General features: G+C 35.4%; 4 protein-coding genes across 11 annotated transcripts; all 4 read left to right on the top strand.

The window, feature by feature from the left end:
• Positions 1–9,106: 9,106 nt before the first annotated feature.
• LOC149792848 (uncharacterized) lies at positions 9,107–40,121 on the top strand. 6 transcript variants are annotated; one of them, XR_016422645.1, is made up of 6 exons: positions 9,108–9,357; positions 17,429–17,550; positions 20,706–20,758; positions 29,058–29,409; positions 34,358–37,609; positions 38,136–40,121. XR_016422645.1 is itself a non-coding variant. In XM_089966622.1 (5 exons), the coding sequence occupies exons 2-5, from the start codon at positions 17,451–17,453 to the stop codon at positions 34,825–34,827; spliced, it is 975 nt and encodes a 324-aa protein (XP_089822748.1). In that variant the 5' UTR covers positions 9,107–9,357; positions 17,434–17,450; the 3' UTR covers positions 34,828–40,121. The 6 variants fall into 6 exon arrangements, 4 of the variants coding, with proteins under 4 accessions (XP_089822748.1, XP_089822750.1, XP_089822747.1 ...); XR_016422644.1 differs by having other exon boundaries at positions 34,358–38,101; XM_089966622.1 differs by having other exon boundaries at positions 9,107–9,357; positions 17,434–17,550; positions 34,358–40,121.
• Positions 40,122–47,798: 7,677 nt separating this feature from the next.
• LOC149792847 (uncharacterized) lies at positions 47,799–58,502 on the top strand. Of its 2 annotated transcripts, XM_089966619.1 has the most exons (4): positions 47,799–47,966; positions 52,456–53,157; positions 54,470–54,790; positions 57,375–58,502. In XM_089966619.1, the coding sequence occupies exons 1-4, from the start codon at positions 47,894–47,896 to the stop codon at positions 57,737–57,739; spliced, it is 1,461 nt and encodes a 486-aa protein (XP_089822745.1). In that variant the 5' UTR covers positions 47,799–47,893; the 3' UTR covers positions 57,740–58,502. The 2 variants fall into 2 exon arrangements, with proteins under 2 accessions (XP_089822745.1, XP_089822746.1); XM_089966620.1 differs by lacking the exon at positions 52,456–53,157.
• A 9,742-nt stretch (positions 58,503–68,244) lies between these two features.
• On the top strand, positions 68,245–86,240 carry LOC149792846 (uncharacterized). Of its 2 annotated transcripts, XM_089966617.1 has the most exons (6): positions 68,245–68,429; positions 69,214–69,414; positions 71,214–71,414; positions 72,170–72,448; positions 74,896–75,216; positions 84,313–86,240. In XM_089966617.1, exons 1-6 carry the CDS (start codon positions 68,357–68,359, stop codon positions 84,675–84,677), a joined length of 1,440 nt encoding a protein of 479 aa, XP_089822743.1. In that variant the 5' UTR covers positions 68,245–68,356; the 3' UTR covers positions 84,678–86,240. The 2 variants fall into 2 exon arrangements, with proteins under 2 accessions (XP_089822743.1, XP_089822744.1); XM_089966618.1 differs by lacking the exon at positions 71,214–71,414 and having other exon boundaries at positions 68,246–68,429.
• A 6,011-nt stretch (positions 86,241–92,251) lies between these two features.
• On the top strand, positions 92,252–100,611 carry LOC149792845 (chondroitin proteoglycan 2-like). The gene is made up of 7 exons (XM_089966615.1): positions 92,252–92,408; positions 93,150–93,359; positions 95,468–95,686; positions 96,172–96,387; positions 97,174–97,392; positions 98,688–98,888; positions 99,621–100,611. The coding sequence occupies exons 1-7, from the start codon at positions 92,336–92,338 to the stop codon at positions 99,791–99,793; spliced, it is 1,311 nt and encodes a 436-aa protein (XP_089822741.1). The 5' UTR covers positions 92,252–92,335; the 3' UTR covers positions 99,794–100,611.
• Positions 100,612–104,851: the final 4,240 nt, after the last annotated feature.

The raw sequence follows: 104,851 nt of genomic DNA, 5'->3' as shown, positions 1-104,851 counted from the left end.
TATTGTTTTTGCCGCTCCTTCAGATATGAAAGTTATATTGGCAGTATTGAGGTGATGCTTATCACTTTCCTGTACACTAAGTAAATTTGAACTTCTTTATAAGAAATCCTGAACATTCATTATGACCACAGCAGCAGCCATCTTGAAAATCTTATTGCTACTGAGTACTCCACCCAAATAGATTGTCCTATAATTTTCATGAAAAGACTGGTCCTAAATGAAAATGGTCCTAGATGAAAAGACATCCTAAATGAAAATGGTACCAGTCTGACAGTATGGTCATCATGCAGCCATCTTAAAATTCCTGCTGTTGGTACTCCTTCTGAATTGAAAGTTTTCTCAGCATGTGGTTGTCATAGGAAGACTTCTTGTGTATTGTTGGTTTTTAATGAAAACTGTGTTGCTCTGACCTCAAACATGGCCATTAGAGAGGCCATGTTGAAAATCCTGTTATTAATGCTCATTCAGAATGGAATCAACATGGGATTTCACTAAAAACTTATTATGACATCTAGTTGTTCCCAAATGGAAATGATGCCAATCTGATGTTCAATATGACCACCATCTCAAATTCTTGCTGCTGTTACTCCTAAGTCAAAATTTTAGTGACAAGGAGTTTTCACCAGAATACTTCCTATGGTGTCTAGTTGATCCTGAATGAGGATGCAGCTGATCTGACAACCCAAAAATATGGGCACTATGGCAGCCATTTTGAAAATATTGTTACTGCTACTCATCCAGGGTGCCCCAAGTGGCCGAGTGGTCTAAAGCGCTTTCCGTTACGGATCACTGCCATCTCACCTCTGTCTGCGCTGGTAGCTTCTCGTGGGTCGGTGGTTCTTTCCGGGTCTTCCCGGGTTCTTCCTCCACCATTAATACTGGCCGCCATGTATAGCCTATCGTGTGCTGAAAAATGGTGTTAAACCCCACAACAACAACAACAGCAACAAAAGCTACTCATCCAAAATTGATGGTCAGTAAAATCACTGGAGACTTCTTATGATATCTGAACTGAAAATAGTATCCCAAAGACATATGATATGGATGCCAGAGTGAACAAATTGCAAATCTTGTGGTCACACATTCTCCGAAATGGTTATTCATATTATCATGGGGTTTTCACCAAAAGTCTTTTAATGGTGTCTGGTTTTTCCTACATGAAAATAGTTCTGATCTTAAATCGAATCTGGCCACCTCAACAACTAATTTAAAAATTTTAGCTCTCAAGGATATCAAATATGGTTTAAAATTGATTAAAAATGAAGAAATAGTTGGTCTATAAAAATAGAAATCTCAATTTTTGTATGACTCCAAATTTCGTCTTTAGTGAAGTATTTTTTCTTAATTAAGATGTTGAAATTTAATTAAAGTTGTCGTTCATTTATAACATTTACATTTGATGTCTTTAACACAAGTCCTGTTATCACAGAATCTTAACTTTTGGAGGAATTTATGTGATTTCAGTATGTTCACATGTCTCTTTTTACACTCATAGTGGAATACACTGAAATAAGTAATGTATTAACTGTTTGAAAGATTTATTAAAAGATAAAAAGAGGATAATTGTGCCTGTTGGAATCAGCTGACATTATAACAAAGGCAGTTTGTGTAGATAATTGCAGTTTTGTTGAAAACTTAGGTTGTAAGTGGGCAAGGGCAGCAGTATGATGTATAAATAGTTTATTTGGGAAATTCATTTGCTGGCTTTAATAGAGGATGGCAGTTTAACACATGGTGTATGTTTGACAAATTCAATGTTTTAAATGTCTGACATACATGACAGAACCTAAACTATCCTTGAAAGATTACAATATATATGTAATCTCAGTATAAACACATTACATAAAAACAGGTCATTTAACATTAGATAAAAACATGTCATTTAACATTACATAAAAACATGTCATTTAACATTACATAAAAACATGTCATTCATCTCTTCATAATGCCAGACACAGAAAGTAATGAGTAGTATCGGCATTAATTTTTCCAGATGAGAATAAAATCAATGTTTTGATGTTCGCAGAGTAATTTAACACAATAATATATAGATGTATTATATGGCATACTACTTAATTTAAAAAAATAAAACCTTGCCATCTGGCCATGCAACTATTGTCAATTTTGCATATGGTGTATGCCACATTTTTAAGGTTTTCAAGACGTCCCTGTCCAAAATGCTATTTTTTTTTTTACCACTGGTAAGGGCCAGCACTTTACATTACTTACTACTTGCTCTGTTTCTGTTTAATTGATAAGTTTCATTGCATTATAGCTATTGACAGGGGCACACTGAGTATTCATTGCATTATAGCTATTGACAAGAGGCACACTGAATATTCATTGCATTATATCTATTAACAAGAGGAGTATTCATTGCATTATAGCTATTAACAAGAGGCACACTGAGTATTCATTGCATTATAGCTCTTGACAAGAGGCACACTGAGTATTCATTGCATTATAGCTATTAACAAGATGCACACTGAGTATTCATTGCATTATAGCTATTGACAAGAGGCACACTGGGTATTCATTGTATTATAGCTATTGACAAGAGGCACACTGAGTATTCATTGCATTATTGCTATTGACAAGAGGAGTATTCATTGCATTATAGCTATTAACAAGAGGCACACTGAGTATTTGTTAGCGTGGTGATCTGGCCTAAACAAAAATGGCCTGCTGACCTCATTGTGAATTTCTTTATAGCCACCATCTCTGATGTCTTTGGGAATTCTGTGTTAGAAAGTCTGTAGGTTGAAGACATGAGTGGCACTCTGGTCTCAGTATGAAATTAAAACCATAGAACCATTTTTAGGTATACTGGTCAAGTACAAGAATAACTTATGGAATGGTTTTTTGTCCATCATCAATCCATCTGTTATTACAACTCTGTCATCACTCTCCTTCAATACTACTTGGATGTCTCTTTGGTCCAACAGGAAAATATTGCAAATATGGCTGCCACAGTGGCCTGCCTTAAAATCTTGTTATTTATAAAAATAAATGGAAAGTCATTTTCTTTTTCACATTGGGTTTTCTTTAGAGGAGTTCTTAAGGTGTTGGTCCTAAATGAAAATGATTCAAATTGACCCCCAATATGGCCACCGTTGTGGCCATCTTGCAAAATATTGCTATCTCCACTCCTCCCAAATGGATGGTTATATGTATATTGGGTTTTCACCAATAGGCTTCATATAATACCCACTCCAAAGAACAACACCCACATTTACTAATCAGTATGTCCTTTGAGTTATCAGCCCCAAAACTCACTACACAATACATCATTTGAATGACCAACACTCACACATATTGACCATGACATCATTTGAGGGACAAACACCTACACTTACTATCAAATTGTTTGTGTGACCAACACTTGCATTATATCAAGACAGATACATTATATCAAGACATAGATACATTATATCAAGACATAGATGCATTATATCAAGACAGATACATTATATCAAGACATAGATACATTATATCAAGACATAGATACATTATATCAAGACATAGATGCATTATATCAAGACAGATGCATTATATCAAGACATAGATGCATTATATCAAGACATAGATACATTATATCAAGACATAGATACATTATATCAAGACAGATACATTATATCAAGACATAGATACATTATATCAAGACAGAGATACATTATATCAAGACATAGATGCATTATATCAAGACATAGATGCATTATATCAAGACAGATACATTATATCAAGACATAGATACATTATATCAAGACATAGATACAATATATCAAGACAGATGCATTATATCAAGACATAGATGCATTATATCAAGACATAGATGCATTATATCAAGACAGATACATTATATCAAGACATAGATACATTATATCAAGACATAGATACATTATATCAAGACAGAGATACAGTATATCAAGACATAGATACATTATATCAAGGCATAGGTGCATTATATCAAGACATAGATGCATTATATCAAGACATAGACACAGTATATCAGGACAGATACATTATATCAAGACATAGATACATTATATCAAGACATAGATACAGTATATCAAGACAGATACATTATATCAAGACATAGATACATTATATCAAGACATAGATGCATTATATCAAGACATAGATGCATTATATCAAGACATAGATGCATTATATCAAGACATAGATACATTATATCAAGACATAGATGCATTATATCAAGACAGATACATTATATCAAGACATAGATACATTATATCAAGACATAGATACATTATATCAAGACAGAGATACAGTATATCAAGACATAGATACATTATATCAAGGCATAGATGCATTATATCAAGACATAGATGCATTATATCAAGACATAGATACAGTATATCAAGACATAGATACATTATATCAAGACATAGATACATTATATCAAGACATAGATACAGTATATCAAGACAGATACATTATATCAAGACATAGATACATTATATCAAGACATAGATACATTATATCAAGACTCAAGACATAGATGCATTATATCAAGACATAGATGCATTATATCAAGACATAGATGCATTATATCAAGACAGATACATTATATCAAGACATAGATACATTATATCAAGACATAGATACATTATATCAAGACATAGATGCATTTTATCAAGACATAGATGCATTATATCAAGACATGGATACATTATATCAAGACATAGATACATTATATCAAGACATAAATGCATTATGTCAAGACATAGATACATTATATCAAGACATAGATACATTATATCAAGACATAGATGCATTATATCAAGACAGATACATTATATCAAGACATAGATACATTATATCAAGACATAGATGCATTATATCAAAACATAGATGCATTATATCAAGACATAGATACATTATATCAAGACAGATACATGATATCAATACATAGATACATTATATCAAGACAGATGCATTATATCAAGACAGATACATTATATCAAGACATAGATACATTATATCAAGATATAGATGCATTATATCAAGACATAGATGCATTATATCAAGACATAGATACATTATATCAAGACATAGATACATTATATCAAGACATAGATGCATTATATCAAGACAGATACATTATATCAAGACATAGATGCATTATATCAAGACATAGATGCATTATATCAAAACATAGATGCATTATATCAAGACATAGATACATTATATCAAGACAGATACATGATATCAATACATAGATACATTATATCAAGACAGATGCATTATATCAAGACAGATACATTATATCAAGACATAGATACATTATATCAAGATATAGATGCATTATATCAAGACATAGATGCATTATATCAAGACATAGATACATTATATCAAGACATAGATACATTATATCAAGACATAGATGCATTATATCAAGACAGATACATTATATCAAGACATAGATGCATTATATCAAGACATAGATGCATTATATCAAGACAGATACATTATATCAAGGCATAGATACATTATATCAAGACATAGATGCATTATATCAAGACATAGATGCATTATATCAAGACATAGATACATTATGTCAAGACATAGATGCATTATATCAAGACAGATACATTATATCAAGACATAGATGCATTATATCAAGACATAGATACATTATATCAAGACATAGATACATTATATCAAGACATAGAAACATTATATCAAGACATAGATACATTATATCAAGACATAGAAACATTATATCAAGACATAGATACATTATATCAAGACATAGATGCATTATATCAAGACATAGATGCATTATATCAAGACATAGATGCATTATATCAAGACATAGAAACATTATATCAAGACATAGATACATTATATCAAGACATAGAAACATTATATCAAGACAGATAAATTTAGATTTTTGGAATGTTCTCTTGAATGTGAATCGCAACAAAATTTAAAAACACATCACAAAAATCGATTTTCCTCTCTATTTTGATGACATGCCTTTTTGAATCTCTTTACTGGAATTCTTTCTTCTGCTATTTCATCTGCTTATTTTACTGTAAATTTCCTTGTCAAAATGGATCCTTGTGCTTCTCGTTCTGAAATCTCCTTATTCTCTTTTTACACTTTCTTGGGACACTTGGAAGAAAATTATCATTTTTAACAGATAGTCACTTTTATCTCTGTACCTAGTTTCTCGTGTTTTCGAGGTTCTTTTTTTATAACGCTTGTTGGCATTTTATAGCCCAGCGTCCTCACATATATATATATGTATAACAGGTATCATCACTTTCATCTAGAGGATCCTAGTCTGGATTATCTTTAGAAGTCTTGCGGTAAGTTTATTGGACTTTATGTAAATCTCTGACCAGAAGTGTGAACTTATGTGACTCTTCCATCTTCGCAGGTGAAAAACTGAATGAACGTATCCTGTCATGCATGGATACTATACATATGTTGACTTTACAATATTTAAACTTAAAAAAAAAATTAAACAAAATCTTCATTTCAACAGCTTTTAGAAGTCCTTCGGCTCAACCATTTTTATCTCTGGTGCCAATAGACTAGGACACAAGCAAGATTCGATTGTAAAGGTGTTACCGATTTTTGTCACCAATATTTTTAGCATATTTTGACCATCATTTTATACAAAAATCATGTTGTACTTTTATTTAAAACAGGCAGTGAAAATATATCCGATACATGTAATATTTTTGTCAGACAGAATATCAGCATGGCTGCACTTAACAAAATTATAATAAAAAGTACATCGAAGATGAGCCTGTGTGTCAGAGAGAGAGAGAGATTAATCCACGCAATCAAAATATGTCATCATTGTCATGTTTGATATATAACTTTATACGTTTGAAAAAATGGACATTTAATAAAAGGGATATGCAGAGATCAAAAATCTTGAAGAAAACAGGTGATTTTCTTTTAGTTCATCGCAGTTTTTGACAATCGTAAATATTCTTTATAAATAAGTCTGGCAATGTTCGTATTTCTGATAGCACTGTCTGAGTGTCACGGAGAGAGAGAGAGGGGTCCTTTAGTCACTCCATACTGCATATTGATACTAAAGTGCAGGACCTTGGATATTAATAAAATTATGGATGCTGGATAGTAATCAGTTCTGTATATGATAGCAATATAAATAATTGGCATGTCGGTCAAAACTCAAAAATTGCATTTTGGATAGTGATCAGTAATATAGGTTTTGGATAGTATCAACACATTTTAACATTACAATTGATGTAAGTAATCTGAAAGTTTTCAACAAAAAAATTCAAAAAAGATAAAAAAATAAAGCAAGTTGCTAAAATAGCCATATCTCAAAATGGAAATGGTCTATAACAGTTCGCAAACTGCACGTTCAACTTATGGACATTAAATAAAACATAGGATTTCCTGTGCGTACCCATAGTGGCTTCCGCGTGTTAAAAATGGACGTTTGTAACATGTGATTTCCAGTAGGTTCCATAAGTGGCTCTACATTTAAACCTATGGGATAATGTTAATTCCTTACGTTCCAAGGCTGGCTCATATTAGTACTGACGTGGTGTAATTAATGTTAAAGGCACACACACACGTGCGCACGCGCACATAGATCGTCTCTCCCTCTCTTCATATTTGTTTTTATTAATAGCAGAACTTTATATAATTATGATTCGGAACAATGATTTGAAGGGCATATGCATACATAGATATGAAGATAAACTGGCGCAGTTTGCAGATGACATATTTTTGCTATTAGATGGTGCAGAGGACTCTTTGTATTCCTCGGTAGAAACGTTAGACATACTTGCATCAGTGTCGGGATTAAAAGTGAATATCATCAAAAGAAATTTGATACAATAGGGTCATTAAAGAACTCACAGCAACATATGCGTTATCAATTTAGGATTTAATTGAGTTTCTAATTTCTCTTTATTAGGAGTTTTGTTATCCGTGAATACAGAAAAGATTATGGCAATTCATTTTGAAAAACAAATTGCAAGATCTACAAAAACTTTTATGGTAATCAAATTAAAGAAAACTAACAAAATATTTAGAAAACTACTGATCCAAAATTAATGGCTTTATAAAAACCGACACATTAATTTTTAATGTTGCGAAATCCTACAGAACGTTTTACACGATAAATGTTAAAAATATTGTACACATTTATGTGGAATAAGGGTCTTGTTAATAGAAGTAGAACATCACTTATTAATAAGTTAGAGGAAGTTAGATTGTGCATACACTATTTAAAAATATGATGGGTAAAGCGATTGTTGATTATTGATTTAAAATGGCAGGATATATCTAACTACTTTCCCTTTTTCATTTCAAGGATTTGCAACTATTGCAATTATCTCAAAATGTGAAGAGCTCTTTTAGGTGGATGGGTTTTTTAAAAAAAATTTATATTTTTTTTAGCATGGGCAGAATTTGTGACAATCAAAATAGATATAGACGTTTTTGAAATTTCAGAGGAGGGTGTCTGGACAAGTAAAGTCATAAATCGGGTTGTCGAAAGGGAGGAGGGTTGAATACTATTTCCTTGATAAGCAAGTTTTAAATTTATCATGTGACAACTTTTTAAAAAAAGTTATGATATTTCAACCCATTTTACATAATTTTATGGTATTATAAGTGCCATCACATTATATTTAAATTTACAGCATGAGGAAAAAATATTTATCCTTTTATCAGGTCACGACGAATAATGAAGGTTTCACTAAAGGAACTGATAAGGACACACACACACACACACACACACACACACACACACACATAATCGTGTGAAAACAGATTTTATTCGGAAATTTCGTTTTATTTTGCAAAACCAACTGCATTGCTTATTTAAGACCTACCCTAGGGATATAGGGAACCAGTCTATATTGCTTATACAGGGAACCAGTCTATATTGCTTATTTAGGACCTACCCTAGGAATACAGGGAACCAGTCTATATTGATCATTTAGGACCTTCCCTAGGTATACAGGGAACCAGTCTATATTGCTTATTTAGGACCTACCCTAGGTATACAGGGAACCAGTCTATATTGCTTATTTAGGACCTACCCTAGGTATATAGGGAACCAGTCTATATTGCTTATTTAGGACCTACCCTAGGTATACAGGGAACCAGTCTATATTGACGACTTTTATCAACTCCGGTTGCGCAGGCTCTTGATTTTCTGTCTTTCTTATATTAATGACTGTAAATGTTTTTAATTTTAAAACAATATATACTATCAACGTATGCAAGCGACGCCTAAAGAGTGACCGAAGTTTTATAGGAAAAGGAAGTTGACGAATGAGAGTGCCGACTACTAAAACGCAAGAACTTCAAAACCGAAAGTAAACCACGGTAATTTACCGGCAATACGATTTACTGTAAAGATTGTGGTAGATTGTAGATTATTGTGCATGATTGTGGTAGATTGTAGTACATTGTGGTAAAAGTGACGCACGTAATTTACAGTATTGTATTAGTTTGATGCACGTGTATCGGACGCAAACTTGATACTAAAATGGTTTAAGATCATAAAAGTTATTGTTAGGGTCAAAACCCTTCTATTGCATGATTCATTTTATACTAAGTATGTAGACATATAGATATCAGGAAAACAGCATGGCATCGGGAACATATTAATTTCACAGTCACGACAATTCTAATATATATGGTCCCTTAGATCACATTAGCTCGTATCATTGCTTACAATTGACCTGTTTAATTATATAATAAGTTATAACTACATTATATATTGCATGTATGACAGGTCAGTTGTAAGCAACAATACGAGCCCCTGTGCCTTAGATAAATATATAACAGGAGTATAATCATATATTTCTGAAAGGGGCCATGTATTTTGATGGGGTTGAAAGCCGTTGTTTTCATGCGGAACATATTTAATATTATTTTAACAGGACAGCATAAAACAACCAAACAAACCAAGATGGTGAAGAAAAAGTCAAATAGGATAAACATATGGGACCTTGGTGGAAAAGAGAGTTAATTTTGTAAAATATACGAAATAATGATGCAGTTGTACAATATAAAGTTGCTGAACAGTATTCTTTTTTGTGGCACTGCTGTTGTATGATGGGGTGAGAAACTCACTTATAAAGGTATTGACAGAAAAAACTCGAGTACAAAAGTGATCATGGTTTTTCTTTCAGTACTTTTTGGATGCCCCACCCTATAACACATCTGTATGTCCAGTACTTTTTTGATACCCCATCCTATAACACATCTGTATTTCCACCAAATACAGGTACCAAGTCTGAATGACGTATTTCACAGCTGACTTTTTTAAAAATCATGCTATGTTTGTAATAAAAGGAATGGCTTATAAATTGTATAAAATTTTATTGATTGATAAAATTGCATGCTCTGCAATGAACATTGTGATATGTCATTCAGATGTCGTTGGTTACTTACTTACACACACACACTGAGCCATGAAGTCAACCATTGATCAGACATTCAGGATATAGTGTACTAAGGTGAGTTAGTGTGTGCAGAATGTTGCAGAGATCAGCAAATGTATACAAATGAATGTTTACACTTGCACTAGAACACAAAAATAACTGGTTGGCATGATAATAAAGGTGCAAGATCCTTTGTAATATTTTTGACTTGTAGTACAACGGTCTTAGCTACAGGCAGTACACAGCATCTATGTGCCAAGCCATTGTAGAGGTTAGGACCTGGTCTTCTTATGAATGTGCACTATCTGTAAAAATAAAATGATTTTGACAATAGCTCTGTTTTGAACATCTTTGAAGCTGCTGGCTTCTCAATTAATGCTGACAATGATCATGTCCATAAGGATGATGAGGATGATTTTCCCTTGGCTTGACTGGCTAGTCATTTATTCCTATATAATTTTGACAATGACATTCCTGAGGATAATTTTGATGATTGGGAGAGTGAAATTATGTTGCAATTTCATGAAAGGAATCAGGCTGATGATGAAAGCAAGGATGATGAGTCTGAGCCAGTCTGCAGTGATATGATACACATGAGTTTTAGATCTTATAAAGAGATTTATAAAACTTAGTGAGTGCTAAGGATTACTGTTATTTGACAGTGTCACAAGAACTGGATTCATTAATACAAGCCACATTAGTCAAACAATGATGTTAAAGAAACAGCATACAGTGCTCATGTATTCTTGTAAGTCAGGCTTCATGCATTCTTGTAAGTCAGGCTTCATGTATTCTTGTAAACCAGGCTTCATGTATTCTTGTAAGCCAGGCTTAATGCATTGTTGTAAGCCAGGCTTCATGTATTCTTGTAAGTCAGGCTTCATGTATTCTTGTAAACCAGGCTTCATGTATTCTTTTAAGTCAGGCTTCATGTATTCTTGTAAGCCAGGCTTCATGTATTGTTGTAAGCCAGACTTCATGTATTGTTGTAAGCCAGGCTTCATGCATTCTTGTAAGCCAGGCTTCATGCATTCTTGTAAGCCAGGCTTCATGTATTCTTGTAAACCAGGCTTCATGTATTCTTGTAAACCAGGCTTCATGTATTCTTGTAAGCCAGGCTTCATGTATTCTTGTAAGTCAGGCTTCATGTATTGTTGTAAGCCAGACTTAATGTATTGTTGTAAGCCAGGCTTAATGCATTGTTGTAAGCCAGGCTTCATGCATTCTTGTAAGCCATGCTTCATGTATTGTTGTAAGCCAGGCTTCATGTATTCATGTAAGCCAGACTTCATGCATTGTTGTAAGCCAGGCTTCATGTATTGTTGTAAGCCAGGCTTCATGCATTGTTGTAAGCCAGGCTTCATGTATTGTTGTAAGCCAGGCTTAATGCATTGTTGTAAGCCAGGCTTCATGCATTCTTGTAAGCCAGGCTTCATGTATTCTTGTAAGCCAGGCTTCATGTATTCATGTAAGCCAGACTTCATGCATTGTTGTAAGCCAGGCTTCATGCATTCTTGTAAGCCAGGCTTAACGCATTGTTGTAAGCCAGGCTTCATGCATTCTTGTAAGTCAGGCTTCATGCATTCTTGTAAGTCAGGCTTCATGTATTCTTGTAAGCCAGACTTCATGTATTGTTGTAAGCCAGACTTCATGTATTCATGTAAGCCAGGCTTAATGCATTCTTATAAGTCAGGCTTCATGCATTCTTGTAAGCCAGGCTTCAAACATTCTTGTAAGCCAGGCTTCATGTATTCTTGTAAGCCAGGCTTCATGTATTCTTGTAAGCCAGGATTCATGTATACTTGTAAGCCAGGCTTAATGCATTGTTGTAAGCCAGGCTTCATGTATTCTTGTAAGCCAGGCTTCATGTATTCTTGTAAGCGAGGCTTAATGCATTGTTGTAAGCCAGGCTTCATGCATTCTTGTAAGTCAGGCTTCATGCATTGTTGTAAGCCAGGCTTAATGAATTGTTGTAAGCCAGGCTTCATGAATTGTTGTAAGTCAGGCTTCATGCATTCTTGTAAGTCAGGCTTCATGTATTCTTGTAAGCCAGGCTTCATGTATTCTTGTAAGCGAGGCTTAATGCATTGTTGTAAGTCAGGCTTCATGTATTCTTGTAAGCCAGGCTTCATGTATTCTTGTAAGCGAGGCTTAATGCATTGTTGTGAGCCAGACTTCATGCATTCTTGTAAGTCAGGCTTCATGTATTCTTGTAAGCCAGGCTTCATGTATTCTTGTAAGCCAGGCTTAATACATTGTTGTAAGCCAGGCTTCATGCATTGTTGTAAGCCAGGCTTCATGCATTCTTGTAAGCCAGGCTTCATGCATTCTTGTAAGCCAGGCTTCATGTATTCTTGTAAGCGAGGCTTAATGCATTGTTGTAAGCCAGGCTTCATGTATTCTTGTAAGCCAGGCTTCATGTATTCTTGTAAGCGAGGCTTAATGCATTGTTGTAAGCCAGGCTTCATGCATTCTTGTAAGTCAGGCTTCATGCATTGTTGTAAGCCAGGCTTAATGAATTGCTGTAAGCCAGGCTTCATGCATTGTTGTAAGCCAGGCTTCATGCATTCTTGTAAGCCAGGCTTCATGCATTGTTGTAAGCCAGGCTTAATGAATTGTTGTAAGCCAGGCTTCATGTATTCTTGTAAGTCAGACTTAATGCATTGTTGTAAGCCAGGCTTCGTGCATTCTTGTAAGCCAGGCTTCATGCATTCTTGTAAGCCAGGCTTAATGCATTCTTGTAAGGCAGGCTTCATGTATTCTTGTAAGCCAGGCTTCATGTATTCTTGTAAGCCAGGCTTAATGCATTGTTGTAAGCCAGTCTTAATGAATTGTTGTAAGCCAGGCTTCAGGTATTCTTGTAAGTCAGACTTAATGCATTGTTGTAAGCCAGGCTTCATGCATTGTTGTAAGCCAGGCTTCATGCATTCTTGTAAGCCAGGCTTCATGCATTCTTGTAAGCCAGGCTTCATGCATTCTTGTAAGCCAGGCTTCATGTATTCTTGTAAGCCAGGCTTAATGCATTGTTGTAAGCCAGTCTTAATGAATTGTTGTAAGCCAGGCTTCATGTATTCTTGTAAGCGAGGCTTAATGCATTGTTGTAAGCCAGGCTTCATGCATTGTTGTAAGCCAGGCTTCGTGCATTGTTGTAAGCCAGGCTTAATGAATTGTTGTAAGCCAGGCTTCATGCATTGTTGTAAGCCAGGCTTCATGCATTGTTGTAAGCCAGGCTTCATGCATTCTTGTAAGCCAGGCTTCATGTATTCTTGTAAGTCAGGCTTCATGCATTCTTGTAAACCAGGCTTCATGCATTCTTGTAAGCCAGGCTTCATGTTTCTTGCAAGCCAGGCTTCATGTATTCTTGTCAGCCAGGCTTCATGTATTCTTTTTTAGCCAGGCTTCATGCATTGTTGTAAGCCAGGCTTCATGTGTTCTTGTAAGCCAGGCTTCGTGTATTCTTGTAAGCAAGGCTTCATGCATTCTTGTAAACCAATCTTCATGTATTCTTGTAAGCCAGGCTTCATGTATTCTTGTAAGTTAGGCTTCATGCATTCTTGGAAGCCAGGCTTCATGTATTCTTGTAAGCCAGGCTTCATGTATTCTTGTAAGCCAGGCTTCATGTATTCTTGTAAGCCAGGCTTCATACATTCTTGTAAGCCAGGCTTCATGTATTCTTGTAAACCAGGATTCATGCATTCTTGTAAGCCAGGCTTCATGCATTCTTGTAAGCCAGGCTTCATGTATTCTTGTAAGCCAGGCTTCATGCATTCTTGTAAGCCAGGCTTAATGCATTGTTGGAAGTCAGGCTTCATGTATTCTTGTAAGCCAGGCTTCATGTATTCTTGTAAGCCAGGCTTAATGCATTGTTGTTAGTCAGGCTTCATGCATTCTTGTAAGCCAGGCTTCATGTATTCTTGTAAGCCAGGCTTCATGTATTCTTGTAAGCCAGGCTTCATGCATTCTTGTAAACCAGGCTTCATGTATTCTTGTAAGTCAGGCTTTATGCATTGTTGTAAGCCAGGCTTCATGCATTCTTGTAAGCCAGACTTCATGTATTCTTGTAAGCCAGGCTTTATGCATTGTTGTAAGCCAGGCTTCATGCATTCTTGTAAGCCAGGCTTCATGTATTCTTGTAAGTCAGACTTAATGCATTGTTGTAAGTCTGGCTTCATGCATTCTTGTAAGCCAGGGTTCATGCATTGTTGTAAACCAGGCTTCATACATTCTTGTAAGTCAGGCTTCATGCATTCTTGTAAGCCAGGCTTCATGCATTGTTGTAAGCCAGGCTTCATGTATTCTTGTAAGCCAGGCTTCATGCATTGTTGTAAGCCAGGCTTAATGCATTGTTGTAAGCCAGGCTTCATGCATTCTTGTAAGCCAGGCTTCTTGTATTCTTGTAAGCTAGGCTCCATGCATTCTTGTAAGCCAGGCTTCATGCATTCTTGTAAGCCAGGCTTCATCCATTCTTGTAAGCTAGGCTTCATGTATTCTTGTAAGCTAGGCTTCATGTATTCTTGTAAGCTAGGCTTCATGCATTCTTGTAAGCCAGGCTTCATGCATTCTTGTAAGCCAGGCTTCATGTATTCTTGTAAGCCAGGCTTCATGTATTCTTGTAAGCTAGGCTTCATGTATTCCTGTAAGCCAGGCTTCATGCATTCTTGTAAGCCAGGTTTCATGCATTCTTGTAAGCCAGGCTTCATGTATTCTTGTAAGCCAGGCTTCATGTATTCTTGTAAGCTAGGCTTCATGTATTCTTGTAAGCCAGGCTTCATGTATTCTTGTAAGTCAGGCTTCATGCATTCTTGTAAGCTAGGCTTCATGTATTCTTGTAAGCCAGGCTTAATGAATTGTTGTAAGTCAGGCTTCATGTATTCTTGTAAGCTAGGCTTAATGCATTCTTGTAAGCCAGGCTTCATGTATTCTTGTAAGCCAGGCTTCATGTATTCTTGTAAGCCAGGCTTCATGTATTCTTGTAAGTCAGGCTTCATGCATTCTTGTAAGCTATGCTTCATGCATTCTTGTAAGCCAGGCTTCATGCATTGTTGTAAGCCAGGCTTCATGTATTCTTATAAGCCAGGCTTCATGCATTCTTGTAAGACAGGCTCATGAACTGTGAACATTGTGAATTATTACATACTTAAGTTTGAAATATACAGACTTCTTGGCGAAGTAATTTTCATGTTTTTTTCCATTCCTGTATTTTTAGATGTGATAAACATATTTGTATATATTCACATGTGAAAAATGCATCCTTATGATTTGAAAATATGTGATTTCTTATTATGCCATGTGATGCTTGGTTGTGTTTACTTTCAAATGTTGTACCTGGAACAACAAAAATAAAAAAGTACTTTGTGAGCTGGAATAGATACTGCTTAACATTTCATACATGGAAATTAATCTTTGATAAAGAAATCTGACCAGATGCCATCTTTGTATCTCTGAAGTTATTTCCCCTTATATACTTGACAACAACTGCAGACCCAGTGTAATGCATTGCTGAATGGGACTTGCATTGTTTTCAGACAGGGTCAAATAGTTTTCAAAATGACAAAAAGGTCATGTACTTTGACAGATTAGGTCCACCTGATCCTACCACTTTCTTAAGTCTTGTTTATTTATATGAACAAGCTATGAAAGTGAGGTGAATTTATATAAAGGGATTGGGGATGAGTTTTTATGCCAAAGAGTGAGCTTAAACATCTAAAGTTTGATTCTGGAGCAACATTTGTACATGATAAAACTAAAATGTTCTTTTTCACATCAATAACGGATGTGTTTGATCTTGTGATACCAAAATCTACATATTTTAACTCATGACTTAACGAGCTCATTAAAATGTTTTTGGCATTACATGATGAATATATCCAGTACTAACACAGGAATCACATGATGAATATGTCCAGTACTAACATAGGAATCACATGATGAATATATCCCGTATTAACATAGGAATCACATGATGAATATATCCAGTTCTAACATAGAAATCACATGATGAATATATCCAGTACTAACATAGGAATCACATGATGAATATATCCAGTTCTAACATAGAAATCACATGATGAATATATCCAGTACTAACATAGGAATCACATGATGAATATATCCAGTACTAACATAGAAATCACATGATGAATATATCCAGTACTAACATAGGAATCACATGATGAATATATCCAGTACTAACATAGGAATCACATGATGAATATATCCAGTACTAACACAGGAATCACATGATGAATATATCCAGTACTAACACAGGAATCACATGATGAATATATCCAGTACTAACACAGGAATCACATGATGAATATATCCAGTACTAACACAGGAATCACATGATGAATATATCCAGTACTAACACAGGAATCACATGATGAATATATCCAGTACTAACATAGGAATCACATGATGAATATATCCAGTACTTACATAGGAAAAGAAAATATCCTTTATTTATAAGGATTATTTAAACATTTGGTGTATCATTCATAATTCCAGTGGACTTGGTAAAGTTATAAAAGTATTGTATTTCATTCCTTGGATGTTTCTTGTGATGAAGTCTGTATTTCTGCATGGAGCAACTGTATTTATTTATGCAACAGGATACAATCTTTGGCAGGAACCTATATTGTTGAGCTAATTCTTCATGAAATACATGCATTTATAATAATAAAAATAATAACAGCTTTCTTAATTTTGTGCACTCTTTTGCTCTCATAAATTACATTCTGTCTCTCTTTTCTCACACAAGCATACAGCAAGGGACTTTTTCATATCAGCATAAACCTCAGTAAACCAAACACTACATATAAACCCCAAAAGAATTTAGGGTCCCAAGGGATTTTGGTTATGAGGGGTTTTGCCGTATTTCTGATTTTTTTTTAATGTTTTGGATGGGAACATATTTGGTCTGCTGAACTGTCTTAACAACATTACAGCAGTGAGGGTGTACATGTATTAACCTACCCTATCTTTTTCTTTCCATGAACTTTACACAGAGCAGTTTAGTGAAAGAAGAAAATGCCTGCATTACTGAGCAAAGAGCTGGTTTGGGGGGCAACAGTAGGTGCTGGAGTTACAGCCCTTGTAGTTATTGGATACCGTGTTATTATCAACAGAGGTAAAATTGTAGCCCTTTGTTTTTTAGCACAGTTTATATTGAGCACTCTTAACAGCTTAGGTGTTGGGTTTTTTATGTCTAGTCTGGGGGTTGAGCCCTAAATGTGTATTGTATTATAAGGTACTAGGTCACCTTAAACTCAGATAGGTTCACTATCAAGGCATTGTATATCCCAAGTATTGGATCCGCAGCTAAACTTGTTATATTATTTTGGTAATTGGATATCTAAAGGCACAGCAACCGTTGAAAGTTGTATTGTTTTGATGCATGTAAAGTAATTTGATTTGCACAAGGAAACACCAAAGGAGCCTATCTGGGAAATTCTATGGTGGAAATTGAATTGTCTCCCTTATGTTAATGAATCTGATGCCTTAACTAAGGGAGCACTCACCAGTTAATGTGTACTTTTGAGAGAGTGACGTATGTAAGGTGAAGTAGTTCGTATTTAAAACATGCACAATGGAGAGAATGTTGGCATACCTCTATGCTACATTAATGTAATGTGGATGATATTTCTTTTGGATATTGTACTTTTGGAAATTTTACATGATTTAAGCACACTGCTAACTAAAATGACTGCTCCCTTGTGTTAAAAAAATCAGTCTGAATTAGTCTTGAGTACACTATACATAGCAGCTATTAAAATAGGGAAAATTAATTTTGCCAGACTAGACAATACCAGCTTCTGAAAGTGCAATGAATGAATTATCAAATATATAAAATGTAAAAAAAAGTTATCGGATCTTTTTTATACAATTTACCTCTGAAGTTCAGGAAGTGAAAATGACCAAGTAGAGCTAGCACTTTTTTGAAAGTTGCACATCTGAAGTAAGGCCAAGCTGTATACTCTATAACCCATATTACACCCATCAATCATACACCAAAATAAAGGGAATTAAAGGTTCTTTGCATTATACCTAAGATATACAAGGTCTTTTTTAAATAGCCAGTATAACCAGTGAGGAAAGCCGGGGAAATTCTTTTTTTTATAAATCCTAACCCTATGCAAAATACGAAACTATAGAGCGCCACCTAAAGAGCCACCATGACTCCATAACTGCCGGATACTAATCTGCTGTATATTTAGGTACCCTTAACTGCCTGATACTAATCTGCCTGATATCTAGGTACTGTTAACTGCCTGATACTATTCTGCTTTATGTCTAGGTACCCTTAACTGCCTGATACTAATCTGCTGTATATCTAGGTACCCTTAACTGCCTGATATTAATCTGCTGTATATCTAGGTACCCTTAACTGCCTCATACTAATCTGCTGTATATCTAGGTACCCTTAACTTCCTGATACTAAACTGCTGTATATTTTTAATGTACCCTTAACTGCCTGATACTAATTTGCTGTATATCTAGGTACCCTTAACTGCCTGATATTAATCTGCTGTATATTTAGGTACCCTTAACTGCCTGATACTAATCTGCTGTATATCTAGGTACCCTTAACTGCCTGATACTAATTTGCTGTATATCTAGGTACCCTTAACTGCCTGATACTAATCTGCTGTATATCTAGGTACCCTTAACTGCCCGATACTAATCTGCTGTATATCTAGATACCCTTAACTGCCTGATACTGATCTGCTGTATATCTAGGTACCCTTAATTGCGTGATACTAACCTGCTGTATATCTAGGTACCCTTAAATACCCGATACGAATCTGCTGTATATCTAGGTACCCTTAATTGCATGATACTAATCTGCTGTATATCTAGGTACCCTTAACTGCCTGATACTGATCTGCTGCATATCTAGGTACCCTTAATTGCGTGATACTAACCTGCTGTATATCTAGGTACCCTTAAATACCCGATACGAATCTGCTGTATATCTAGGTACCCTTAATTGCATGATACTAATCTGCTGTATATCTAGGTACCCTTAACTGCCTGATACTAATCTGCTGTATATCTAGGTACCCTTAACTGCCTGATACTAATATGCTGTATATCTAGGTACCCTTAACTGCCTGATACTAATCTGCTCTATATCTAGGTACCCTTAACTGCCCGATACTAATTTGCTGTATATCTAGGTACCCTTAACTGCCTGATACTAATTTGCTGTATATCTAGGTACCCTTAACTGCCTGATACTAATTTGCTGTATATCTAGGTACCCTTAAACTGCCTGATACTAATCTGCTGTATATCTAGGTACCCTTAACTGCCTGATACTAATCTGCTGTATATCTAGGTACCCTTAATTGCGTGATACTAACCTGCTCTATATCTAGGTACCCTTAACTGCCTGATACTAATTTGCTGTATATCTAGGTACCCTTAACTGCCTGATACTAATATGCTCTATATCTAGGTACCCTTAACTGCCTGATACTAATCTGCTGTATATCTAGGTACTACAGTAATGTTTGCTTCCTCTTTATATCAGCAGCTTTTAATGATAGAATTTAAAAAATTTGCATAAAACTAAAATTATATTCGCCGTGTTGATGTATCTGCATATCGAATGAAACTGTGTTAGTAAAATACATCACAATTACAGCATAAAATCTTGTTAAGAACAGGAAAGTCAGCATCATTAGGATTTTATTTATTTACAAATAAATCATCCTATTTATAATGTCATATGAAAGTAATACTGTAGTCCCTTGTTCTAACACCAATCAGTACTGGTAGTTTACTTTACTAAAATATTATTTTCAAAATTATTTTTTAATATTAATCTTTTTATGTACCATTTACACTTCAAAACTGCAAAATATATATTTTCATCATTTATTCATTGGGGTGCCCCAAGCGGTCTAAGGCATTCGCCTTTACTGATCACTGCAATCTCACCTCTGTCGACATGGGTTTGAGTCTTGGGGTCTTCCTGTGTGAGAAATCTTGCCAGTAGCTTCCTGTGGGTCAGTGGTTCTTCCACCACCAGGTATACTGGCTTCCATATATAACCTATTAGGTGTTGAAAAATCGTGTTTAACCCACAGTGCCCAAACCAAGTCTGCATTCATTGGAGATAATGTTCAATCTACATCGGTTATATTCTTGTTCACATTGTTCCAAATTTGCTTTTTTCATAACCATAGCTGTGGTATTTTTCTTTTCTTTTTGTTCATGTAATCACATTTTTGCATGTGGTGTGCTAAGCTTTGCTTAATTGTACCCCTGTATTTGAAGGGACACCTACAAATACCAATGCAGAGAAGACTGTGACAGAAAATGATGTACCAGTAAGTAAATTTACATGTCTACCAAGTTATGTTTGGCCTACTGATTAGCATTTATGTACATGTATTTGTTTTAACTAAATATTTTTATGATTTTGGTACTAATTAGTAACTAATGAATTTTTAAATTTTTTTTATATGACTCTAGGTCTTAAATTGTGTAACAGTAAGAATGGGAAACCAACAAGTTTAGTAAAATAAACAAATAATTTATTTCTCTAAGAAATAAACAAATAATTTATTTCTCTAAGTTACAAAGTGAAAATTTGTGAACAAATTACAGTATTGTGAATTAAACCCAAAATAAACCTTGATACATTATCACAATTCCAGAAGTATAGAATGTTCCAAATGAATTCCAACAATCTTTAATGTCCTGATGTAGCAATAGTTTTGCATGTCCTGATGTACAGTTGTCTTGAATTTGCTGATGTGCCAGTAGTCTTGAATATGCTTATTTACTAGAATGATATTTATCCAGAATATCTTTGAATGAGTTCTCAATAAACCTAAAGGGGACATTTAGTCCAAAAAGTCATTGAGCACTTTGTAATTTCTATGAATAATTTAATTAATTCCTGTCAAATTATATTAAAACACAACTATAATTGATTCTACAGACCTATCATAATACAGGAATGAATATTTGTTTACTAAAGTCTCTGTTTACACATATTCCACCTGACCTGTGATGCAGTAGAATTTTGTATTGAAGAACCCACTAACTCATAAACAAGGTCAGGTCTTGAACTCAAATTCAAGCAAACTCTTGTTTACATGTTAGAATCATGACAAAAGTCAGGTAGGAATTAGCTCCACAACCCTTAATCACAGACAGAACTTAGCACACAAAACAGATATGCAGAATAACCTTGAACAAGCTGATGCCAAGGCAAGAAGTGATTGGGAGAGAAATTAGGGACCAATGTTCAGCATCAAAGCCGCATCTGATCTCGACGATCATGGTTCGTCTTACATCAGAAACAAGTGATTTTTGTAGGTATTGGTAACGTAACAACCCGTTGTGTATTCATGCTCTCCAGTATCATTCATAATGAATTGTATTCATGAGTCACTATGGTAGATAATTTGACATGAGATTAATTATGTATTTGGGTCATGTTTTCATAATACATGGCATGAAATGCAGATCTTCACTTTGACCTAAATGTCAAGGAGGTTATGGTTGACAGTGATAATGAAATACCATATGAACTAATTTCTGAGAAACCTCAATAAAAACTCACTTCATCTGAGATGCAAACACAACTATTTACCTTCTCAGTTTTCATTGTTGAAAATGATAATGTAGGTATACGTTTATATACTGGACTCCATCCATTTGAACAGTTCAAAACTTGTTCTCTGTGACCAGCAATAGATAACCTTTCTTATGTGCACCATGGAGTAGTCAGTGTAAGTGTAATGGATAATATTTTAGAGTTTTGGTAAAGTTGCAGAGACAAACAAGTATGGAACTTACCTGCTGCTTTTATGGCATGTCTGAATCAACCATAAGTTACAATGTATTAACTTATATTTGTGTGTGTTCTTGGTGGTGGGGGAGACATGCCACATCGTCTGAAGTACTCGCTTTACCAATCGGTGCCATCTGACCTCTGTCCACATCATTGGTTCAAGTTTTGGGTTTGTGCAAAAGCTTACCTGTAGCTTCCTGTGGGTCAGTTGTTTTTCCTGGGGTGTTCTCAGATCCTGGCTATCATCATGCTGAAAAATGGCATTAATATCATAACAACAACAGCAACAATAACAACAAGAACAACAATAACAACAAGAACAACAACAAATTTGTGTGTGAGTTGAATATCAAATGTATACGCCCATTTTAAATTAGAGGACAGAGACTTCATAATAAAGACAATAAGACTCTGATAGTCTTACCCCAAATTATTGTCTGGTAGAGAATACCATTAATATAACAAACTATTTTCATTTAAATAATTTTTAAAAATCCTTTCAAGGATGACATCGTTGAAAAATTTGTAAGAAATAATGAGACTTTTCATAATTTCCTTTATAGAATAAATAATTGTATAACTGAATTCTATAAGCTTTTGTGTCACACAAAGTGCAGTCGATATATTAATTTAGTTTTGTTTGCACAGTACATTTGCCTTTGTATTTGGTACTAATAGTCATTAGTACTGAAGCCTTGGTATCATATACATAAAAAGCCACATTTGTATTTCTTCCTTTATGTGTCTTGCTTGCCAAATAAGAGGCCCCAAGTTCAAAACTTGTAGCAGTATCCCAACTCATAGCAGTATCCCAACTCGTAGCAGTATCCAAATGTCTTTACTTTTTTAAAATTCCCATGATAAAACTTTTATAACTCCTGTCTTGGGACAGGCAATCCAGCTGCCATACAAGAGGTTGCGAGTTCAAAACTTGCAGTGGGATCCCAAATTAATTTTTTTACTTATTTGTATTTTAATGTTTAAACTTTCTTTAAAGCTCACTTATCCCAATATTTTATATTTGTTTTACATTTTTTATTACCATGTAATTTTCTATATCATGCCCATCCAGTGACAGGCAATCTGGCTGTTTTTTATTACCATATTGTAACTTTCTATATCATGCCCATCCTATGACAGGCAATCTGGCTGTTTTTTATTACCATATTGTAACTTTCTATATCATGCCCATCCTATGACAGGCAATCTGGCTGTTTTTTATTACCCTGTTGTAACTTTTTATATCATGCCCATCCTATGACAGGCAATCTGGCTGCCAAACTCAAGGTTGTGAATTTGAAATTAATGGTGGCATCCCAAATTTATTTTTATACCATTTTGTATTTGTATGATCAAACTTTCTTTTAAAATTGCTCATCTAAATTTATTTTCCTATTTTTCTTTTTTATGTTGAATCTTTCTTCTTTTATTATTTATTTCATACCACACTACTAACAAACTAAGGCATACAGATTAGGTTCTGGCAGAAGTAAAAAAATTATAAATCGTTATGAAATGTATCATTCATGCACAAATTATTATAAATTGTTATGAAATGTATCATTCATGCACAAATTATTATAAATTTTTATGAAATGTATCATTCATGCACAAATTATTATAAATTGTTATGAAATGTATCATTCATGCACAAATTATTTTAAATTGTTAAGAAATGTATCATTCATGCACAAATCATAAATTGTTATGAAATGTATCATTCATGCACAAATTATAAATCTTTATAAAATGTATCATTCATGCACAGATTATTATAAATTGTTATGAAATATATCATTCATGCACAAATTATTAAATTTTTCTGGTATGAACAATAGCCAATGTTTTTTTATATCCCAACAATAGAAATAAAAAACAATTCACATACATTTTTGAATCTGCTGTGAATAGATTGCTTCCACTTCCATCATATTTCTCACATTGACCTCACACCAAGTTTTGTCAGTTTGCCATTTGTATTGAAGAGTAGGCAATTTCCAATCATACCTGCATTTGCAATCACAATAAAAAAAGGGCAGGGACAGACATTTGAACATGTAGGTATTTATTTGAATGAGCCCGTGTTCTCTCAAAGACAGATTTATGCTTCATTATTGTGATCCAAATATCACAACAGTATTAAAGTATACATCAAAGAAAACTCTTCACATGGCTGACTGTGAGAAAATGATGAATGGTTTACTTCTAATATTGCATTCAATGACACTTTTCAACAGCGATAAAAATGAAATTAAGTTTTATTGAAAAGATGTTTTAGACTTGTTATGACTCCGGTTGCTAGGATGGGCAGTTAACAAGAGGTCATCAGTTTGAAACTTGCGGTGGAATCCTATATTTGTAACACTTTTTTATATTTTTATGTTCAAACATGATTTTAGAATTGCTCTTCCTAACTTTTTAAATTAATTTTTGTACTTTTTATGTTCTCGTCTTAGGATGGGCCATGAACCTAGTTTGGTAATAACAATCATGATGAGAACTGAGACCCATGTATTTGGTAATAACATTCATGATGAGCATTGAGACCCATGTATTTGATAGTAATAACACTCATGATGGGAATTGAGACCCATGTATTTGGTAATAATATTCATGATGAGAATTGAGACCCTTGTATTTGTAATAACAATCATGATGAACATTAAGATTATGTATTTGGTAATAACAAACATGATGAGCATTGAGACCCATGTATTTGATAATAAAAATCATGATGAGCATTGAGACCCATGTATTTGGTAATAACATTCATGATGAGAATTGAGACCCAAGTATTTGGTAGTAACAATGGTGATGAGCATTGAAACCCATGTATTTGGTAATAACAATCATGATGAGCATTAAGAATATGCATTTGGTAATAACGATCATGATGAGAATTGAGACCCATGTATTTGGTAATAACAATCATGATGAGAATTGAGACCAATGTATTTGGTAATAACAATCATGATGAGAATTGAGACCCATGTATTTGGTAATAACATTCATGATGAGCATTGAGACCCATGTATTTGGTAATAACAATCATGATGAGAATTGAGACCCATGTATTTGGTAATAACAGTCATGATGAGCATTGAGACCCATGTATTTGGTAATAACAATCATGATGAGAATTGAGACCCATGTATTTGGTAATAACATTCATGATGAGCATTGAGACCCATGTATTTGATAGTAATAACAATCATGATGAGAATTGAGACCCATTTATTTGGTAATACCAATTATGATGAGCATTAAGATTATGCATTTGGTAATAACAATCATGATGAGCATTGAGACCCATGTATTTGGTAATAACATTCATGATGAGAATTGAGATCCATGTATTTGTTAATAACAATCATGATGAGCATTGAGACCCATTTATTTGATAGTAATAACAATCATGATGAGCATTGAAACCCATGTATTTGGTAATAACATTCATGATGAGAATTGAGACCCATGTATTTGGTAATAACATTCATGATGAGCATTGAGACCCAAGTATTTGGTAATAACAATCATGATGAGAATTGAGACCCATGTATTTGGTAATAACAGTCATGATGAGCATTGAGACCCATGTATTTGTTAATAACAATCATGATAAGCATTGAGATCCATGTATTTGATAGTAATAACAATCATGGTGAGCATTGAGACCCATGTATTTGGTAATAACATTCATGATGAACATTGAGACCCATGTATTTGGTAGTAATAACAATTGTGATGAGCATTGAGACCCATGTATTTGGTAATAACATTCATGATGAGAATTGAGACCCATGTATTTGATAGTAATAACAATCATGATGAGCATTGAGACCCATGTATTTGGTAATAACATTCATGATGAGCATTGAGACCCATGTATTTGGTAGTAATAACAATCATGATGAGCATTGAGACCCATGTATTTGGTAATAACATTCATGATGAGAATTGAGACCCTTGTATTTGGTAATAACAATCATGATGAGCATTAAGATTATGTATTTGGTAATAACAAACATGATGAGCATTGAGACCCATGTATTTGATAATAACAATCATGATGAGCATTGAGACCTGAGACCCAAGTATTTGGTAGTATCAATGATGATGAGCATTGAGACTCATGTATTTGGTAATAACAATCATGATGAGCATTAAGAATATGCATTTGGTAATAACGATCATGATGAGAATTGAGACCCATGTATTTGGTAATAACAATCATGATAAGAATTGAGACCCATGTATTTGGTAATAACAATCATGATGAGAATTGAGACCCATGTATTTGGTAATAACATTCATGATGAACATTGAGACCCAAGTATTTGGTAATAACAATCATGATGAGAATAGAGACCCATGTATTTGATAATAACGGTCATGATGAGCATTGAGACCCATGTATTTGGTAATAACAATCATGATGAGAATTGAGACCCATGTATTTGGTAATAACATTCGTGATGAGCATTGAGACCCATGTATTTGATAGTAATAACAATCATGATGAGAATTGAGACCCATGTATTTGGTAATAACAATCATGATGAGCATTAAGATTATGCATTTGGTAATAACAATCATGATGAGAATTGAGACCCATGTATTTGGTAATAACATTCATGATGAGAATTGAGACCCATGTATTTGGTAATAACATTCATGATGAGCATTGAGACTCATGTATTTGATAGTAATAACAATCATGATGAGAATTGAGACCCATATATTTGGTAGTAATAACAATCATGATGGGCATTGAGACCCATGTATTTGGTAATAACAATCATGATGAGCATTGAGACCCATGTATTTGGTAATAACAATCATGATGAGCATTGAGACCCATGTATTTGGTAATAACAATCATGATGAGCATTGAGACCCATGTATTTGGTAATAACAATAATGATGAGCATTAAGATTATGTATTTGGTAATAACCTTCATGATGAGCATTAAAATTATGTATTTGGTAATAACAGTCATGATGAGAATTGAGACCCATGTATTTGGTAATAACAGTCATGATGAGCATTGATACCCATGTATTTGGTAATAACAATCATGATGAGCGTTGAGACCCAAGTATTTGGTAATAACAATCATGATGAGCATTGAGACCCATGTATTTGATAGTAATAACAATCATGATGAGCATTGAGACCCATGTATTTTGTAATAACATTCATGATGAGAATTGAGACCCTTGTATTTGATAATAACAATCATGCTGAGCAGTGTCTGTTACATCTTTCTTCTTTCCATATTACTGCTTGGGTGGTCTAGTGGTTAGAGTGAACACCTCGCTGATGTGGGAGGTCGTGGGTTTGAACCCTGGCTGAGTCATACCAGAGACTTATAAAAATGGTACTAACCAGCTGCCTCACTAGGTGCTCAGCATTAATTGTGTAAAATGTATTTGGTATGACTCAGCAGGGGTTTGAACACATGACCTCCCACATTCGAGTCAGATGCTCTAACCACTGAGAACAAAAAAAAACAGTTGACTGTAATACAAATATGAAAGCAGCTAAATAGTGTACCAAACATCCATTTAATGCAATAAATATTCAATGAGAATCTTGTACACACTGTACAGTATTCCCAAACTAAACAGCTAAACCAAGAATCTTGTACACACTCTACTGTATTCCCAAACTAAACAGCTAAACCAAGAATCTTGTACACACTGTACTGTATTCCCAAACCAAAGGAGCTAAACCAAGAATCTTGTACACCCTGTACTGTATTCCCAAACCAAAGGAGCTAAACGAAGAATCTTGTACACACTGTACTGTATTCCCAAACTAAACAGCTAAACCAAGAATCTTGTACACACTACTGTATTCCCAAACCAAACAGCTAAAATTGTTTTAAAGGAGGTCAGAAATTTTCACTAAATTACCGGTACCTAATCCACTAAACATCAAAAGAATTTGTCAAAACAAATTGTGAATGGTGGGTGAATTATTTAATTTTAGGGAATTGAATCTGCTGAAAAACAATAACAACATTAAAAAAGGCAATAAAGTTAATAATGTGAAAATAATGTGTATTCCATTTTTTATCAGGTATGAGAAACTGTGATTATCCAATTTTGACAAGAATGTCACCAGTTATACCTAATATTTATTGACTGATAGCTTAACTTCTCCTCATTTTAACTCCTCTCTGAGTGATGGAAATGCCCATCATTCATAAGATTGAGACATTTCTCAAAGAATGTTGAAGATGCTATTGATTCTTTACACACTTGTCTTGCAAGAAGTAAACAGGAAGTAATCTTGGACAGTATTGTTCCATCCTGCCATCTGTCAAATTAAGGGAAGATAGCTGGCTATGATCCCTGATTGCTATTAGTGATCCCTGATTGCTATTAGTGATCCCTGATTGCTATTAGTGATCCCTGATTGCTATTAGTGATCCCTCATTGATATAGTGGCATTTAATAGGTTTCATTTATATATAAATTGATTTATATTTTCTTGAATTTAAAAATTAACTGTTCAGAACATTTCTTCTTCTTGCATCATCCCAACCCTGATTTGCTTTTATAGTTTTACAGATTTATCATATCTTTTCTTAGCTGCCTAATGATTGCAGTAAAATTGACATAGGTATGATAACTTATAATAAGTCATTTTATTATCATTACATAGATAAAATATTTATTAAAAAATTGGTTTTTAAGAATTGTTTAAAAAATAAAATGGGAACACAATTGAAAATCTAGTATAATTTATCACTATTTCCCAATTTGTTTGCTTCATCACACACTGTTTTTGATAATGATATAAATTTTGCTTTCAGATTGATGCACGGATGAAACATAATTGGCTTTTAAATAAGTTGGATGGACTTATTACAGAGGACTCTCTTGAGAGCTTAAAACAAATATCAAGGACATATCTGGAACCTAAAACGGTGGCCAAAATCAAGACAATGAATGATTTGTTGTCTCACCTTGAAGTTAAATGTGTGATTACAGTAGGACAGTATGATAAATTGATTGAGATAATGGAAAATGCAGAGATAGGAATTGGCATTGAAGACATCAAGATGACCACTAAAGCAATTCAGGATATCATATCAAACAGTGTTACCGGTCAAGAGCAGAGTGAAATGCCCAGTCTAGATGCTCGTAGTGTCCAGCCTCATCAAGGTAGTTCATTTTGTTGTAATATGTGTGTCTAACTATAATGGCATGGACTTGGAAATGTTGTCATACTGTGTGCCACAATGGTAGTCTAAATGTTGTCATACTATGTGCCACAATGGTAGTCTAAATGTTGTCATTCTGTGTGCCACAGTGGTAGTCTAAATGTTGTCATACTATGTGCCACAATGGTAGTCTAAATGTTGTCATACTGTATGCCACAATGGTAGTCTAAATGTTGTCATTCAGTGTGCCACAGTGGTAGTCTAAATGTTGTCATACTGTGTGCCACAATGGTAGTCTAAATGTTGTCATTCTGTGTGCCACAATGGTAGTCTAAATGTTGTACTGTGTGCCACAATGGTAGTCTAAATGTTGTCATACTGTATGCCACAATGGTAGTCTAAATGTTGTCATTCTGTGTGCCACAATGGTAGTCTAAATGTTGTCATACTGTGTGCCACAATGGTAGTCTAAATGTTGTCATATTGTTTGCCACAATGATAGTCTAAATGTTGTTGTACTGTGTGTGCCACAGTGGTAGTCTAAATGTTGTCATACTGTGTGCCACAATGGTAGTCCAAATGTTATTGTACTGTGTGCCACAATGGTAGTCTAAATGTTGTCATACTGTGTGCCACAATGGTAGTCTAAATGTTATCATACTGTGTGCCACAATGGTAGTCTAAATGTTGTCATACTGTGTGCCACAGTGGTAGTCTAAATGTTGTCATACTGTGTGCCACAATGGTAGTCTAAATGTTGTCGTACTGTGTGCCACAATGGTAGTCTAAATGTTGTTGTACTGTGTGCCACAATGGTAGTCTAAATGTTGTCATACTCTGTGCCACAATGGTAGTCTAAATGTTGTTGTACTGTGTGCCACAATGGTAGTCTAAATGTTATCATAATGTGTGCCACAATGGTAGTCTAAATGTTGTCATACTGTGTGCCACAGTGGTAGTCTAAATGTTGTCATACTGTGTACCACAATGGTAGTCTAAATGTTGTCATACTGTGTGCCACAATGGTAGTCTAAATGTTGTCATACTTTGTGCCACAGTGGTAGTCTAAATGTTGTCATACTGTGTGCCACAATGGTAGTCTAAATGTTGTCATACTGTGTGCCACAATGGTAGTCTAAATGTTGTTGTACTGTGTGCCACAATGGTAGTCTAAATGTTGTTGTACTGTGTGCCACAATGGTAGTCTAAATGTTGTTGTACTGTGTGCCACAATGGTAGTCTAAATGTTGTTGTACTGTGTGCCACAATGGTAGTCTAAATGTTGTCATACTGTGTGCCACAATGGTAGTCTAAATGTTGTTGTACTGTGTGCCACAATGGTAGTCTAAATGTTGTTGTACTGTGTGCCACAATGGTAGTCTAACTTTTGTTGTACTGTGTGCCACAATGGAAGTCTAAAGTCAATGTTGTTCATTATGTCCATAACTTTTAGTTAACATTCTTGACTTCCTGAAATTGAACATCTATATTACTCCAAGGATATCCAAGGAAATATCTCCAGCGTAGCACTGAAAGCAAATTCCTTGGTGTTCTGAGGAAAAGTTTTTGCAAAAAATTAAGCTGTACGGAAATTTCTCTGCAGCTTATATTGAATTGTTTGTAGTTCTTTGGATGAAACTCCTTGAATATTGAATTTTTATAAGAAAATGTCAGCATGGAAAACTAGAACCAGAAAATTCTGTGCAATTTTGAGAAAGTTTATTTCTTCAGCTTTTGTTATGCAAAAACCATCAAACTATATGATTGTATGCATCCCTCTTACAGCAGAAGAAGGTCATTTTGACCTATATTTCACATTATACTGGCTTTGGTTAACCCTTACATTTAGTCATAACCAAATATGATTTTGCCACCCTATATCAGGATGTTAGACTTGGAATAATGAAACTTGCAGAGAGTAGGTGGGGGGCATCTTAATGAGCACTACATCCTCATCAGAAAAATAGGTCACTGTAGCATGTGTTTCATGCTTCACTGATTTGGGCTTATCTCATAGACTGTTGGAATCATGCAACTAGATGATTGTATGCTGAGGATGAATTTATGTGGTAAGGTCGGGGGTGCCGAGGATGAGTTTGTGTGGTAACGTAGGTGTGCTGAGAATGAGTTTATGTGGTAAGGTAGGGGTGCTGAGGATAAGTTTATGTGGTACGGTAGTGGGTGCTGAGGATGAGTTTAATATGTGGTAAGGTAGGGGTGCTGAGAATGAGTTTAATTTTGTAAGGTAGGGGAGCTGAGGATGAGTTTTCTCACCTTCTTTATAATACTGTTGACCTGGAATCATGAAACTTATTGAGAGGATGCATCTTGTAACTAATATTAAAAGCAGGTCAATGTGACCCATATTTCATGTGGTAAGGTAGGGGGTGCTGAGGATGAGTTTATGTGGTAAGGTAAGTGGTGCTGAGGATGAGTTTATATTGTATGGTAGGGGGATGAGGGTGAGTTTATGTGGTAAGGTAGGGGGTGTAGAGGATGAGTTTACGTGGTAAGGTAGGGGTGCTGAGGATGAGTTTATGTGGTAAGGAAGGGGGTGCTGAGGATGAGTTTATGTGGTAAGGTGGGGGGATGAGTTTATGTGGTAAGGTAGGGGGATGAGTTTTTGTGGTAAGGTATGAGGATGAGTTTATGTGGTAAGTTAGGGGGGATGAGTTTATGTGGTAAGGTAGGAGGGATGATTTTATGTGGTAAGGTAGGAGGGATGATTTTATGTGGTAAGGTAGGAGGGATGAGGATGAGTTTATGGAACCAGTCTAAGTCATCACTTAATACTTTAAACTGTAAAGATTTCAATGATTCAAACAAGGAGTAGTTTTGGATTTTCACCAAACCGTGCATGAGAGTCATTGATGTAGATTATATCCATGATATTGTATTAAATTTCGAGTATAAAGGTCATGATTTTCTTTTTTAAGGATATAATATTGTGATTTACTGTGACCAAACTTGGTATTTTACAGAAGTTAAAAAATATCAAAATATTTTCGTTCATGAAGAGAGACAGAAAGATAGGGAAAAAGAGGGACAGTTTCAGGGTTATCACACAGATTTTGCAAGAAAATTCTTTGTCTGCATTTAAAGAATACAGTTTGATTCGCAAACTTTCATAAGGGGACATTAACAAAAATATGACCAAAATCAAGCTACCGAAAAAGTGTATTTACTGTATTCATTTTTCGACTTTCAAGCAACATTTTTAATTTTGATTGATATTTAAAAATAGAAAATTAGACCTTAAGAAAATGCAGCATTTTGAAAGCAATCATAGGGAGTTTGAAAGAAAAATCCACATTCTTAGATTGATCATATCTTTGTATGCAATTATAATGCAATGTCTCCATAATGTAGAATGAATTTGGTCAGTCTCTGCTATAATGAATTTGTACAAATTTCTTTGGCTATCAGAGTATCAGACATTTGTAGGGTCTCATGTTTCAAGATGAAAGACAAGCATCTTCTCTATGCAATGGGATTTATTAAATTATAATAAACTGTAGATTTTGCCAGAATCAATTAAATCAATCAGTTAAAATTAATTAAATCAATCAATTAAAATCAATTCAATTAATTGGTCATGTTTTAGTGCAGTGTCATACATAAAATTGTGAATGTTTGAGGACATTTTTGCAAGGAATTTCAGTTTATCAGCTCTTGACAGAAAATATAAAATACCTGTAATTAGATTTTACTGTTGCAACATAATCTCACAGTTACAGGTATTCTTGTATATACATTTTGAAATCTATACTCGCAGGAATCATAAAGTGGAATTGAGAATGGAAATGGACTTGTTCATGTTACACATACCTAGTATGCTAACCATTAAGTAGCATTGTAAGATGGCTGAAATGTGATATACAATAATTAAAGATAAAACTTTCTTGATAAAATGTTGGACTGGGTTAATGGAGATTTATGACACATACAATAATTAAGGACAAAACTTTATTGATAAAATGTTGGACTGGGTTAATGGAGATTTATGACACATACAATAATTAAAGACAAAACTTTATTGATAAAATGTTGGACTGGGTTAATGGAGATTTATGACACATACAATAATTAAAGACAAAACTTTATTGATAAAATGTTGGACTGGGTTAATGGAGATTTATGACACATACAATAATTAAGGACAAAACTTTATTGATAAAATGTTGGACTGGGTTAATGGAGATTTATGACACATACAATAATTAAAGACAAAACTTTATTGATAAAATGTTGGACTGGGTGGATGGAGATTTATGACACATACAATAATTAAAGACAAAACTTTATTGATAAAATGTTGGACTGGGTGGATGGAGATTTATGACACATACAGTAATTAAAGACAAAACTTTATTGATAAAATGTTGGACTGGGTTAATGGAGATTTATGACACATACAATAATTAAAGATAAAACTTTATTGATAAAATGTTGGACTGGGTTAATGGAGATTTATGACACATACAATAATTAAAGACAAAACTTTATTGATAAAATGTTGGACTGGGTTAATGGAGATTTATGACACATACAATAATTAAAGATAAAACTTTATTGATAAAATGTTGGACTGGGTTAATGGAGATTTATGACACATACAATAATTAAAGACAAAACTTTATTGATAAAATGTTGGACTGGGTTAATGGAGATTTATGACACATACAATAATTAAAGACAAAACTTTATTGATAAAATGTTGGACTGGGTTAATGGAGATTTATGACACATACAATAATTAAAGACAAAACTTTATTGATAAAATGTTGGACTGGGTTAATGGAGATTTATGACACATACAATAATTAAAGACAAAACTTTATTGATAAAATGTTGGACTGGGTTAATGGAGATTTATGACTAACTACATATTGGTCTCTTAGTGTTTAAGACTTTTATAGTTTATAGTATTTTTTTTTCTTTTTTTCCAGCTGACCATTATGATATTCTAATCATGCATGATGATTCTACGGAAACCAATGCCATGGTATATAAATATCGGAAACATTTGGAAACAGATTTAGAGGTGGAGGATGTCCGAGTGGAACTAATAGGTGACATTGGGATTGGACAAAGTCATTTGAATGCGATGGAAAATGTTTTTGACAGGTATCGGTATATTTTCATATTTTTGACACCAAACTTCACTGAAGATACTTTAACCCACTTCAAGATGCAGATGGGTCTGATGCAGAGCCTGCAAGAGCCACACAAACGAGGGCGTATCATTCCAGTATGGACAGATAAGAAAAAAGAGAAAACCAAAAATTACCCAAGCGAACTTGTACTGTTAAATGGTCTACATTATTGGAGATTTGATGATGAAAATTACAAGACAATGTACATAAAATCAATGCAAACGTTTATAGAAAAGGGTAGAAAATCTTTTTTACAGAATTGATTTGGACAGACAATAAGTTATGTCCCATTGGCTTAGTTAAGATATTGTTAAGAGTACAATTTTGTATACTGATTATGCTTAACAAGGGTTTTCATTCTCACTCATCCCAACAGTATTTAAACATTTTGGCAACAGAAAATAAAAGCAAGAATTCGTTCTTAATTTCCAGTAGACATGTAATTGTAAACCTGCATCAGAGATCTACCTTGCTCCAAAAACCAGAAGGCCAGTGAGATTGACCAGTGGCCATTAAGATAGACCAGTGGCCATTGAGATTGACCAGTGGCCCACTTTCCTTTAATGATAGTGCAGAACCATTTGAATGAATCTGATCAGCTGATTGTGTCAGTATTGCTTTGTAGCAAAACAAATGCTATATTTTGATTGGTCATACGGAAGGCATTCAGAAATGAATTTTGTGTCATTGTATCTGTTTTTAATTTTTTTGCCCAATTGATGCCAGTCCATGACAGCAAGATCACTGCTGCATTGTTTCTTTGTTGGCATGTAATTGACAAAATTCTTACTAAAAGCAGGTTACTTATAATGGAGCCCTTCAAAGCATCATTGTTGTAATGGCTGGCCAAATGTTGATTCATTAATGGATATGATCCAACAGTATATTTTTCTTATGGCTTATATATTTTCATGCCAGTTATATGTATAAATACATATTTTTACCTTTTGTATAAAAATGAAATTTTTATGTAAAGCTTTGGAACAAACTTTATACACATATTTTGAACATATTTTTGTATTGTAAAATTTTTGCATTTCTATGGTTCATCTGTTTGTACATCATATACTGAGTGGTGCAAGTTCACCAAACTTTGTACATAGTTTGTCCATGGCATAACCTTTGTCCGGAAGGGTATAGTTTGGGTTTCTCTTTTTTGACATTCCTGGGAATGTGTCACAAATAAAAAGCTGTAGTTAGAGACATTTTTCTTATTGGATGTTCAGCAAAGTATTCACGTTGACATCTGTTCACGTGTTAGTCCATGTCTGTACATCCATTTGTCCTTATTATGGTCTATAGGCTTATTATGGTCTATAGGCTTATTATGGTCAGTTTCCTTTTACATGGTCATTATAATTGGCGACAGGGTTTGTGGATACATCTTGAAGAGTACAGTAACATAACAAAGCTCGCTGAAGATACATATTGTTGACAACTTCTTGCATACCTGTCAACTCTCACTCCAGGAGAAGAAACCTCCCAAGTTTTGAGGTCATTCAATATCTCTTTCCCAATCTCCAAATATCTCCTGATTTTTGCTGAGAACTCCCAATTATTACAATATGCCTTTTGATTTTTATATTTCCATTAAAAATCATACATAAATAATTCCACATTCTGTTTTATCACCTGTCTATATTGCTGTGACATAATTACACAGCACACATATCATGTGACAATGTATCATCATGTGACAACATAATATGACAACTGGGTCAGTAGTTAAGAATTAAGTTGCATTCACCCATGTACATGAGGAAATCATCTTTTAATTAAGATTAAATGCAAAAAAATTAATCACTAGTTGTTTGGCTATTATGAAGTGTTTGTTAAGCTGAAAGAGTGATTAGCATATGGTGCCATATTTTCAGAATGCCAAAACGCAAGATGAAAGCCAAAGTGATTAAAAGGGATAAAGTGTCTATGTAAAGGAAAACCATAATGGTTTTGCAGTATCATTTTGATTCACAAGTCTCAGCTTGGTTGGCATGACCCTTATAAATTTAATGAAAAACCTCATTATTTTAGGTTCCTATCTCATTATTGTTTTATGATATCTTCACATATATACTGCCAAGACTTCAGACATTAAAACACAAGGACACAGTATATGGCCTTGTGTTGTAACTGGGTTATGATGGCTGGGATAACATGTGGGAGATCAGGGAAATATGTAATACAATACATGGGTAGTTTCCTTGGTGACCTATTGAAGTAGCTGTAGTTACCGTTTTTGCACATTTTTTGCTAATAAAGGTTTATTTGTTGATAAGTATGGACCTCCCCAGTATGTCATTTTTAAGACTAGTTTAGAAAGTTTGTGTCATCTTTGCAGATCATCACTGAAACACTTTATTTCCTAATTTTTCACATTGTAATAAATCATATTTAATTAATCTTTCTTCATGATAGCTGTTGGGTCATTTCACATAACTGTGTTTAAAATGCCCAAGAATAATCTACTGTTATAACCTTCATTTAATGCTTAATTAAATGACTACCAAATATACTCACTTATAAGCTGACATGGACCATTCCAGTGGCCTAGTGGTTAGAGCATCTGCCTCGTATGCGGGAGGTCACAGGTTCGTACCCTGGTTGCATCATACCAAAGATGTATAAAAATGGTACTAACAGCTGCCCAGCTACGTGTTCAGCATTAAGAGGTTAGACTTAGGACTGGTCAGCCTGGTGTCAGAATAATGTGACTGGGTGGGACATATACTACATATCTGCGGCATGATGCCCCAGTGCTAGACATAACTATAAACTGTCACACTGTAGACATAGTAGCGATATGACTGAAAAATTGTTAAAGCTACATTAAAAATCCAAATCACAAGCACACATAAGATGAGAACAACTACAAACTGTACAGAGCCAGGTCTTCCATCATATAATGAACAATACAGACCCTGATTTCAAGGCATAGATAAGATTTACACTAATTTCAAGGTGTACATAAGATTTACACTGATTTCAAGACGTACATAAGATTTATACTGATTTCAAGGTGTAGATAAGATTTACACTGATTTCAAGGTGTAGATAAGATTTACACTGATTTCAAGGCATACATAAGATTTACACTGATTTCAAGGTGTACATAAGATTTACACTGATTTCAAGGTGTACATAAGATTTACACTGATTTCAAGGTGTACATAAGATTTACACTAATTTCAAGGTGTACATAAGATTACACTGATTTCAAGGTGTACATAAGATTTACACTGATTTCAAAGTGTAGATAAGATTTACACTGACTTGAAGGTGTACATAAGATTTACACTGATTTCAAGGTGTAGATAAGATTTACACTGATTTCAAGGTGTACATAAGATTTACACTGATTTCAAGGTGTACATAAGATTTACACTGATTTCAAGGTGTACATAAGATTTACACTGACTTCAAGGTGTACATAAGATTTACACTGATTTCAAGGTGTAGATAAGATTTACACTGATTTCAAGGTGTACATAAGATTTACACTGATTTCAAGGTGTAGATAAGATTTACACTGATTTCAAGGTGTACATAAGATGAGAACACTGTACAGAGCCAGGTCTTCTATCATATAATGCACCAGCAGGTCTGGGTCTGTGTAGTTTATTAGGAGTAATCAGTAAAATGAACAACACAGACTCTGATTTCAAGGCGTATTATGCTGCAACAGATCAAGATCTGTGTTGTTTGTTGTTTGATTTGACTTGTAAGTGAGTATGATGGAAGGTTGTTGGTTTCATATGTATGAGTAGATTTTATGATGTTGAATAAGAAAATGGTGTTATTGAGGTTTTTGTACTATGTTGACAGACTTCAAAACTGCAAGAAGCAAACAGTGAAATGTGATAATTCTCTTGTATTTTATGGTAAAAATGTATTCTTTGAAAACTTAACTACATGCAACATCGTTGAAGGTATTTAATATTTAGGCTATATGAAGGCTAAAATACCATAAGCTGTGCAAAGAACTTTGGATAATATTAATTTTAGCAATACCACATTCCCACCTGCTATCTTTGTTGACAGGTCTTCTGTGTTACTTTGTTGCATTTTCTAAAGTTTGTCAGTATATATTCATTATTTGTGTGAAACATGAATTTTAAATTTATTTCAGATCATTTGTATATAAGTTGAAATTGTGTTTGGAATATTCCACTGGATTATTCCATTGCAGGTATTTTGAATACATAATATGCTTTGGTTCCCACTGCTTGCAAGATTACTAACGGATTCATGATGAAAAGTTAGATGATTGCTGTGCACTCATTTTTCTGCCTCAGGGTTTTTCTTCCAAGTTTAAGGGTGTTTTCAGTCCTTCTTGTCAGTCACTGAATTGTCCTGCATGTGCAACTTTTTTCCCCCATTTTTTTCTCACATAGGCTCCATTGCAGTTTTCTTAATGGCAATTCTGCATGTTGTCACATGACTAAATCAGCTTAAGCAGGGCAAAACAAGTAGATGCTAATTTCATCTATTGATTCTGTTGGCATGGTCAGCTGGCTTGAAGTTTTTTGAGTTGGTTCATGCTATGTATGAGCCATAATAATTCCAAAATAATTAAAGATGTAAATTGATTATGGTTGGGTTACTACAGAGCATAATCAGCATAAAACATTACCTTGATTCTCTCCACAAGGTATGTTCTACTTTGATGCCTAAAGTTGTGAGGATGGATTAGACTCTATACTACAATTATGATCAGAAGCAATTTGGACAGAACTAAAAATGGTAATTCATTATGGTTGGATTACACTAAGTTGGCATAAAACTCTCAGTTTGATGCTGGTGTTTAAAGTTTGCCGAGAAGTCAAAGAGTGCCAATGTCGAAACAAAAAAATACAAGCAACTGCAAAATCACATGAGATTCAGTGGTGGTTGGGAATTATTTAGTAGTTGCAATAATATTCAAAGGGTTATGCATTCAGAGTGCTTTTCCTGTAAAGCTGATTTTAAAGTCCATTATGGTGGCACAAATGACATAAATAATATTGCAGAAACCCCATATCATACAAGCATATTAACCTCTGCAGCAAATATGCCATTACTGAAATCCATATTCATGGAATCAGCTTCAAATTTTGATAAAGTTACATGTGCCGAGACAGAATTTGCCAGCTTTATAGCTGAACATTATTTCCTGTTTCTGATAGCAGATCATTTTTCAGATCTAGTCAAAATAATAATTTCTGACTCATAAATCATACAAAGTTCTCATGCAAATGGACAAAAACTACTTGCATAGTGACCATTTCGCCATCTGTAGAATGTCACCAGCAATATATGCAGTTGACACCACTTACTGATTACCGAGGAACCAGAGCAAAACTATATAACTAGCTTATGGATGGGGGGGGGGGAGGGAGATATAAATTCGTAAGAAAGGTACAAATTGAAGGAAAGGAAATATATGAAAGATCTATTTTGAGAAAAGAAAATGAGTACGTGTACTATGAAAATCTATAATGCAGTAAAACAGTATATCCAGCAAACAATGATTTCTTTCCATTGACCTATGAAAATAAACTAACCAAGGATGAAAAAGAATTGTTTGTATGTCTCTTGTCATTCTAAGAATACACTGCAGAATAAAGTATTCATTACAATGAAAGTCCATGTAGTGATGACATTACTTATGAATTTTACAAAATATTTTAGTGGAAGTGTGAATTGAAGAATTCTTTCATAGATCCTTGAAATTCGGTTTCCAAAATGGAAGAGTCAGGCTCTTGATGCAATATCATTAATCTCAAAACCGTTACAGGAGACCAATCAGTTTAATGAATATAGACTACAAAATTGCCAATAGAGCTTTTGCAGCCAGAATAAAGAACATTCTTCCCAGTGTTATTGATGAAAACCAGACAGGTTATATTAAAAATAGGTAAAAATATTTGGCTGATTTGGGATGTTTCTGAACATGTAGAAAAGACAGGTTTTCTTCCACTCCTCTTTCTTAGTGGTTTTGAAAAAGTCTTTGAAAAATCTTGCATTTCTTAATTTGGACCTTAATTTCCTGTGTCCATTTTTTCAGAACAAAGGGTCACACAAGGCTGCTTACTATCCCCTTATTTATTTATAATAACAATGGAACATTTATCATAAGTGATCAGAATATAAAGATACAATAAAGGCTAATTTGTTTCCTGAATCCAGATTCGATCTTGACAGAAGAACCCCAGACTTGCGGAGGCAAGCTTTGGTTGATCTGACGAATAATCTGATTAATAATATTTGGAATCCTAAAAAAAAATTTCGTGATAATGGAGCACCTCACGTATGGTCGACATTTAAAATTATACGCAACACAAAAGGTGTCGAGGAAGTCATCAATGCTATAATGAATGATGAGCCGGCGAAAAAGATTATTGATTATCTCAACGATCAAAGATATTTTTCAGAATAAAGTTTATTGTGCTAGCAGAAAAAGATTCCGCTGAGTGGATTATCCGTGACAAATGTGACCCTGTCCTTGCTAAAAACCACTGTGGTAAGTAACAATTCCAAACCAGGAATGTTGACTGGTATTGATAAACCATATTACGCTCGAGCGTATCCTATAACAGCAGTTATTAATGGAATTTATCAGGTAAATGATAACCCCAGAAAACTCGGGGAGGGGAAATATGTTTGTTTTTATTTACGAAATAAGTAAAAACGATCTTGTATGAGTATGGATATTTAAAAGTTCAGATGATGAAAAATATGATCAGTTTTTTACGACATAAGAGAGACAAATTTGAATTTCTCGAAGTGTGCAGCTAAGTTGCTGTGAATACGGACACGGTGGATTGTGGAATACCAAGTATGACTACAAAGATGTTATCTCGGTTGATATGATCGTATGTTATCTGGGAAGTTTTCTTGCTTACGGAGAGTGTTCTGGATATTGTGAAAGATTTGGACACCCCACACACGAGATGACAAGAGCATCGATAAATGGACTCCTAGCTGATTTTGATCTACCCTGATTCGCTCGTATTGTATCATTTGAGTTTGCTGAAGGTATTCATCCGATCTGTTATATTTGGTTTGGTAAACACTTTTCAGAAAAACGCTGTGCACCAGTAGTTTTATTATGATATATGCTTGATTGTATAATATTAACATTGTTGATTGCAAGTGAGGCAATTATATAATACCATCCTCAGAAAGAAGTTTGGTTACCACCACATCAGAGTTCTGATGATGAAAATAAAACCGCAAAAGATCTTGGTAGAAGAATAATCGGTAAATTTACTCAAGGCGGAGCATATGATCATAAACGATACTGTGCATGATTGATCATGGATGATGTCGAATATGATTTAATAATCACCGATGCAACAAGGAGAGATATATTTGTAAGTCGAGAAAACGCTTACTTGTCTAACGGAACACGATTGGGTACAATTATTGGTTATATTGATGGCATGTCACCTCACTTTACTCATTTAAGATCCTCAATGCTCGCTTATGTTTCTATAAATTTATTATCGATGATAAATATATTCCCTGACACTGCAGTCAGGGTTGGAACGGATTCATTCTATATCGAAAACAAATATACAGAACTCCTGACTCAATTTACTGCTCCTGATGCATCATGGGTAAATGGAGAATAAAACAGGAAATGTTATATAATTATTCTGAATCTGCAGATGTTGAAATCAAAGATATTTATTACAGAAGTAATCAGATATCAGAATTATCGTCTGCGGCATCCGTCTATGATCCAGTATCCAGACATAATACTGTTTATCTAAACGGACCGGGAGGTTCTAGTAAAACATCTCGAGTGATCGAATTATTTCGACAGAATTCAGATGATGTGGCTGTTTTAACACCTACACACAGACTCGCAAGAGAAACGAGAGAACGAGAAGTAAATTCATGTACTTATCATAACTGTTTTAGATGGAAGGGAGATGCATGGACTCCTGATCGAATGGGAGAGAAATATATTCCAAAGATCATCATTTGGGATGAGATATGTACAGTATCTTTAGATACATTAAAAATGTTTCTCGATTGGCTATTATTAAAAAATACAGCTGTGGTCATGTTCGGTGATCATGGTCAACCATCACCGTTTGTTGGGCCATCTCCACGCGGGTGACTAAAGAATTTTGTGGACTATTACGAGGAGATAACTGATAATCATAGATCTCTTGATGTAGAATTAAGGGAGTTTAAAAAATTAATCAGACTACAACCGAATAAAATTCAGTGCGAAATAATGCATAAAATGATTTCAGAAACTTCTATGAACGACTTTCTGCAAACTTGTAGACTAAATGATTTAATAATGGCAAGTAGAAAGATAGTTCGTGATACACTTCAACAGCGGTTATTTCTGTTGCATAAAGAAAAGTTTTCAGATCTACGTGTACTATTGTGTTATAGACGAGCTGATACACGACAACAGAATATCGATGTTGATATACCAGGACAGACTGAGAAACAGAATATCATATTAAATGATGTTGTCGCAGTTGATGTCAGTGTTGTTGAGTTTGCGCTGAGCGCGGATAAGACTCCATGGACACTGGGATACACAAGGACAATTCATTCATCTCGGGGGTTAACCAGCTCTGATACGCGAGTTTGGATTGTCGATGATCGTGTGAAATGGTCAATCTTAGATTATCTCGCAGTGTCTCGAGTCAGAAGAATACCTCAACTGCGGAGAATTGTCATAGACGTTACAGAAACCATCAATGATGTCCTCGATAGTGACATAGTAAGAAAAAAAGTATCTGGTTATAAACAATGCAAAAAAAACAAAAAAAAAAAAACAAACAAACAAACGCGACTTTGATCTTGATGTTGAATTTGTAATAGCACTGAAACAGCAGCAGAATAATCATTGTGCGAGCTGTAATTGTATAATGTTGTGGTGATATTCAAATAGTGATCCAAGACAATTTACCGTAGATAGGAAAAATAGTAGTCTTGGTCATACACGCGAAAATGCCTTACAGTCACATTATCCAGCACTGGTTGTTTTGAAAAGTCATGTCGTTGTACGGGTATATGTTTTTTAGTAATTGCATTGATGGGTTTCATGGCAGTTGTTCGAGTAATTTCATTATTTAATGCAGCTATCACACTTGATAATCTTGCAACCCATTCGCGAGATCTCGTATCTTGAATTATTTCCTTCGTGTATTGATATCCAAACAATCTCCCAGCAAGCGTTCGATTAAATCGCTAAACAATTGCCTGATCACGATGAATTGCAGTATGTCCTCGTCTGATTTTTACGTTATGTTGCTTCATCAAAGATGATACTGCGCCCTGAAATTCTTTGCCAAAATCAACTTGTAGCAGCTGTGGCCATCGTAGACCACCACGTCGGTAAATTCGTCCAAACGCAGAAGCTATTTCAGTTGCTGTCTTTGTTGATAGTGGCTCTGCTTCTTTATATCTACTTGCAACATGAATGACATTTAACGCGTATTGATATGTTAATCGACATTTTCCAGTTTTTATAGTATCGTGTGGTAAAAATAAAATATCAGCCTGATGAACTTCATTAGGAACGCTAACATCAAAATGTGCATACTCGATTCGTTTAGGCGGTGGTAGTTAATTTTGCCATATTGCCTGTCGTGCTAACCATTTTTCAGCAACACGTGTAACATTTTTTGCTTCAGCGAGCTTGCTAATCGCTGCTCTACCCCTCCAGTATCCTCTTGGGCTATAATAAATCGACTCCATTAAAATAATAATCGGTTGATTAATTACCGGCTCCTAATACAAACTTACCCTTCATCGCAGATCTCACCAACCAATTAGCTAATGATTCTTTGAAAGATTTATTTTTTATGGAATTTAGCGCATGAATTAATTTTACATCTACATGTTGTCTGTCTTGTAGGTTTTTACTTTTATAAGCTACATCATGAACGTGACACGCCTTATCAATGGTATTTACTGGATACTCACCAGGCCTTGGCTGCTCTTGGTTACCAAGTCGGATACGACACGAAAGCATGAGCCGGTCAAGCATCATGCTGCGCTACCAAATTATGTCCGAATGATCATAATAGGTCCGTCTGGAAGTGGTAAAACGCAACTGTTGCTTAATTTGATAATGAGATGGTTGAAAAGGGATAAGTTGTACTTAGTTGTACCATCAGTTGATGATCAATGATGTTACGATGTCCTTAAAGACTTTAATGAAAACGCAAAGTTGTTGGATGAAAACGATGATGATGTTATTGAATTTATTACTGATATTAATGAAGCGCCATCTGTAGATGATATTGATGAATTTATTAATAATTTAATTGTATAGGACGATGTAATGCTGGATAAGCAGTCAAATCCTGCCAGAATATTTTCGCGCGGTAGACATAAAAACCCCAGATGTAATTTATATTACTCAGCGATATACACAAATACCTCGAGTGATCAGAGACAGTTATAATATTTTAGCTGTATTTAATGGTGTTGATACACATACTTTGAGAAATATTCATCATACTTGGTGCAGCGGAGATGTGGACATAATTAAGTTTAGAAATTTATTTAGTCAGGCTCAGTCAACCCCACATGGATTTATAACATCAAACTTACATGACCCACGATCGCGTTATCGTATAGGTCTTGATAGAATTTTTGGATAATAGCAGCAGCGAGGGTGTTGTCTCGGCATCCCCAGTCACCGCCGCGATCTTTTTTTTTTTTTTTTTTTGTTGTTGTTGCGATTTTCAGGAAGGCTTATTTTTACGATTTGAGAGTAAGTCAATTAGAGACTGTTCACCCTCTCTGCTGCTTGTGCAGGCGAGTCTTTATTTGCCAGACTACATAAGTAATGTAGTTCTTGTTATTTGATATGCTCCGAATAATTCCGTAATTATGCGAGTCATACCTCTTTTATCGCTTGCCCTTTTTATTTTGTGCAACTGTTTGGAAAAAATATTTAAACTAAACAAGGTAAATGTTGGATGCAGACGACGGATTTCGTTTACCTTCTATGAACGTGTAGTCCTTCACTAAAAAAAAAGAGTTTACCAGGATCCGGAAAAGGACATTTTGCAAACTGTTTTGTTTTAATATTTTAAATATTTTAACAATAAAAAAGCCGTTTGGAATGAAACGCAAGCAAGATGGAAACCATATGTCAGTGTTAAGTATTGTAGAATTATATTGTCATTGATATCATTGGATTTAAAAATCGGTACAATCGATACAAGTTGCCTAGAATTTTTAATTATTTAAAGACATATAGTCTTTTAAAGGCTTTGGGTGGGTGGGTAACTCTGACAGTGCTTAGAGGCGGCAAAATCATAAATCCGTCCACACACACACACACACACACACACTTTCCCAATGACTTCTTTCTTCTTCTTCTTCTTTTCCGTCTCTTGCATCCAGTCAGGATGTCCCATGGCTTTCAATTTTTCCTGTACTTTCATCCAGTTTTGATTCAATTTGTCAAAGTCCTCTTTCTTCCTTCTGTTGCTTGTTCCTTTCTCTCCTTTGCCCAGGTATCTTTAATCTTCTTCACCTCTTCTTCCAGCACTTTTCTCATCGTTTCCTCTGCTTTAATGAGCTGATCCAGTCCCCACTTTACATAGGACCACTCTATATGTTTGGACTGGATTCATCTGTGCAAATTGTTCATGAAATACATCGGATTGAAGCAGCGCGGGAGAAGCGTGTTTACATCTGCAAGTGTGTTTGTTCTGTCATTGACTATTTTAAATCATAATGTGGGCAAAATATAAAGTCTTTCAATTGCAATTATCAAAACTACGCTAATGAATTTAATGTTTATTTCATTTTGAGTGCAGTAAAGAGGAGGTATTTGCACTTGGAATATAGTCGAAAGTACAGTACAATTTCGAATGTGTAATCAAGCTTGAAAACTTATGACATGGCTGATGTAATTCGGATTTGCAGAACTAAGAAAGTACATTTTGAGGAAATGCTGGATGTAAACTGTAAGTATATTTTTTTGCCATTCTTATTGCCAGCTAAAGGAGACAGTTTATGCCTTTATAGCTTGCATGTTATTTGTAGGTACCAAGCAATTTTATTAAATCTGGTGTCTATCGCAAAATCTGAAACAATGTATCAAAAAGTTAACGTGGAATGTAGCAAAGCAGTTGATATGTTGCAGTCCTCGATACATCTGCTTTAGTTCATTTAGAAACAAGTTTAATCAACCAAAACGTATTGTGCCTACTATGCGAATGTATACACTATTGGGCACACGTGTCCTGCGCGTGGGTACAATATGAAGATGTGAAATATCGTAAAATATTGAACGATTCTGATAATGTAAAGTTAACGGAGAAAAAAAAATGAGCATATAATAATGCATTTTCCCATTTCCCCCAAGTGTCGGTCCTGTATTTCCCATCTTCAATTTCCCATGTTAAATTCCCATTGTCCCCAGAATGGATATACCCTTTTTAACATTAAAGTCCAATTGTCCCTAGGGTGGCCCCCTTCTCTACTGTCGTGATCTTCGTCGCCGTAATTGTAAGTATCTTGTAGGCGTCCTATTACATTTGACCGAGTTCTGACCTAACTCCCATAGAAAAGAGTAGATTACGCAAATTTGTTTAATAAATGATCATATGAATATCTTTGCGAAACGCACTTACCAAAGAGAGTAAAACTGAAGCAAATTAAGTACGTAAACTTACGTTGCTTCACGAAAATGAGCCTGAATCTATTTGTCGATTTGTTTATCCCCGGATTCCGCCCTTTTTCTTCCTTTCGCGTCCGGTGGATATTGTCGTAAAATATGTTTGTTCTTTATTCGGAAAGCTACACACCATGTCCAATCATTGATTATGTAAAACATTTTTTTTGGAGTGAATATAAATGTATGACACATGATTATTAGTCATTTAAATGATACTTATTTGCATCTTTTGGCTTCTATCTTAAACTGTTTTTAATTTTTTTTGTTTGAGATTTGTTTATCTGTATATTGCGTTTTTCAAACTTGTTATACATACCTGCCGCCAATGTTGTTCACCCTGTGAACAAGTGCACGTAACCGTGATTGGTTTACATCATTGCAAATCACTTCACTGTATTTTGGGTGTTTACAAAGTAAAGTCTCACAAAGACGGATATAGGAAAATCTATTTTTATGTACACATTACACGTTTTGAATTACATTTTGAATCAACAAAATTTAAAATTGCCTGTTTTGTATACAATGAGAGTTATAAAATAGGGTTAAACTGAAAGAGATTTTATCTCGTAGTACCGGTTGGGCAATTAACCATATAAATGCACGAGTCCCCTTAAAATACAAGCACCCTGAAGTTAAGTCGTAACAGTTTCATACTGCATTACTAGTACATACAAATGGACAGACTGCAGATCATCACATTGTTAATTTTCGTCACAAGATGCAACCTTGGGTATTCTAATTCAACAGGTAATTTACGATCTCTCTTTATCTCCACATTGACGTATATTAAAGCTCTGTAATGTATTCTCTGTCTCTGTCTTTGTCTGTCTGTCTGACTGTCTTTTTGTCGATATTATGTCCATTTGCTACCTCGTCATGAACCTGGAAACGAGAACAAATTACTAGCACGATATATGCGAATATGTTTAAAGGTGCGTATAAAATAAATCCGATAATATTTTTCTTGCTGCTAAGAAAATATTCTTTCAAACCTTGAATACATCAGCATTTGTTTATTTTCAAAAACAGAGACTGGAAAAGTTCATATACTTTCAAGTAAAATGAGTTAAGGGAGCAACGTCAACTCTAGCCTAGTCAAATCTTCACAACCGTTGAAGATATATAATTATAACAAAGTCAAGGGCATTTCTTGTTTTATGATTTAAGTGTATTTCATATTTGAAAAAATAAGTGTCATGCACATAAGGTTATACTGAAATTACAATACTGTTACCGATATAACCTTCTTTAAACTTTAATGTTGAGATCTTGAAATTATAAAAGAATATTTAAATAGCAAGACATATCATGCTCGAAATTCCATGTGATGCACATTTATATGCTATATCGAATTTAGAAAATAGGTAGGGCGAATAAAACTATCCCTAAGTGCAACTGGATACTAAAGGACAAGAAAGTGAAATTAACTGTCCAGCGAAAAAATTGTATCATATAAGTTAGATTGTTTAAATACTGATAATCTTGTGTCACGCATGCTAATGTTGGACAGAAGGTATATTTATTTCGCCAAACTTTAACATTTAGGTCTATCTAAGAAAAAAACGTTGGTATTTTGGTCCCTGGAAATGGTAACAAACATATGGGGAAGGGGTAACAAGCATAATAGGGTGTGGGGTGGGAGTGTCTTGTCGCCGATTTTGATAAATATCCAATTAAGCATCAACAGACCCCTGTGTGACTAATCCACGCAGTTCTTTGATCCCACAAGAAGTTACTTACATGTATGTATGTATGTATGTAATGTGTGTGTGTGTGTGTATGTGTATGTGCGTGTGTATGTATGTATGTATGTATGTATGTATGTATGCTGTTCTAGGGTTTAACGCCATTTTTCAGCACAAGATATGCTATACATGGCGGCCAGTATAACTGGTGGAGGAAGAACCCTGGAAAACCCAGGGAAGAACCACCGACCCACGAGAAGCTCCTGGCAGGCTTTCCCACGTACCCACGCTAGCCTAGCCTTGGACTCGAACCCACGCAGACAGAGGTGAGATGGCAGTGATCCGGAACGCTTTAGACCATTCGGCCAGTCGGGGTCCCATGTATGCATGTATGACTGACTGACTGATGTATGTGTGCATGTATGATTGTATGTATGGTTGTATGCATGGTTGTACGTTTGTATGTATCCAATTAAGCAACATCAGACCCCATTGGGACTAATCCATACAGTTCTTTGATCCCACAAGAAGTTACTTACATGTATGTATGTATGTATGTATGTATGTATGTATGTATGTTGTTGTTGTAGGGTTTAACGCCATTTTTCAGCACATGATAGGCTATACATGGCGGCCAGTATTAATGGTGGAGGAAGAACCCGGGAAAACCAACGGAAAGAACCAACGACCCACGAGAAGCTACTGGCAAGCTTTCTCACATACCCACATTGGCTGAATCCGAGACTCGAACCCACGCAGACAGAGGTGAGATGGCAGTGATCCGTAACGGAGAACGCTTTAGACCACTCGGCCACTCCGGGCCCCCAATGTATGTATGTATGTATGTATGTATGTATGTATGTATGTACGTAGGTATGTGTGTGTGTGCGTACGTGCGTGCGTATGTATGTATGTATGTGTGTGTATATGTATGTATGTATGTATGTATGTCTGTATGTGTGTGTATGTATATATGTATGATTGTATATATGGTTGTATATATGATTGTATGTATGTATGTATGTATGTGTGTGTGTGCGTGCGTTCGTGCGTGCGTGCGTATGTATGGATGGATAGATGGATGGATGGATGTATTGATGGATGGATGTGTGTATGTGTGCATGGATGGATGGATGGATGGATGGAAGGATGAATGGTCCATATACAACTAATTCTATTGATAAGTAACAGCTTTTCCAGGGTATGCAGAGCTCAATACAATGCCAAGACTTAATACATACAGCATCTTCTTCTGTTGTTATATTCTTGACGTGCCCCTTCATTTGTTGTTTTGGGATTTAACGCCATTTCCCAGAGCAAGACAGGACCATCTGGGATCAAACAGGAAATTATCATGGGAGGGACACTTGGGGGTCAAACTCAAATTTTACATGTTATGGTCATTATAAGGTCAAACGAGAAATCCCATGTCAAAGGAGCCAATAGGCTTAACACGCGGTGATCACTTGGTAGTCAAACGTGAATTTAACCTGCGCAGGACACTTCCGGGCTCAAAAGTGAATTTAACATGGCCATGACACTTAGGGACATATCGGGAATTTAACATGGGGAAAGAAAATTGGGGGACAAGGGGAATTTAACATAGGAAGGCCACTTTGGGACAATGGGGAGTCCTATACTAAATGTGTCCATAGATTTCTCATGGGAGCCACCCTTGGCGGAGGGGGGGGGGGGGGAGGCGGTAATAATTTTGCAAGTGGCTGATCTAAATTTGAGTTATATGGTAACATCGTTAAAAGCGATTGATCTCGTGTGGCACACACGTTATCTAGTATGCCGTATGTACTAGGCACCAGCTGCGTAATAACTATATTCTTGTATCCGATGTTTAAATAAAATTCATTATCTAGACCGCATCATTATGTTAGAGGTATACGGAAATTTGGATCATTATAATGATGCATTAAACTGCCATAATCCAGGAAAAACCAACACTGAAATGGACGTGCTGTCCCAGAATTTAACGGAGACTAAATATATCCTGGAACATTATATTACGTTGGTTTAGACTTAAAGTATTTCTAAAATTAAGAAAATGCCACCGACTCAAGCCGACCGAGAAAATCTAGAATATTACTATTCAAATCACCGAGACTATAAGAAGCACTAAAATTCCAAGATTGTGCTGGACTTTAATGGAGAGTGAAAATTGTCTAGAATTTTTTTTTATTTCTTTTAAAATTGACCAAAACTTAAAGCAGAACTAATATTCCGAAACTGTAAAAGACTTTAAAAAGGTCCTTAATTAAAATAAAATTGTTTGACACAAAAAAGTATTAAATAACCAAAATGTCCCAGAATTTAGTGGACACTTGGGAAATCCGGAAGATTATATTCAAATCGCCGTCACTTAAAAATTGCATTAAAATGTGTAAACTACATTTCTAATCCTGCACACCACATACAGAATCCAGCACCAGTTTTATATGACTATCAAAACATACCACAAGCATACTACCCAAACATACATGTACAATTCAACATACATGTACACCATATACACTATCCACAACGCCATGTCTTTTCGTAGAGGTCAAAAGAAGGATATGAAGTCTCACAAACATACTCTCCATCACACCCATTAGAACCCAAAGTGAACGTGACGTTCACACCCTTGTTAGAAACAGGGGTTGTAAAACCCAATATAGAGGAAAACCAAGTTCAGGACAGTACCGTCGTTCACATCAATACAAATGAAAGGTCATTCTTGCAGGAAAAATAAATAACTGAAAGACTGTGTATTGAGTCGAGATTAAAATAACTATGGGAAGCTACTTGCAGCTTTCACACATATCAACATTGGCTGAACCCGAGACTCGGACCCACGCAGACTATTGTTGCTGCTTTTGTAGGGTTTAACGCCATTTTTAAGCACACATACATGGTGGCCAGTATTAATGGTGGAGGAAGAACCAGGGAAAACCCCGGAAAGAACCACCGACCCACGAGAAGCTACTGGCAAGCTTTTTCTTTCCGGGGGTTTCCCGGGTTCTTCCTCCACCATTTATACTGGCCGCCATGTATAGCCTATCTTGTGCTGAAAAATGGCGTTAAACCTTACAACAACAACAACAACAACAACTAGCAAGCTTTCTCACATACCAACATTAGCCGAATCCGAGACTCGAACCCACGCAGACAGAGGTGAGATGGCATTGATCCGTAACGGAGAGCGCTTTAGACCACTCGGCCACTCGGGGCCCCGAACCCACGCAGACAGAGATGAAATGGCGGTGATTGGTAAATACCATAGTTAATACAACTCGGCCATTCGTGCCTGCATCCATCGTATCAGAAGAAGTATTATTTCCAAACGAGCAGACAAGATAATATTTGTGATTTGCTTAAATTTTCTTATTGCATACTGTGAAGGGAATTATTTGATAGACGAATATCCGATCAGCCAATTTACGTCGAATATCCGACCAGCCAATTTACGTCGTAAACCTTACTCAAAGATGACGGTTTACTGCTGAAATGGTATTTATTTCAAAAGTGATTTCCACTCTGCATCCTTTCTTTCTTTTCAGAATTACCATCAGGAACAACACCTATCACGACTACACCTACCAGCACACCTACGACAACTACACCTACGACAACCACATGTGGCGATACCACATGTACATCCACACCCATAACGACCACATCTATGACGACCACATGTGTGACTTTATGTACAACGACCACGCCTACGACGACAACACAGACAACGACAGAAACAACAACAATGACACCTACGACAATCACACATACGACCGCGCCAACAAACACGCCTACGACGACCACACCTACAAACACAACTATGACGACTACGCCTATGAAGACCACATGTGGTGAAACAATATGTACGACGACCACTCCAATAACGACCACATCTACGATGACCACACCGATAAGGACAACACCTAATACGCCAACACCTATGACAACCACAACAACGATGACTACATGTGAAAATATATGTACGACAACCACCACACCTACGACAACGACTACAACAACTCCTATGACGACCACACCTGCAACGACAACACCTACGACCACGCCTACAACGACAATCACAACTAGTACCACACCTGCAACGACCACACCTACGACCACGCCTACAACGACGATCACAACTACTACCACACCTTCAACGACCACACCTACGACCACGCCTACAACGACGATCACAACTAGTACCACACCTTCAACTACAACAACACCTTCTACGACCACTCCAGTGGGTAAGCACCTCAATCCGTGTGTCAGTTCATACAAAGGTCTAGTTTGACATGATGCTGTTGGGGTTTATACTAAAAATTAGATTTAATACTGACTTGTCGCGTATTTTCCTGCCCCGTAAATATGTGTTCACCTACGACAGCCAAACATACGATGACCACATCATAGCTTTATTCCTTATATTCCCGTCATCATATACCTTGTTATTCACCACTTAAACCCCATTTTAGGATTTTTAAAAATATATAATAGTTACTGAATGTACATAAACCCCCAATTATCTGGCAGATCTTAAATATCAGTTTTTCGCCAGATTATCAAGGATGGGTTGCACTGTAACACTTTTTTTTTTTCGGTTAACAATTTGCGTTTTGACTGAAGGATAGGCTCAATAATTGCTTTTCTAACCAGGACGTCGAAGTGAAAGACTGTTTTTATCTGTCTTACTTTGCATGTATCTCAGATGCCCATCTTTATTATCGGTTGGGGTTTTCTAGTTTTCGCTCTGCAGGCCTTCCGATTTCAATACTATTTATATATGATGCGAACTCTGCGTACCCGACTATTGACACTGCTCTTGGGCAATGGTTATATTACGCTCAAATATAACCCCTCAATCAAACTGTCTTTCGATTTTACGATTTTTGCTGGAAATTGTTCATCAAGATTGTTTTATTTGAGTATATGGATTTTATTTCTCTGTTGGCATTCTGTCCTATGGTCCCTTGTTATTCATGCTAAGAGAAGTAGGTTCACAGCAACCAGCACAGATGAAAGTGAACCTAATCGGATATAGCTCCTTTTCCTAAGAAAAATGTATTTTTTTCTGAGTCTAAACTTAGAGTCTCAGATAAGATGTTGCTTGTGCTATTATATTTTATATATATCCAATTCAACCCTCGACATTCCAATATTCACTACTTGGATATAGTTATAGGTCTTCTTGATGGTTTTTGATGTCTTCCAGGGCAGATCGACATCTCACAGAATAGCTACTAGTCTTTTGTTTGTTTTGACTTATGTCGTTAGCCCTCCTGCTGTGTTGTGAGTAATATTTTGTTTCGTACATAATCATCATTAACAAAAATATATAAAACGCCATTCAGTGAGTTTTTCATGTCATGGTTAGTGACGTATCTAGCCTATAATAAAGTAATGGTTTGTAACAAATTGTGCAAGGACAAATTGGATGCTGCATCGTAATGAATGTCTCCTTTCCTATCTGCTCTCAAATCAATTGTTGTATATTTATCATACTTAATTATCTTTTTGACACAAGAAGGGGTAGCTGTATGAACTATTTTGTATTATTAGACTGTCATATCCCTCCGCCAACGGACTGTTGTATTAGAAAGCAGATGAGGATTTCCCTTGAAGACGATGTTCCGGTAGTGTTTGGCAAGGTTCCATTTGTGAACGTTATGGAACAAACCAACGGGAAGGGCAGATGGTGCTGCGATGCAAAGATACTATTAAATGCCACTTTCCAAAAGAACAGCGCCTTTGACACTTGCCAGGGCTGTACGAAAGTGCCTAAGTGTGGCAGGAAAATGCTTAGAATCGACCTCGAGATGGCCCCGAGTAAGACAGGATTTTCCTTTCATGTTGGTGACAGCAGAACCAACAACGGATACAGTGAGTATTCATTCATTGATAGATGTAGTCCAGGAGCTTTCAAATCTTACAATAGCTGCTTCAAGGAAGTACAATAGATATTTGATCTGAGCCTTTATATGGATTGCGCAAATAATATTGTTATGTACCAGTCAGGACACGTATCTGATATAGATACATTTTAAAAGTATAAATATGGAAATACATAATATTAAGTGCAGTATAATTTTGCTGAATTATTTAGAAAGTTAATGCTTGACCAGTGAAAAGGTAAAATAATTTGTTCGTATATGTAAAACAAAGTATACCACGAAAATAAAAATGAAACAATTTAAGAACCTACATGTATATTTTGTTTATAAATCTTATTTTTTTAATATATAATTGCAAAGTTTTTATAATATACTATGATTCAGTCAAATGTTGATAACATTATTTAGGATTTATCACAGATGAACAGAATTTACAATCATGTTCAATATAGTTTACGTTTGTTTCAAGAATCTTTTTTGCAAGATATTCTTTTGCAATCGTCCCGTTCAGTGTTTGTACCAATTTTTGTTCATAGCCCCTGCGTTACTTCGTTTGCGCGTTATTTCGAATCATTGTTTGACATTTATTATGCTTCTACGGAAATGCACAGTTTTCTACTGTTTGCTTCTATATGCACACCGATGCGTCGTTGATCTCGAAATCGTTTATGAACTTGCGTGGTTTCATTTCAGTAAAGTTTGACTAAAATGTTACAATTATTGTTTCTAATATTATGTAACATCGGATACTAAATTTCATATCAATTTTACTATTCAATACCTAAACATGCAGGGCCGTATATATATATATATATATATATATATATATATATATATATATATATATATATATATATATAACCGTGGCAGGCGTTGAAAGGCACCCGATTACTTTCATTTATGTTCATTGTTTACTGTGTAAGTAGGAAATTTACTTACCACGTTTTAAACGTTTTTATGATTGATTAATATTGAGCTTATACAAATATGATAACTTGTTACTGGGCACTCCGTCAACCGTCTCTGCTTCGCTATTGGGCACTCCGTCAACCGTCTCTGCTTCGCTATTGGGCACTCCGTCAACCATCTCTGCTTCGCTATTAGGCACTCCATCAACCATCTCCGCTTCGCTATTGGCCACTCTGCCAATCGTATCTGCTTTACTACTGGGCAATGCCAATCAACCCTACTTAAATTTTCATTGTTCCGTCCGCCAATATCTAACTATTTTATTTCGCAAACTTCAATTTGTAACTAAGTAGCACTCTGTAGCTCCAGCGTCCATAAAAGCAACATTAACTGACACGTCGCTTACATGGTAAATATGTGCGTAACACTATGCTAGAAAATTTCCAGGTTATAAATTTGCCGCGAATGGAATTTGTCATATACAACAATTTAGCATTCGACATTTAATTCACTAGAAGTTTTAAAAGAAATATTCGAATTCGAGGATAAAAGGAAAAGTTTTCAAGTGTTGTTATACATTGTGAGATATAGAAGGAGAATATAAAGAGTGTTGCCGTCTGTGTTCAGCTTTGTGAGCACTTTCTGCAAATATTAATACTATACTGCTTGCATAAGACATTTATCGAATTTTTCATCTGCTTTATTTTTTTGTATGCAATCACCTCTTTCATCTCTTCCATATCTTTCCAGTCCACGTCCGTTATATATAGCTGCGAATGAAATCTTGACTCTCCTCTTAAATTGTCTAAGTTATTGTTTACTGCATCTAATTTCTTTCTCTGTACCTTCAATTCATTAGCTAATAACTTGTATGCTTCTTTCTGTTCCATCCTTTTCATCTTGCGTTGTCAAGCTCTCTTGGAGCACACCTTTTTACGCTAGTTCCTGTAATTATTTACATGTAATAGCAGGAAAACTAGGTCTAACGTGCTGTAAAGGTTTTGAAGTGATACAGTTCTCTAACCCTTTTAGATATTTGAGTTCTATGCGCTTGCGCAAGGTCAAATTATCTCTAGCGCTTCTTCGACCACGTGTAAGTTTGAAAGCATCGCTATTTAACTAGGCTGACTTATACAATAGGCATCCCAGTTGTCTCTAGTGGGCATTTCGATTGCCTTCTTGGGCATTATACACATCTAGGTTGCATTAGATTGCGCACAGGTCGCCTTAATTACGCAGAATATGCATCTAGTTACTGTAATTAAGGATAATAGGCCATAAATAGGGAAAATCTGCGACCAGATCGTCATTAAGAAGCATCGATTCTGCCTTGAATAGGCACCACGGACAATCTAGGTGCTTGTTTGTGTCAACCTAGATTGCAGTTGATAGCAAACAAAATGCCCATTCTACCTAATTAAGGCAACATATATGTTTCAGCTTTAAGTGGTGCTTACGTGAATAAAATAAGTAACAATTGATATAACGTTTCTTTTGATGATATAGGTACGTGTAACAGATCATGACAGCATTGCATTGTTTAATTAATCAGCTATGTTAGACGAAATTTCCAAGAGGAATAGCACGAAAGTTCTCCTGTAAAAAACCCCATAACAATCGACTATTTTAATGATTTTGTTGTTCAACTTTTATTTCTTCTGCAGAAGGAGATGCCAGCACACAAGAGAACGATGCGGAATTCCATTCTTTAGGATATCAACACCTGCTTTATGGCAGTGACAAATGCACAAATATGTCCTTTATCATGACCGGCCTTTTGAGTAACAGCGTTACGTCGGTCACAATCTTCATCGGCAACGAGTTTATCCGGGTCTCTAATAACCTGGGTTACGTTTACGAGCTCTGCTCAGAATGTTTGTTTTCACTGAATGGACAACCTGATTCACAAGGAACCGTTAACGAAGACATCTTCATTAGTCTCAATCGAATCATCGATAGCTCCTCGTATCGCGAAGGAACCGGTGTTTGCAGTGCCGTCATTAGCTGGGCGTGTCCGTGGGACTGTTAGGGTCTAAGGATTTTCGCAACTTGGGGAAAAGTGGCTATTTTGCTTTGTTTTCACTTAAGTTATTACAACTTGTTAAATAAGTGAATTGTATCACGTATTTGAAGGTGGATTTCATGTTAGGTCAAATGTTTAGCTGGGGATTACATTGAAGAGCAAGTATAAACTCTTAACCAAATGCAATCATTTCCTAATTTACGAAGCGGATCTGCATTTATTTGTGAAAAGTCAGTAGATTTTCTATCATTTACAGCTGCAATGTATTCTTTATTAAATCTCTTAAATTTGTTAGAACTTTTTCGCTTTTAAATACATCATATATTATTTTTGTTAACTATGAACGCAGGTAAAAGTCCTTAAAAAAATCGGTTTGATATTTCTAGTTGGCTAACCTAACTATGAATTTAGGTACTCCTCAACAAAAATCGGTTTGACATTTCTAGTTGGCTTTTATCTACGCATTTTCAATAAATCTCATGCAACTGTTATTATAACAACGCTTGATTATATGACTTGTATATTTGATAAAATATATCACCAAGGTAATTTCAACAAAAGAACTGTTTGTATCAATCCCTTGTAAATCCATTTCTAAATGTAATCGTTGCACATGTAGACACAAACATTATTTATATATCTTGAATTTAATATATAAAAATCAATCTGTTGCATGATCACTTAGACTGCTTATATTTTCTGTAATTTTCCGATTTGTTGTGTAAGCAATAATAAAATAGAATGCCATTCATTAAATCTTTCAAGCACACTACCTTTCATTATTTATTCTTCCACCCTTGGTAAAGGTAAATGACAGAACCAATAATCCGAAAATGGTCTTTATTACTACATAATGTCGCAGTCATTATGCTAACATGACTTTGTCATTCGTTTGGGTTGAGGAAAATGTTAGAGAAAACAAAATATTAACGTGCTCTAAGAGCTTTGAATGCAAATGACCAATCTGGAGAATCAAAACAATGGATGTGTCCAATCTGAAGAATCCATAGAATCAAATGACCGATCCAGAGAATCCTTAGAACACAAAGGACCAATTTAGAGAATCAAACCATTTGCAGTGACCAATCTGGAGAATCCTTAGAATCCAATTGACCAATCCGGAGAATCCTTAGAATCCAAATGACCAATCCGGAGAATCCTTAGAATCCAAATGACCAACCCAGAGAATCCTTAGAATTCAAACGACCAATCCGGAGAATCCTTAGAATCCAAATGACCAATCTGGAGAATCCTTAGAATCCAAATGACCAACCCAGAGAATCCTTAGAATGCAAATGACCAATCTGGAGAATCCTTAGAATGCAAAGGACCAATCTGGAGAATCTTTAGAATCCAAATGACCAATCCGGAGAATCCTTAGAATCCAAATGACCAACCCAGAGAATCCTTAGAATGCAAAGGACCAATCTGGAGAATCCTTAGAATGCAAAGGACCAATCTGGAGAATCTTTAGAATCCAAATGACCAATCCAGAGAATCCTTAGAATCCAAATGACCAATTTGGAGAATCCTTAGAATCCAAGTGACCAACCCAGAGAATCCTTAGAATGCAAATGACCAATCTGGAGAATCCTTAGAATGCAAAGGACCAGACTGGAGAATCTTTAGAATCCAAATGACCAATCCGGAGAATCTTTAGAATCCAAATGACTAATCCAGAGAATCCTTGGAATGCAATTGACCAGTCCGGAGAATCCTTAGAATGCAAATGACCAATCTGGAGAATCCTTAGAATGCAAATGACCAATCCGGAGAATCCTTAGAATGCAAATGACCAATCCAGAGAATCCTTGGAATCCAAATGACCAATCCGGAGAATCCTTGGAATGCAAATGACCGGTTTGGAGAATCTTTAGAATCCAAATGACCAATCTGGAGTATCTTTAGAATCAAAATGACCGATCTTTAAGAATTCTTAAAATTGAAGTGACCAATCTGGAAAAACCTTAAAATCCAAATAACCGATCTTCGATAACTATTAAAATAGAAGTGACCAATCTAGAGAATATTCAGAATCCAAATGACCGATCTTTGAGAATTATTAAAATGTAAGTTACCAATCTAGAGAATCCTTAGTATCTAAAAGACCGATCTTTGAGAATAATTAAAACTGAAGTGACCAATCTGGAAAAACCTTAAAGTCCAAATGACCGATCTACGAGAATTATTAAAATTGAAGCGACCAATTTGGAGATTCCCCGGATTCCAGAATGCAAGGGGCCGATCTAGAGAAGCCTGTCGTGGTGGTCCAGATTGATTGATAGGGACTGATAATCCAAATGGAAGTTCTGAAAAGGAAATATTGGATTCTCAACCATGTTCCACGCACTCCACATGATACCATTAGTGAAGAGGTAGGAAGAAAGTGTTGTCTAAAGTCCACTAAATGTAAGAAAGTAAATACGCATATTAATCGAATTGTACTTACATGAAATCTGTACAGATAAATGTTGAGTTTGCGTTACGAAATATTTTACTTAACGTTGATTACGGATAGATGTAAGTTAATGCGTTCTGTTACAGAGAAAAACTATCTTTGCTCTCTTTTATCATCATAAGACCGTCTACTGTCGCAGAGGGAAAAAGCTGATAAACGTATCTTTAGAATTATCTATTGAAGCATGAATGCACAGTAAGATAAATACTTATCTGTTCGTTTCATTGCTTTACATTAGGAGTGCATAACATTCATTAATTTAATACATTTTAATATAATTGTATTTAACGTTTCTGCAGTTCTTCTGTAATTGAAGAGGCTTTTCCTCCCCAACACCTGTAACCTAATGTCTATCTAACTCGATCACTTTCCGCATGGGCGATTACTACAATTCACGATATGGTTTGGCGGGTGAATTCGATCCAATAAAAAAAAAAAAAAAAAAAAATAAGGAGGGATTTATTATTGTAGGCGGCATTAGTTACGTCAGTGTGATGTGATTTGGATTTTTAACGTAGCTTTAACAATTTTTCAGTCATATCGCTACGATGTCTGCAATGTGGCAGTTTATAGTGATGTCTAGCACTGGGGCATCATGCCGCAGACATGTAGCATGATGTCCCACCCAGTCACATTATCCTGACACCGGGCCGACCAGTCCTAACACTAACCTCTTAATGCTGAGCGCCAAGCGAGGCAGCTGTTAGTACCATTTTTGTAAGTCTTTGGTATGACTCGGCCGGAGATCGAACCCACGACCTCCCGCATCCGAGGCGGACGCTCTAACCACTAGGCCACCGTAGCGGTTAGTTACGTCAGTACCACCAGAATAATAAAGTTAGGAAACTGAATGAATTAGATACAGTTCCTTTTGTTTACATTGATATATCAGAAGCTGAACATATTATCTTTGTATTCGTAGGCAACACTCACGTGACCTTAATTCATTTCATCGTACATGAAAACTCATCCCTTTACTTTAATCTAAAATTAAATTTCAAATTTATTAATCGGAGAGCATGGAATGTTATGATCTTTATAAAACAGGCAGTCACAAGGTCAATTGAATGAAATTAAAAATTCGATATTTTAATTAAACTTCTCATCTTGGAGCAAACACCCACCTGGATGATTGCATATAGATCATTTTTCAACAACGTTTCAATAGCTGCATTACACTTATGCTTTGAAACATATTGGTTATTTAGGCCCGGCAGAAAATATTGTTCATATAAAATAATTAGTTTCGGAGACTTTACATAAAAAATATTTGGACTGGTAGAGAATAATATGAATCATTCAAAGAGTCCTAATAATATATTAATTATGTCTGAATCATACAAAGAGTCCTAATAATATGTTAACAATGTCTGAATCATACAAAGAGTCCTGATAATATGTTAACTATGTCTGAATCATACAAAGAGTCCTAATAATATGTTAACTATGTCTGAATCATACAAAGAGTCCTAATACTATGTTAACTATGTCTGAATCATACAAAGAGTCCTGATAATATGTTAACTATGTCTGGATCATACAAAGAGTCCTAATAATATGTTAACTATGTCTGCATCATACAAAGAGTCCTAATACTATGTTAACTATGTCTGAATCATACAAAGAGTCCTAATAATTTGAAAGTTTTAAAACATACATAAAGTTTGCGGTGTTTATTTAAGATGAGTCATGTACTTGAACTATGATTTTTACACAGATGTCTCTAATATTTCTAATCCTTATTAATAGGTGTCATACAATGTAGAATCCCCCTAAAGCTAAAATAGAAACAAAGTAAAAGACAAAAACAAAACAAAACACCCCCCCAAAAAAACTATCCAATCAAAACAATCAACAAAAAACTAAAGCAAAGCATTACATAAATTACATTATGTATATGCCTCCTAAGCAAAGCATTACATAAATTACAGTATATATATATGCCTCCTAAGCAAAGCATTACATAAATTACAGTATGTATATGCCTCCTAAGCAAAGCATTACATAAATTACAGTATGTTTATGCCTCCTAAGCAAAGCATTACATAAATTACAGTATATATATATGCCTCCTAAGCAAAGCATTACATAAATTACAGTATATATATATGCCTCCTAAGCAAAGCATTACATAAATTACAGTATGTATATGCCTCCTAAGCAAAGCATTACATAAATCACAGTATGTTTATGCCTCCTAAGCAAAGCATTACATAAATTACAGTATGTATATGCCTCCTAAGCAAAGCATTACATAAATTACAGTATATATATATATATATATATATGCCTCCTAAGCAAAGCATTACACAAATTACAGTATGTATATGCCTCCTAAGCAAAGCATTACATAAATTACAGTATATATATATATATGCCTCCTAAGCAAAGCATTACATAAATTACAGTATGTATATGCCTCCTAAGCAAAGCATTACATAAATTACAGTATGTTTATGCCTCCTAAGCAAAGCATTACATAAATTACAGTATGTTTATGCCTCCTAAGCAAAGCATTACATAAATTACAGTATGTATATGCCTCCTAAGCAAAGCATTACATAAATCACAGTATGTATTTGCCTCCTAAGCAAAGCATTACATAAATTACAGTATATATATATGCCTCCTAAGCAAAGCATTACATAAATTACAGTATGTATATGCCTCCTAAGCAAAGCATTACATAAATCACAGTATGTATTTGCCTCCTAAGCAAAGCATTACATAAATTACAGTATGTATATGCCTCCTAAGCAAAGCATTACATAAATTACAGTATGTTTATGCCTCCTATGCAAAGCATTACATAAATTACAGTATGTTTATGCCTCCTAAGCAAAGCATTACATAAATTACAGTATGTATATGCCTCCTAAGCAAAGCATTACATAAATCACAGTATGTATTTGCCTCCTAAGCAAAGCATTACATAAATTACAGTATATATATTTCTCCTAAGCAAAGCATTACATATATATATATATATATATATATATATATATATATATATATATATATATATATGCCTCCTAACTAAGAAAAGCATCGACAGGCTAATGAAACTTTGTATCATTGATATTGTGAATATTAAATATTAAAGTATTTAAATCCCATTCAATGCGTACAACTATGCACACATATTACGAAGATCCAATTTCTTGTCGGTCATTTGGAGAATGCTCAGTCCCAACTGTTTTATCAGACCCAAATTCTTTTTGCGTCACTACACAGATTTCCCCCTATTTTTTCCCGTTTGCACGAGAGAGAGAGAGAGAGAGAGAGAGAGAGAGAGAACATTTCGATGGAATTGTTTATTATGTTTCGTTCATTTATATTTCTGATAGTGATTTTGTTACGTGGATAATGAGTAATCAGTGGGAGTGCATCATAAAGTTTGAGAGTATAGAAACCATAGCCTACCGTTGATGTGGTAGGAGTGCTTCAGTATCAAATATAGTGTTTACCGACTTTACAATACCAACATGAATCTTCAGTATCAAATAGAGTGTTTACCGACTTTACAATACCAACATCAGTCTTCAGTATCAAATAGAATGTTTAGCGACTTTACAATACCAACACGAGTCTTATGACTGTAAGAGGGATTTTAGACTTATGATCATACAGAACATTTTCAACCGAACATTTTATGGGAAACAATCACAATACTCTGATCGTGCATGAGGGCAAGAAGGAGGGTTGACAATGAAAGAATACAGCTCTTTAATTCTATAATCCAATATGATAAATAACCCTTATACGGTTTGGGAATTACGTTTAAAAGGAACCGTGAAGCAATAGTGTAAAATGACCTAACCGTACGTTGTAAAATCAGATATACGGTAGGGTGCACTAATATGAATATAGTACAATGAATCAGCAGTTGAAGGAAACCAAGTATCCTTTTTTGGGTTAGGGACACATCGTGATAAAAAAAATCTAACCCATGACTTAACAATGAGTTTTTAGATGACCTTGGTTTTGATTGAAATAAATCAAGAACGACTGGGGTGCATTTCGTTAAAAGAAGAATGATTACTTTCTCACCCATAAGGTTTGAGACCTGTGAACATACAGAGAAGATTAAACTGAAAACTCCGCCAAGATTTTAAAAATGCTGTCTTGACTTTGCCTTGATGAACACAGAGAACGTGTAGCAGCAGAGAGGGCGAACAGAACAGTTTGTATAAGGACCATTCTGGAAAACTAAGGCTTCTTACGAAAAAGAAAATAATACGCCTATAATGTGAATCGAAGCCTCTAACCTTTCGAGAGTGAGTCTCTCCACCAAGTTAGTTGTTTTTGTTACTTTTTTTCGCGTTAATGTTTTTAAAAAGGTACGCGCGCGAGTTTACGAACCGTGACATATATCCGTGGCTGGACCCTCTCTGCTGCTATCCAAAATTTGTATCAAGACCTATACGATATCGTGATCGGGAGTCATGTAAGTTTGTTGTTATAAATCCATGCGGGGTTAACTGAGCCTGACAAAATAACTTTATAAACTTAATTATATCCATATCACAGCTAAACCAAGTCTGATGAATATTTCGTAACCTGTGTGTATCAACTCCGTTAAACACAGCAAGAATATTACAGTTATCTCTGATCACTTTAGGTATTTGTGTATATCGCTAAGTAACTTAAATCACATCTGTGTTTTTATGCCTGCCTCGAGAAAATATCCGACCTGGATTTGACTGTTTATCCAGCATCACATCATCATATATAACTAAATTATTAATAAATCCTTTAAGGTCATCCACGGACGGTGCTTCATCGATATCAGTAATAAATTCAGTAACATCATCACCGTTCCCATTTGATCCACCTCATTATTAAACTAAGTAACAGTTGTGTTTTGCCAGACCCGGATGGGCCAATTATAATCATTCAGACAGAATTTGGTAGCGCAGCATGATGACTAAATGCAGGGCATGTACTCCCACATGTGGACTAACAACTATTAAAAAGAACACAAAAAACCCAAACAACAGATCAGCAGTTACAAGTAAGTGTGAACGATGTGGTACCAAACATTTTTTTATAGTTTATTTCAACAGGCGGAGTTATAGAAAAAGGTGGTGATATTGCTGCGCAGTTAACAAAGTTACCAGGAACACAATGGGCTAAGTACCCAGGAGAAAAACACCTTTTGGAATATAATTATTGTGGTCCTGGTACCAGACTTGATATCCAACTTGATAACCAAGATCAACCAAGGCCTGGCGAGTATCCAGTAAATACCATTGATAAGGTGTGTCACGCTCATAGTGTAGCTTATAAAAGTAAAAACCTACAAGATAGACATAATGCAGATGTAAAATTAATTCATGCGTTAAATTTCATATAAAAAATCTTTCAAAGAATCATTAGCTAATTGGTTGGTTAAATCTGCTACGAAGGGTAAACTAGCATTAGGAAATTGAAAATTTCCCGAGCTGGTAATTAATCAACCGATTATTTTTTTAATGGAGCGACTCCTCGGTACACGGGATACATGACTTCGTCCCACCACGATGGCACGGGCTAAACACTTCTAGTCTGGAGGTTGTTAATTCGGACAAAGCTCGTTTTGGTGCTGTGACGGTCGTCCACCAATAACACCTTTTTTTCGTCCAGTCCTTTGGGGAAGAGAAACGTGGGCCATGCACAGTGTCGCTTTTGTATCGGTAATGTGAAACTTGTAGTTTGATTGCTGAACATGTTGAATCTTGTCGATGACTTTGCAAGGTGTCAATTCAGCTGGCTTGCTAAACTCGATCCAAACGGGTAACTTCAGACTGTCGTGATCAATGGAAAGTGATTAGTATCTATTTTGTGTGTGTTCGTGTTTGTAAGCTTGCGCGTACATTTGTTTTTGTGTACGTGTGTTTGTGTATTTGTGTTTGTATGCGTTCGCGAACGTTTGTGTGTGTGTGTGTGTTTATGCTTGTATGCGTTTGCGTACGTTTGTGTGTTTGTTTGTTTTGATGTACACGCGTACGTTCGTGCATGTGTGTGCACTCGTACGTTTGTGTTTTTTTTTCCTTTAACCAAAACTAGCATTGTCCCTGCACTATGTGGATAGTATATAATTGGGTGTTTTCTTCCCTTCTGTGTTAATAGTAGATAATAGATTATTTTGTTCACTTCTGTGTTAATACTATATATTGTGGCTATTGTCTTTCCTTTTGTGTGGATAATGGGTTGTTTTTTTCCCTTCTGTGTGGATAGTATTTATTGGGGTTAGTTTCTTCCCTTCTTTGTGAATAGAATATATAGGTTTTTTCTTCCCTTCCGTTTGGATAGTAGATGATATGTGACGTTATTGTAAGGGATGTTTTCCTTCACTTCTTTGTTTGTGTATTTGTCTGTTTTTTGTCTGTCCAGTGATATGATCAGCCCCGCCAGGCAATGTTTCTATTTGTTGGTCAGTCCCGCGCGGAAGTTCGTTCCCGCTCCGCCAAGCGTTCTATCCAGTTCTATGTCTCGTCCCGCCAAACATTGTTTTATTCGTTTAGTTTCACAGCTGAACTAGCTGAACTTACACGCTTGGTGGGGCGGGACATAACGTTATTACCTTCCACTGCCGCTGTTTGGCCCACTTGAGGTCAACCATTTGTCACATTGTTGCAACATTGTTGCAAATGTCCAGTACCGTGATGTCACTCCGTGAATGTAATAGATATCACTTTATAGTATCGAAAAGATATATTTTCTCTTTAGCCTAAAAAACTGTTTGGTAATTCTTTTTGTTTGATAGATTTATTTTCATTAATCTGTGTGATATGTCTATCAAGAAGATCTATGTCCTGCCCTGCCAAGCATAAGTGTTCTACCCGGTTCTGTGTCCCGCTCCACCAAGTGTTATTATTCGTTTGGTTTCACCGCTGAACTAGCTGAACTTACCCGTCCCGCCAAGCGTTCTGATTTTCTTTCTGCTGTCCCTGTTTGGCCGGATTGAGGTCAGCCCCATGATTCATTGTTGCCAGTGTCCATGAAGTCATCCTGTTCCATTCCTCTTGTCCGTAGACAGGTCCTATCAATTGTCCCTATACATTCCTATGTTAAATTCCCATTGTCCCCAGGGTACACCCCCCCCCCCCCAGTTTAACATAGAATTCCCCATGACGCTTGGGTGACCCATATTACTACTCTTCTATAACTAGCAGTATTACATATGCATCATTAAATAAGACCGAAAGGTTTAGGAAATTTTTCACCATACTTTTTAAGGTGTGGCTTTGTTAATGCTGTTTTTGTCTTCGTCATCTTTGTCTCTATCCCTTGTAAGAAGTAACTTGCTATTATTTGTATTGCGTTTTGGCGAGTTATTACCTACCTACGATATAAAAGAGCAGCTCACGCAAATGTTTTTCTTAGACGCAAGAAATTTAATATAAACATCTTCGGGAACCGAAGTTAAGAAATTAGCATAAAACTAAAGCAAATGCTGCGAGCATGGTCCTTTTGTAGATTTGTTTATAATGGCGTGTGAAGAACAAATTTATCATAATTCTCTCTAGCTTCTTTGTATTCTAATCCATATGCTAGTGTTTGAGTTCAGCCTGTCTTTTCTCTGGTGTAGATTGTCTCAAAATACTTTTTGTTCTTTATTCGGAAATCTACACACTATGTAAGATTCTTATTTTAGCCATTATTTTGAGTGAATATAGAAAATAAAGTTATCAGACACGAACGAAAGTCATTGAAATGATACATTCTTCTCCAGTTTGGCTTCTATCTTAAACTGTTTAAACTTGTAATATCTGGAATTTATCTAACGTTTTGAAGGCGTGTCTCAAACTTTCCATATCACACTGGTTATGTTATTCACCCGTGGACAAGCGCACGTAACTTTGTGATTAATTTATACCATTGCAAATCCCTTCATTGTATTTTGGGTGTTTACAAAGTAGATTGTTCACAAACAAGGATGCATGAGTATCTATTTTTATGTATACTTTACACGCATTGAACTATGTGTTGACTTTACGCATTTCAAAATCCTGGGTTCCTGTTTATCACTGAAGTTCTAAAACTTGATTAAAATGTAAAAGATTTTATCTCGTATTAACACTGGTTGGATAATCTGACATAAATACAGAGACACATATATACGCATTTGTGACCGTCGACATCAAACGTCTGTTATGTTTTGACTCTAACATTACTCACAAATGGAGAGACTGCATATTATCGCATTGTTTATTTTTGCAACAACATGTAACCTTCAGTACTCTACTGCAACAGGTAAAATATGCTCTTTCCTTCCATTCTCTAGTGTATTTAAGCGTGTCCTCTATATCTTTCTGTCTCTTACTCGTTTATATTTACCATACTCTCAGAGACCTGGAAACGAAAGCAAATTAAAAGCAGATATGAATATGTACAAAGGTAAGGTGCACATGAAATATTTTCTGGTAATATCTTTTTTGTGGACATGAAAATGTTCTTTGAACACTTCAAGTCATAGCATTAGTTTATTTTCAAACCAGGGACTTTCACTTTCATACAAAGGCAGTCAAATTTCTCGGTTCAGGTGTAAGGGTCTTTTATATTCATGCACATATGACTATGTTGGAACTACAGTACATTTTATAGACTCAATTTCGAATATGTTTCAGAGAGAGGCATGCTATATTGCTTGTCACACGGAAACCTGAACACACACACACACACACACACACACACACACACACACACATATATATATATATATATATATATATATATATATATATATATATATATATATATATATATATAGGAATACCCTTGTTAAGAATTACTTTAGAAATAGTTATTGGCAATTTTTTAGTTTCTCTTACGAATCTAGGTTTTTAAATATGCAGTAGAAATTCAGATCCTGAAAGGAACCATTAAGTACACAATATAGATAAACATGACATGTGTTTTCATGGACAGAAGGTGCAGAAATATTGCTTGTGTCAATCTTCCTAAAACAAACAGATCATGATTGAATTTGTAATTGATGAAATATTATGTTTATATTTTATCACTATTTCATCCCTAGTGTGTGTATATTCGTGTGTTGGAAAAATCAATGGAAATTACCAATACTGTCCAGACTGTCATAAGTATGTGGCATGCTCCAATGGCTATAGATACATCATGCCTTGCCCAGCCAACCTTGTCTGGGATGACAACATGAAGAGATGCGAGTGGACGTCTTTAACCTGCCCGGAATCCACAACACCACGAACGACAATGCCAGGTCAGTAAGAAGAACTACGCCCAACATACAACCAGCGAGAGGTAGAGTTCCATCCCCTTTATATCCATCCACCCCTTTGTGCATATATATATATATATATATATATATATATATATATATATATATATATATATATATATAGTAAATAATTTAAAAAGAAAGAAATAATATAAAAAAGATAAGTCAGGATTTATGTGTAAGTTTACCTGAAATGATTACAAAATGAATATTAGTGGAAATAGAACAAGTTTATATATAAACCCGATCAAACATGCATTTTATACTGCGTCTAATATATGAATAATGTCATAATTGAAATATTTTGTCCATTTTCAAACTTCTTTTAGAGACTCGTTGGGTCTAAAAAGAAGTGTGATCACAGACAATCGTTAAAGTGTAAAATGTACAACAGTTATAACGAATACAAGACCTGTATACAGTGAAGACATACAATCGTCAAAGCGTAAAATGTACAGCAATGATGAATGAAAACAAGACCTGTGTACAGTGAACACATACAATCGTCACAGTGTAAAATGTACAACAGTCATAATGAAAATAAGGTCTGTGTACAGTGAGCACAGACAATCGTTAAAGCGTAAAATGTACAGCAATGATAACGAAAACACGACCCGTATAAAGTGAGCACAGACAATCGTTAAAGTGTAAAATGTATAACAATCAAACTGAAAGCAAGATCCGTATACAGCGAGCACAGACAATCGTTAAAGTGTAAAATGTACAGCAATCATAATGAAAACACCACCCGTATAGAGTGAGAACAGACAATCGTTAAAGTGTAAAATGTGTAACAATCACACTGAAAGCACGATCCGTATACAGTGAGCCCAGACAATCGTTAAAGTATAAAATGTATAACAATCACACTGAAAACACCACCCGTATACAGTGAGCACAGACAATCGTTAAAGTGTAAAATGTACAGCATTCATAATGAAAACACGACCCGTATACATTGAGCACGGACAATCGTTAAAGCGTAAAATGTATAACAATCACACTGAAAGCACGATCCGTATACAGTGAGCACAGACAATCGTTAAACCGTAAAATGTATAACAATCACACTGAAAGCACGACTCGTATACAGTGAACACAGACAATCGTTAAAGTGTAAAATGTACAGCAATCGTTAAAGTGTAAAATGTACAGCAATCATAATGAAAACACGACCCGTATACAGTGAGCACAGACAATCGTTAAAGTGTAAAATGTGTAACAATCACACTGAAAGCACGATCCGTATACAGTGAGCACAGACAATCGTTAAAGTGTAAAATGTACAGCAATGCTAACGAAAACACGACCCGTATACAGTGAGCACAGACAATCGTTAAAGCGTAAAATGTATAACAATCACACTGAAAGCACGACCCGTATACAGTGAGCACAGGCAATCGTTAAAGTGTCAAAGGTACAACAATCATATTGAAAGCACGACGCGTATGCAATGACAAAAGACAATAGCTAAAGTGTAAACTGTACAGCGATCATAATGAAAACAAGACCCGAGGTAGCCATGAATGCACACATGATATCTATCACGTACAAAGAAATAAAACAAATTGCCCGTTAATAAAGGTCGGTTAATATTGTTGGCTCCAAATATCCTGAAAGGAACCATTAAGTACACAATATAGATAAACATGACATGTGTTTTCATGGGCAGAAGGTGCAGAAATATTGCTTGTGTCAATCTTCCTAAAACAAACAGATCATGATTGAATTTGTAATTAATGAAATATTATGTTTATATTTTATCACTATTTCATCCCTAGTGTGTGTATATTCGTGTGTTGGAAAAATCAATGGAAATTACCAATACTGTCCAGACTGTCATAAGTATGTGGCGTGCTCCAATGGCTATAGATACATCATGCCTTGCCCAGCCAACCTTGTCTGGGATGACAACATGAAGAGATGCGAGTGGACGTCTTCAACCTGTCCCGAATCCACAACACCACGAACGACAATGCCAGGTCAGTAAGAAGAACTACGAGCTACATACAATCAACGAGAGGTAGAGTTCCATCCCCTTTATATCCATCCACCTCTTTGTGCATATATATATATATATATATATAGTAAATAATTTAAAAAGAAAGAAATAATATAAAAAAGATGAGTCAGAATTTTTGTGTAAGTTTACCTGAAATGATTACAAAATGAATATTAGTGGAAATAGAAAAAGTTTATATATAAACCCGATCAAACTTCCGTGTATTTTATAGTTAAAATGTAAAATGTACAGCAATCATGATAAAAACAAGACCCGAGGTAACAATGAATTGTGACATGGTGTATATCACGTACAAAGAAATAACATTAAAACTAATTGCCCAGTAATAAAGGTCGGTTAATATTATCGGCTCCAAATACAAACTGGACTAATTCAATTGATAAATGTAGCACGACTTTTCGAGAGCTATGATAGCTACAAGAGCTCTATATAATACTATGACTATTATACATGCATCATCTTATTCTCCTGTGTTATTCTTTTTTTTTTACGTGCAAATTCTAGCAGAAAACATTGTTTCCAGACGAGCAAATAAGATAACATTTGTGATTAGTCCAAATTTCCTTGTTGTTAAATGTCACGGGAATGAGTTGATGAACTAATATCGTACCAGATAATTGGGTTCTTAATCCTTGCTGAAAGACTGAAAATAATATTTATTTCACAAAGTGATTTTCGTTCCACTTGCTTTCCTTTATCTATAATTACCAACAGGAATATATACGCCAATAATCAAATGGAGTACACAGTCAAGTACGATACACACTACAAGGACGACACCCATAACTACCACACAAAGGACGACCACATTTAAGTCAACCACATCTGAGTCAACCACGTCTGAGTCAACTACATGTGGGACAGTCAAATGTTCGCAATCACCTACGATAACCACACCTACCATTACAACTGTGACGACGACACCTATAACGACGACCACATCTACAATGACCACACATATGACCACCACACCTGAAACAACCACTCCTAATGGTTAGTAAATCAATGTAATAATTAAGATTCGAACCATCTTTTAGTTTCAGGATTATCTTTTCAGACACAAATTACCCCTTACTCAGAGATGATAGAACCATCTATATATCTATCTCTGTCTCTTTCTCTCTCTCTCTCTCTCTCTCTCTCTCTCTCTCTCTCTCTCTCTATATATATATATATATATATATATATATATATATATATATATATATATATATATATATATATAGTTACGCCTCTTGTCATCAATTAAGTAACATAATGAAGTGAAACCAAACAGTTTTTTAATATCAACTAATAAATGTACATCTACGCTACAATGTGAAAATTTGAAAGAAACTTACAATATTGTGAAATAAATCCGAAAAAATCCTAATAATTATATCACAAGTCCAAAGGTTTAGAGTGTCCAGAGTGTTTTGAATGAATGACATTGTTGAATGTGATGATTTACCAACAGTCTTGAATACACTGATTTACAATAAGTTTTGATGTCGCACACTTATATAATCCAATCTTCCTATAAAATAATTCAAAACAATTCAAAACTAGTGGTTTTGTCCACAGTGGCTATGGTCACTTTGTAATTTAAACGAATGATTTAAATAAATCATTCCTCTCAAATTATATCTGAACACAATAGTAAATAGTTCCATTGACTGAACTTAAAGGAGGCATGAAATAATTTTGTTTATCTCAAAAGTCTATGACATAATACAATTATTAGGAATGGGTCTCAAGTTAGATTCCAGAATATTTTTAGTTTGTAAACAAGCCTAGACCTTGAACATGACTATGAGTGAAAACTTCAAAAACGTTTTATAGAAAAGTTGCGTACATTGGTAATATACGAAAGCTTTCTCACTATTCTTATTCTGTTAGCCATACCATCTACTCTTGAGCTACTATAAGCAATTCTTCAATTCGCTTTTGGTATTCTCACATAGTTATTTCATTTGACAACCCATCCCCAAGCCTCCATTGTTATTTAACTTCCGAAATGCCGTTTGGTCACCATAAGCAGTCCATTAAATTATTTCACTGCATCGGTAATCACGCTTTTCGTCTTTGCTCTGAAATCCATTCTTGCGAGAGCAAGCTTTTTCCTGTCTCAGCAGGATGTTCCTTGCTTTTAAATGGCCCTTTATGATCTGGTGTTTTGAAGATACAGTTTGTTGCATGATATATCGGTACAAGTGGTCAGGTCATGATTTTTATGACATTAACTACTATATTAGTGAACGTGGTAAGACTTCTTAAGTTCTGATCACAGTACCCGTTATCAGTTTCTTGAAATGTAAGATTGCCCTTGTGTATCTGAAATGCTCAAAACTAAAACTCAGTGCCAGGAGCCTTTCAATTGCGAATCCAGCTGCAAACTGTTCATCCTTAAAGTGATTTTTTAGTCTTTTGGCACTCTGTCCTATATTTTTATTATTATTCGTGCTTGGATAATTAGTGCGACAACAACCAGCATAGATGAGAATGAGTCTGCTTAGGGAATACTGATTTTGCTGTTATAAGGCTCGAAATGTCATGCGATTTCTTGCATGGTTTTGTCTTATTTTAATTTCTTTACACTCTTTTCATAATGGAACTTTTTATCTGCTGTCGAAGTAATTATTGCACATTTTAACAATTGTTTTACGGTACCGCCGCTGTCCCTGCATGTGGAAAAGGCAAAAACTATTTTTCTTCTTTGAGATTGGTTGATAATTCATCATCAATAGGGCGCTACATTCTCTATACTCATGCACATTATGTTATGCACATTTCTCTGCGTCAAGCTATTCAGTACATTGTTGTATCGTTTCAATGGCTATTCCTTCATTGCTAATAAACGCGACAACATTTTATTGCGTGTTTGGATTGAAGTCGTGTCCACATTATTGCTTGCTGTAGGTCTTCAGGGCTTGGACATTTAGCATATCGGTTCTGTCTTTAGGTTCTAGATTAATAATTATGCACTTCTCCTCCATTATTATTATTATTATTATTATTATTATTATTAATGTTCTAGACATATATTGTCAGTGTTCGTCAACACTAATACTGAAGCTTGCAAATTTCAAAATGTCACGTGCCACTAATATGTTCAGTAAAAAGGCAGTTCTTCCCAAATTCTCTATGCTTCCTATGATATATAGACAAACCGACAAAGATTTATAAACATTCAGATGTAACATTTATTTTTTAATTTCATTCTTCATTCTGGAAAATATACGATAACATTAAATGTTTGAATTAATTGGTTTGTAGCGATTGTATAAAACATATATAACCATACTTCTATCCTGTATCGTAATAAATGTGAATGTCCTTGCCTATCTCCAATTAAATTAAGTGTTCTATATTTCTCGAAATTAGTTATCTTCTTTACACGAGAGGGAGAAGGTAATATATTCCTTTAAGCTGTATGAGATATCTTATTTTTTAAAAATTAGAATGTCATATCCCTCCGCCAACGGACTGTTGTATCCGTAAGCAGATGAGGATTTCCCTTGAAGATGATGTTCCGGTAGTGTTTGGCAAGGTCCCATTTGTGAACGTTATGGAACAAACCACCGGGAAGGACAGGTGTGGCTGCGATGCAAAGATACTATTAAATGCCACCTTCCAAAAGCACAGACGCGGTGATCAATGTCAAGGATGCACCAACGTGCCTGAATGTGGCAACAAAATGCTTAGAATTGACCTTGAAATGGCCCCCAATACGACAGGAGTTTCCTTCCATGTTGGTGACAGCAGAACCAACAACGGATATAGTAAGCATGCAATATTTTATAAATTTTATTTTGAAAGGTACAGCAGCAGTCTAAGGTACATACACCATATATGCGATGAAAGGTACAGCAGTGGTCTAAGGTACATACACCATATATACGATAAAAGCTTTTATCCAGATTGCTTAGATAATGTTCAGCTCGACACACAGATCCCGGAAAACCATACAACAATGGTACCTTAACAATTATTTAGGTGCACGCAGCATCACAATACAGATTTTCTGCATTTGGTTTCAAAGGAAAATATAAGTTACCAAGGTAAAGCAGTTTTGTTTAGAAATCTCTTAGACACATACACATTTTTGTTGGAATTCGACTGATATACCCCATTAAAGTACGTAACTGATAAAATACATTTTAAAAGCATGAATACAGAAATACGTAGCATTCTTAGTGAGTGTGGGATCACCTTCCTGAATTATTTATTAATGTATCAATTTAATGCTTGACGGGTGGAAGAAAAACTATTGCATCTGTACATGTAAAGTCTGATATACAATTAAATCAAAAGGTGAAGCATTCTAAAGAATCGCTATAATATTTATGATTAAATCATGTGTTTTATATTTACACATTGTTGAATTTGTATCATATAGTATCCTATGCTACTATGGCATTATGATAACATTATTTAATATATATCTAGCTGGCCAGACCTGAAAATCACGGGAATTGTAGCGTATGGTTTGCTTAAAGTATTGTTTGTCAAGATGTCCTTTCCCATCGTCTATAACAATTTCTATTCGTTGCCGCTGAGTTACTTTTGCGATGCCTCTACAATTGTCTGCAGTCGGACATGCCTCTGCTATTGTTTGCCGTTTGACATGCCTCTATTATTGTCTGCCGTTTGATTTCCTCTACTATTGCCTGATATCTAATATTCCTCTACTATTATCTTCCGTTTAATATTCCTCTATTGTTTTATGATGTTTATTATGTCTCTTACCATAACCTAATAATACTGTGTCCTACAGTTGGCCTCTATCTGCATAGCTTTGAATTTAATATCTTGAAATCGTTTGTGTACCCAACAAACCCGTGTTGTTGTATCTCAGTATAGTTTGACTAAAATATTACAATAACTGTAACCGATATGTTACACTGGACATCAGTTATACTATGCAATACTTGAAGTGCAGGACCCTATGTATATGGACAGCGAATAAGTCTTTGACTTGGATAGGCACAGGATTCCAAAGGCATTTGGAAGAAAACAAATGTAAAGATAAAACACGTTCATAGCACAAAAAAGGCGCGAGGTAGCTAACAAAATTTACCAAACTTTGTACCTAACGCAAGGACATTGAACAATTAAGAATACACGCACACCACACTAACCCTAACCCTAACAATTAAAAATACACGCACACTACACTAACCCTAACCCTAACCCTAACAGTTAAGAATACACGCACACTACACAAGTTTGGCATGCCCAGTATAAGATGTAAAGTAAAATATAGGAATACAAACAACGAAATAACTGCATGTCGAGTAAGAGACCGATCATTTAGATTAACAAACAAGTCTGCATGAAAATTAGGAGTACTATATGATTATCCTGCTTGGTGGGACCTAAGTTCATATGTCATTTGAGAAGAGCTGTGTATTGGTAATATTGAGTGACATCAGTACCAGTGCATGATTTATTTGCTCAAGATTTGCTTTACAGATGTAATTTCCACTACGACAAACACGTGTGTGAATATATTTACCCTACGGGGAAGTTTAGAAAACTAATAGCAATACTAGTGATAAAAACTGAAGTCATTAGATGGGAGTGAAAATGGCTAAATGGCAAACTTTATTTTCCGTCAGGTTATATAACATCCTTCTTAACATCTGATTGTTCCAGCTTCTGTTTAATAGGGCTTAAGTTGAAGGAGGCTTAGTTTGGGAGCAGGAACTGCCAGCACCTTACCTTACACATACATGGTATTTATCCCATGTTAGCACATGCCATATACATGGTTTTGTTCCATGTTAGCACATGCCACATACCAGGCCATCGGCATATTAGCACATTTGTAACTACAGGCACATCAACACATTCAATATTGGAATTTTTTTGGAACAACACAGGAGTTAAATTGGAACTTCATACATTTAGACTTGGGATATAACTTTTAGAAGTCTTTGGGATTTAATTCACAATCTGCTAGTTCTTTTGTAATTTTCATTTCGTATTATAGGGAAATATTTTATTCGTTGAATTTTACTAAACTTGTTGGTTATTTCTCCTTTCGTGAGTAGTGAATGGGGTGAGATTAGCGACAATGGGAATTAGCATTAAAAACACCCCCTGGGTAAGATTAGCGACAATGGAAATTTAACATTAACCACCCTGGGTAAGATTAGCGACAATGGAAATTTAACATGGGCAAAAAACCCTGGGTAAGATTAGCGACAATGGAATTTAACATTGGAGAAAGGAAAAAAAAGGAAATATCCATTTTAGCGACAAAGGCATTCGAACAATGGAAACAATATCGATTCTAGGGACAAAGGCAATTGAACATGGGGAATAGAGTTTGGGTCTGTCTAGGGACAAGGGGAATTGAACATGGGAATAGAGTTTGGGTTTGTCTAGGGACAAATGGGAATTGAACATGTTAGAAAAAAAAACTACTTTAGGGACAAGGGGAATTGAACATGGGATTTTTTAAAAAAAAAAAAAATTAAAAAAGGGGTAGGCAATCGAAAGGCTATCTCTTTTCGAGAAATGTGGTTGGCCCTGAAAAGGGCCTTTGGGTTTCTTCTTCTTCTTCTAACTCCTCCACTTCTTCCACCAAGTCCTTACTTTTTCCATTATTCCTTTCTTCTTCTTTTTCTCCTCTGGCATCCAGTCTGGATGGCCCATGGCTCTAAACTTTTCATGGACTTTGATCCAATTCTGATTTAGCCTTTCAAAATCAGCCTGTTTCTTTTTGTTTTCCTGATCTTTTCTTTCTTTATTCCATCTCGCTTTAATCTTCTTTACCTCTACCCCCATCACTTTTCTCATCAACTCCTCTCCTTTCCTCAGTCTTTCCTGACCTCTCTCCACAAAAGAGCACTCTGTCCCATGTGACATATTTTCAAGAAAGCACCTGACTTTGCTTGCATTGTCAAGTGCTTCCTTTAGGCTTCCCACTCTGACAAAGGTGGGATTTATCATACCTCTCATTCTCTTTTCCTCCTCTTCTATCATTTCTGCTATCACTTCTTTTGCTACGTTTAGGCATTTAGCGTAGTCCAGATACTCTGCTATCTTCCATTCTTTTTCTAGTCTCTCCACTACATAGATACCATCCATTATCCAATTGTATATATGTACCAAATTGTTGAACAACTCACTTGCAACCACCATCTTCGTTTTTATTATTCCGTTGAATGGTTCGAATATCAAACCTTGTGGGTTCTTATAGTTAAAGTACGGACGTGAAGGAAAACATCCCCTAAAAACATAAAATTGATCTTACCTAGATCATGACCAAACAACGCGCGGACGTGAAGGAAAACATCCCCCTAGTTTTCTCATTTCATATAATATACTATCCACATAAGTGAAGCAACAATAAACAAACCCCAAATCTACTATTTACACACGCAAATCATTAAAACAAAATCCATAATCTACTATCCACACAATTGTACGTGAGCGGTTACAAAACCCAAACTATACTCTCCACATACGCTAAGAAACAATAAACAAACCCCAAATCTACTATTTACACACGCAAATCATTAAAACAAAATCCATAATCTACTATCCACACAATCGTACGTGAGCGGTTACAAAACCCAAACTATACTCTCCACATACGCTAAGAAACAATAAACAAACCCATAATCTACTATTCACACAAACTTACGTGAGCGGTTACAAACACAAACACACAAACACATACACTCGCACTATGAAAAAAGTGTCAGTGTTTATATTCACACTACTCTATCTACACACATTGGCAAATTGATGGTTATTCCTTTTCTAGAGTATTGGGTAGCCCTGAAAAGGGCTGTTTTTTGGAACTTCATGGACACCTGGTTAATGATGGCACCTTCCAGGCCTGGCGCCACATACACATCTTGTTCTCCAGTTGCTTTTTACTTTTTTTGGGGAGAGAGCAGAGGGAGGATAAATAGCTTCAGAATCCCAATTTTCTGTCTCTGGGATTCTGAAATTTCTTCTCTCCTTTTCCTCCTCTTCTTTGTTTCTTCTCTCCTCCTCCTCTTCTTTGTATCTTCTCTCCGCCTCTTCTTTGTATCTTCTCTCCGCCTCTTCTTTGTATCTTCTCTCCTCCTCTTCTTTGTTTCTTCTCTCCTCCTCTTTCATCCTTCCCTCTTCCACAATGGCTTCCGCGGCCAGTTCGTTCAACAGGCGCCTGGCATAATCCAGATGCACATGAAGTTCCAACAGTTTCGCTAGTCTGGTGTTCATTCTGGTGTTGATCAATCAACAAGGGTAGCTGGACTGCCGAACGAGTTTCAATTTATACTAAAAGTGCGGACATGAAGGAAAACATCCCCCTAAAAACATAAAATTGATCTTACCTAGATCATGACCAAACAACGCGCGGACCTAAAAGAAACACTCACTTTTTTATACTACCCATTCCTATTCTAAAAATTTTTTTCAATCACTTCAATATACTATTCACATACGCAAAGCAATCCAATCAAACCCCCCAAATCTACTCTCCCCACACCTCAAACAGCCAAAAAAAACATGATCTTAATCTACTATCCACACCAACGTACGTGAGATGTTACAAACACAAACACACAAACACATACACTCGCACTATTAAAAAAAGAGTCAGTGTTTATATTCACACTACTCTACCTACACACATTGGCAAATTGATGGTTATTTCTTTTCTAGAGTATTGGGTAGCCCTGAAAAGGGCTGTTTTTTTTTGTTTTTTTGTTTGCTATGGCAATCTTTTAGTTTCTAAGAATGCGATGTCCTCTGAGGATAGACTTTCTGGCGATAGGTCTGCTTCTTCGGAAAGAGAAGAAGAACTCTTTGGTATCGATGCGACAATCGACAAAGCCTCTGTCAGGTTCAGGTTGCTGCTGCTGCTGCTGCTGTTGCTGTTGTTGTTGATGTTGCTGCTGCTGTCTCTGAAGTCTGTACTTCTCTGTCCATTCTTCTTTCTCCCTGTTCACTTCTTCTCTGAAGAGCTCTTCTATCAGGTCTTCAGTAACTTTTAACATTCTCACATTCTCTATCTCTTCTGGCTTCGGTATCAGACTGTGTCTGACCCTATGCAAATTCACGTAGGCTTCGTTTAGCTTAGCTAGTTTGGAGCACATCTTCGTAGGAGGATGAGTCGACAATGGATGGTTAGACTGGAAACAACCCGGTTCTTAAAGTCAAAGCGCGGACGTGAAGGAAAACATCCCTCCACGGTTTTCGAGCCGCAACGTTCAATGAGTGTCATGAGAGGGATAGTAAGAAGTCAAAGAGCATAAATCAACATTCTTATAGCCAAACAAACCACAAAGGCATTTTTTTTCAAAACACAACATTTTTTATTCAAAATCACTTAACATTAACCAACAACTCTAACATTTTTTAACAATAATCCAACAATATAACATCAAACATTTTTTCAAATGACAAACATTTTTTTCAATTTACACTCTACTTTAAATAGGGTTGGCAAAGTTGTGAATGAAATTGTGATTTCCACTGTTGCAAGCCATTGAGTCATGGAGCTGAAGACAACAAAATAAGCATACTAGTCACAAGATCAACGATTTACTTTCTCATCGTTTCTAGAAAAATCATGATCACAATAAGTCACTAAATGTTCTTTTGCTGATAATAAGTGATCAATTTCGATCTCGACTTTCTCTTTGAATTTGTCAAAGAGGGCTTTGATGTAATGGATTTCTTGAGTCGTTAATGGAGGACAGAAATGTTCACGCAAGTCTTTATACCACCAACGTAACACGTCTTTTTTAAACAGACTCCAAGCTTCGTCCAGATATTCGTTGAATTTTTCTTCTTGACTGATGTTTTGACATTCATAGTAATCATGCTTCATCCGTATCGTAACTGTGTCTGCCAGGTATGTAGCACAGTAGGAGACCAATTGCTGTTCTTGTTCTGGACATCTCGACTTGATCATGATGTCCTTTTCGTCTTTGTCTTGGGATTCTCCTTCCACGGTCTCCTCACATTTCATGTCTAAAGTTTCTCCACTAGGCAAAGAGGGATAACAGTCTTCCATGGCTTCTAATAGACTAGAATGACTTCTCTCAAACTGTTGATTTCTATGGTATTGTCGAATTCTGCATACAGGAGGACGTTCACTGTGTGATCTGGAGGTGGATTTGCAAACTGAAGTTCCACACGAATCTGGCCCGATTTTATAGGGTGGAAATGTCCCTCGTCGCTGCCTTGGTCTGGAGTGAAATCAAAAGCCCACAAAGCATAGCCTCCTGCATAATCGTCGTACGAAATACCGTGACTGGTGTTGGTTCCTAACTGTCCCGTGGCTTCGTACAGGGACAAGTACGATCTCAAATAATTCTTTGCGACACCAAAGTTGGGCTCAAAGGGTCGGGTACACAAGGTCTTGCCGTCGCGACTGACTTCGATCTTGGACACATTGTAATGTTGAAACTCAAAAGGATTTTGATCGTGGGTTCCGTTGAAGGCTGAATTCCTGACGATACCAACAATCAAACGCTTGGGTAACTGTCCTTGGAACAGATGATCTTCGATCATAGATCGCTGTCCAGCGGGAATGGTGAACGTTTTCACTTCTACGCGTCGTATCGGATACTTGGTGGTCGTTCTGCTCAACGTCTGACTGACGTCGTTTCCCACTTTAGGTAACACTTCCACACGACGCACGTAAAGTCGGGCTTCTTGAATGATAGTTTTGTATTCGTTGGCATGGGCCATCAAATGGAAAGCGGCACTTCTACGATTCAGTCTCAGACGGATATCCACCCCGTTCAGCAAATACTTTTCTTGTAACCACATGTCCAAACACAAACGATCCATCAGTTCTAAACTTCGCCCTTGCAGAATTTTCTTACGACGGTCGTTAAACCCCACATTGTGAGGATTGTCATCTTCTGTCAGGACTGTGTCGCTAAACGTGCCTACACGTGGTATAAAATTCCTGGGATAAGATTCTTTGGGTTTCATTAATAAGTCTCTTTTTGGCCCTGAAAAGAACTGGAGCTGAAATTAAGCACAGTAATGAAATAGAACTAAGAGAGAAAGAAGAAGGACAAATGCAATTGGAGAAAGTTGAACGATGGAGAGAAATGCAACTGCAGGAAGAAGAAAGATAAATGCAGTTAAAGAAAAAGAAAGAGAAATTCAGTTGCAAAAAGAGGAAAGTGTGTGTGTGTGAGTGTGTATGAGTGATTTGGAGTTTTAACGATGCATTAACAATGTTTCAGTGATGTTAAGACAGACCAGAAATCCTTATCTCTCCTTGAAATTGTAGATATTACACCTGTGAACCTTCATCTTCACATGAAGAATCCACTCAAGGAGGAGTGTTTGTAAAAAGACATTCACTATTTGCTGGAGAATGATTGCATAGATCCAATTAAAAGTAGCTGGAGTTCATCAAGTATTCGTGTGCCGAGAACAGATAATACTTTCCACATTGGCACATTAGTACATTCGAAACTACATCTATACCAACATATTCGATATTGGAGTTTACTTTGAACTGGAAATCATCTTCAACTGTATACGTTTGGACTTGCAATATAAATGGAAGGACAATACTGCGAGTACTTTTGTAAATTTTTACTAACATGGATAAAAGCAAAAGTAAATTATACAACGTTTGACTAGTGACTCTGGACGCAGAGGCAAATTTATAATGTAGGAATACTCTGACAACGTGCTCAAAAACAGTGCACAATCTAAAAAGGCATGGCATATGCTATATATACAATGAATCTAGCTTACAACATTTAATGCGTTCGAGGTTTTAAAACATCGACAAATTTGAGGCACAAAATGGAAAAGTTTGAAATGTTGAAGGATATAGAATGTTTGTTCGCTGTGTTCAGCATGCTCTGATTTTTGTTGGCTATGTTTAATTTTGCTTCCTTTCCATATCTTTGAAATTAAGGCCGTGTAATTTGCAAAAGAGATCTTATCCATGCATCGTGTTCTGTTTACTTCACTATCACCTCCTGTGTTCTCCAGCTCTTTATCCATTTCTTCTAAGTCTTCCCCATCCATGTTCTTCGTCTATGGAGCATAAAAAAACTTTAAAAACTCCTTTTAAATCTTATAAATATTTGTATTGCTTCCACGTCCTTTCTTTGCATTAGCAGTTAGTTAGCCAATAACTTGTACGATTCCTTTGTTCTAATCGTTTAATTTTGCTTTGACAAATTCTCTTTGAATACACTATTTAGCGCTCGTTTTTGTAATTGCTCAGCTGTGGTGGTATGGACATTAGAGATAGCCTGAGATCTGTTATTATGTAAAGAGATACAACTCCCTAATTATTTTAGGTACCTGAATCATATGCGCATGCGCATGTTTAAATTATTTCTAGCGTTATATTGACTACGTGTACTCATTGCTATTTTACTAGGCAGCTTTAGGCAGGTTGACAAGGTATGATAAATCCACCTTTAATGGTCATTTAGATTGCCTTAATAAGGCAGAATAGACATCCAGGTTGCATTAATTGGGCATCTGATTGCCTTATTTAAGCAGAATAGGCATCTAGCTTACACCAAAGAGGGATAATAGTCATCTTGGTTGCCACCATTAAACATCGATGCTAAGTTACGTAAGCAACATAGGCACCTATTTGTCTAAGTTAGGCAAATTGCAAAGCAACCCGGAAGCACATTCCGTATCATTAAGGCAAGCAATGTTTCGGTTTTGAAAGCTGTCTGCTTACATGAAAAGTAACAGCAGCTATAATGTTATTTATCATGCAATGGGCCATGTGTTCATTTCATTGTTTAAACGATCAATTTTTTTAAATGATAACTATAAGAAGAATACTACCAGGGTTATCCCAAAACAATATATCAATCGGCTATTTTAATGATATGGTTATTCAGTTTGTATTTCGTTTGCAGAAGGTGATGCCAGCACACAAGAGAACGATGCGGAGTTCCTTTCGTTAGGATATCATCATCTGCTGCATGGAAGAGACAAATGCCCAAATATGTCATTGATCATGGCCGGTCTTTTGAGTAACAGCGTTACATCGGTCACGATCTTCATCGGCAACGAGTTTATACGGGTCTCTAATAACCTGGGTTACGTTTACGAGCTCTGCTCAGAATGTTTGTTTTCACTGAATGGACAGTCTGATTCGCAAGGCCCTATTAATGAAGACATATTCATTGGTCTTAATAGAATCATCGCTAGCTCCTCATATCCCGAAGGAAGCGGTGTTTGCAGTGCCGTCATTAGCTGGGCTTGTCCATGGAGCTGTTAGATCTAAAGACTGTCATGACTTGGGACAGTGTGTTATTTTACTCTATTTTCACGTCAGCCACTAAAGCTTGTTAAAACAGTGCATTTTACCACTTATTTCAGGAGGCTTTCATTTTAGGTCAAATGTTTAGCTGGGGATCATATTTGACAGGAAGTATAGATCCTTTTTGAAAGGCAATACATTCTTAATGACAGAAGGTGATCATTTATTTTGAAAAAGACAGTAGCTTTTTCTTTGCTCTGATAACTATATTATTTACTGCAGCGATATATTCCTCATTGTATCTTTTTTTTTTTTTAACATCTTTTTGCATTTGAAATACATAATATATTATGTTTTCGTTAATTATGAATACTGGTTGCTCGTAAACACAAATCGGCTTAAGATTTCTAGCAGGCTTATTGACTTTGCATTGTCAGAGAATCTCAAATAACTGTTATTATAAATAAGTTTTTTTTAGATATGTATATTTGACAAAAACGTCAGCAAGGTAATTTCAACAAATTATTGTTTATATCAATTCCTTGTAAATCCAATCTCTTTATGTAATTACATGAATATGTAGATACAAACATAATTTTTTCCTTGCATTTTATAAAGGAATTATTTTTCTAACGTGACTTTATTATTCGTTTGGTTTGAGGGAAACCATGTAGAAAATAATGTCTTTAATTTGATTGATAGCTCCAAATGCAAGTGACCAATCAAAAACTTCCCCGTAATGCAGGAGTGGTGGCCACAAGTGGTCGTTAGAATTGACTGGTAATGCAAGTCCAAGTTTGAATTGTCAACCATTTTCTATTTACTGAGCATGATAACATCAGTGAGGAGGTAGTAAGGAAGATTTATTCAAAATATTCTAGAACTTAGAAAACGTTAATAGGCATTCAACAAAATTACACATTTTAATCGGACGTGAAATTTGTTCAGGTAAATCCCGAGTTTGCATGACTAAATATTTTATAAACAATGCTTACGTACAGTGGTGTTAAGTTGTTGTATTCTGTTACAGAGAACAACTGTCTTTACTCTTGTTTTTCATCCTACACTTGTATATTGCTGCCTAGAGACAAATGTATATTAACACATCGTTAAAATTTAGAAGGCACGAATCTCACAAAAATATGTGTGTGTGTGTGTGAGACTTGGATTTTTAACGTAGCTTTTACAATTTCTCAGTCATATCGCTACGATGTCTGCAGTGTTGCAATTTATAGCATGATGTCCCACCCAGTCACATTATCCTGACACCAGGCCGACCAGTCCTAACACTAACCTCTTAATGCTGAGCGTCAACCGAGGTAGCTGTCAGTACAAAGTTTTGTAAGTCTTTGGTATGACTTGGCCGGGGGTCGAACCCACGACCTCCCGCATCCGAGACGCTCTAAGCACTAGGCCACCGGAGCGGTTCAAAAATATGAAAAGCGCCATAAATGCACTGTATCTTTTTCGTTTAAATTTAATATTACTTTTAAAAGAACAGTTCATGAAAGAATAGCTTTAAAATCTAATAAATTTATCATTGTGTTATACTCATCAATTCAATAAATTTTCACTTCATTTCGTCAGACGTTTCTGCAGCTTTCTATACAAGGAGAGTCTTTTCTCCCCCTCCCCCCATGATGATCTCCATAGCACTCTTGTACGGGTGTTGTTAGTAATACAAGCGTTGGAAATGAAACAATAGTTATGTTTCTCAAAAAAACACAAGAAAGTTAAATCTGAATTTCAAAGATATTTATTATTGCAGGCGGCATTTGTTTTTTAGCTGAATCTCACTAGAAGACTGAAATCAGGACATTGTGTGCATGAAGTACTATTTCCTTTTGTTTTACATTGATCTATCAGAATTTTGGCATATTCAACTGTCATAAGTTAACATAACGTACTTGCCCTGAATTAATTTTTATTTTCAGTTTGTTTGAAGTCAATTTTAAAATTTAACAGGCGACAAATAAAAAAATCATCATATTTAAGATAATGTTCACTTCCATCATATTTGAGACAATGTTCACTTCGATCATATTCGAGACAGTGTTCACCTTCACCATATTTGAGACAGTGTTCACTTCCATAATATTTGAGATAATGTTCACCTTCATCAGATTTGAGACAATGTTCACTTCCATCATATTTGAGACAATGTTCACTTCCATCATATTTGAGACAATGTTCACCTTCATTATATTTGAGACTATGCTCACTTCTATCATATTTGAGACAATGTTCACTTCCATAAGATTTGAGACAATGTTCACCTCCATCATATTTGCGACAATGTTCACTTCCATAAGATTTGAGACCGTGTTCACCTTCCATCATATTTGAGACACTTTTCACCTCGGTCCTGTATTAGACATTGCTAACACAGCAGTATCTAACCGTTTTGTACATTTGTGCAATATATCATGATTTTCAGAAAATATTTTCTAAGTGAGATCATATGTAAAAGGTGATGATTACTTACACTGTACATTTCAATTAAGGAACATTTCATTCAAGGAAATATTACATATTTCTGTGGTGGCAATTCTTATTGTCGTTGTTTTAGAAACAATATATAGGATGTAAATACATGCATTTTTTTAAATAGTTCTTCTCTGTTGACGTACCCGTTAAAGGTGAAAGTGCTGTTATGTTTGACAAATTATTTCAGGTTGATATACCTACAAAACCTGAAAGCGCTGTTATTTGTGAGGAATAAATTCGCGTTGACCTACCCCATAAACCTAAACGAGGCGTTATTTTCGACGAATTAAGTCAGGTCGACCTATCCCAAGATTCCGCAGGCGCTGTTAATTTTGACTAAAGAGTTCAGATAGACCCACACCAAAATTTTGAAAGTGCTGTTGTTTGCCATAGTATTTTAGGTACACCTATCTCCAAAACCTGAAATCACCGTTATTTGCCATAAATTATTTCAGGCTGACCTACCTCAGTAAGCTGAAAGAGCCTTTATTTTTAGCAAATTCTGGCAGACCTACCCCATAAACCCGAATGAGTGGTTGGTTTTGACAAGGTAATTCAGGTAGTCGAACCCCATAAATCCTGAAAGCGCTGCTATTTTTAACAAATTATTTCAGATAGACCTACCGCCAAAACCTGAAGGCGCTGTTATGCTGGACGCAATATTTCACGTAGACCAACCTCATTAAGCTGAAAGAGCGGTTCTTTTTTCTTAAGCAATTCAGGTAAACCAACCCTAAAATCCTGAAAGCGCTGTTATGTTTTACGAATGAATTCAGGTAGACCTACTTCATTAAGCTGAGAGAGCCGTAATTTTTGGCAAATTCTAGCAGACCTACCCCATAAACCCGAACGAGCGGTTGTTTTTGACGATGTAATTCCGGTAGACGAACCCAATAAATCCTGGAGGCGCTGTTATTTTTAGCAAATTGTTTCAGATAGACCTACCGCCAAAGCCTGAAGGCGCTGTTATATTGGACGTAGACCTACCTCGTTAAGCTGAAAGAGTGCTTCTTTTTTTACGAAGTATTTCTGGTAGACCAACCCCAAAATCCTGAAAGCGCTGTTATTTTTGACGAATAAAGTCAGGTAGACCTACTTCATTAAGCTGAAAGAGTCATTTATATATGACGAATTATTTAAAGCAGAAATAACCCAATAAACCTGAAAGTGCTGTTAGTTTGGAGAAATATAATTCAGATAGACATACCCAAAAACAAACGAAAGTATTGATATTTTTCGTGAATTAATATAGATAGACCTACTAGAAAAGTCTGTTATATTTGACGAGAAAATTCAGGTAGACCTCCCCACAAATGTGAACGCGCTGGATTTGTTTGATGAGTTAATTCAGGAAGGTCTATTCCAAAAACCTTGAAGACTTTATTTTTGATGAATGAAGTCAGGTTGACCTACTAGAAAAACCTTAAATAACTATTACCTTAGACAAATGAATTCAGGCAGACCAACCATAAAAACACGAAAAAGCTGTTACTTGTGACCAATTAATTCAGGTAGATCTAACAGAAAAATCTGAAAGCGTTTTTATTTTTGACGAATTCATTTAGGTAGACCTACCTCCAAAACCTGAAAGCGCTGTTATTCGTCACGAATTAGGTCAGGTAGATCTACCAGGAAGAACTGAAAGCGGTGCTATTGTTGACGAATTAATTCAGGTGGACCCACCCCACCAATCTGAAATCGCTTTTATATTTGGCGAATTCATTCAGGAAGACCTACATCAAAAACCTAAGGGCTCTGTTATTGACGAACAACGTTCGGTAGACTTACTCTAAAAATCTGAAAGCGTTGATATTTTTGACAAATTGATGTAGACCTACCTCCAAAACCTGACAACGCCGTTCACTTTGACGAATTGATTCATGTAGACCCAACAAAAGGTCGAGTAGATATCACACAAGTTTGGTCACTCCTAACAAGCGACGAGTGATTTTCGCCCTGGTATGCATGAATAATTATTTTTTATCTGTACTGTAAGTTGATCTGGCTGATAAAAGATCCACACATAGCAAGGCTTGAAATTTCAATTGAAAAAGTGGCTCAATTATAGGAAAGTGCAAAGTATTTTTCGGACACAATACTTCGATTGAGAACTAAGAATTTGATTGCATGGTCTTCCTGGAAAAAGTAATGACCAGATCTAGTGCAGTATTTATAATAAAAATAGCTAAAGTTAACTTGAGTAACTTTTTTCAAACGTATTTTAAATATTAGTAACCATCTTCGTTTCGTTTGCCAAATCTATTTTGAGTTTTAAATGTCACCGCATATTACGAATAACCATATTTAATAGGTTTCACGCTGTGGACAAAATGTAGGCGCTGTTTTAGAGCAATGTTGAGAAGAGTTTTATTTAATAAAATTTAAGGACCTTCACACAAACTTTGTGTGTATGTCTGTCTATTTCTATGCAAACTAGTGCGCATATAGGTAGAGTTATTCAAATTGTAAATTTTCATTCACGTTTCAATTATGAACATATAAAACGCATTAAAATGGCAATATGGGAGGACATATATTTATAAAATATTCTTTGACGTGATTTGCATGCATAAATAGTCGTATCATCACTGTTGCCATACATTATTTAAAGTACTGCATTTTACTGCATTCGATGCTATCTTGCATATTTACCAGACCGTTATTTTTCTTCATCTTTTTTCCACACGCAAGAATTTTTATTATAATGACAGAATTACAGCGTGTGATTTGGATTTTTATTATAATGACAGAATGACATTGTGTGATTTGGATTTTTATTATAATGACAGAATTACAGTGTGTGATTTGGATTTTTATTATAATGGCAGAATTACAGTGTGTAATTTCGATATTTATTATAATGAGAGAATTACAGTGTGTGATTTGGATTTTTATTACAATGACAGAATTACAATATGTGATTTGGATTTTTATTATAATGATAGAATTACAGAGTATACATGATCTGTATATTAACTTAAAGAGAAAACCAACGATGAAAATCCGAATTTCTTTTTCAGCATATATTTAAAAAAAAGTATCTCAGTATTTGATGTATTTGTCTAACGTCAGGAAGAAACTCAACCAATCGTTTGCTTAGGTTTTTATGTTTTATGGGACTTCCTCGTTGTTTCTTAGCAATGACGAATACAGAAAAGGTTCAATTTATACTTGCTTGATATACACTGGCGTCAATTTTTAAATTAAAATTTTGAATATTAACTCATGTTTAAAGTAAACGTTCTCAGTGAAATGAAAAGCTTATTGATCACAGCTCATTCGTATGTATATATTGGTATTTTCATTGGACCTTTCTTGATAAAATACGTATTGATAATATAATTGGAATTTATAAAAAAAAGATACAGATTGCAAATGTTACTGGGTGTACTAATAGTCAAAATAAATGAAATCGTGTGAAATCAATGTTATACGTGCACATACCATTCTATTTTTCAGTTAGGAATAGTTTATCCCGTTACCGTTTCACACTCTCTGACTGAATGTAAGATGAATGAAATGGTGTGCATCTCATTATTGATTTGATTCTTAAGCTATACTGCTGTCTCATGATATAGAATCTGAATTTAATTTAATCTCCATGCACAATACACGTCAGTGGTGCATAATTTGCACAAACAAATTGATATTGTCTAGACTCGGGCACCAACGGAATAAATACAGATTTGCATTAATATATATTAATATATATATATATATATATATATATATATATATATATATATATATATATATATATAAGGTGTCCCGCCCACCTTTCTAAATACTAGATACAAAATTAAATTAAAAGCGTGTTGAAAAAAAAACAAATAACATTGATTCTCAAGCAAATTAGTACAATATTCAAATAATGTTGAACTATATGCAAATAAAAAAACTTAAACTTTCTGCGTCGCGAAATATACCAGTGTGATGGATGTTTTATCTGATTTACACTATTGAGAAAATTGATTGAGAAAAACGGAAATGGAATGTCTACACAAGCGTATATTGTTATACCTTTCATGTACGATCGTGTGTCAGCAAAAGCATCTCTCTCTCTCTCTCTCTCTGGCTCATGGTTCCTATTCAAAACAAGGTTCGACAATTATTGAAACGAAGGATAACAGTCTTCAACAACGAATGCATTGCACCAAGCTGGTGTCGATGAATTGCGCAGGTAGAAAATTCATTACTGATAAGGACCCACATACACCTTACAGTACCTCACTATCTTCCATCTGAAGGATACCAGTAGATATTTCTCCTGGTGGTTATGTGGTCTGAGGCGCCTGCCTTTACATATTACTGATATCTCAGTTATGTCCGCGTGAGTTAGAGACTCTACTCGACCAATGTGAGTGTGTGAGAAAGCATGACAGTGGCTTCCCGTTGGTCGACGAATTTTATCGGGGTCTTCTCCGGTTCTTCCTTCACCAATTGTACCAGCAGCCATGTATAGCCTATCATGTGCTAAACATTAGCGTTAAATCTACACAATCAATGAATGATAATATACTTGCTACAGGTTCCCCTCCCAAAATAGCCCCCAACCCAAAATAGCCCCCCTCCCCATAAATATCAGAAAGCAAAATATAGGCTTTTGTTCGAAGTATTTTGAGTGCAATTATAGAAGACTAAAATAAGTAAAGGCGGTAGGAGTTTAACCTGATGCAAAAAAATAGCATTGGATCTATTGTATTAGCCCTTATTAGAAGAAAATTGTGGTTCGATTGCGATTATCTATAACGTTTCAAATCCGCGTTATTTTGCATTTATTCCTACTCACCGTGAGCGCTAAGAAAATGAAAGTGGGAAGAAAGGTATATGCAACATTCATATCAACGCCCGTAAACTTGTATGGGATGGAGGAATTAGTATGCACCATTTGTCGCAAACGCAGTTCGATGAGGACCGATACGTGACAGATTTACAAGAGAGCAAATTATTTTCATTTTCAATTTGCAAGCGAGTGATTCATATGCTTAGTATTTTGTATTCAGTAAATACATCCTACAGCAATATTTTTGTATTCAGTAAATACACGATACAGCAATATTTTACGTTTGTCAGCGAACGAAAACATGTTTTTATCTCTATCATTGGCTAGAATCTCTGTGACAAATGATTTATAAAGAGCGATAGTGAACAGGTCTCCATAAGTTTTAAAGACGTACACTACAACAGAGATGGAGATTTTCGCATTTTTCGTTTTGATCATGATGGCAACATTGCAAACAACGTTCTGCACTACTTTAACAAGTAATACGAGGAACTTTTACGTTATAGTCAATATGTGTCGGTGCATAAAATATTACCAGCATCTGTGATACTATGATTCAAATACATATGAACATATCTTAATGTATGTTTCCTAAAAATAATAGCATTTTGAGGCGGAAAGCAATTTACCTATATAAAAATCAATTTTTTAGTCAATGATTTTGAAGTAAAAAAGATAATTATAACAGAAATTTATTTAACTCTTACCTCTGTGACACATGCTTCACTACGAAATTGTGGGATTATATTAACTAGTTTTTTTACGATTTCATCTACTCTCTTAAAAGAAGGTACAATTACGCTTTCCAGCTGTAGGTAAAGCACGAAACGTTATGCTTTGATATCAAACACAAATATTAATTCTGTGCTTGTCTGATGTTTTTAATAGGATCAAAATTTGAAATCATTCATGGAAGATTCGTATTATTTTCTTATATTAGAATGCATTGCTATTTGTTATCAATTTTTTCAGAGTCTGAAGGTATTTGAATGGAATTTAGATAAAAAAGTAAGTATAAAAGAGGTTTAAGACTTTACTAAACATTTCACTCTGAGACAAATATTTATTGAAAGTAATCCATTGTCTAAAGTCCTGCTTATATGCCATGATATTGTTGGTTACAATGTGTGGTATTATTCTCTTTCTTATCTATTTATTTGAAACATATCGTACATGTTGTTCGTGTAAACGAAATACGACGACACCTTATTGTTTTACAGGGTGTGTTAAAACCTGCGTTGGCCAAAGTGATGGAAATTACCAACACTGTTCTGACTGTCAGCACTATGTGGCCTGCAGTAATGGATACAAGTACATAATGCCTTGCCCGTCCAATCTTGTCTGGGATGATGTGAAGAGGAGGTGTGAATGGACGTCACCTACGTGTAATGCAACAACGCCTTCAAGAATCATATTAAGACCACGGCAACGTAAGGTCTTATCAAATACTCTAATGAAACTTGTAATGCCTTTTACGCAGTTTAGAAGTAAGGTATTTGCCATTCTCATTCTGGAGACTGAAAGCCACTATTTATCATAAAGTTGAATATATCACTTTATAGTTCGTGGCTTAGCATTAAGAAAGACTGGACACGATCTTATTTCGATTAAGAAAGACTGGACACGATCTTATTTCGATTAAGAAAGACTGGACACGATTTTATTTTGATTAAGAAAGACTGGATACGATCTTATTTCGATAATCTCCTTTGATTGCTAGGTTATTGATGTATAAAGATATTTTTTCGATATCGAAGTGAACATAGTTTGCAAAATGATATCTGTCTACGAACAACTCCTTGTGAACTAGGTCAATTTACTTTTCTCGTCATATTCTTGCTGTTAGAAGAGACCGTCAATGCACTTTTCAATCAAACGTTGGGCACGTAATCATATTCCATACCAACAAACGTAATTCCTTCAATATAAAATCAAAGTCTGAAACGTTGATATATGCCATCTTGATTATATGCAAACCATTCAGTGAATACTCTGGACCATGATTTCTAAGCTTGAAGGCCTTCGTCTTTAGTACACAGACTACTGTGTATGTGAAATGGATCTTAAAGACCGAATGTTACATATACTGCCTAGAAAATATATTATGGTTGGGCTATGAATTCTCTAATGATATGACGATGCAAATAACAAATGGATGTTTTAAAACAATCGTTCCTCACCTTCATAAACGATTTTCTGTTCTCGCAATGACATATTATATGTTAGTCGTATTTTCACGTCTCTTTCATTTTACGTCTATCATGTACTAATGAGGTTTGCAACATGGAGATGCAACTACATCCGATTCGTGTTACCAGTTGTGCCGATGATACGTTTCTTTCAGTCATCGAATAAGCACACAGACTTATACGAATACAAACTATGTCCAGCCTTTGAGAGTCTGATATTTACAGCAATAGTACATTTTTAAAAATCTTTACTTAAATCTACTGCATATTGTTTTCAACAGTCCTCAGTCCATTGTTACTTAATGACGATCTTTTAACATCGTATTATCTTTGTCTAAGTTCAAAATTGATTTTAGTGACATAGCAAGGTTCAAAATTGATCTCATTGACACAGCTAAGTTCAAAATTGATCTCATTGACACAGCTAAGTTAAAATTGATCTCAGTGACACAGCTAAGTTTGAGACTAACCTGCTTCTCACAAAGTTAATGCATTTAAGGCTAGCTATTCCACAAGAATGATATTAAAATATGTCTTGCATATGGCACACAGCAGTCTGCCCCTTTGATACGTTGTATCAGGTTATTATACATGTTGTATATGATTAGGTTTCATGTCTTGTTATATATTTGGAATATACGTTTTCACGGTAGGATATGCTCTTTGCGAAATGTTTAACCGATTCGTATAGCACTGTATTACAATACAAATATTAGGTATATTTTTGGTTGACACTCAGCGCTGTTGGTAGTTTCGTATCATAGCGTTCAATATGTTACTTACTATTATCTGAACACGAATTTTAAATTGAATAGTATAAGCACGATTGCAGATTCTAGACACGTGTATTACAATTAAAAACATACATGTACTATTCACAATGATATCCAACTCCAACTAATGCTAAGTGGGTTGATATACGGTTTTCAAGACGTCCCCGATCATGAAGGCAAGAAAACAGTTTCAGCAATTTGCAAAGCACGCAAAGCTATATTCTAGAAAGATAAATTATTGATAAAATTTAAATGTAAAATCCAATTAAAGCAGTACGTTGCTACCTTAGACACTTTCAGCATTTTGTACCTTTATAACAATCTATAAAAGTATCAAGGCCTTAACATTTAGTGCAAACACGATTTTAAACGTATAGACAAGCTTGCATATGTTTTGCCATTCTATCAGCACAATAACTTACACGTGTTAAGCAATAGATCACCGGCTTTAGTTTTATCTTTAGTTGCTACAATTATTTCCTATTATATTTTTTCCTTTTTTAAATTTTCTTTACGCGAATTACCGGATGCAATTAACTTTGTGTGACAGATTAAGACTTTTCTTCGTATTTGCAGGATGCGTGGAGTCCTGTGTTCGTCAAAGCGATGGAAACTACCAACACTGTTCAGACTGCCACCAGTATGTGGCCTGTAGTAATGAACGCAATTATATTATGCCTTGCCCCTCCAATCTTGCCTGGGATGACGTGAAGAAAAGATGTGAATGGACATCATCCACATGTAATGAAACATCATATACAAGTAACGCGACATCAATATTGAATTCAACATCTGGTAAGGAATAACTTTACTAGTATGTTATGCGATTTATATGCATCAAAATTATATTAAGCTACGCAAAGCTTTTTTCAAACTAGGTAGGTGGATTTATGGTTAGGTAGGACTTTCAGTGGTTTACCTTACATGAATTTATTGAGACATTTTGTTCCAGCTTTTGCTAAGCACTTAATTGTACGTAACATAAAAAATCTTGTTAAGTTGTGATAGGATGCTATGTACGATAAAATAAGAACTAAAAACATTTGCTTACAGTTAAGCTCTATTGCTTGGAACGGTTTCTGTGCATACTTACTTTCTAACATTGTTTCAAGGTACTAAGATCTGGACCTTCAGTCTAACTATTATTTTGGTGGTGCAATCAAGGGTAAAACTGGCGTACGGTTGAGAAAATGCATTTAATAACGAAACTTGATGTATTCAATAAGCACAATGAGGTCACTTTGCGAGAACGAACGATCCTATTTTGTTCCTATTTACAGAGTGTGTACAGTCCTGTGTTGGCCGAAGCGATGGAAACTACCAACATTGTTCAGACTGCCGTCAGTATGTGGCCTGCAGTAATGGTTACAAATACGCAATGCCTTGCCCCTCAAACCTTGTCTGGGATGACGTTAAGAAAAGATGTGAATGGAATTCATCCACATGTAATGAACGAACAACTGAAACCAACGCAACGTTAATTGATTCAGCCTCTGGTAGGGAATATCTTATATGAAATACTTATACGGCACTTATATAGCACTGTTTTACTATTTAAAACTGAGTTATATATTCAGTTGACAAACAAATTTTGTGGCATCTTATTAATCACAGGCTTTCATAAGTAGCTTAATAAGTTTCTATGGAGGGTACAATATTATTAACTAGATACGATTTTATGTTCATAAATTGAATTTTACTTCCATCATTATTTAACTGGAAACTTTTATTACCAATAATGACGTGCATGTAATTTGTACAAAATGGTTCTCAGATGCGAGAAACGTGTATGTTGCTGGCTAAATTGTCTGAATTCCGACATCTAATACTCACTCTTCCAAGGTATTTTTGCGCAGAAATTGTCGATGGACATAATTATATGCTATGGAAGAAAATATATATTTTTATACTCAGGTACAATGATGCTAATGGTAAAATAAAAAAAATAAAATTCCTATTACTTTTACATTCATGATATGTTCTTTTTGTTACTTTTTCAGTGATTTGCCCCACTGTGACAACTTTTTAAAATCTTAATTTTTTCAACTTAAGTTTAAAGCACAATTTAAAGTGAAAATCATGTTTAAGATCGGTTTGATGCCGAAAAAGTTATTTTTTGTCAAGGGTATCCATTTTTCAATCACGTGATTAAATGAATATTTATGAACTTCATGCATGATTAGATTGAGTCATTAAGCAGTGTTGGCTAATATATGTGCTTATCGTCTTTCATACAATACACTTTGTGACTAGTCGAGGCTATATAGTATTTCCATTTACAGACTGTGTAGAGTCCTGTGTTCGTCAGCGCGATGGAAACTACCAACATTGCTCAGACTGCCACCAGTATGTTGCCTGCAGTAATGAATACGATTACATCATGCCTTGTCCAGCCAATCTTGTCTGGGATGACGGGAAGAAAAGGTGTGAATGGACATCTAACACGTGCAATGGAACATTGCCTGAGAGTAACAAAACAGAAATAGTTGATGTACCATCTGGTAAGGAAAACATATTACGAATGCTCATGTGGTAATTATAACACCCATTTGACTATATCAATATTAAATGTATGTATTCGACAAACAAGTAATATGTGCATCATATTTGTAATCATTTTGAACCCGTTGCTATCCAAAATCTCCTGAGTGTATGATCAACATTTTCAGTATTCGAGTTTATGTTTATAAATGAAATATCTGAATCTGATTAAAGACTTTTGAAACAGTTATTACCATATAATTTGTAAACCAATATTTAGCGATTCAGTGTTTTCGACCAACCTAAACTGATTGACGTTTTACTTAGAACATTCTCTACTTCATAAAACCTCGAAAACTTGTTTCAGCCATTGTTGACGCATAAATTTGAGAGTATAACGAAACAAAATTGAAAATTATAATTCGATTATTTAAAGTTAAAGGGTAGCATTGTATACACATTTCAGTGCATTGTTATTCATAACAATCTTTGAAGGCATCGCGGTCTTCACTGTAGATGCAAATAAGATTCTAAAGGCAGAAACAAGCCTAAAACAGCATTTATGCTCAGAAAATAAATTTATGGAAGAAAATGTATGTTCCTAAATGCAATCGATAATGTAAATAAACATGAGTGAAACAGTAGAGCAACGGGTATAAAATTGTATCTAATTATTGCAAATATTAGCTATTTTTCGGTTTCGTCTCCTCTTTCGTATTTTATTTCGAATCACATGAGCCAATGATAAGTTATCTTTATGTGTGACAACGAAAGACAACAATCTTACTCCTATCTAAGTATGTGCGAATACCCATTTGTTATATTAGTCAAGTTGGTACATTATTGACTTTAGATACTCTCAGTTGCATGTCGTAAGGTAGGCATTTGTTTCGATATTGGTGAATCGCACACACGTCTGGTAGAGAAAGAAATTTTCTAAGCCATTGATTGCATAGTAGTTATGATAAAGTCTAAACTGTAAAACCGAATTACCCGGAACTCATTTTTATTGTTGCTTTGATGCTTTATGACCATTTTGCGAAGTCACCACGTATTCACCTCAAAACTGAATCATATATTAAAGGTAACACCAAGTGTAAAACTGTTTTGTTGCTTAGAAAATGCATATATTAAAGGTTACCACGCTAAAAAGCAATAGTAAATAAACTTTCATTTTTATGTAGTAGTTCACGGCCTTCATAAGTTATTTCCATTGCTAAAAGTGGATGGTTATATTATATCTTCTTACCATCTTCATAGTTGTGAACGAGAAGCACTAAATGCAGTGTATAACAGATCTTATTCCAATTTACAGGTTGTGTTAACTCTTGTGTTGGCCATCGCGATGGAAACTACCAACACTGCTCAGACTGTCACCGGTATGTTGCCTGCAGTAATGGATACGATTACATTATGCCTTGTCCTTCCAACCTTGTATGGGATGACGCGAAGAAAAGGTGTGAATGGACGTCATTCACATGTAACCTAACAACGCATGAAAGTAGTACACCATCCGGTAAGGATTAACTTTCATGAAATTCTCACACAGAATTGATAATGATGCTGCATAATTTCAATATGAATTATATATGACTAACATTTCAAAGCACGTAGGGCTTGTTATTTATTAGAATTATTAGCTGTAGCTGAATATTGTCTTTTCCGTGTATGGCTAACTTTGGCTGGAAGGATTATTTTCATCATTACAAATAAATGAACGTTTATTACCATTAAAGATGTACGTAACCTTTTAAAAATGAGATCCTGCTATGGACTACTCTTTAAAAAACCAACTAAGTAGATTAAATACCCAGTTCAGCTCTCATTTTTGCATAAGGTTCGGAAGACATTTTTCACATCTGTTGCCAAAAAGAAGCATTTTTTAAGTATGTGCTAGTCTGAAATTCATAATAAAAATATTTTTTGTTATCCTATTACACTTTATACATTCTTTGGGTCTTTGCTACTTTATGAAGATCTTTCAAAGTCCCAAAGCCTTGGCCTTATGTCAAAATGAGATTTTAAATGTAAAATCAAATTTCAGAGAATGTTACTGATGAGAAATTGATTTAGTTAAAGAAAGTAAATTGATTTAACAATCATGAGATTAAAGCATCTTATATTAAACTATACTATACTAAGACCGTCTATGTTGTAAATTTGTTGGAAATATTAACTGCAATCTGTTTCGTATCATCTTGTAACGAGAATAACTGGAAATAATGACGGTAACATTTCCGATTTACAGGATGTGTCGAGTCCTGTGTTGACAGAAGGGATGGAAACTACCAGTGCTGCTCAGACTGTCACCATTATGTGGCTTGTAGTAACGGATACAAGTACATCATGCCTTGTCCCTCCAATCTTGTCTGGGATGATGATAAGAAAAGGTGTGAATGGGCATCACGCACATGCCGATAGCCAAAGGAATGTAAACATCGATATAGATTTATACATATCGTCGTTAGTACCAGTGTTTGAGATGAAAATAGCATCTGTTGTGCTGTATTTGATGGACCAGAAAGGGGAAATATTATCTATACCAACTTAGATATTTGTTCAGTTAGAGATGCAAATAACTAGGGTTTAACAACAGTAACATTATCTAAAATGATATTGAAGTATTTCGAAAGTATTGCTAGAAGCAATACATGAGTACAATTTGCTCTTTGTTATGATTCCTTCTAAACTTTGCTTGTTTGCTCTTTTGAAAACATAGATGCATTCTACATTTAGGGCAAACATGTTTATTCTCATCTAGAGTCGATGTTGACAGATTCATAAGTCTCTTTTATTGCTTCAACATAGTGAAGGTTTGCTTTAACTCTTCTTATGGCTATCATCGCTCGTATCCTCAAACACATTTTCAATTGTAAACGTTAATACTAAAATGGTCTTGGCCGTTTTCATTGCATACAAACTCTCAGTTGTAAATTGTATTTGTCTGGGGGAAGCTTATTTAGGATCTTGCCAATTTTCGAGTCTAAAATCCAACACTATCACTGTAATTCTAACTTGAAAATGCATTCTTACTTTTTACATTTATGATAACGTCACTGAGTACATAGTCTATTTTACATGCAAGCGTATCATTACGAAAAGATTACAAAAGTTAAGTGTCGAATAGTTATGCTTCAAAATGAAAATTTAATACAAAGTAACTGATTTTTAATTTTTTTTTAATCATCTCTACATGTCATGCATACCTTTACAACAAGATGAATAGAACTTTAAAAACATTCTCAGTCTTATTTCTTATTTATCGAAGTTTGATAAAACTTTCTTTTGTCCATTGGTGTATCTTGTGTAAGCCCTGGCAAATTATGCATATTTTCTGTGTCTCTTTTACATATGGTATCATACATACATAGGCTACAACACGTACTTGATCATACATCCATCCATCCATGCATCCATCCATGCATGCATGCATGCATGCATGCATACACGCACGCACGCATACATGCATACATACACACATACATACATACATACACTGCAACACGTACCTGATTACACATACATACATACATACATTCATAAATATATACATCCACTGCAACACGTACTTGATTATACATACATACGTACATACATACATACATACATACATACATACATACGTACGTACGTACATACGTGCGTGCGTGCGTGCGTGCGTACGTACATACATACATGCTTCCATCTATCCATCCATCCGTCGATGCATCCATCCATCCATCCATACACACATACATACATGCATACATACATACACATACAAGCATACATACATACATACATACACTGCAACACGTACTTGATTACATACATACATACATACATACATACATACATACATACGTACGTACGTACATACGTGCGTGCGTGCGTGCGTGCGTACGTACGTACATACATGCTTCCATCCATCTATCCATCCATCCGTCGATGCATCCATCCATCCATACATACATACATGCATACATGCATACATACATACACATACATGCATACATACATACATACATACATACATACGTCTATATATCCATCCATCCATCCATACATCGTACAAACATACATACATACACTGCAACACGTACCTGATTGCACATACATACATACATACATACATACGTACATACATATATACATACACTGCAACAATAACTTGATTATACATACATACATACAGTACATACATACATACATACATACATGCATGCATGCATGCATACATACATACATACATACATACATACGTCCATCCATCCATCCATACATGCATGCATGCATGCATCCATCCATACATCATACATACATACATACGTCCATCCATTCATCCATCCGTCCATACATACATCCATAAACACATACATACATACATACATACATACCTATATCCATCCAACCATCCATCCATCTATACATCTATCCATCCAACCATCTATCCATCCAACCATCCATCCATCCATCCATCCATCCATACATACATACATACGTACGTACGTACATACATACATGCTTCCATCCATCCATCCATCCATGCGTCGATCCATCCATCTATACATCTATGCATACATCCATAGTTATAATGTATAACAGATGATAAAGCTAGGGACGATGACACTGAAGAGAAGAACAGATAATGAAGTATTTTCCTTGTCATCTAGATGAATTACACTCTTATTCCGGAATTCAATATTTGTCTGTTTGTTCTCATAATTTGATACGTTGGTTGATATAAATTCAGTAGGCGATAAAGATGCTACAATCGGTACAACGTGATTCGTGCTGGATGATGATTCAGATGTGGATTTTCCTCCAAAATAATGTTTTGAATGGTAATGTCCATTTCATCTCCTTTATTGTTCGAATTAGCAGCAAAGTATGTAATACAAATACATTTCTCAACGCGGCACAGGAAAATAATAGTTTTTCAGACTCATGCATTTCTGTACACATGTCATGCTATGAAAATAAAATGTAAAAACAACCTTCAAATGTTCACCATTAACGCTGGCTTTTCCATTCACACGTAATAGTAGACTATTCAGTATTCTCAAGTTTATTGGGATGATTCAGAAAGTCCACTTTTATCAAACGTAGGAAGCTTTAAGTAGAGTATTTGTGGCACTGGCCTTAAGATAGTAGTTAGTCTTAGTTAAGCACTCGAAATTTACGTTTGTCTGGTTGCATTTTTAACCTTAAAACACATACGTGTGTGCCATTACTTGGATTTTCCACATATATAAAACAGACATATCAACTGAGGTTCGCTATAATGAATCTGGATGGAGGAACCAGTCCAGCACAAAAGAACGAAATCGAGAAAAGTGATATTTGGTATTAAAATGAATGGTAGCCATTTAATCAATATTTGTATAAGGCATAGTCTTTGCTATATGATACACGGTACTAATTGTATGAAAAGATAGGAACCAGCCTGGAAGTGGGTGAAGATTAAATAGAGCATATATGGGTTTGGCTAGCATGGCTTGGTTAATAATGAAAATTATATTTTAGCGATAAACATATTTTGAGAGCTTATCCACGTTGTGACTGAAAAAAGAAGAGACATTGTTTTATTGATAGAATTTCAGTCCTTCAGCAGTTTTAAGTTCCAATAGGTACCTGACTGACTATTTGGTGCGGAATTGAAAGCATATGTTTCAAACACATGTTGGTCCAGAAAATGCCGCGTCTCGTACGTTTTTTTTTCTATACAGAAGCTGTGATCAAAAATGCATCTTAACTGATAAATATAGGTTTGATCATGAGCACTTAGAAAATTGAAGTCATTGAATTTTTAATGTGGTGTTTGCATATGCTTCTATGGGAACTGAATTAGTACCATGAATCGTATAGAGAGCTACATCACTAAAGTGACTTCACATATGCATTTACAATTAACGTTACCATAAATACACTCAAATGGTTATATTTGTGCAAAACAAGCACACGTTATACCTTTGGTAAACCGCTGAGTGACTTTCAATTGGATATTTAATACATGTTCATATATATCAACTGTTGCCAAGGGGGTGGGGTGGGAGAGAGAATGTAGTGCGTAGAGTGCGCTGATTTGACTGTGCTACAAAAGTATTATTACCCTACCTTCAATGGCTTTAGATTTACAATCCGAATACGGAACGTGTGTAAGCTTCGCCTGTGACTTTAATCTTGCTGATAGGATCATGCTATTGATACATGTGATATGACACACAGAGTAAAACTTTTAATTCCATTCACTGTTTGACAGTTTCTGGGCGAGGGCCAGCATATAGATTGATGAAAGTGATACATTATAACAAAGTCATGATGCACATCGGCACCAAGTTTTATGTTTGTTACTATGTTTAAAAGTTGGTGACTTCCAAAAACAGCAATGTCCACCTTCGTCCTTGAAGTGAGACGCATAAAAGTGTTAACTCTGATACCCTTGAAATACATGTATGCAAACGTTTGCCAGTTTTTGGCACTGATTATATTATAATCAGCATTACAACTAACCCACCGAAAGTAAATCTAATACAATATGTGACCTTGACTTTAAGAAAGGAAGGCAACACACCCTGAAGTTCTGAGGTGTCAATTTACTAAGTGTCATCAAACCAATTGTCTGTAAAGACTTCAAACATAATAATATTTGATGATTTTGTGCAAAATTACAAATTTATTTATGGACAATAATTGCATGTCTTTGGCCTAATGCCTGGAATTTTTTTAAAATGCTCTAAGTATGTATTTATATTTTCATATCCAGTTAGGTTAGACATGCGTTTATGGTGGCAAGCGTGCCATTTATCAAATTATGAGTAAAATGCAAGCCCCATCTTCCAATGCAGGACCCATTACACATATTGGATGTACACGTTCATTTCTTTACTTATGTCCATTAAATTTATAAATGATAGTGAAGTTTCCATCCACAGTGACACAGCATATGGTCTGTGGCAAATACAAGTCTAAGTAAGTTAGACGCTCTTCAGACTTATACATACAGTCTATGAGTCTCAGCAATTGTGACCCAGTGTCAAGTCTCCTTCCCCACGGTTTAAATATGTATGATTTCATCTCATGTCCTACACATTTATATGTAGTTATAGGCAGAAATTTTAGCCGATTCCATTTTGTTAACCAGGGGTATCTTTCCTCTAAGACCAAATAGCGCTTACTAAAATCTTACTTTGCAAGTAGTGATCCAGGGACCAAGTTCTTGGAATCAGATAAAGAACGTGGGTTATGAATAAAGTACTTAATTCAAGGAGAATTAATCGTAAAACGATAAGAAATTTTCTAAAGTGTTGCACGATCATATCCGATAGAACTTCAAAAGACCAAAGTTTGATGTGTTCACTTTTACTGGCGTTGGAGAAGCTGGTGAACGTTATACATGTATGCATGAATGGACGGATTGTATATCGCTGCGCCTTGTGTTTGTATGTCTCTCTCAGTACAATGTACGCTACATTTTCTGTTGCAGCAGGGTTAGGGTTA

Source organism: Sinohyriopsis cumingii, chromosome 8, assembly GCF_028554795.1.
Source record: "Sinohyriopsis cumingii isolate HCF-2022 chromosome 8, ASM2855479v2, whole genome shotgun sequence".
In the NCBI taxonomy this organism is placed as follows: domain Eukaryota; kingdom Metazoa; phylum Mollusca; class Bivalvia; order Unionida; family Unionidae; genus Sinohyriopsis; species Sinohyriopsis cumingii.
This window is presented reverse-complemented; position numbering and strand designations above follow the sequence as displayed.

What these genes read in the sequence shown, in the direction of transcription:
- LOC149792847 (XM_089966619.1), top strand. Translation starts at nt 47,894, where the DNA reads ATGGACAGACTGCAGATCATCACATTGTTAATTTTCGTCACAAGATGC. An exon ending in TTCTACGACCACTCCAGTGG is followed by an intron (nt 53,158 to 54,469) that starts GTAAGCACCTCA and finishes TTGTATTATTAG; the next exon opens with ACTGTCATATCCCTCCGCCA. An exon ending in CAGAACCAACAACGGATACA is followed by an intron (nt 54,791 to 57,374) that starts GTGAGTATTCAT and finishes TTTCTTCTGCAG; the next exon opens with AAGGAGATGCCAGCACACAA.
- LOC149792846 (XM_089966617.1), top strand. Translation starts at nt 68,357, where the DNA reads ATGGAGAGACTGCATATTATCGCATTGTTTATTTTTGCAACAACATGT. An exon ending in ACCACGAACGACAATGCCAG is followed by an intron (nt 69,415 to 71,213) that starts GTCAGTAAGAAG and finishes TTTCATCCCTAG; the next exon opens with TGTGTGTATATTCGTGTGTT. An exon ending in CAGAACCAACAACGGATATA is followed by an intron (nt 75,217 to 84,312) that starts GTAAGCATGCAA and finishes TTTCGTTTGCAG; the next exon opens with AAGGTGATGCCAGCACACAA.
- LOC149792845 (XM_089966615.1), top strand. Translation starts at nt 92,336, where the DNA reads ATGGAGATTTTCGCATTTTTCGTTTTGATCATGATGGCAACATTGCAA. An exon ending in GTTAATTGATTCAGCCTCTG is followed by an intron (nt 96,388 to 97,173) that starts GTAGGGAATATC and finishes TTCCATTTACAG; the next exon opens with ACTGTGTAGAGTCCTGTGTT. An exon ending in AATAGTTGATGTACCATCTG is followed by an intron (nt 97,393 to 98,687) that starts GTAAGGAAAACA and finishes TCCAATTTACAG; the next exon opens with GTTGTGTTAACTCTTGTGTT.
- LOC149792848 (XM_089966622.1), top strand. Translation starts at nt 17,451, where the DNA reads ATGCCTGCATTACTGAGCAAAGAGCTGGTTTGGGGGGCAACAGTAGGT. An exon ending in CCGTGTTATTATCAACAGAG is followed by an intron (nt 17,551 to 20,705) that starts GTAAAATTGTAG and finishes CTGTATTTGAAG; the next exon opens with GGACACCTACAAATACCAAT. An exon ending in TAGTGTCCAGCCTCATCAAG is followed by an intron (nt 29,410 to 34,357) that starts GTAGTTCATTTT and finishes CTTTTTTTCCAG; the next exon opens with CTGACCATTATGATATTCTA.